This window comes from Cardiocondyla obscurior, linkage group LG02, assembly GCF_019399895.1.
Source record: "Cardiocondyla obscurior isolate alpha-2009 linkage group LG02, Cobs3.1, whole genome shotgun sequence".
NCBI lineage: Eukaryota > Metazoa > Arthropoda > Insecta > Hymenoptera > Formicidae > Cardiocondyla > Cardiocondyla obscurior.
Window position 1 is genome coordinate 4,654,618 of NC_091865.1, and position 144,179 is coordinate 4,798,796.

At 38.8% G+C, this 144,179-nt stretch overlaps 5 protein-coding genes and 3 pseudogenes across 5 annotated transcripts; 2 read left to right on the forward strand and 6 right to left on the reverse strand.

Moving 5' to 3' along the window:
* The first annotated feature begins 2,922 nt into the window (after positions 1-2,922).
* Positions 2,923-7,932, forward strand: LOC139109655 (uncharacterized). The gene has a single exon (XM_070668904.1). It carries the CDS (start codon positions 2,923-2,925, stop codon positions 7,930-7,932), a length of 5,010 nt encoding a protein of 1,669 aa, XP_070525005.1.
* A 1,521-nt stretch (positions 7,933-9,453) lies between these two features.
* LOC139109062 (odorant receptor 10-like) lies at positions 9,454-108,100 on the reverse strand. Its single transcript, XM_070667882.1, has 7 exons — positions 108,090-108,100; positions 103,109-103,391; positions 102,513-102,922; positions 12,690-12,789; positions 10,348-10,449; positions 10,106-10,264; positions 9,454-9,865 (listed from the first exon to the last, which is right to left on the reverse strand). Exons 1-7 carry the CDS (start codon positions 108,098-108,100, stop codon positions 9,797-9,799), a joined length of 1,134 nt encoding a protein of 377 aa, XP_070523983.1. The 3' UTR covers positions 9,454-9,796.
* On the reverse strand, positions 30,524-31,539 carry LOC139109073 (uncharacterized; annotated as a pseudogene).
* LOC139109053 (uncharacterized) lies at positions 64,982-67,545 on the reverse strand. Its single transcript, XM_070667871.1, has 2 exons — positions 65,407-67,545; positions 64,982-65,051 (listed from the first exon to the last, which is right to left on the reverse strand). Exon 1 carries the CDS (start codon positions 67,137-67,139, stop codon positions 65,409-65,411), a length of 1,731 nt encoding a protein of 576 aa, XP_070523972.1. The 5' UTR covers positions 67,140-67,545; the 3' UTR covers positions 64,982-65,051; positions 65,407-65,408.
* On the reverse strand, positions 70,167-71,503 carry LOC139109084 (uncharacterized; annotated as a pseudogene).
* Positions 108,101-109,954: 1,854 nt separating the features above from the next.
* On the forward strand, positions 109,955-110,275 carry LOC139109665 (uncharacterized). The gene has a single exon (XM_070668910.1). It carries the CDS (start codon positions 109,955-109,957, stop codon positions 110,273-110,275), a length of 321 nt encoding a protein of 106 aa, XP_070525011.1.
* A 12,082-nt stretch (positions 110,276-122,357) lies between these two features.
* On the reverse strand, positions 122,358-122,992 carry LOC139109684 (dynamin-1-like protein pseudogene; annotated as a pseudogene).
* A 10,602-nt stretch (positions 122,993-133,594) lies between these two features.
* On the reverse strand, positions 133,595-134,485 carry LOC139109690 (uncharacterized). The gene has a single exon (XM_070668957.1). The coding sequence runs from the start codon at positions 134,483-134,485 to the stop codon at positions 133,595-133,597; it is 891 nt and encodes a 296-aa protein (XP_070525058.1).
* Positions 134,486-144,179: the final 9,694 nt, after the last annotated feature.

A 144,179-nucleotide genomic window follows, 5' to 3' on the forward strand; every position in this document is an offset into this window, starting at 1 on the left:
TACCGATGTCGTAAGCCCTAAATCCCGTCCTCGGCCGCTGCCGAGGGTTCTCCGTGCGAGCGTGGACGACGAATCTTCTACGAGCGCGACAAATAACGTAGAGTCTTCGTCAACGCTAGCTCTCTGCGAGGGTGGGCCAGTTGAGCTTGGACGCCCGTCGAAAGTCACTCGCTAAATCTACTCACTCACCACGTGGCGAGGTACACCAAAATGCATCGGGCCCGAATGCCCGTTCAATGTCGCTGGGTATCATCCGAACACGTGGCAGTTTCCCTGAAAAACGAAAAACTGTACAGAAAATTTATCGCCACAAAGCAGGTGGAAGACCTTACCGAAATTTTTGCCTCTGAGCCTCCGTGCCGTTCTCGCTTTCTCTCTCTAACTCGTCGAGTCGCTTCCGTCCTTTGTTGCTCGTACGCTCGCTCGGCTCGTCCGCACACGTCGTTCGCTATCACGGAAGAGAGCGAAGACCGCGCAAAATTTCGGCAGGAAGCCCGGCTTATCCCTATCCACGGGTTTCGCGGCTTTTCCACACTCGATGTCGCCGCTAGTTTTCCGCGGGCGCAGCTGCCCTCGTGGGACCTTATCACTAACTAATCGATCAGCGCGGATTTCAAACGGCCGCTCGCGGATCTTCTTCTATGTCGATTTCTTCGTGGATAAATCACGGCGACGTGGTTTGTCTGTGCAACCTTTCCTTCGTTGGTCGCCTCCGGTGCTTTCGGGACGAGTAGCCTCCCATCCCGGGCACGTTTCCTGCACCGTCATCCTCTCGTTGCCTCATCCGGGTTTCAGGCTTTCGCGTTCTCTGTCTTGTCGAGAATATTCCGAAGAACTCAACGACATACGATAACAACAAAAGAAAGAATTCGTGACAATTAGACACGATTTTTACACGAAAAGAAATCTCCAGAGGTTTTTCGCGACTTCTCGCTCTCCTAGTCACGACAATCCGTTCGACGCCGTTGCGTCCTATGACGGCTGCGGGGAGTTGTGACAAGGCAGCAAAAGCTGCCACGTCACACCGTATTCTGAAAGAGCTATGTGATATGTGCTTTGTTTCGTAGTTTAGCAATCTTTAGGCAATTTTTGTTAAACTACGGCTTGTTTTTGTGTTTTTACAAAAACCAATCGTGGCCTCCACCAATTTTACTATTGTATCGCGTATGTTTTCTCATTGTTTGTCAATCGCGTTATTATCCGATTTGTCTATTTCCTGTAAGGTCGCGAATGTATTTGTTACTTCAACAACATTTAATTCTGTATCCTCTCTTAATAAAATTTTATACATTTAAACGTTTAGTTTCAATCAGCTGTCTGTTAGTCTTGTTTATTGAAAGACGTTTCCTGATTTTAGCAATTACTTAAAAAATGAACTCAGTCACTATACACCGGCCCCCTATAAGACCTAACATCAAGTACGTTCGTGTAACGCCATTTATCTATAAGAACGTGATCAATTTAGTTACGCGTTTTTCCAACTGGAAAAATTCAAGTTTGTTTATGGATATCTTTGTGTTTAACATACGTGCTTTTGATAATAAAGTTTTTGCCGGTTGCAAAATTAATTGTCCTTATTTTGTTATTGTTAATTTCCTCGTGGAAAGCTTTTGAGTCCTATCCTTGGTTTAAAAAAGTTCTCTTTACTGATCTAAGCGTTAAAATCCCTTAAGACTATTTTCGTATGATCATTCAGCAATTGGTCCACGAGGTGTACGAGTTCCTCTTAAAACCCGTCTTTAATTTCGTCATCTTTATTTTCCGTTGGCGTGTGCGCATTGATTATCGCAATCTTGTACCATCAACCTTGCACAACGAGCAATTCTTGAGTTATGTTTATAAATTTAAAGTTTTTTACCGCAGACAAAATTTTCTTATTGATCATGAAACTATTGTTTTCATTGTCAAAATTATGGACCTCCGACCCTTCATAGTGAAATGTATATAAACCCACGTTAAGTGAACCTTTCACGGTATATTTTATTTCTTGCAACGACTTCTACCTCGTAATTTTCGTCCTCTTCGTCCATTGATTGAAACGCCTCGGATTTGTAGAGACTTCAAACGTTTCACTAACTCACTCTGATATCCCTCCTGTTTTTTTACTTTGAGCGACATGAGTTCTTCGAGATAGTTCCCATCCGAAAGGACTAGTTTATCTCCGGAAAATTGTACTCCAGAAAAATCCATGACGAGCTTTTAGATTTTCTAGATAAAGTTGTTTTACAGTGTGAGCTTATCAAACCTACACTTAACCTCGAAACACGAGGGTCATTTTTAATTGACTGTCCGCGATTATTTATTCGATTTATTCACATCTAACCTTTATCCCTAACCGAGATAAAGTGACTGTCGAACATTCAGCTGCCGCGTGCGGCCTCGCGTGAAAAGCGTGACGAGCCGACGCGTGCTCGCTATTTTGGGCTCGAACAGCTGATCGCGACGCGCTGTCAGGCCCCTAGCGCGTGACGCGGTGTGTCGGGCGTCACGGCGTGTTGTGATCCAGCGGCGTGTTGCGCTGGATCGCTATCGCGCGATCGTTTTTCAGCCAATGCCTGGGCTTAGCGATCGTTTTTGCCTTTTTTGGGCATTACCGCGAATTCGCGAGCGGTTTCTGGGAAGGAATGCCCGGGAACTCCAGTCGCGAAAAAGTCGGTGGAATAAGCGCGTCGAAACTGCGAGAACTCCGAATTCAGAAAAGGCGATCGAAAGTTGCGGCACCGTGCGAGTGCTTGGCGAGACCGCGAAGCGTCTAAGTGCAGTTTAGCCGTGCTGGCGAAATTGCAACCTTGTAAATATTGTAAAATAAAGTGTGTTTTTTTTGTGTGTGTAATTTGTCGGACTTATTGAATTCGCGCACCGTGCTCTCAAAAACATTTTGGTCCTTCGAGCCGGATACTAGCCGTGGGCGATTTAAGTGCCATGGCGACGAAGGAAGACGGAAGTGCCACCCAGACGCCGGGGAAGCGGGCGGTCGTAGTGAGCCCGGAGTTGGAGGCTCTGCTGCGCGGGCAGCAAGAACTCCACGGCCGAATTGCGCGAGCCGTGGAAAACCTGAAGAAGATGGGAGCGAGCAAAATTACCGCGGGGGCTATCGACAGTAAGTTGAAGCTCCTCGATAATTACTGGGCGAAATTTGAGAACGCTCATGAGGCCCTGAGAAACGACCACTGGCCGAGCATGATCGAATGCGATTATACTCGCAACGATTTTTTCGGGTTGGTCGAGGAGGCCTACGTGGATCAACGCGCCGCCCTGTTGGAGGCGCGTGAGGAAATCAGGCGGGATAACGAAAGGAGCGAAATGTCCTCGGTGGTACAGGGGTCCCAGAGCAAGAGGAAGCTGCCCCAACTGCAACTGCCGTCGTTCGCGGGCCGATTCGAGGACTGGCCTAATTTCAAGGACAGGTTTGAGTCCGTCATCGCGCAGGATGCCTCACTGTCAAATGTTGACAAGCTACACTACCTGCGGAGCTGCTTAAAGGGAGACGCTGAGCAGCTCGTAAAAAACATCGCAACCACCGGAGAAAATTACAGCCGCGTCTGGAAATTGCTCTCCGACAACTACGCGAATAAACGGCTCCTGCTACGCTCTGTCCTCGCAAATTTTTTGGCGTTGCCGAAATTGAAGAACGAGTCGGCGGCAGATCTTCGGCGTTTGTACCACGGCATGCTGCAGACCGTGGGCTCACTGGAGGGCATCGGGCGACCCATCGCGGAGTGCGATTTATTTCTGCACATCGTGGTCGAGGCGCTCGACGTCAAATCGCGACGAGAATGGGAGACGGCGGAGGGCAACTCTGTGGAGCCGTCTTCTTACGAGAGACTAAAAGAATTTCTTGAGCGGCGATTGCGGGCCCTTGACGCGTTGCAGGTCAGCGGAGTGGAGCGCGGCAGTGCGGCGGGGAAGACAGGAGCGGGCGCGCGGGCCGCGCGTTCACTTCTCGTGTGCGACAAACCGCGCCCTTCGCAGTGTTCCTTGTGTCAGGGCGCTCATTATGTTCTCTCGTGCAAAGAATTCCAGAAGAGAACGCCGCGAGAACGACGCGAATTGGCGCGAAAAAATGATTTGTGCACGAACTGTTTCGGGAAGCATCGACTGGACGCGTGTCCGTCGACGAAAACGTGCGTGACGTGTCACCGGCGGCACCATAGCTCGATCCACGAGGTGTTTGCGGCGGAGGAGGCCGCATTGCCCCGCATTGCCCCGCACTTCTCGCCCTCGGAACCGTTCCGGATTTCCGCGTTGATTTTGCCGCGAGTGTCAGGATCCGGCGGCGGCCTCGCGCGAATCGCGGAGAAATGGCCTCACGTGCGCGGGCTGAGGCTGGCCGATCCAGACTTTGATGTGTGTCAGACGGTGGAGGTGCTACTGGGAGCGGAGGTCTACGCGAACATTGTGCGTGAGGGCCTACGGAGAGGAGGGCCGGACGTTCCAGTGGCAGTGAATACCACGCTAGGATGGATTCTGGCGGGAGCGGTGCGCGACTCGTCGAGCGGTCTCGTGGGCTCGGTGTTTACGTGCACGACGGACGACGACCTCGGATCGCTGGTCGCCCGATTCTGGCAGCAGGAGGAACCCGCGCGCGGTCCTCCCCCGATGTCGGCGGAAGAAAAGGAGTGCGAAGCGCATTTCGTGCGGACGCACTCGCGAACGGCCTCTGGACGATACGTGGTGCGCCTCCCGGTGCGTGAGCCGTTGCCGAATCTCGAGGATTCCGAGCGCGTAGCGCGACGAACACTCGCCGGAGTGGAACGTCGCCTCGCCGGGAATGAACGACTGTACAAGCTGTACTCGGACTTTATGAAGGAGTTTCTGACGCTGGGCCACATGGCGCCCGTGCCGAGTGCCGCCGGACAGAGCGGAGGAAGGGTATGCTACTTGCCTCACCATGGAGTGATGAAGGGGGAAGGTCCAGCGGCTAAAATCCGAGTCGTCTTCAACGGCTCGGCTCGGATTTCCAATGGAGTAACGCTGAATGAGTTGCTTCGATGTGGGCCAAATTTGCTACCGGCCCTCGCGGATATCCTGACGCGATGGAGACGACATAAGTTTGCCGCAACTACGGACGTGGCCAAGATGTATCGGCAGGTGCTGATCCACGAGGATGACCACGATCTGCAGCGCGTGCTATGGAGGGGGAGCCCGGGTGAGCCGGTGCAGACGTTCCGGCTCAGAACCGTTACTTACGGTCTTGCCTGTGCCCCGTTCCTGGCCGTCCGGACAATGAGGCAGTTGGCCATCGACGAAGGAGCACGTTTCCCGCAGGGCGCGGACGCCTTGCTTCGGGAGACGTATGTCGACGACGTCCTGACCGGGGCGGATAGCTTGGGTGCGGCGCGAGAGAAACTGCGTGAGCTCTCCGCGATTTGCGAGGCAGGCGGCTTCCCGCTTAGGAAATGGGCGGCGAGCGACGGGAAACTCCTGGAGACCATCCCGAGGGAGCATCGCCTGGATGGAGCCGTGGAATGGAGCCCGGAGGATACGCTGTCGGCGCTGGGACTGCGCTGGCATCCGCTGCGCGATGCCTTCCGATTTCGAGTGCCGAGTTCGGACACTCGACCTCCCACGAAGCGGCGGGTTCTCTCGGAATCCGCGCGGCTGTACGACCCGCTGGGCTGGCTTGCTCCGGTGACTGTGAGTGCCAAGCTCATGATCCAGACTCTGTGGCTTCGAGGAGTGGCGTGGGATGACGCCTTGGACGCGGGAGATGCCGCCGCTTGGATGGCGTTTCGAGCTGAATTGCCGCTCTTGGAGGCGGTGGAGCTGCCTCGGTGGCTGCGGACGTCGGCCTCGCGTCCCTCGATCCGGCTGCACGGATTTTCGGATGCGTCCGAGAGGGCTTACGCTGCGGTGGTCTACCTGCAGGTGGACGAGGAGAAGAAGAATTCGGGCGGCCGAGTCACCCTGCTTGGTGCCAAGACTCGGGTGGCGCCGCTGCGCAGGGTGTCTCTCCCCCGCCTGGAGTTATGCGGAGCGGCCTTGCTGGCGGAGGTGGTGGAGCATTTCAGAGCTCTTCTGGACCTTCCGACGAGCGCCGTGCACCTCTGGACTGACTCGACGGTGGCCTTGGCGTGGATACGGGGACACCCCGCGAAATGGACCACTTATGTGGCGAACCGAGTCGCCGAAATTCAGCGCAATTTTCCTGGCGATCATTGGCGGCATCTTCGTGGGGTCGACAACCCCGCTGATTGCGCTTCTCGCGGAGTGAGGCCTCGAGAGCTGGTGGAGCATCCGTTGTGGTGGACGGGCCCCCCTTGGTTGCGGGATGGAGCACCCCCGGGCGAGGAGAAGCAGACGACAATGACGGGGATGGAGCTGGAGGAGGCGGCAAGAGAGCGGCGTGCGGGGACGGCGTTGACGGCGGCAGTAGTGGAGGAGAGCGAGATTCTCCTTCGCTTTTCGAGGCTAAACCATTTGCTTCGATTCACCGCTCGCTGTCTGCGTTGGCGACGCAGAGCGAGCGGTGGCATTGTAGTTCCAGGAACTCTGACGGCCGGTGAACTCGAGGAGGCTGAGACCCTGTGGACGCGAGCGGTTCAGGGCCTGTGGTTTGCGGAGGAGGTGGAGGACATCCGGACTGGCGCTCCGTTACCGCGGCGCAGTGACCTGCTTCGGCTGACGCCGTTCCTGGACGAGAGGGGCGTGCTGAGGGTCGGCGGGAGAGTGAGGCACGCGCTGGTGCCTCTGGACCAGCGGCACCCTGTCATCTTGCCACGGGACTCCGGCTGGACGAGACTCCTGGTGGATGCTTGCCACCGGCGCGTGTTGCACGGGGGGGTGCAACTCACCCTGGCCGTGCTGCGACAGCGCTACTGGGTGCTGTGCGGGCGCTCGGTGGTCAAGCGGCTGATACACGGCTGCGTGCGGTGTGCGAGATGGCGGGCGGCACACCCGCAGCCTCTCATGGGCGATCTTCCTCGGGAAAGAGTGCGTCCGTCGCGGCCCTTCCTTCACACGGGCATTGATTATGCGGGTCCCGTCTGGATGCGATGTTCGCGGGGGCGCGGCCAGAAATCATTCCGCGGGTTTCTGGCGATTTTTGTATGTTTCGCGACTAGAGCCGTACACCTGGAGGCCGTCTCCGATTATTCCGCCGACGCGTTCCTGGCTGCGTACCGACGTTTCGTATCTCGGCGCGGGTTGTGTGCCACGATGTGGAGCGATCGGGGCACCACTTTTGTCGGAGCGGACGCTCAGCTGCGCGCCTTTCTGCGGGGGATAGAACGCGAGAGCCCGTGGACGAACCGACTCGCGAATGACGGAGTGGCGTGGAGATTCAATCCGCCCGGAGCCCCTCACTTCGGTGGCCTGTGGGAAGCTGCGGTGCGCTCCACGAAGCATCACTTGAGGAGGGTGATTGGCGAGACTTCCCTCACGTTTGAGGAGCTTACCACCTTGCTCTCGGAGGTGGAGGCGTGTCTCAACTCACGCCCTTTGGCGCCGCTTTCGGACGACCCGGACGACGTTGAGGCATTAACGCCGGGACATTTTCTAATTGGAGCGGCGTTGAACTCCGTTCCCGAAGCTCGCCTGGACTGCATACCGGAGGCCGACTTGACGAGATGGCGGGTGCTGCAGCGGATGCGGGATCATTTTTGGCGACGGTGGGCGGCGGAGGTCCTCCAAACCATGGCAGCGCGCCCCAAGTGGTTACGGCGGGCGGAGAACGTTCGCGTGGGCACTCTGTGCCTCATCCGCGGAGAAAACACGCCACCGACGCGGTGGCCTCTCGCGCGCGTTGTAGATGTGCATCCCGGGGCGGACGGACAGGTGCGCGTGGTGTCCGTGCGGACCGCGACATCGACGTTTAAACGCCCGGTCGTTAAAATCGTGCCGCTGTTCGCGACCAGTTGCACGGGCGAGGCGGTGAAGGACAGGGGGGCAACGCGCGAGGAAACGGATCCCGGGAAATTAGTATGCACTTAAATGTGAATAGAAATCAATCGGCAGAACGACTGCCGAGGCGGGCGGCATGTCGAACATTCAGCTGCCGCGTGCGGCCTCGCGTGAAAAGCGTGACGAGCCGACGCGTGCTCGCTATTTTGGGCTCGAACAGCTGATCGCGACGCGCTGTCAGGCCCCTAGCGCGTGACGCGGTGTGTCGGGCGTCACGGCGTGTTGTGATCCAGCGGCGTGTTGCGCTGGATCGCTATCGCGCGATCGTTTTTCAGCCAATGCCTGGGCTTAGCGATCGTTTTTGCCTTTTTTGGGCATTACCGCGAATTCGCGAGCGGTTTCTGGGAAGGAATGCCCGGGAACTCCAGTCGCGAAAAAGTCGGTGGAATAAGCGCGTCGGAACTGCGAGAACTCCGAATTCAGAAAAGGCGATCGAAAGTTGCGGCACCGTGCGAGTGCTTGGCGAGACCGCGAAGCGTCTAAGTGCAGTTTAGCCGTGCTGGCGAAATTGCAACCTTGTAAATATTGTAAAATAAAGTGTGTTTTTTTTGTGTGTGTAATTTGTCGGACTTATTGAATTCGCGCACCGTGCTCTCAAAAACAGTGACCGTTCCTCTATCCGCAACTTAAGGACGCGCTGTGTCGTGGTGATTGGAACCTACTCATCTCAGGGATTATTGCAGCTAGTTTTTCTTCTCCGAGGTTAGCGGTTATTATGCTAACACAGAAAAAGTCCTATACTATTTTGTAAAATTCTCATTTGTTATTGGAAAAATAAATAAAAATGTTTAGCGTAAGAGCGACAAATAAGCTGTGGATAAGTGTTGCGCTTACTCACCCTCAACTTCCTTGTCTAGCTATTACGCTAGACATTTTAATTTTATTCTCAATAACGGTTGAGAATTTTACAAAGATGTATAGGGTTTTTCTATTTGTTTTGACAAGCCTTATTTACTCCCGAAAGAAAAATATTATACTATGGAACACCCTATTATACAGGGCGTCCCACACATAACGAAGGATACTGAGAGAATAGATAGAATTGATTGAGACAAGTAGAAAAGTCCCGTACCATTTTGCAAAATTCTCAACCGTTATTGAGAAAAAAATTAAAATGTATAAATTGTATAGGCGTAAGAGCGACAAGGTTGCTGCGCGTGAGTGAGCGCGACAGGCGACGGCACCATTCCTAGCCATTCGCCTGTCGCGCTCACTCGCCCGCAGCTTCCTTGTTGCTCTTGCGCTAGACAAATTAATTTTTTTCTCAATAACGGTTGAGAATTTTGCAAAATGGTACGGGACTTTTCTACTTGTCTCAATCAATTCTATCTATCCTCCCAGTATCTTTTGTTATGTCTGGGACACCCTGTATATAATTATTGTTTAGCACCAAATTCAAGTCGAAAATCAAAGATAATGAAACAGGCAATTTCGGTGTCCCAATTATTTCAAATTTACAAATTAGTTGTTTTTAGAATTCCCTTAAGCGTTCAGATAGTTCGTGTTGATTTACTCACTCGGGTATGAAAAGACATGTCATGTATTGTTACCTTACCTTTTTTACATGGTGGAGTTTGTGAACGCACCTCTGCTGATCCGAGATCTAATGCGTATCCAACCACAGAAAGATTGGATTTGACGAACTCAAACCTTGAACATTTTTTGCGTGATTGTAGACGTCTCATTAAGAATTTTTTAGTTAATTCTGCAACTTTGGCAAAAAATTTTTTTCTTTCCGCTATTCGGTATCGAACATTGACAAATTTGTCAACAAAAACTTTTTCAAATTTTATTAACATATACATAATTAGAGTATAGTTTTTATTTTGTTTATATCATACTTGAAATTCAAAAAATTAAAATATTTTTTCTAAAGTTTTTCTTTTATATTATTTTATCTTGTATCATCGTCAGATAGAATCATTCGAAAAGTCGTCAAAAAAGAAAATGCTGTCGAAACGTACTGCAAAATTATTTTAAAAAACTTGTAAACGCAAGTAAATATTATTATATTACATGAAGTGCTGTTTGTAATAAGATGCATATGAATATCAATAACATATAATTAATTTACTTAAAAATTATAAACACTTACTAAAAAGAAAATCACATATAATAAGAAATATAATACAAATTAAAATAAAGTAATTTAAATTAAAAGTGTATTAAAAAAATTAAAACATTGCACATTATGTTTCCTTACAGATGAATAATGTTGGAACGTTAAAGCTGATAACAAACCAGGGACAGTTATAATTACAGGTTGCTGACAGCGAAGCAATGTGTATAACATAATTTTTTGCGAATTAATTTCATGCTTATACCATAATGAATCATATGCAGCTTCTGCAATATCAGAACTCTGAAATATTTTTTAAGTTATAAATGCGCCAAACACGTTTACGGTATCTCATTTCATTGGTTAATTTTTATTTTCAAACTTACTATGGTCATTAAATAATCAGCTGGCCATGCACATAAAAGAACTTTTGCCAATGATGAAATACATACTACAAAAAATTCTGCTTTTACGGATAATGGCAGTCGCTAAAAAGAAGTGGTAAAAATAATTTACTATTAATTATTTACAAACAATATTGTTCTATTTATGCCATAAATTTTAATTAAATTTATATAATATACATAAAGAATCTTTTTACCTACAAAATATATTTAAAGAAGAAAGTCTATGTAATGCAAAAGAAATTATATTAATAATATTAATTAAAATTTTTTTTTTATATTACATTATATTTCAATTTTAAGAAATTAACTTTAATTATCTACAATTCATGTACTGCAGAGTTGTGTACTAAAATTTAATTTAATTTTCTTTCTCATTATACAGGATGTCCCAGACATAACAAAGGATATTGGGAGGATAGATAGAATTGATTGAGACAAGTAGAAAAGTCCTGTACCATTGTTATCGCGACAATTTTTATAATCTAACTTAAAATTCGAGACAACGAAAAGGCTGTAGAAAACCGGTATATTAACACCGACGCGAAAATAATAAAGCGAAAATAATAAATAGATCAAAAACAGCGTAAGGCCAACGACCGACCGACAAATAGATTATAGAAAAACGGCCGAAAAGATGTATACAACACCGAAGGGTTATCGACTGCCTCAAGATAATTCGACGCGAATCGACGACAAGATCCTTTGTTTTCGGTGCCGATAAATAGAAGAGCATTAACACGCGCCAGTCAGTCGTCACGAAAAAATTATAACGATCCGATAAAAAATTGTAATCATTGTCTGGCTCGAATTGTCTGCCCGACACTGGACTCGCGCCAATCTCTCATCTTTGAGAAGAGAAAATATAATTATATTGTTAAATTATAATTACGAGAGTCCGATCATTTACAAAATTCCGCACGAGATCCCAGAGGAAAGGAAGGAAGACTCGTTCAACCGAACGAGTGAGATCGGCCTCGACAACCATTTTGCGAAATTTTCAACCGTTATTGAGAAAAAAATTAAAATGTATAAATTGTATAGGCGTAAAAGCGACAAGGATGCTGCGCGTGAGTGAGCGCGACAGGCGAATCGCTAGAAATGGCGCCGTCGCCTGTCGCATTCATTCACGCGCAGCATCCTTGTCGCTCTTACGCCTATGCAATTTATACATTTTAATTTTTTTCTCAATAACGGTTGAGAATTTTGCAAAATGGTACGAGACTTTTCTACTTGTCTCAATCAATTCTATCTATCCTCCCAGTATCCTTTGTTATGTCTGGGACACCCTGTATAGGGTGTTCCATACCTTATAACCCACCCGGGGGACATGGGTAGTTCTAATTATTTCGAACAAGAAAGTTCCATACCATTTTTTAAATTTGGGCGTTTATTTGCGAGAAATCAACATTTTAAAATTTATTATATTCAACCGAGAGCGAGACGATGCGACGACGCGCGAGCGAGCGGTGCGGCGACGCGCGAGTGACACGATGTGACCGAAACGATACGACGACGTCGCATTGTCTCGGACGCACGTCATCGTATAGTTTCGGTCGCATCGTGTCACTCGCGCGTCGCCGCATCGTCTCGCTCGCGCGTCGTCGCATCGTCTCACTCGCGTGATGTCTTTAACCACGTCTCGCGTATAGCCGCACCGCTCGCTCGCGCGTTGTCGCATCGTCTCGCTCTCAGTCGGATATAATAAATTTTACAACGTTGATTTCTTGCAAATAAACGCTCAACTTAAAAAATGGTATGGGATTTTCTTGTTCGAAATAATTAGAACTACCCATGTCTCCCGAGTGGGTCATAAGATATGGGACACCCTGTATATTTGTTTTACGATAAAAATGTATAGGGTTGAAAATGTGTATTTTAATGAGATCTACAACTTTTATCTGAAACATTCTTCAAAATTTTTAATCGTTTAAAAAATAATTACAAAAAATTATTTGATAGTTTTTCCATAGTTTGCACCGTATAAAAATCAATTTCTACTAACTTCGATTACGAGACTCGTAATCAGTGCATCAAAATACATAAGTACATGTAGTGGCAACAAAATTGGGTGTCCGATGTTTTCAGAAGCACACCCTAACAAAAAAAATTTTTAATCAACACAATTAATAGTTTTGTTTAAAAAAATTCCTAAACATCGCATTTATTTTTTCGCGTTACATGGACTTCTCCACTTAATGTAATGTAAAATTCATGTATATTTTATAATTCATCATTTTACATTTTATATTTTACTCTTTACATATTTTATTTTATATTTTATATTTTAGAATTATAATTTAAAGAATTATATACAAACATACGCTGAGAATAGTAACACCACCGAATACTAAGGAATATGTGCTAACTCCAAGTGATGACAACACTACGTATGAAATGGACAAGCTCACTTCTTGAGCAAATCTATAGTGATATATTATACAAAATTAATCAAAGTAAATAAACCACCTTTGTATTATAGAATGTGAATTTTCGACTGCCTCTTAGGAAAGTTTTATAGCTTACATTACGTATTCTACATATTTTTAATAGTATTATTGTTAATTGCAGTCGATAATTTACTACTTGTAGACTTCCATTTTTAGTGCATAAGTGTTCGACACGAAGAGGACGGTGTAAACTTTAAAAAAAGAAAGAGAAAAAAGGATAGTATCGGAAAAAATAAAAATGAGAGAAAAGAAAGTGCGTGTATGAGAAAAGGTGCTATTGCAGGAAAGGTTAGAAAAAGCAAGGTCGAAAGGAAAGAGGGGCATATTAAGAGAGACTGAGCAAAACTAAGAATAGGTTAGACTGGGATTAAAAATTGAGAGAGGGACAGCGACAAGAAAGAAAAGACGGCGTAGATAACGAAGATGGTAGAGAAGAAAGTAAGACAAAGAGGATAAACAGTAGAAAAGAAGGATAAGCACGGAGAAAATTGAAGTAAACAGAAAAGTGAAACATAGGAGAAAGCATAAAGGAAAAAATAAGGAAAAAATTAGACAGTGGAAAAGTGCCTTAAGAAAGAGTGATAGATGGTAAATTAAAAAGATTAAGCGTAGAGGGGAAGTGAAACGAAAAAAGAGGAAGTTTCAAGAATATAGAAGAGATAATTATAATGATAAACGGAGGAGTAAAAAAGGAAGAAAGAAAGGATGTAGTTTAATAAAAATAAGAAAATTCTGAGATCGTCAATAGGAAAAGTAAAGAAGAAGGAAGAAAAAATGGAAAAATTATTTAAGAATTGGAAATAAAAGATCTAGAAAATGATGGATAACATAAGAAAAAATTTGAAAAAATAATATAAAAAAATGAGGGAAAAAATTACAAAAGAAATGGAGAAAAGGAGGGGGTAAAAGAAAAAAGGAGATAAGAGAATTGAGAAAAAGGTTGAAGCGACGGAACGAAGAGTAGAAGAGAGATAAAGAGAAGTTGAAAAAAAAATGGTAGCATAAGAGAATAAGAAAGAAAAGATCAGAATAAAAAGAGGAGAAAATAAGCAAAAAGAAGGAGGGGGCAGAAATAATAAAAGAAATGAATAAAATAAGAGTGGAAGTCATAAAGAAAAAGTTGAACAAGGGAGGAAAGACGGAAGAATATTATAATTAGAAAATTAGAAGTAAATAAAAAAAAATAAAAAATAGAAAACATCTGAGAAGCAATAGAGATAGAATTAAAAATTGTAGAAGTATAGAGAGCAGGGAGAGAAAGAATAGATGTTGGAAAAAGGCATAAAATTTTGGTATAATATTTCTGACGCCTTCGCGACGCGCCGTTAATACGAGATCTCCGGCGTAGGATTTCGTTAACAAAAAAATCGTTTAAAATTTTTATTGCGTGCCCTATCTTGGGCCTGGCGACAGCAAACGCATATGAAAATTGAGCTGTCTGGTTCCCCGAGCGTCGGAAACTCCCGAAGATAACGTTAAGAACAAAGGATCTTGCTGCAGATCCCTGCGACTTTTCCGACTCAGCGTCAGTCTCGCTACGCTAGTTCGACGACTAACATCGCGAATCAGTCTGGATTCTGTATCACTTATTGTGTGTATTAAAGCAAAATAAATTGCATCGCAAAAAGCAAGAACAAAACAATCAGTTCTCTTTTTTTTTTAATAATAGCTAAAAAGCTTTCCGGCACTCCTGAGAAACAGCGTCGCGCACGCGGTTTGACGACTCGGCCGGCCGATCGTCAAGTGTAGTGAGAAAAGGAGGCGGTGTCTTTGAAATCGGACCGAAATGTGCAACTAATTCCGAGCACTGATTTATTCGATTCTGCTACCGTATTCACCTAGAGTGCACGGTCACATCTGACCGTTCCGGCAATCTCACGCACGCGGATCGTGACACGTTCACGCGTGTGCACGTAAACAAGAAGAAAAAAAAAGTGCTAAGCTAGCAGAGAAAAAACAAAGAAGAGTGCTGAAAAAAGCCGCTCTCATTTAAGGGTCAATATTAAATAAATTTAAAAAATATTAGCTGCTAATATTCGGTTTTAAGGGTGAAACTACCCCACAAAGTTAAAACCGAATTATATTAAATGTACAAATAAATTTCCGCCGTTTTTTATAAAAAATTGGGCATTTGTTACAAACAAACGGTACATGTGTTTTAATCGAAGTGTTGTCCGTCGTTTGTCACTACTTTTTGCCATCTTTCAGGCAGCATACGGATACCGCATCGGAAGAATTCTTCACTTTTTGAGTTTATCGACGAATCGATCCAATTTTTCGTATCTTCATATGATATGAAGTGCTGTTCAGACAAGCTATGCGCCATCGATCGAGACAAATGGAAATCAGATGAAGCAATGTCTGGCGAATATGGCGGGTGAAGTAAAACTTCCCAATTAAGTGTTTGCAGATAAGTCTTGACAGGCGTCAGTTCATGTGAAATTCAATGTCCTTGTTTCTGAATCATTCCCAATGATTTCAACCGATGTAAAACTGCTTGCTGAGTCACTTTTAATGTAAGTGCAAGTTCTTCTTGCGTTTGGCACGAATCTTTATTCAGTAATTTTTCCAATTCTACGTTGTCGTACACTTTCGGTCTTTCGCTACGTTTTTTGTCGTTGATGTTAAAATCACCGTTCTTGAACTTTTGAAACCACCCACTACAACTTCTTTCACTTAAGACAGTCTCACCGTATACTTCTAAAAGCAATCAATGCGCCTCAGCTGCAGATTTCTTCAAATTGAAGAAATAAGTTAATAGTTCCCGCATATGACGCTTATTTGGTTCAAAACTTGACATTTTCGCACATAAAAAATATACTATTTTGATAAAAATTAACTAATATGTCAAGGTCAACTTGTTAACAAGTGTTCAACTTTACGACAATGACGTTTTAAATAACAATTTTAATCGTAACTTACTGGTAGCACCAACTTTGATTAAACGGAGGAAACTTATTTGTACACCTAATACTTTTTTCGATATATTTCGAAAACTATTTAAAATATCAAAAAATGTTTCATACAAAAGTTTTATGGTAAAAAAAAGTTTTATTTAACTACAGTAACAAAATAAAAAAAAATTTTTGTTTAACAAATTTTATTTGTTTGACTATTGTTTCTTTAATTAACAATAAGAACGAATTGTATTCCGTAAAATAATTCTGGACTGGTTCTATTGATATGAGGGATGGCAAGTGGCGTATCTGGGAGGAAATGCTAATGAGACACTCAATTTAGGCAGAAAAAGGTTATTTATTTTAGGCATAAAAACCCTCCCCCTGCTTGGGAGGAGGGAAAAGCCTTAAAAATTCAAATCATAATATATACAGAATATGTTGCAATTCTTGCCCTAAGGCCATCTTGTGCGATCCCGTCGGCGGCATCTGCGCATGCGGCTTACAGCATCGCGCAATGTCTTTATAAACATTTGCTCTGTTTGCAACCGGCGAGATCCAGCAAGCTCCACTTCTCGTGCCGTCGCTGTTTCTCGGCAAACCTGCTTAGAGCCCACAACTCAAGCAATGACGAGCTCACTCAGAGTGCCGTCGTCGGTCAGGCGCAAGCCTGCCACGTGCCGAGCAGCCATGCCATCGGCCTGTTACGCACGTGGCCCTTTGACGCTTACCTTTTCCTCCTAAACCTTCCAAGACGACCCTCTGGCCACTCTCCCGCGCCTCTCCTCTCTACGCTCCACACACTTCCTTCCTTCACACCCTTCCCTTCCTTTTCTCTGCTTGTTTCGTGGCTCTCCTTTCCTTTCTTTTCCTGCTGCTCGCGTTGGTCTCCTGCTGTGTCAAAACCTCGCTGCTCACTACTTCCTTCTTCTCTCTTCAATTCTTCTTTTTGCCACTCATTACCGGTGGCGCTTGCATCGGCATTTGCTGCCCAGCAGCGCAATGCCCACGCCGGGCTATTCAAATTCGGTTGCATACACATGTAACCGAACAATTATAAAATTTTAATTTTATTACTACAGATATATGGAACTATTATTACCACAAAACTTTCGTATAAAACATTTTTTTATATCCTAGTTACTTTTCGAAATATATTAAAAAAAGTATAAAGTCCTCTTAACTTTAAGGGGTATTTTTATCTCTTAAAACCGAATATCAGCAGCTATACAGGCGACGGCATCATTTTAGCTATTCGCCTGTCGCGCTTTCTCACGCGTGACTTCCTTGCGATAGACAAATTAATTTTTTTCTCAATAACCATTGAGAATTTTGCAAAATGGTATAAGACATTTTTATTTTTCTCACCAAGATTCACCTATTCCTGTTCAGTGTGACACATTAAATGATACACTCTGTATATATGTCAATCGCATTATTCGACGACGATTTTTTGTACGCATTGACTACTTTGATGATTTCTGGCTGTTTTGACACCCGTCGTCAAAAATTTATATTTCATCATATACTTTGACGACGTCGTTAAAATAACCATAATGGTAAATCGGTAATTTTGACGACATTTGGTTAGATTGACGACAGTTAATGAATTTATGATTTTGACGACATCTGTACTTTTTTCAGTTTGTGTTAACAATGTAAATTTTTTATCCAAAATTTTGGTAAATGTGAAGAAAACTGATTCACCCTTTGATGTCCATAACAATATTTTTGAAAAAGTTATAAATTTTAACTGATCTCTTACGCGAGACATTGTTTAAGAAATCCGAAAGTTATTGGAAAGTCAATAAATGCTGTCTCAATCGCTTTCTAAATAGACTTATCGTGAAAATTACGGTTAAATTTTATTATAAAAGTGTTTTAATTTTTTCGCTACATATTTACAATCTGAAGGTTAGTAAATTTATTCAAGTTTTAAAAAAATTATTTTAAAAAATAAAATAAATACTTAGAATAGTATTTACTTGGTTTAATTATGAATAAAATTGTAGAGCTTATTTAGTAAGAAATAAAAAAACATTGAGTTTATTAATTTTACAGGAAATTAAGATATGACAAAAAGAATGGAAGCGATTGAGAACTTAAGAAATTTACAACTGTAAGGTTTGCAAGGACAGCGTAGAAATAGAGCGCGCGTATGTAAACTAAGACGAATGCATATCGTCCCGCTTGTAGCGCTATTGGCCAAAGCACGCGTAGGAATATTAGACATACAGCGCGTCAGGAGCGTGAAGAGCGGCAGGCAGTAGGTAACGAGAGCACCGAGAGTAATAGTTGTGAGCACGCGTTCTTCGGATAAAGTTCCAAAAAGCGCCTACCCCTGATTTTAATGAAATTTTGGGTGATTACGTAACTTTTCACCCTGATTACGAATATCAAGGTCAAAGTTGGCGGAAACCCCATATTATGGTGTTAGACGCAAAAAACCCATGAAACTTTGCCGTGAAACTTCCAAAAGTACATACCTCTGACATTCAAAGTCACTCCATGGGATTATGTAACTTTTCACCCTGATTATGAATATCAAGGTCAAAGTTGGCGGAAACCCCATATTATGGTGTTAGACGCAAAAAACCCATGAAACCGCACATGTGTGATTAATAATGAAAAATGCCTAATAGGAGGTTCGGCCCCCCTGCGGGGGGCCTCACGACTGTTAAAACTAACCTAACCCAACCCAATTGAGAGGAATATTTTTTATCGGGATAACCCCATAGAGTGACCTTGAATGTCGGGAGTATGTGCTTTTAGAAATTACACGACGAAGTTTCATGGGTTTTTTGCGTCTAACACCATAATATGGGGTTTCCGCCAACTTTGACCTTGATATTCGCAATCAGGGTAAAAAGTTACATAACCCCATGGGGTGACCTTGAAGGTCGGGGGTTTTGCGTCTAACACTATAATATGGGGTTTCCGCCAACTTTGACCTTGATATTCGTAATCAGGGTGAAAAGTTACGTAATCACCCAAAATTTTATTGAAATCAGGGGTAGGCGCTTTTCGGAACTCTACCCTATATATATATATATATATATATATATATATATATATATATATATATATATATATATATATTAAAGTAGGGAATAAACACGGGTTCTAATTCATGGGGCAATGAGCGGGGCGCGGGGACGGGTGAAGAATCTATGACGAGAGGAGCGTAGGGAGGGGGAATTTCAATAGCGTAGAGACGAGGGATTGTGAATATGAGTAATTCACACTTCTCCATTTTTTCTCTCTTATGTCACCACGCCAATGAGTTCCCTCTCCATACAGTTCCCTCACCGTAGATCCTCCCCCCGTCTCCACACCTCACCGTAGATCCTTCCCTCGTTTCCGCACCTCACCCATTGCACCCATGGATTAGAACTCACATGTCAGCAAAATTTCTCATACCTACCATCTTTACACATCGTATGTATCAGCCATTTTACGCATATATACATATATACCGTCGTTACTAACTTATAATGAGAGAAGTGTAAGAGAGGGAATTTTTTTCTGAGGTAGAGATAGAAAAAAATAAAAATTATTTAATAAAAATTTTTTAATATAGAAAAATTACACATACAATATTGAAAAAACATTAAAAAAAAACTTAAAATTAAAGTCATGCATACATACATACACATAAACATTTTTTGAAAAATTAAGATAAAGTATTTTTTTTAATCTAAAAACTTAAACTTAAAATAAAATTTAAAAAAAATACAGTTTTTATAAACATAAAAATTAAAAAACAAAACATTTTTTAATCTAAAAACTTAAAATAAAAGTTATGCATACATACACACACATATAAAAGTTATGCATACACACATATATAAAAATTAAAATAAAACATTTTTGAATCTAAAAAACTTAAACTTTAAAATAAAATTAAAAAATATAGTTTTTTATAAACACAAAAATTAAAAAACAAAAAAACATTTTTTTAATCTAAAATAAAAGTCATACATACATACACACATATAAAATTTTTTAGCCACACATACCCACACGCCCGCACACCACTAAAATTATACACTTCCATCATCCTCCTCAAGTATAGCCGCAATATCTGCGGCTGCTGCGGCAATCAGTGTATCCAGACTACTTTCTGGTTGCCGCACATATGCGGCCCGACCATCATGTGGAATGACAAATACAACCGCGCTCTAAAAAAGAAAAAAAATGGTATTTATATTATAAAAAAATTTTTCTTATATAAATATTAAAAATAAAAAAAAATACATACTTCAATTCCATGCCGTGGAATTCTAACCCGCACCTGATGAGATGTATTCATCTCATACGTCCCATGGTTAGTTAAAATACGCTGGAAAAAAAAAATAAAAATAATTAAAATAATAATAATAATAATAATAATAAATGATAGTATAAGTGACGGTATAAATACTTACGATTCTTATCGGATAAATAATATGCACAACCACTGTATCCATTTTTTAGAATAATGTTCTTTAAGTCACTTTTGGAATGATGCTCTTTCAAGTTACTGTTGCAAAGTAAGCTGAGCTGCATTTAACAACGTTGGTGACAGCTAACTTTTTTTTTATCAGCTGGACCAACGGTGTAAAAAATGCAGCGTATGCCCATGCGACGAGGTAGCATATATTCTCCCATGTGATGGTGAAACAATATACGTGATAAAAAAATCTTTTAGCTCATTATAAAGACATAATGTAGAACATGAATTTTTTTTGATAGATAAAAAAATTTTTTATATTGTATAAATCATTATTAACGTTAACATCATTTCAACATTATTAATACTAATTTTTGGAAAAAAATGTTTGCAAGTTAAGGATAAAAATAAAACAATGTAATAAAATAAAAAGCTATAACATAAAGTAAAAAATATTTTTTTTATTAAAAAATTATATTTGATTATCAGTTGGAGCTAACATTAAGATGTAATGTATATACCACGGTGAAATGATATACCGGTGTGAACGGGAAAAAATATGATACGTAGGATAATAAACTTTCAACTCAGAGTTATGCTGTGATAATAATTATAAATTTTTTTGAAATTTATTATAAAAAGAATAATGTTATACATTGAAAATAAGAGCTAACAGTTCGCAATCGATGAATTGATTCTTATCAAAATAACTGCTAATACGTATTGCACTTGTTGCCTCAACACGATTCTTTGCAGGACATGCGATGTTGGAGAATTGTGTATACTTTATATCGATTTGTCCGAGAACAGCTGTCATCCTATCAAATGATATGGTAATACAATCATCGAGATCAATCATCTTGAGATATGTTGACTCAGTCATCATCATCTGTATATTGCCCGATTCGAGACACAGGATATTTAAACCATTCATGTTGTATACTCGAGCTGTCACCAAACCAAGGTATACAAAATCTTGAGGGTTTCCAAATTTATTGTGGAAAAGACTCAGGATGTTTTCTCGATATTCACAAAGTGATTTCCATGATTCGAGAGATAGCAGCATTTCATGCCCCCGATTATCACCAATGGCGATCTCAACAAAACTCGGTGGGCCAACGTTAACACCGATCTCCAAATACTTGTATCCCGTAGTTGTAAGCGCATACCGTCTACTCAGCAAGCGTATGACACGATGTTTGGTTGAGATGCTATATAAAAGAAGTTTTTATTTTAAAAAAGTTTTTTTTATTTTAAAAAAGTTTTTCCACAAATTTTTTTAAATCAATACTTACGCATTATTTACATTTGATGTTTTAGCAGTAGTAGTAGTTGAGAAGTAGAAATCCATCTGGATAGTTTTTTTCAACGTAATAAAGTTTTTAAAGAAATTGTCGAGAGCGGTAACAGCGCGTCGTTTGATAAACGTTTTGCAACTGATGTAACATTACATTTGTTCTATACATTTTTATACACAAAACCCCACCATAGCTATCACCACCACCATTATTAATAAAATGTACCAGTCAGCTGAATTGAATCTTCATTGCAAACTGTAGCGAATGTTTTATGCGACACATATAGGACATATCTGACATGGAATTATCATAAATAGTGAAAGTCTACAATTAGTACAAGATCTATCACATAGCGCATCATAAACATTGATTTCATGTTTGCGTACGAGATGCATTGATACACCTGTATCATTCAAATTAATCATGCATGATGCACATATTGCAATATCACCATTAAGCGTGGAATAATATATAGACATCATACAATGTCTAGTACGCCCATTAAGTGCACGAATTTGCGATGAGTCTAATGTTATGCGCACACGATCTTCGAGGTCTTCACTCTGATCACTCCCGTAATCGCTATCACTGGACAATGTGACATCGTCTTCATCGTCTTCATCTGATAACTCAAAATCCATCGGTACATTGTCACCATTTATATCATTCAAATTAGCCATCTTTAGCAGTTTACATTGTTGAGAAATAACTTTATGTTAAAATATTGTTCAAACTAAGTGCGCTATATAGTAATATAATATTAAGTAAATAAAACGTGCTTCGGAGTCAAGAAGAGTGTAATGAACCGTTAGGACAAAAGATATAGATTCAGATGAATCATTAGTACGTGCTTGATAGGAATAGTATCCCTAGATTAAGAGACAAAAAAACGAGAGAGCCAACGGACCACGAAATAAACCGGAGCGCTTCAGATGCATTCAAGCAGCCACTCAGTAAAGATCAGTGTATCTCATTTATTAATTATACAGGGTGTCCCAGACCAATGTCACTTTTTTTTAATAGTAGGTAGAACTCGTCGAAATAAGACGAAAAGTCTTATATTATTTTTCAAAATTCGCAACCGTTAACGAGATATCAATTAAAATGTAAACGTGTGCGAGCGACAAGGAAGCGCAGACTGAGCGAGCGCGCGATAGACGGCGGCGAGTATCGCTTAAAGAGAATAGGCGGAACTAGCGCGTAGCGAGCGAGACAAAGAGACAACGCGCGTTGTCGCTTTATTTTGCTCGCGTGTCGTCGCATCGTCTCGCTCACGCGTTGCCTCCTTGTCTCGCTCGCTACGCGCTAGTTCCGCCCATTCTCTTTAAGCGATACTCGCCGTCGTCTATCGCGCGCTCGCTCAGTCTGCGCTTCCTTGTCGCTCGCACACGTTTACATTTTAATTGATATTTCGTTAACGGTTGCAAATTTTGAAAAATAATATAAGACTTTTCGTCTTATTTTAACGAGTTTTACCTACCATTAAAAAAAAGTGACGTTGGTCTGGGACACCCTGTATATTATATCAAACAGTTTAATCATTTTTGTACTTCAAATTATTCATCCAACTCTACATGGTAGCAGAGCGTGGTTGAATAAAAATCGTGATAAGAAGTATTGAATTAAGTGGCCTTAATAAAACTGAGTGGCAGAAAGTGTAAAAATGTCATCAACAATGACAGATATTAAAATACCCGTATTCAATGGAGAAGACTACGGAAATTGGAAGAAACGAATTATGGCATTTTTAAAAATGAATAAGTGTGAATTAGCTGCACAGAGATATTGTACTGCACTCGATAAAGAACCAGAGTGGGTTGATTTAAATTTAAAGGCACTTAATTACATATACAGCTCCATAACGAATAAGCAACTGGAATTCGTTAGTGAATGTGAGACAGCATTTGATATAATTCAAAAATTATATCATAAAGTTAAGAAGGGGTGTTGAGAAATAACTTTATGTTAAAATATTGTTCAAACTGAGTGCGCTATATAGTAATATAATATTGAAACGACCCGTTTTTGTTTTGGTCAGGGACACCGAATATCGCTCTAGCGAGCCGGTCCCGGAGCGCTCGTCGGGATTCCAGGATTCGGTTGAGAGGGTCGTTAGATACACTCGAGATTGAATTGAATAATGAACTAAGTTTATTATAAGTATAGAAATATGTACAAGTTGAGAATTGTTACGTGACGATGATCGAGTATAATTAACAAAAGATCGCTGGCGCATTTGACGGCTACGCGTTTACATTTATTATTTACACGGCAATACGCGGTCGGTCGCTCACCCCGCCGAGTGAGAGCGTCGTCGGCGCGAGCGGCGGGAGTGAGATGGAGCGCGGTGTTTATGCGCGGAGCGTTAACCGAAATTTGAAACGGCGTCGCGGAATAATTATGTGATGAACGCGGAAGATTTCGACGGACGTGCACGCGAGATAATGAGAGATAGATAGGAGGGTAGCGCCTGTAAGGTGTCGATTTACCGAGATAGCTTGGTCGAGGCAGAGAGATCTCTACCCCGGTGTTCTCGACGGCGCGAAAGTATCGTGAGGATGCCGCACGATAGTACGACTTCTCCTGGGACCGAGAGTACTCGGTGGAGGCGGAGTGAACTCTACCCCTCGAGCCGGAGAGTACGTTGCTATGGTGCGGACTGGAGTGAGCACCAGGAGTGCCTGGTCGAGGCAGAGCGCGCTCTACCCCGTGACGGTTTCTGCTCGGAGTCGGAGTCGATGTTCACTCGGAAGCGAACGGACAGGAACGGTGTCCTACCGCTCCGGCGTCGCCTTTTTATACGTAAAAAGGGTAGGCGTCGGGGGTTCGCGGTAGGATGCTTATCGCTCGCGGCGCTAGGTTTTTTGTCGTGGCGCGGTTCGGAACGAGGAGCCGCGGTGCCGTCGGCTCACTCGGGTTTGTTTGATTCTTTCCGCGCGCGGAACTTAGTCGCGGAACGGCTCGTTCGTTACATTTGAACACAATTAGGGCGCGCCGCGTTCTATAATCTTCGCCGGACGGCTGGTCGGTTCGGCGGCATCGGTGGGTCGTCGGCCGGGAATGATGCACCGTCGGGGAGCATTGTTACAATATTAAGTAAATAAAACGTGCTTCGGAGTCAAGAAGAGTGTAATGAACCGTTAGGACAAAAGATATAGATTCAGATAAATCATTAGTACGTGCTTGATAGGAATAGTATCCCTAGATTAAGAGACAAAGAAACGAGAGGGCCAACGGGCCACGAAATAAACCGGAGCGCTTCAGATGCATTCAAGCAGTCACTCAGTAAAGATCAGTGTATCTCATTTATTAATTATATATTATATCAAACAGTTTAATCATTTTTGTACTTCAATTTATTCATCCAACTCTACACACATAAAACTACACTTTGACGGCCGAAGTCACCGAATGTTATAATGAAAAAATCATAAGTTAGCGAAGATTATATTAAAAAGATGCAAAACTTGTCGACACTACTATAAGATCGACAGGCACGTGTCAAAGTGCGGCATCAGCAGTTTTTGTCGAGAAATGTGAAGACCAATGCATTTGAGATAATTAAGACACGTGTATTTTTTAAATACCGATTACGCATATTGTTGAGATAATATTTTACAATTAAAAAAATGCTTACAACAACATATGACTAATATCATGAAAAAAATTATTCTTAATATATTTGATACATATGACGCAATAAAAATAATGCACATAAAAACCGCTCAGCGTGAATAATATACATCATTAATCGTGTAGAAATCTCGAGAGCAGTAATGGATCAGCGAGAGCAAGAACTAGTGTCACAAGCGGCTCGATTGAATTCACGTGAAGAATTGAATATATGAGAGCAACATTGTGATGAGTACATTGAATCTATTAAAGAACATGGTCGAAATAAACATCCAAGATTATCCATTGGCGTAAAGCAATCACATGTTGCCAGTATTGCACGTATCGAGAGTTTACGAGATTCAACGCGACAACGTTTCGTTCACGCTGGTGCAGGATATAATACATGCGAGTCAGGACTTCGATGGTTGAAAATAGATACATCTTTCAAAAATCGTATATTAACCGGTGCCATAATCAATTCAAAATATATTGAACCTCGACAATTTCTTGAAGATGCGCGAGACATTGTGCTTAAATGTGTTAGAAATGTTATGCATGAACATTATAATGTAAAAATAAATACTGTGTTTAACGGTGAATTTGTGGCGGGTGATAAAACTTCGAATAAAAGTGTGTGTACAAAAAATAGTGAACTCCTTCACACATGCGATCTATTGGAATGGTATGAGTCGCAAGTCATCGAGCCTATTCTCTCATCTTTAGATGAGTTTCAAGAACGTGATAGCGGCTGGGCATTGTCTCGCATACAAAACCTAACTGTAAATGTTAATAAATACAATCCACTGCATGCAGGGTGTTACATCAAATTGCCATGTGAAATTAAAATGAAAAGAGCCGTGATCAGTGTGCAATCTACAAATAAATCATGTTTCGCATGATCGGTTGTAGCAGCGTTATATCCAACAGAAACGCATACTGAGCGATTAATATCATATCCACATTACACAACAGTATTAAATCTTCAAGGTATTGAATTTCCAGTAACCTTGAAACAAATTAAAAAATTTAAAAATCTTAACAATATTTCCATAAATGTATATGCTGTTGAAAAGAAGCTAATTTTACCAATACAACTCACAGAAAAAAAAAGAGACGTACATATACATTTACTGTACACACAAGAAGATAAAGATGTTGGACATTTTTCACTAATAAAAAATTTATCACGCCTCAGGAGCTCACAGTTAAGCAAGACGAAGAACAGAAAATACTTTTGCGATCGGTAAATATCATAATTTTTATGTTATAACATACATTATAAATAATGTATTAATATTATATTTTTTTTTTAGATGTTTACACTATTTTGGCTCCAACGAAAGATTGAAAACCCACAGCGTAGATTGTGAATAAATCAATAAATGTGCAATTATGCTACCGAGTGAAGATGACAAATGGTTAAGTTTTAATAATTATAACAGGAAGGAACGAATGCCATTTGTTGTATATGCTGACCTCGAATGCACTTTGGAAAAGGTGAATGCTGATCTTGCAACATCTACATGCGCACAGCAGCATCACAGGGTATTCAGCATAGGGTACTATGTGTGTTGCTCATATGATGACACGTTATTAATGTATCGATTTCGTCGCGATAATAATTGTGTTTCATGATTTATCGAAGAACTTAAAAATTTAGCTCACAGCGTAAAGACAATTTTATCTAGCAATGTACCCATGGTAGATTTTACGCAAAATGATTGGGAAGAATTCAAAAGAGCTACGCATTGTCATGTGTGTGAAAAACCGTTTGCAGCTGATGATACGCGAGTGCGTGATCATTGTCATTTAACTGGACGATACAGAGGACTCGCACATTCAAACTGTAATATAAATTATATGGATTCAAATTGTATCCCCATAGTTTTTCACAATTTATCTGATTATAACGCGCATTTTATCATCAAAGAAATATCTACTGCCTATGATGGATCAGTAGAGCTGCTTCCCATTACAAAAGAAAAGTATATATCGTTTACAAAAAATGTGAAAAGTACTACTGATGAGAGAAATGACTGTATAAAATTACGATTTATTGATTCATTTAAATTTTTAAGTACTAGTCTTGAGAAATTAGCATCTTTTTTAAATAAGGATAAACTGCGAGTGTTACGATATGAATTTTCTAATTTAAGTAATAAAAATTTTGATTTATTAACGCGTAAAGGTGTCTTTCCATATGAATATATCGATTCTATTGAAAAGTTAGAGGATACATGTTTACCACCACGCGAATCGTTTTACAGTTCATTGACAGATGACATAGTATCCGAGAGTAATTATGCACACGTTGTAGATATCTGGCAACAATTTTCAATTCGAACGTTAGAAGAGTACAGCGATTTATATTTAAAAACCGATGTCTTGTTGTTGGCTGACATATTTGAAAATTTTAGAGACAGCTGTATAACGAGTTACAAACTTGATTCAGCGTATTATTACACTTTACCTGGTTTTACATGGGACGCGATGTTAAAACATACAAATATTAAATTTGAACTTCTTACCGACATCGATATGGTTATGTTTATTAAACGTGGAATAAGAGGGGGATTAAGCCAATGCTCTGGTAGATATGCTCATGCCAACAATAAGTACATGCAGTCATATGATTCATCGAAACCATCAACATATTTGATGTATTTTGATGTGAATAATTTATATGGATGGGCGATGTATCAACCGCTGTCATACGCGGATTTTCAATGGGTTGACAATGCTTCTAATTTTGATGTGATAAATGTATCACTAGATTCACCTGATGGTTACATTCTTGAGCTTGATATGGAGTATCCGCAAAAATTACATGACGAGCATGTTGACCTGCCGTTCTGTCCTACGCGTGATAAACCGCCAGGTAAGCGGCAGGACAAACTGCTTGCAACTTTATGCGATAAAAAACGCTACATCATTCATTATTGCAATTTACAGCAATGTATTAATCATGGACTGCATTTTACAAAAATACATCGCATATTACTATTTAAACAATCCCCATGGCTACGTGTTTATATAGAACTTAATACAAAATTTAGAACGCTTGCTAAAAATGATTTTGAAAAAAATTTATACAAATTGATGAACAATGCTGTATTTGGCAAAACTATGGAGAATGTGCGTAATCACGTCGATGTGAGACTTGTAACACATTGGGAAGGAAGATTTGGCGCTGAGGCGTTGATTGCGAAACTAAATTTTCATAGTCGTAGTATCTTTGCTGAAAATCTTGTGGCTATTGAAATGCATAAACTTGCGGTAAAATTTAACAAACCAATTTATGTTGGTATGTGTATTCTAGACATATCTAAGACATGTTTGTATGAATTTCACCATGAGCATATGCAACCTCTATATCATAATAAATGTAAAATTATGTATACCGATACGGATAGTTTCATATATCATATTGAATGTGATGACGTTTACGAAATTATGAAACATAACATTAACAAATTCGATACGAGCGATTATGCGATTGTTAATGCATATGGTCTCCCACGCGTTAATAAAAAAGTACCGGGTTTAATGAAAGATGAAAACAATGGAGCAATTATGACTGAATTCGTTGGACTTAGAGCAAAAATGTGTGCTTTGCGAGTCAAGGGTAAAAAAGATACCAAAAAAATTAAAGGTGTTAAAAGTAATGTTGCTAAAAAGATAACGTTTGATGATTACACACGATGCTTGAATGAGGAAATAGAAATGACTCGTCAGCAAACATGTATAAGATCCAAGTTGCATGAGGTGTATACTATACGTGAGGAGAAAACTGCTCTGAGTCCATATGACGATAAGCAATACATTGTACCCGGTTCTACTGAAACTTTACCATGGGCGCATTATAAAATACCACTATAAATAAAAGTTTATATTCCATACTCATATGTATTATAATATAAAAAATTTTTTTATTTATGTATTATAATATAATATAAAAAAATGTTTGTTTATTTATGTATTAAATTTTTTTATAAAATATTCTTGTGTATCCATAAGTTGTGTGAATTATCAAATCCCAACCACTTTACATTAACATTATTTCCATGTTTTTTTAACACTTTTTCAACGAGGTATACATCAGGATTATTTACATGAAGTAATTCCTGTTCATAGAATCCCCCAGCTATGGGTTTTCCACAAGAATCCTCAAGCAAGTATGTCACGGGACTAGTTTTCAACACTTTGACGATTTTAAACACTTCAGTGGTCCAATTTGGCGTATAGCCTTTTTCAAATAATGTTTTAAACTTGCTCACACGTACTGAATCACCAGCTTTAAATCGTGCTGGAGCAGCGATCTTCATGTGGTTGTAGACCGTAGCCAAGAGCTTACTCGCGTTTGCGCGGGTAACATCAATAGGTCGCATGCCAATAGTTCGATGTTTTCGCGCGTTATAATCCGAAACAAGCTGCTGTAACAAATCAATCCATTTATAATTTCCATTGAGCGTAAACATTTTCCACATAGCGTTTTTAAGCGTTCGGTTGAACCGTTCGACAACTGACGCTTTCATTACGGAGTATGTGGAATAATGGTTAATATTATGTTTTTTCAAAAGTTTTTGCACATTTGTGTTATAAAATTCTTTTCCTTTATCAGTTTGAAGATTATTCGGACATCTTTTATCGTCGCGAAAGATCTTTACAATCGCTGTTGCAACTTCGATACCGCTTTTCGCCTTTAATGGTACAGCCCAAGCATGCTTGCTCAGCACATTGATAACGGTGAATATGTAGTGGTAACCTCGGTTGACACGTGTGTATGGACGCATCTTGACTACATCAGCTTGCCACAAGTCATCATACCCACGCACTATGACACGCCTTCGAGAAAAATTTCTTCTCGCTGGTGTATGCAATTCGTTTACCAATTGTAGATTTTCTGAGCTTATTTTCTTCGACATTTTTTTAATAGCAACGGCAACGGCAACGGCAACGGCAACGGCAGCGGCAACGGCAGCGGCAATGGTAACGACAACGGCAACGGCAACGGCAACGGCAGCGGCCACGGCAGCGGCAGCTGTTTAATTCTGTTCACCGCGAATAAATTTATTGCGAAGCGTGTTTACCACAACCTGTAGACTACTCTGTAGTATTTCTATTTTCTTATTCAGTTCATTTAGTTGATCTTTTAAATTCTGCACATTCTGTTGAACATTATTATTATTATTAAGTTCCACAATTTCATTCTTTAAAATCTGTAAATTTTGTTGAACATATTGTTTGTTGACAGCATCATCATCGTCCAAAGGTTCAGCTACATGCTTAATTTTGCGCGTCGTAATCGGTGGATGTTACACAAAGAGCGTTATCGCGCACGTAATTTCTAACTAACGCATTATATTGATAATGTTGATTAGTATTACTTCCTCCACCATCTTTAAGCAATGTTCCAAACTTGTTAATCGGCATTTCGATATCAAATGATTAAATTGTGTATGCATACTTCAATTTATAATAAGCCCCACTTCGCGAAGTTCCTCAATAATTGATAAAATCTCATTGTCGTGAGCGTTATGACCCGCGTAACGTGAGGCTTCTAGCAATCGAAGACGATCTACGAGCTCGTTTGGATCATCCCAATAAACATAATCGATTTTATTATTGTTTAATGTTACAGCGTATGGTATACCTTGTCCAATTTTTTTACTCAGCACAGGAGCGATTATATTCTTATATTTGTGACCCTTGTTACTCTTTTCTTGATTTTGAGAATTGTAGTCACGTTTATGTGCATTCGTTGCCATGAGTATACTTTTATAATTTTCTTTATCGGTATCAGTATAACTGCTCTCATCGGGAAATCTCATAAAAATCAATTCATAAAGTCCCACTGTTCCCAGATACTTTTTACCATCTATCAATATATTATCGTTTTTATTTAAATCAACACGCTTGTTGCCAATCATTGTTCCATTGTCGTTGAAATAAACTCCGTAAACGCTATCGATGTTAATGGATTCTTTTCCGCTCAAAACAGCACCTAGATACTTTTGCCCCAACGGTCCATAATGAGTTTGAAGAGTCTTCCGACCTTCAGATGTTTGCAACTTTTGTCGAATAGATGTTACCAGCGGTTTATCTGCGGTATCGAAAACGTTTTCAATGAAATGAGAGTGTGAACGTTCCCTTGATAAAAAATTTCGTTGTTGCGCGAACTTAGGCGTCTCGTTTAATGTAGACGGTATGGTGTGCGATCGTTTTAGCGCCGATTTAATTGGAGTCGATGCTGTTATCGATGACATTGCACTTGATCGTTTCCGTTTTGGTGTCAATCTACTTTCATCTGTTTAAGAGGCTCAACGATGGGTTTAAAATGTCGCTCCAACGCAATATCTTCTTCCATTTTTCCCGTCTTCATAGCATGATACTTTTTGCGAATCGAATCGCTCGTTTGAGCAATTTTCTTCACAATTATCTTTCGACTTTTAAGTTCACTGCTGTTATTCATATCGAGCTTGACAGTTATCAATCGGTATATCGACAACGACTCATTACATTAGGATACCACGAAGTCGTTAAATTTCTTTCTATAGCGACCGTTTGAAATAGCACTGTCCTTATCAATCACCACAAATCCATACTTTTGTTGCCAACATATTCGACACAATTTACAAAAATTTTCAAATGACATATCAGTGTTAACATGATCATTATATATATGTTTCATATTTGTACCATCCTGTTTAAATAGAATTAAAAAATTCGTATTGTCACGTATAAGATGCTTCGGTATTTTCGCATACGTTTGACAAAGATAAAAACTGTCAACGTTCGCGTGTCGCCCCATTGCAAAGTATTCTCTTACCGCATCCTGCTTATCACATGCTATGTCATCAAAAATAAATATAGAATTCGGAAGTGCTTCGCTCGGTGGAACAACATCAATATTATTTGAAAATGTGAAATAATTAATTTCTTCTATTGGTGCCAATATCTTTTTCAAATACTGATATTTTGGTTGTTGCAACGATTTCGAGTATACATAAACGTTTTCAAATCGTATACCATGCGGACTTTCCAACAGACTTATTAATACATTAGTTTTACCGCAATTTGATGGACCACAAATGATAGCGCGAATAGAACTCGGTAACATGTTTCCATGTCTATGTAACACACACTCGGATAATAACTTGTCATCGAAATTCACTACCTTGATTGGTGGCGCTTGCTGTATGAACCGCATTCTACCTTCTAAATGAGATCATCCATGCTGATATATTTATAGTTGTGTGCATAAAAATTAAACGCTCAGTATTCAATATGTTTTTGTTGCTGTCGGACGACTATAATATTTGTGATTTAACAGCTGAACAACTACAACATATTCCAAAAATATTCTTATTGCAACGATTTTCGCAACATATTGACTATTTGTGGAATAAGCTTCCTGAACACTTAAAGGCTGATTTAGATGTTCAGCAATACCGCCGATGTTTAAAACATTATAATTTATTGAGTTATGAAACGCATGTTGACGGTCCTGCGCCATTAATAAAAAACTGTATTGAATGTCTGAGAAAATTGGGCGAGGCTTGTTAACCAGAGCGATTAACGCACTTCCGTTTGAATTGCACATACCCGGGTACCAGTTTTGCGACCCAGGAACTCGATTAAACGAACGATTTGCCAAAGGAGATCGTGGAATTAATCCGTTAGATGCAGCTTGTCGTGATCACGATATAGCTTACTTACGTAGCAACAATCTCGCAGAGCGCCACGTGGCTGACAATATTCTCGCCAATAAAGCGCTGCAACGTATTAACGCAGAAGATTCAAGTTTTGGTGAAAAAGCTGCAGCCACAACCGTATGGGCAGCTATGAAAGCAAAAACGAAACTTGGTATGGGCTTATGTGCAGCGAGGAAGAATACGCTGAAGAAGAAAACGGTGAAGAAACAAACACTTTCGATAGCGAAACGTGGTGGCGTTATACCGCTTCTACCCTTACTGGGTGTTATCGGTTCGCTCGTTGGTGGAGCCGCAGGAATCGCAAAAGCTGTAAATGATAAAAAAGCCTCACAACGCCAACTTGAAGAAATGAAACGTCACAATTACGCCATGGAAGGTCGCGGTGTTTATCTTGCTCCATACAAACGTGGTGGTGGAATTCGAAAAAATAATAGAAATAAGAAAGGAAAAAAAAAAGCCGATGAGACGTTAAAACTTCCCAAAGGTGCTACTACCGATATACAGTTGCGACAATTAGCGAAACACATGCGCATTCCATATTTTAGAGGCGTTTTTATGCGTAATACTTTACCGATTGGGGGAATACATCAAAACGAGAGCGGTATTGTGAATTTAGATAAAGTTGAAGGATTAAGTACCCACTGGGTGGCATATGCGAAAAGAGGAAATCGCGCTATATATTTTGATAGTTTCGGCAATCTTCGACCGCCACAAGAACTTGCTCGATATCTAGGGAATGATGCAACACGAATTGAATATAATCGCTTACCATATCAACGATATAATCAAAACAACTGTGGGCAATTATGTCTACAGTTTCTGCAGACAATCGATACACAATTTAAGAACAAACATTATGCGCTGTAAACTCAGTATCAAACATGTCGCTGACGCTCACGTTATCGGGCAAAAGTAGTATCCTCGCGGTGAGCTACTTTCCTGCTATAGATTTAAGCGATGGAAAATATGAACTCGGGCTGGCTGATTTTGAAACATATTTTACAATTTCTAATGTAAACTCATCAAATAATACATTCTATTTCGATAATGCTGATGATAATGATGATGGAGAAAGTATTACCATTCCCGACGGCTCGTATGAACTGTGCGATATTGCCGAATATCTAAAACGTGCGCTCGACGAGCTTCATGTCAATGATGTTACAAAGAACATGATTTCATATGGCGATGATGAAAAAGATTATCCTTTAACGATTAGAGCTAATAACAATACGATGAAAAGCGAGATTAAGTGTATTTATCAAATAAATTTCACCAAACCATGCAACATTGGATCGTTGTTAGGATTTTCACCAGATCGCATACTCGAGCCATTACGTTGGCATGAATCGGATGCATCGATACAAATTATCAATGTAAATGTTATTCGCATTGAATGAAGTGTAACGGGGGTGCATACAGTAATGGAAAACGTGTACATACAATACATGAATTTTCACCTAAGATTCCGCCTGGATATAAGATATCTGAAACTCCAACACAGATCATTTACCTCCCAGTTGTCGTACGAAGCGTTACTGATTTGACGATTCGCATTGTAGATCAGAACGGACGAATGCTTGATTTTCGCGGCGAAGAAATTACCGTGAGACTGCATGTGCAGAGACAACTTTAGTGTGAGATGCTCGTTTTGAATAAAACGTCGAACGTGAGACAAACTAAATACACAACTTCCACCAAAGAGATTCAATTATTGAAGAAAAAACTTACTACATCAAACGTAGAATTTTTTAATCACTGGGTTTCATTGTGTGTAACATCTAAAAATGGCTGATATATTGATTATTGATGATAAGCCGATCTTTGATAATAGTATTGTTAAAATTGAAACTCATACGTACAACCCATATGCTAACACAACGTTTGGATATAGTGATGAAATACGGATACCAATACAACAACAGGATTTGTATACGTTGCCATGTGACAGTTTTCTCTATATTGAGGAAAAAATAAAAATAAAAAAACCTGACGATAAGTTAACAGCTGCGCTAGGAAATAATTGTGTAGCGTTTATGTTCGATGAAATTCGTTATGAACTCAATGGTGTAGAAATTGATCGCAACAGAAACGTTGGAATAACTAGCACTCTTAAAAATTATATATCGCTAACATCTGATAATGCTGTGATGCTGCAAAATGCTGGATGGAGTGAAACATCAACTACGTCAGAAGGATTTTTTAATTTTTGCGTACCATTAAGTATATTGTTAGGTTTCTGCGAAGATTATAAACGCGTGGTTGTCAACGCTCGCCATGAATTAATTCTAATACGCGCTCGCAATGATAATAATTCCATTATTGGACATTCGGAATTAGAACCTAAAATTGAATTGTATAAAGTACAATGGCGAATGCCTCATGTTATGTTAAATGAGGTTAATAAATTAACCATGCTGCAAACTTTGGATAGCGGGCGATATTTAAGCATGACTTTTCGCTCATGGAATTTGTATGAATATCCTCTTTTGCAGAGTACGACAAAACATTCTTGGGCCGTCAAAACTGCAACGCAGCTTGAAAAGCCTCGATATGTTATCTTTGCTCTGCAAACCGGTCGCAAAAACGTTATGTCTAAAAAATCAAACGTTTTTGATGATTGTAAATTAATAAATGTGAAACTTTATCTCAACTCTGAATATTATCCATATGATGATCTGAACTTAGATTTCGATAAAAATAAATATGCAATTCTTTATGATATGTATATACGTTTTCGTAAAGCTTATTATGGCAACAGTTCTTATGAAGCTTTTTGTAATGTAGCGGCATTTCTATCACATGGGCCATTTGTTGTTATCGATTGCTCTCGACAGAACGAATCAATCAAAAGCGCCACTGTGGACGTGCGATTAGAATTTGATTATAAAGAAAATGTTCCTGCAAATACAACCGCATATTGTCTCATTTTACATGATCGTATAGTTGAATACAGCCCATTATTTAACGTTGTGCGCAAGGTTTTATAAAATTGTTGTGTCAACAGTTTTTATCATATATAGAGAAACAATTTTTTATTGACACGAATCATTATTGTTTCGGACACACGTTCATCATGATTACACCAACGTTTGTCGATCTTCAAAGTTTTAATATTGGACAACGATTTGTTGTAAAAAAAGTTGCTGTGCTAAGAAAAGGTGTTGTTCTGACTCATTACATTTTTAAGAGTCCCATGCCATGGAAATTTTTAACACAATCTGAAAAATCATGCATTTCTTGGCTAATAAAATATCACCATGCGCTGGCTTGGGAAGATGGAACCGTGCCATACAACATGGCAAAACATTTAATTACAACGGCTGTAGCAGGTGCTAACGGCGACGAAGTGTCACGTCTTATATATGTCAAAGGATATGAGAAACGTGCTTGGTTGGCTGATATGCTCAACGATGATGTTAGAGAAGACCACATTATTGAAACTTTAGACGCCGATTATGAAAATGTACAGTCTTTAAATGTTTTAGACTCTATTAACACTATGCGATGTGACAATCATGATAAACATTGAGCGTTACAAAATGTTTTAAAAATATATAATTGGTGGATGTCGCATCAAAAAAAGAATTATTATTAAGATTTTTTAAATAAAAACTAAAATCTTTATTAAAACATGTTTTATTATATAAAAATATATGTATATAATTATATAAAAATGTATAAATATATTTTTTTCTTAATAATTTAATCCCAGCTTTCGGGCGCAAATGCTGCGTCGTACTCCAGACCAAATAGTTCCCTCAGCCCGAAGTCGTTGCAATCGTTGGGTGGGCTCATCCACATATATTTATTATACGCCCGATCTTTTTGGCGCTCTCGCCGTATTGTCAGTCGCTTTTTAATGTTTATAAACCCCTTGATTTTTATTTCTTCAGGGTCTATCAAACTCTGAAAAAATAATGTGTTATATTTTTATTTTATTCAATAAAAATTATTATTTTTATATTAGTAACTTACAGGCTGTGTGTGAGGTATCTGCAACCTCAACATGTTTTTAATTTCCACCTCATATGTAGGCTCCCCATCAACAAATATGCGCTGTAAAAAAACATTTTTTAATTTCCACATTTTCCATTAAAATTAGTTTACTTTAATATATTTTTTATAATTGCACTTACCCAAATAGCTGGGTATGTCACGCTAATATAATTTTCAACACGATCCTCGTATAAATTTTGTCTTGACATGTTGGCACGAACGTTCCACAATTTTATATATTATGTATCCTTACAGCCTCGCTGCTTTTATACTCACATCTTTTGCATAATTTGCGTTCTTTAACATGTGTCAACCAAACACTTGTATTCTTTTATAAGACAATCTTATTAATGATATCTCTAATCTTGTGATATACAGGGTGTCCCAGATCAGTGGACGATGCCGAAAATGATAGGTAGATTTAATCGAATTAAAATGAAAAGTCCTGTACCATTTTGAAAAATTCTCTATAGTTTTCAAGAAAAAAATTAATTTATGTACGCGTAAGAGCGACGAGGAAACGTGGGCTGAGTGAGCGCGACAGAAGACGGCGCCATTCCTAACCATTCGCCTGTCGCGCTCACTCACGCGCAGCTTCCTTGTCGCTCTTGCGCTAGACAAATTAATTTTTTTTTCAATAATGGTTACGAATTTTACAAATTCGTAAAGGACTTTTCGTTTCCAAATCTAACTTTCTACCCACAGTTTTAATATTGCTAATAATATTTCGGACACCCTGTATAATGCGTAAAAATGGTTGATGCATACGATGCGTAAAGATGGTTGGTATGAGAAATTTTTGCTGACATGTGAGTTCTAATTCTTGCGGGGCAATGAGCGAGGCGTGAGGATGGGGGAAGGATCTACGGTGAGGGAACTGTATGGAGAGGGAACTCATTGGCGTGGTGACATACGAGAGAAAAAATGGAGAAAAGCGAATTACTCATATTCACAATCCCTCATCTCTACGCTATTGAAATTCCCCCTCCCTACGCTCCTCTCGTCATAGATTCTTCACCCGTCCCCGCGCCCCGCTCATTGCCCCATGGATTAGAACCCGTGTTTATTCCCTACTTATTAAAAAAGATTAATTCTATTCTAAATAGTTTTGGAACAGTTCTTGCCCGGCTATTATACAACGTAGAATTATATTGACTATGGTTTTTATTCCAAGAAGAATATTGTTTATGAATGTGAATTTGTTGTGTAAAAACGTGATAAGTCTGATTGGCGAATTAAGTTTTATTTTTTGTTTAAACGGAAATTCGATGTATACCATTTTGTTCACAATAAATATCATCTAGTTTTGTTAAATAGAACGTAAAACTATGTTATTTTTTAAAATAGAACATAAAATTATTATGTTGAATATAGATTTATTTGTGAGACGAATAACATGATTATAAACTTGTTTAAACTCAGTTCCGATTGTATAATTAAGAAACATTTAATATAATAATAAAGAATCAAATAATATTTATAAATCTTATGTGTATGTTCAACATTTTCCCCAAACTGTATTTTTCTGGCTAGTTTAACTCAAAAAAGAATTAAAGATTAAATGTTTAATAAATATTTATATGAACACATGTACATAAATAAATTTGAATTTAATCTAGCGTATTTTATATAAGATTGATACAAAAAGTGACAATTTTTTTATTTTGACGTAACCATTTTCAAACTTAAACTAACTTTGGCAATTATAAACGTTAAACCACGGACTCGGGACTCTACATATTAACGCGATAGAATATTTAGTGACAGTTGATAGCAAAATGAAAGCACAGAATCAAGTAAATAGGAATTATCTCGGTAATTCTTGGATCTCGGATCTCGATAAGTATCATTGTGCTCGCGAAAGTCAGTCGCCACGAGCCCTCTATTATCTCGTCGTTTCTACGTTCCTGAGCTGCCACATCACGTCTGCGACAGTCAGTCGTCAACGAAAATTTCGTCGTTTCTGTGCCACCACATCGCGGCTGCAATATTCAGTTGCATACGAGTTCGTCGACGCCCTCCGCCGCCACGTCGCAGCTTCGACATCCAGTCATTTCTACAAGATCATCGTAGTACCAGCTGTCACTGTACGACCCCTACGTCTTGCCATTCCCAAGGTCAAGGTCGTCATTCAATCGTCGCACGGCGGCCACTACTTTCAGCATCATCAACGAAGGCTCTTCTATCAAGCACATCTCCGGCTTTCGTTAAGGAAAATAGCGAGACCGCGTAGTTTAAAGTAGGATAAGAATTCAGTGTTGCCGCCAATTACTTCTCTGTTATTCTTTCATTACGTAACCTAAAATAACAAATCAAAACAGTCTCGCATATCTAAAAAAAACGACGTGGAATAATAAAATCAGCTTGCACGCGAATCGGTACATATGTCACTAGCATAACAGTCGTAAAGCCGTCGGTATTAGCGCATTCAGAGCAGCGGAAAGAAAAATTAGAAGTGCAATAGTCCGATTATAATAATTATCAATCAAGAATAGAATTTCTCGAAGAGTCGGAAGCAAGCGACCAAGAGTCTTTCGAAAATACATATTATGAGCTCTTTTCTAAAATGCAGGAATTAATGAGATCGCCTCCTGTAACGCCACCGCTATCGCCGCTTTCCCTCGCGCTATCTTCCTCTTTAGAACCGCGTTCATTCGGAAACGTCGTCCGTCTGCTAAAACTCGACCTGGATAAATTCTCTGAAAAATATGAACAGTGGCCTTCATTCTTGGATGCCTTCACCGCGAGCATTCACACAAATAATGCTCTTACGAACGTACAAAAGCTGCAATATCTTCATTCCGCGACAACCGACAAAGCTTATAATTTAATTAGCACATTTGAAATGACAGACAGTAATTATGCGATCGCTTGCAAGTTACTAAAAGATAGATTTGATAAGAAAAGAATTATAGTTGAGAATCATCTCGCTGCAATAATTGACATGCCGGTTATGTCCAAGGAGAATGCGACGGATTTAAGGCGAATCTCGGACAGTGCTCACAGACACATACAAGCGTTTAAGGCTCTAAAACGCCCAGCAAAACGTTGGGATAACATTCTTGTTTATCTACTTATTGTGAGTTTTTCTTTCTCTCAATTCCCTGAGATTTTATATGGTAATTGTTGCATTTTTCCTTTTGCACAGATAACGCATTCCTTATTAATGATCTCCGAGTTTAAATTTATTCCTTTTACTATGTCATTTGATTAAATATTCTTTAAGTCTGTATAATTTATATGTCCTAGCCGTCTGTGCTATCTTTCAGAGTTTTAATTTCTTGTAGTCGTTTGTAACATATGATCTTTAATGGTGTCTACAATGTATAAATTGTTTCTCTTTTCAGCTATGAGTGTCGTTGATCCATTTCTTCGTTTGACGATCGCTTTATCTTTGATGAAGATCACTTTATACCCGTTTTTTGTTATTTGTGAAATTAAAATTAAATTATTTCTTAAAGCGGGAACATATAGTACGTTCGACAATTTTATTTGATTCATTAAATTATTATTTAATTTTACTTTTAGTTACCTTTCACCAATATCGTAAGATTTTGTCTGCTCGTTGTATGCTGTAGTTACCATTATCTTTTCGTTCTCGTTGAGTGTGCCGAATTTCTGTTTATCATTTGTCATATGCTTTGTTACTGCACTATCTAGACACCACACGTTTTATCTTATTGCTTCGGTGTTATATGCTATTGTCGTCATTGCGTTGTCTTTTCTTCTTGCTTCACATTTTTTTCTTGCATAACAGTCGGCTCTCTGATATCCAACCTTTCCGCATTCGTAACACTTTCCACTCAATTTTGGCTGTTGTTTCGATTGTTTTTATTTTTATTTACACTAGGATTTACTTGTTTTGTTTAGTATATAATGCCTTATCATTTGTGTCGCTTTTTTTTCTTTTTGATTATTTTCGTTTCCTTCGTTTTGTCGAACTTCTTCTTCGAGTAATTTGGCCTTCAAGTCATTTACACTAGGAATCTCATCTTGCGATTTAATTGCCACGGTGAAATTTTCAAATTCTTCCGGCAATGATCCAAGCATCATGATAGACAATAAGTCTTTTGGTATGTTAATGCCAGCTTCCGTTAAATTGTTCAGCCTTGTTTGTAAAATCATTGAGATATTTTGCCATAAATGTGTTTGAATCCTTTCTCATTCTATATAATTGCTTGTATAGCGTTGCCTTGCGAACAGAGCTTTTAGATTCGTACAAGCTTTCGAGTTCCGTCCACGCTATATAAAACATTTCAGCCTTTTTTATGTGATTTAATTGGCCGCGTGTTATACTTAACATAATCATGGCCAACGCTTTTTGGTCTTTTTATGTCCAATCAATACGATTTGCCTTGGTTTTCATTTCTTCTTTGTTGACGTATGGCGATAATCATGGAGCTAAGAATATCAAAAGGGAGCGTAAACTGTACTTGACGGCGAGAGGTATGAAGCCGGGGACGTGAGGAGAACTCGGTCAGCGGCCATGTTGAATGTTCATAAATATATGTAGAGTTAAGCTAGTCACACGCCGCTGTCCGGCGTGACTTTAAGGTTTGTCTTGCGCAGTAAGTGAATGTTAACGGCTAGATGTAACCTAGCAGATTAACTCGCGTTAGTGAAACCAAATTTGGTGCTTAAACAAGTTTTGTTTGTTAACAATGCCTGATTGTTATGCAAAATTTTGCACAAACCGAAGAGGCGAATATCGAAAAAATCAATCTCAATTGCAGTGGGAAAGAAATCATGGAATGAAGATCTCATTTCACAAGTAAGCTTGATATTAAATATTAATTTTTAATTGTCAAACATTTAGACTGTACTATATGTATAATTGTGTAAATGTATGTATAACTATATGACTATAATAATTGTAGAATACCAATGGACCCGAAAACACGTAAACAGTGGTTGGATGGAATGCAGTTAGACGACTAAAATATACCAAAGAATGCATGTTTTTGCTCATTTTATTTTGAAAAAACTGATTTAGATAAATCATCATTAAGTTATGTAAGACTCAAGCCTGGTGCTTTTCCACATGTAAGTATAAAGTATTTTACTTATAACAGTACATACATTTACAATACATGAAAAAATAAATGTGTTTTGTCTAGATAAATGTGGAAAATGATGACAGCGAAGTATCTGCCAAACGTTTAAAATTATCTCACAATGATGGAACAGAAACTGAAAATCATAATACGGAAATTTCCCAAATGGATAATGTAGAAAAAGGCATCTATATCTATATACATACATATATTATATTGCTTAAAATTTAGTTTTTTAAAATTATATATCATTACATTAAACTTAAACTTTGTTCTGTTTGTTCTTTAGGATTAAAAGGTTGTTCATCTGATATTCAGCCTAGTTGCAGCAACATACCATGTCACCATCAACTGACTGCTTTGAACGATTCACTTCAAACAAAGATGCTTAAGATTGCACTATGAAACACACAAGAACAGTTTAAGAAGAAAATTAAAACTCTCCAACAGAAACAACGAAGAACAATGAAGTGTGTCGCAAGATTAAAAGATATATTACTGAGTTTAAAAAAGAAGAATCTTCTCCACACCGAGCAGCTAGATGTGTTAAAGGACTTAGGTACGTTTAATAGACAGTTTTTAAAACGTCAAATTAGCACTGTCAACAAATCTGTCGTTTCTAAAATGTATGAGCCAGAATTGCGAATATTTGCGTTAACATTACATTTTTATTCACCGCGTGCTTATATGTATGTCCGACGAAAATTTAATTGCTCATTGCCACATCCTAAAACGCTGTTTAAATGGTATAAATCGGTTAACGGTGAGCCCGGATTTAATAAAGAAGCATTTAAGTCAATTAAATTACGTGCTGAAAAAGTTGATTATCCACTTTTTGGTGCACTCATTTTTGACGAGATGGCAATAAGGCAACATATAGAATATGATGGAAGAAAATATAGAGGTTGTTACGTTGATTTGGGTTCTGATTTTAAATGTAATTACGGAACTGTAGCTAAAGAAGCACTGGTTTTTCTTGTTAATTGTATTAATAGCTCATGGAAAATTCCTATTGGATATTTTTTAATAGCAGGTCTTACTTCTAAACAAAAAGCCAATTTACTTCGACAGGCTCTAATGTTGCTGCATGACTCTAAAATAAATATTATATCTGTAACTTTCGACGAAGCAGCTGCTAATTTGTCTATGTGCTCTATCCTTGGATGTAATTTTAACACTGCATTATTTCAGATACACTTTTTACATCCCGCAACACAAAGAAATGTCGCAGTGTTTCTGGATCCATGTCATTGTTTGAAACTTTTACGTAATTGTCTAGAAGATCAGAAAGTCCTTATTGATGGCAACAAGGAGGAAATCCAATGGGAATTTTTCATTCAGCTTCATCGCTTACAAGAGGCCGAAGGTCTTCATTTAAGTAATAAAATGAGAACGCAACATATAGAGTATTACAAACAAAAAATGAAGGTAAAACTCGCGGCACAAATTTTTAGTGCTACCGTAGCTGATGCGTTAGAAATTTGTAAAAGCGATTTAGAACTATCCGAATTTGCTATGTCGACACCAACAATACGATTTAGACGAATGATTAATGACATATTCGATATATTAAATTCAAGGAGTATGAAACATTTTGAATATAAACAACCATTACATATAGGTAATAGTGCTGTTATACTAAATAAACTAGAGGAAGGTTACAATTATCTTAAAAAATTACGTAAAGCAGCAAATAATGAATTAATAATTTATACAAGAAATAAATTAGCTGTAATTGGTCTAATAATTTGTATCAAAAGTTTAATACTGTTGTATAACGATTTAATTCTTCAACAAAACATACTTCAGTATTTTCCTACTTATAAAATTAGTCAAGATCATGTAGAATTATTATTTAGCACAATACGTTCACAAGGAGGTTGTAATAACAACCCGACTGCTCGACAATTTAAGGCAGCTTACAAAAAGATTATTGTTCACGTAGATACTATAGAAACAACTACAGGAAACTATTCCTTTAGAAGCAGTCTCAATTTTAACTGTGTCTACTAATTCATGTGACGTCATAAACCGTTCAACTCCAAAATCGCGATTATTCAATGAAAATGAAAACCAAACCGAAAATGAAATAGATGATTTACTTTTTCTACCTGATAGTATAACTTTGTCAGAATATTCATTGCGAGTTATTACATATATCGCAGGTTTTATTGTTAAACATTTGCGAAAAACCATACATTGTGAAATCTGCGTTGAGGCATTAACGGGTGTTGAAACTCATGTCGAATGTACACTTATCAGTCTTAAAAATCGCGGAGGTTTGACATTTCCATCACATGACGTGATTATAATTTGCAATAAAACTGAACAAGTACTACGATTTGCTTTACGTGAAAATAATAGCAATTCATTTCTGAACCGAATCAGCGATATGTTTGTAATAAATAAGACTTTACAATTGTTAATTGGCAACTCAAATTTATTTTCTAGTTTAAGAGAACATGAATGTGATCAAAATGCCTTGTACAATCACAGTTATCATCTCATTAAAGCGATTATATGTAAATACGTAAAAATTAGATTATATTATATTGGTCGTTCAATGCCGCAAAATAATTGTTTAAGTTTAAGGCGATCATTTAATAAAATAATTTTATTTAAAAGACAGTAACATGTAAGAGAATATTTTTAATAAAGGCTTTTTCAATTTAATTTTGTTATTTAATTTTATTTCAATAATACGTTAAATAAAATTATATTATTTAAATAATATAAATATTTTAATAGTTATTCATTTATCATTTTTATTGTATTGTACGATAGTTATTAAATTTTAATAGGTAATCTGATTTTATTTCGCAGCCCGTTTTATTAGCCGCAGAGCGTTGCAGTAGCCACAACGTCGCGCCATCTTAAATGTTCATTCCGTGGGGGTAGACTTCATTCCCCTCACCTTTTTGGCTTTAACCCCGCAACATTAGGCTCCCTCCTGATATTCTTAGCTCCATGGCGATAATTCGTTACATATTAGGACGCTTTTCATCTGAAGCTTCCATGATTCATAATTTTTGTCGTTAAGTTTCTCTATGTTCTGAGTGCTATTCGAAGTGCCATATTTGTCTCTTGTGCACGTGTCACGTTTTTTCACCGTCGTTATTTTCTATTGATAATGATATGTATTTCCTTTACTGATTGTTTATCCGAGCAATGAATACGTTCCCTGGGATCATAACATGTAAGGATTCTTGAATGACGATATTTAAAATCACGCAAAATGTCCAAGATTTATTTTCTATAATAATATTTTGACTTTCACGTTATGGCGTATCGTGTCGAACTAACTATAAATCTAACCTATGCTATAGTAATATAAACATTGTCTCAGAGAGGGTAGCACTTGTGCATTGATCTATTCTTGCAGTAATAATAGTTCCATTTATCTGTAGTAATAAAACTAAAATAAATTTTATACCAATTAAACAAAAAATATTTATTAAACAAAAATTTTTTTGTTGTTACTGCAGTTAAATAAAACTACTTTTATTATAAAACTTTTGTATGAAACATTTTTTAATATTTTAAATAGTTTTCCAGATATATCGAAAAAAGTATAATTTGATTTTAATTTTGTGGGGTGGTTTCACCTCTTAAAACCGAATATTAGCAGCTAATATTATTTTTTAAATTTATTTAATATTGACCCCTAAATGTGTGCAAAGCTTCAGAGTTTTTTGAATTTTCTATTTTGCGAGATTTTCTTGTGAGTAATAAAAATGAGCAGTTTTGGACGAGGTTAAATAATTGGAATGTAATAGTGTGGTTAAAGATATGATAGGAAGAAAAAAAATTGAGAAAAATTAAAAAAAAATGCTAAGAGAATATGTATGGGGAATGTAGAAAGCGAAAAGTAGTAAGAAAAGAAGAGCAACGAGAAGAATGATAATGGAAGTGAGAAAATAGATGAAAAAAATGATGTAACAATGCAATAAAACATACAGGGTGTCCCAGACATAACAAAGGATACTGGGAGGATAGATAGAATTGATTGAGACAAGTAGAAAAGTCCTGTACCATTTTGCAAAATTCTCAACCGTTATTGAGAAAAAAATTAAAATGTATAAATTGTATAGGCGTAAGAGCGACAAGGATGCTGCGCATGAGTGAGCGCGATAGGCGAATCGCTAGAAATGGCGCCGTCGCCTGTCGCATTCACTCACGCGCAGCATCCTTGTCGCTCTTACGCCTATACAATTTATACATTTTAATTTTTTTCTCAATAACGGTTGAGAATTTTGCAAAATGGTACGGGACTGTTCTACTTGTCTCAATCAATTCTATCTATCCTCCCAGTATCCTTTGTTATGTCTGGGACACCCTGTATAAGTCTGGCCAACACCAGCCATTTAAACACCAGAACTTTTGGCGCTTAATATAGTGTTTGTCGCCCTCTCTTTTTTAAATATGTCAAAAATAATTCGCAGATAATAATGGACTGACACGCGCACAACTCTCGATCTTATTCGGACGTCGTTTCTCTCCCACAACCGGTAACCAGTTCGATATAAGAAGCGTATCGCGGGTTCTGATCTGACTCGTCTGATTTAAGTAGTCAGTTCCGTACCGAGTTACGGTTTCAAGGATGGAGAGTACTCCGTTGAGCATATACAAGACAGCATTGACCAGGCCATTCCAACCTTCCTCAAAAAACAACCAAACGACGTTTTGTGGTGGAAAGAACTCCGTCTTTGCTGAGCATATTTTCAGCATCATCACCCGGCTTCGCCCATCCAACACAGATTTCTCTGGTTGTCGCACTCCCCAAAGAGAGTTCATCTGTCTGACGATCTGTTTTGATTTTTCTAAATCTTGCTCAATTAGCATCAAACCTTAAAAAGAAAAGTTCTCCATCTCTGCCGAGAATACTCGGAAGTCAACCTCGTTCCCTTTGTCGCAATCTTTCTACATTAAGAAAGCGCACTTCCGGAGAACTACGGAACTTCTAAACCTTGCAGTATCCATAACATAGCTGACGCTGCACCAAACTTTAAGCCACTAACACGCGCCAGCCCTGAGGCCTACCGCGATGACCCATATGAAATTGCGAGTAAGGGTCGAACCTACAACCAGAATCACGGCAACTGCGCACACGACATTGTATATAAGAATTGTAAATAGACTTGTACGTATAAGATATAAACAATAATATGCTGTTACGATATACAACTTGCTTGCTTCTTACATTTTATCTTAATTGACCAAACTCCCCGATCTCAACGAATGTTGCTAGCCCGACGTTCGGCTCAAACGGCAAGTTATTACAAGAGGATTAAAATAGAAACAGGAAAAACAAAAATAATCGAAGAAAAAATTAAGATGGGGGAAGAAAAATAGAGAACAGTGTAGGTGTATAAAAAAAATGGTTAAAGGAAATTGTAGAAATAAAAAAAATGGAAGGTATAGGAGAAGAGATACTCACGCTGGTTGGAAAGAATTTTAATGAGAGAACAGAAAAAAAAGTGAAATAAAAATACGAGAAGAGAGGAAGAAGAAGAAAAAGAAATAAGGAAAAAAAGAATAGATTAAAGAACAAAAAAAATTAATAAAAAAGAAAGAACGTTAATTAAATTCTTAGAAAAGAGCGAATGGTTTATTTTAAATGTAAAAGTAAAAAAAACTAAGAGTAAAAATATACGTATGTAGAAAAAAGAGGAAATGCGGTAACTGATTGCGTGTAGGAGAATGAGGAGGTGAAAGATAGAGTACATATTAATGCGTCATCACAATCACGAACGTAAACGCCGGTTTCGTTTAGTACTAAAAGAAATTCGAAATTCCTTCCAATACACAAGTGTACATAAAATGTGAATATGTAAAACTGTTTTTGTTTTTACAGTTGAATTTTATAATGTCTCCATGGCAGAATTTTTATAGAACTGGATGCGATGTACCGCGTATCGTCGTATGGACTTAGAGCAATTTTCTCTTTGCGTATGGTATACACCAGGGGTTACAAACTTCTATGATTTGATCGGTACTAGTGTTTGCAGCGCCCTCACCGAAAGACAGACTCATGAACGAAAACTAAAGTGTGTAGTGTGACTGGTTAGCCATATTGAAATGCGGTATATATCGATCTTAGATAATGATAAAGAGAATAAGATATTTGTATTTATTGCATTGCTGTTAATATTCAGTAAAAAGTGATTTCTTGAATACAATTGACAAGATGGTACGAGCATGTTCAGTATTCACTTGTACATCAGCAGGAACTTTACCATCACACTGATTTTCGAAGAGATTAGACATTCGTGAAAACTGGATAAAAAATTTAATATTAAAACCACATAAAGAAGATGACATTTTCAAACTAAGAGTGTGTTATAAACATTTTAAAGAAAGTAATTACACAAATAGTAATAAATATCGTAAATTGAGTTAAACAGCTGTTTCTTCTATGATAACAGATATATGTGATGAAAATATACAGCAAAACAGTACAGTTTTACAAGAACACCAACACGAATTTACTGTACAAATAGAAACAAATATAAAAATATTATCTCAACAGCAAGAGAAACAACAACAAAGTATTGTATAATTACAAACAAACACATATATCTGAAAAACAAGTACAAATGCAAATAGAACATAATATTCAGTTACAAAAAATAATAGAGGAACTGGAAACATTGAAAACACAAAGGCAACAACAGTTACAAACAAGAAAACCTAATCTAGCAGAAGTAGCTCAAAAAAATCATTTGTCTCCAAAAGCAAGAATATTGTATGACAATAATATAAAACTACAAGCACTGAAGAGACGCATGATGAAAGTTATTAAAAGATTAAAATAAAGAAATCTCAACCAAACAATAAAATTGACAAAAATAAATAAAACTCAAGAAGATAAAACTGCAAAAGTAAGAGAAGATTTTATAAATATGGTGTTAAGAAATAGTAATGTTCCACCACAGGTAACATAATTCCTTTTTATACAATTTCCTATAATATATTTCCTTATTATTTCAACTATTTTATCTAACATCAATCCAATGCCAATAAACATCAATTTTTTTGTATTAGTATATTGTATTATTATATATATTTTAGTTAATATGTGGGTGCAGATTTGCCTGCACCCCGGCAGATGACGGGACCGGTATTACCTGCAACCGGCCGTCGTCGCAAGCAATTGCTCGTGCCGCGCACTATCTTCCCCATTGTCTTTCTTGCCTAGCAACAGCCCGGCTTGGCAACGGGAGCTCTTTCGTCAGCTTCCGCTGACGCAGCGTTGCATCATCTCCTGGATGATGCACCGGGAAGTCTCGTCTTAAAGACAAAGGGCTGATAAGCCACAAAGAACTTCCTTCGTACTTCTCTGCTGGCGACGCGTCGGAGCGTCAGTCCAGCACCAGAAGTCGTACCTCGCGCATGCGACTAGTTTATATCAAATCTTTTGTTCTTTATTACTTTGTACTTTAATACTTTATTACTTTGTAATTTTCTTTATTGAGTTTGGAATTACATTTCATTATTTTTTATTTTTTGGGTATTTTACTGTGTTCCCTACGCGCTTCCTAATCCGCGAACCTGTGAGATCCCAAAAATATATTAATTATTTTAAATATAATGTTTAACTATAGCATTTGCATAATATTAGAAAAAATAATTGATGTTTCTAACTGTCGCGTACTACGCTATCATATTCTTTGAATTACGCGCCAGCGATCGCCCTAGCGCGCCGAGATCGGGCACCCTCTCGCGCAACGCACCCATCTGCCCGTTGGCTGGCGTCGCGGGCCCCTTCCGCTTACTGGCCGGCATCGTCAGCCTAGCATTGCATTGGCCCTCAGACCATGCAGCCGTGCGCAATGCGTCGTGCGCATTTCTTTACGTATTCATTTTTCTTTTACTTTCACTGTCGCTACACGAACCATAGAGGAGAGTCACGAGTAAGCATACAAGGCGATAAAAAACCCGAAGTTGTTAATACGTGCGTGGATATTAAATAAACGTTGTTAAAATCAATCAAGAGGTTCGCGAGTGTTATTCTAAAAACCTGCCGGCTCAACAAAGAACGGCAAATCCTCCGGCCCGCCAAGGGTCTCTCCCGGCCTCTCGTTACAACCGTAACAAAATCTTGGTCCTTCGAGCCGGATATTCCGGCAATCTCCACGTGCTACTCGCATTGGAATCGACCAGGATCGTCGTTGCTTAGCTCTCCTGCCGCACTGCCAAGAAAAAGACCTCAACCAGGAGGCTGCAATACGTCCACAGCGGCCCATTGACGCAGCTCATTCGTTCGGTGCGTAGCAAGCAGCCGAGCGGCCATTACGCCACGTAGGAACGTGGCCATCTTACATACGGCACACATGACCGGCCGCCTTCAGGCCCACTTCGAGTGGTGCAAGCGCCCCGGAATCGGCGCATTCCGGAGGACCAGGCGCAGTCACGCGGGCAGCACAGGTGTGTCCACATCGCCATACCTATTGCCATATCAAGTAGCGGGCGCCTTTCCAGAGCAACATCGTCATCGAGACGCTCACCAGGAAGCGGCGCCAACAAGGGAGGTGCAGTAGGGTTATCCCGCGCTAATCAGGCGCGTTCTGCAATACCGGCGCCGGCTATCTTGTCAACGCCACAAGCGCCACTAGGCGCTCTTATCGACAACGCCGGCCATTTTGTTAGCGCCACAAGCGCCACTAGGCGCTCTTATCGACAACGCTGGCCATCTTGTCAACGCCACAAGCGCCACTAGGCGCTCTGATCAATCAATCGCCGGCGGCTACAGTTGCCGCCAATTTTGCCGCCATCTTCGCTGCTGTTGACACGAGGATTGAGTCGGCGGTCAACCCGGTCCAGCGACTTGGATTGCATCGCCGTTCCAGGAGTCGCCGTTCCAGGAGTTGTTGCTGCGCGAGGACTGTCGCCGCGTTTCAAGGTAGGGAAGGCATTACTCAGAGGTCTACCGCGGTACCATTTATTGTAATACTTGCGTTGACAATTAAACAATATGGCTGAGAAGCACGAAGACATCGCGTACTTAAGACAGCGCCGTGCTATAGTAAAGTCGGGTTGCACTCGCATAAGAAATTACGTAGATTCAGTTAAGTCAATTAATTCAAATGTAATTGTGCAACTTGAGGAGAGGAAGAATAAGCTGGACAGTTACTGGCTGGAATATAACGATCATCAAACTAAATTAGAGATTATCGATGACAAGGAATCTTCTGATCGCGTTGCCTTTGAACAAGATTTCTACAAGCTGTCAGCTAAAATGCGCGAGTGGTTAAGGCCTCATAGTGTCAGTCCAGCTCCTGCTTCCTCTTTGCCAAATACAGCAAGTTCAATTAACTCTAATCCAAGTTTGATTCCGAATGTCGTTAAATTGCCAAGGCTAGATTTAGACAAGTTTTCCGGTCGCTATGAAGAATGGCGATCCTTTCAGGATGAATTCACTTCCGCGATACACATGAATGCGTCTTTCAGTGACGTGCAAAGATTGAAATATCTTCGTTCAGCTACCACCGATGGAGCTTATAATTTAATACGAAATTTAGAGTTGACTGACGATAATTATAGGATCGCATGGGATGTTTTAAAAAGCGATTTGATAATAAGCGGGCCATAATAGAAAGCCACATCGCTGCTCTTTTAGACATTCCGGCAATGGCTAAGGAAAATACTTTGGATTTGAGAAGAATCGCGGACGGCGCCTTTCGCCACGTACAGGCTTTAAGGGCCCTCAAACGTCCTACCGATCAATGGGACGATCTTCTGATATATATTATATGCGGCAAACTAGATTCGCATACGTCGCGCGAGTGGCAGCGCTCGCTTGTTGATGACGAGCTACCCACCTTTGAGGGTTTATTAACGTTTTTAGGACGACAATCAAAGGTCCTCGAGTCGAGTCAGAAGCGTTCGGATTCGGCCGTTAAATTTCCAGCATCGCGTCCCGTGACCGCGAACAAGCAAAGGGCTTCGTGCCACGCTATTACTAGAGCGAAATGTTATCTGTGTAATGGTGAGCATTACATGTACCAGTGCAAATCATTTCTGGTACTTTCAATATCGCAACGAATCAATACTGCGCGAAACAATAAAATTTGTTTAAATTGCTTAAGGTCCCTAGCACACTCAGCTTCCAAATGCCCTTCAGGCAGTTGCCGAACATGTGGGGGCAAACACAACACGCTGTTGCATTTACAATCGCGAATCCCTTCGGCCGCGTCCATTAACAATGCATCTAATCAGCCGACAACTTCAACGGTTGGTTCGGCTGAAGATTCGGGCAGGGCGGTAGCCACTCACACGGCTTCTTTAGAAGGCAAGCAGGGCGTCCTTTTATCCACGGCTACCGTGCTAGTTTCCGCGAGCGACGGATCAAGAAAGGAATGCCGAGTTCTATTAAACTCTGGCTCTCAATCCAATTTTGTAACGAGAGAATGCTTCGAAAGATTGAGTCTCGCGTCTCGCGTTTCCAACATTCACATTTCAGGAATAGGCGGAACGTTAACTAAGGCGTCACATGCCACCACTATTTCTTTACTATCTAGAATCAACTCTTTTTCCATAAATGTTGATTGTGTAATTACGGAATTAATCACGCACCCTTTACCTTACTTCAACATAAAGCGGGCATCATTCGTCATTCCACGTAACATACGATTGGCTGATCCAAATTTTAATTTGTCGTCAAAGGTTGATATTTTAATCGGTGCTGAGATATTTTGGGGATTATTATGTGTCGGTCCAGTCGCAGCAACCAAAACCCATCCAGTGATACAAAAAACAAAATTGGGGTGGGTCCTAGCGGGAAGGGCATTATCTCATGGCGCGCTCTCTACCCGAGTTCAATCATTTTCAGCTTCAGTCGTTTCATCGAAATTGAAGAATCAAATCCTTCGGTTCTGGAGGGTGGATAAATTCCCTCAGGATGCAATTCCGCATACCAAACTAGAAGTAGCTTACGAGGAGCATTTTGTTGAAAACGTTTTATGAAATGAGGAAGGGCGATACGTCGTGCGCCTCCCTATCAAGAAAGAGCTCTTGCCGCTTTTCGGCGAATCCAGGGACATTGCGCTTCGTAGATTTTATGCGCTCGAGCGTCGTTTTCTCCGCGATTTCGTCTTAAAGCAGGAGTATTCGAGATTTATACAAGAGTACCTACGCCTCGGTCACATGAGGCCATCTGCCGAATTGCCTCGTGGCGATTATAGAGACTTTTACTTGCCGCACCACTGTGTTAGAAAGGAGGGTCCTTAGACTTCAAAAATTAGAGTCGTATTTGACGCCTCATGTAAATCTACTACTGGAACGTCTCTGAATAACGTAATGATGATAGGTCCTGTCATTCAAAACGATTTACTTTCCATCCTAATTAGATTCCGCGCATTTCAGTACGCTCTTGTGGGGGACATTGTTAAAATGTATAAGTAGGTGTTAGTACACCCTGCGGATACTTCGCTGCAGAAAATTTTGTGGAGGAATGAGCCGTCGTCTCCCGTGCAGGAATACAGCTTGTGTACGGTTACATACGGCACTTCGGCTGCCTCGTTTCTAGCTACTCGTGTTCTCATTCAGTTGGCTGACAGGTTCGAACGCGAGTACCCGCTTGGCGCGCTTCGGCTTAAGAGGGATTTTTACGTGGATGACATGTTAACGGGTGGTGATACTTTAGAGGAGACGGTGAGAATTCGCGAGAAAATATTAAACTTACTAAGCAAGAAATGCTTCGAGTTAGCCAAATGGGGTTCCAATGACTCTCAGGTTTTAGCAGGCTTAATTTCCCAATCGGGTGATATGCTTTATATAAATAAGAAAGGCGAGTTCAAGGTATTAAGTATCTCCTAGTCTCAACAGGATGATTCATTCAGATTCACGCATGAATCTCAACCCCTTGTTGATGTGTGCACAAAGCGTACTATTCTATCGAATATAGCTAGGATATTCGATCCCTTGGGTCTGCTGGGTCCCAGCATCATAATTGCCAAAATGATTATTCAACAGTTGTGGCAGGACAAAATTGATTGGGATGAGGCCACGTCTCAAGACGTCCATACGCGATGGGCGCAGTTCAGGTTGCAATTACCGAATTTGCAAACGTTCAGAGTCGAGCGGTGTGTTATAAGTCGCGCGCAGCACGGGCGCATTCAATTACATGGATTTTGTGATGCAAGCAAAACCGCTTACGGCGCTTGTATCTATGTTCGGGCATTATTAGAATCGAACAAGTACCAAATTAGGCTTCTCATTTTTAAGTCTCGAGTCGCACCTTTGAAAGTCATGACAATACCCAGGTTAGAATCATCTGGGGCTCTATTATTATCTAGACTTATCAATAAGGTAGTTCAATCAGTTCCTTTTCCAATAGAGAATACATACTTATGGTTAGATTCAACCGTTGCTTTAGGATGGATAAGCTCTCCATCCAAGCGGTGGTCGGTGTTCGTGGGAAATAGAGTTTCCGAAATTCAGGTACAAACTGAGTTCGCGGAATGGCGTCACGTTAGATCTCGAGATAATCCCGCGGATATACTATCCCGAGGTATGCTTCCCGATGAATTAAGGGATTAATCATTATGGTGGAACGGGTTTCTAAGGGGACCTGAGTTTCTCAAGCAACCAGAGTCCGCATGGCCGGAAAGTCCAATGACTTGCGAATCGGAGTTGTCCGAGGCAAGGGTAACCGCCCATTTAGGAATACAGACCGATTTTACGCTCATCAATGAACTCATCGGTAAATTCTCCTCTCTGAATCGACTATGCCGCGTTCTATCGTATTGCGCTAGATGTTTTATAAAAAGAGCACAAAAGCCTGACACAATTATCGTATCCGTTAGCGAGATCACGAGGGCATTGAGGATTTTATGCATGAGCGTCCAAGGCTCAGTCTTCTCTGCCAATTACCTCGCATTATCCCTGAAGGGGGAGGTCGATTCCTCCAGTCGTCTCAGAGCACTGTCCCCTTTTCTTTCGGATGACGGCTTGATTCGGGTGGGTGGAAGAATAAAGGAGGCTCAACTGCCTTATGATGCTAGGCATCAGATCCTTTTGCCGCCAGGGCACGCGTTAGTTAAACTCATTATTAGACATGAGCACATACGAAATTTACACTCAGGGTTACAGGCTACCATGTCGGCGGTCAGGCAAAGATATTGGCCTCTAGCACTGCGTTCTACTACTCGCAAGATAATTAACAGTTGCGTCGCGTGTTTCAGAGCAAACTCTAAGTTCTCTGAAACGATCATGGGCTCGTTGCTCCCAACTCGCGTCAGGGTATCGCGCCCGTTCACGCATTGCGGCATTGACTACGCGGGTTCTTTATTGCTGCGTGAAGGAAGGCGCCGGAACGCGAAATCCACCAAGGCTTATATAGCCATATTTGTCTGCTTTGCCACCAAGGCATTGCACGTAGAGCTGGTCAGCGATCTGACCTCAGAAGCCTTTATCGCATCTCTTCGGAGATTTGTTTCGCGACGTGGCAACCCCACGGTTTTATATTCAGATAATGGTAATTTTGTAGGCGCAAACAAACAGCTCCGGGAAATGTATGATGCTTTGCAATCTGAGGACATTCAGGAGGACATAAGGTCTTTTTTACGCGATCGAGAAGTTAAATGGAATTTCATTTCGCCCAACGCTCCCAATTTCGGCGGACTTTGGGAAGCAGCCGTTAAATGTGTGAAACGACATCTTGTACGAATCGTAGGTAACACCCATTTAACCTTCGAGGAAATGTTAACGGTACTAAATTCTATTGAGGCCGTGCTAAACTCTAGGCCGTTAATTGCGCTTAGCTCAGATCCGAATGATCTAAATTTCTTAAGTCCAGAACATTTCCTCGTAGGTGGACTTCTGAATGCCTTCCCTGAACAGGATTTGCGTGATATAAATATTAATCGCTTAAGTAGATAACAGCTTATTCTGCAGATGCAGCAGCATTTTTGGCAGAGATAGAGTGCCGAATATCTCAACACGTTGCAAGAGCGTTCCAAATGGCAAGGATGCAAGGGACCGCAGTTGAAAGAAGGGCAATTGGTGCTCATACGTCAACCTGGCCTTCCGCCATTACAATGGTTGGTCGGTCGCGTGGAGCGCATTTTTATTGGCGCTGATGGAGCAGTTCGTACTGCATTAATAAAGACAAAAACAGGTTCCTACACGAGGCCTATCTCCAGATTGGCTATTTTGCCTTTATCAGATGACAAGTAAATTGTATTCTCGCCATACTGCATTCACTATTTAATTAATTGCGTTATTTAGTTATTGCGAGCGTTCATTTGATTTAAGTTATTAATCCGCTTGCGTGCGTTTTCTAATTTTGTTTTACTTATTAATTATTCTATTACATTGCGTCATATCATTATTTTAAGTTAAGTTGGCTACGTCGCCAGGCTTGTTGGCAATTCCTTAGTTGGCTATTACATTGTTTTATGTTAATTACGTTTTGAAGACCGTGTCTTCAACAGGGGCGGCTTTGTCGCGTACTACGCTATCATATTCTTTGAATTACGCGCCAGCGATCGCCCTAGCGCGCCGAGATCGGGCACCCTCTCGCGCAACGCACCCATTTGCCTGTTGGCTGGCGTCGCGGGCCCCTTCCGCTTACTGGCCGGCATCGTCAGCCTAGCATTGCATTGGCCCTTAGACCATGCAGCCGTGCGCAATGCGTCGTGCGCATTTCTTTACGTATTCATTTTTCTTTTACTTTCACTGTCGCTACACGAACCATAGAGGAGAGTCACGAGTAAGCATACAAGGCGATAAAAAACCCGAAGTTGTTAATACGTGCGTGGATATTAAATAAACGTTGTTAAAATCAATCAAGAGGTTCGCGAGTGTTATTCTAAAAACCTGCCGGCTCAACAAAGAACGGCAAATCCTCCGGCCCGCCAAGGGTCTCTCCCGACCTCTCGTTACAACCGTAACACTAACATAAAATTTATCATGTGAGAATAGAGTCATTTTTTCTTTTTTTTTCATTATTTCAATATAATACTTTATACATATGTATTTTGATATTGATTTCTGATTAAGTTTTACTTTTTTTATGTGCTGCTTTACATATACAGGGTGTCCCAGTTGATTTAAAAAAGTTCTTAGTTATAGGTTGGGCTTCCGAAAATAAGTAGAAAAGTCTTATACGGTTTTGTAAGTTAGGCGTTAATAACCGAGAAAATAACATTTAAAGATTTGACGCCCTCCGTGCGAGCAAAAACGCACCGTTTGAAGCTACCGAGACGTTAGTGGACCTAGAGGTGTGGCTTATCTTACTCTATTCACAAAGAAATGAGCAATCTATGAATCTCTGCAAATAGAGTGGGATGGGCCACACCACCACTCTATTTAGAGATTCATAGATTACTCATTTCTTTGTGAATAGAGTAAGATAAGCCACACCTCTAGGTCCACTAACGTCTCGGTAGCTTTGAACGGCGCGTTTTTGCTTGCACGGGGGGCGTTAAATCTTTAAATGTTATTTTTTCGGTTATTAACGCCTAACTCACAAAACCGTATAGGACTTTTCTACTTATTTTCAGAAGCCCAACCTACAACTAAGAACTTTTTTACATCAACTGGGACACCCTGTATACAGGGTGTCCCAGACATAACGAAGGATACTGGGAGGATAGATAGAATTGATTGAGACAAGTAGAAAAGTTCCGTACTATTTTGTAAAATTCTCAACCGTTATTGAGAAAAAAATTAAAATGTATAAATTGTATAGGCGTAAGAGCGACAAGGATGCTGCGCGTGAGTGAATGCAACAGGCGACGGCGCCATTTCTAGCGATTCGCCTATCGCGCTCACTCACGCGCAGCATCCTTGTCGCTCTTACGCCTATACAATTTATACATTTTAATTTTTTTCTCAATAACGGTTGAGAATTTTGCAAAATGGTACAGGACTTTTCTACTTGTCTCAATCAATTCTATCTATCCTTCCTGTATCCTTCGTTATGTCTGGGACACTCTGTATATATGTATAATTTTATTACTTTTAAAAAATATTACAATAAAAAATAATATTTATTATTATATTTGTATATCTTATTATTGTACTCCAACTTTGCAATCAAATATATTAATATCTAATAATTATATTTAATAAATGGTTCATATAAACACGCACGCATACAAATACGCATAATTTATCTCTCTCACTCTCATTCGTTTGTTGTCTTACTTACTCTCACTCACACTACACACTTTAGTTCTCGTCCATGAGCCTGTCTTTCGGTGAGGGCGCTGCAAACACTAGTACCGATCAAATCATAAGAATTTGTAACTCCTGGTATACACCTCATGCAGCTTCGATCTTATACATGTCTGCTGCCGAGTTATTTCAATATCTTCCCGCAATCAATGCGTGTAATCATCGAATGTTATTTTTTTGCGACAATACTATTCTTTACACCTTTAATGTTCTTCGTATCATTCTTACCATCGACTCGTAAAGCGTACATTTTTTATCTAAATCCTACGAATTCGGTCATAATCGCGTCATTGTTTTTGTCTTTCATCAAACCGGACACTTTTTAATTGAAGAGTGGAATATTATATACGTTGTCGAGTGTGTAGTTGCTCGTATCGAATCTGTCAATGTCACGTTTCATTGTCTCGTAGATGTCATCGCACTCAATATAATATATGAGACTATCTGTGTCAGTGTACATGACTTTACGTTTATCTCGATACAACAGCTGCATGTACTCGTGATGAAACTCATATAAACATGTCTTGGATATGTCAAGAATGCATTCACTCACATAAATCGGCTGATTGAATTTTACGCATTCCAATCGCCACCAGATTTTCCGCAAAGACACTACGATTGTAAAAATTTAGCTTTCTAATCAACGCTTCAGCGCCGAATCTACCTTCCCATTGCGTTACAAGCTTTACATCGACGTGATTGCGCATATTTTCCATGGTTTTACCAAATACCACGTTGTTCATTAACTTATATAAATTTTTTTTCTAAATTATTTGTTGCCGTAGTTCTAAATGCTGTGTTGAGTTTAATATATGCGTAAAGCCAGGACGATTGTTTGAATTGTAATATGCGGTGTTTTTTTTGTAACACAAAGACCATGACGCATACATTACTGTACGTTGCAATAATGAATGATGTAATGTTTTTCATTGTTCAAGGTTGCAAAGAGGATTTTTCTGCCGTTTATCTGGTGGCTTATCGCGTGTTGTACAGAACGGTAGGTCAGTGTGCGCATCATGCAGACCTTGGGAATATTTTAAGTCTATCTCAAGAATGTAGCCAACGGATAAATCTAACGGTGCGCTCAGTATATCAAAATTACTAACGTCATCGATCCATTAGAAATCGGCATATAGCAATGGCTGACACATCGCCTAGTTGTACAAATTATTAACATTATAGTACATCAAATACGATGATGGTTTTGATTGATCGTATGACTGCATATATTTGTTGTTGGCGCGCGCGTATCTATTTGAGCATTGACTTAAACCATCTCGAATACCGCGTTCAATGAACATAACCATATTAATGTCCGTAAGAAGTTCTAATGTAATGATATCAAATGCGTTATGACTTTATGCTACCCCCCAAATATTTTTTCAAGCCCTTTGTCTTCAAACTCACAGCCGTCAGTAGCATTTTAAATCTCGTGCGGTCAAAATGGTAGAAGAAAGCCCAAAATTGTGCTCATACTTTTTAAGCCGGTGTCTAATGTTGCGGGAGGTTGGGCTTAACACCCCCCTCAGTATCCCGCGGGTGTGGTGCCTCGTACATCAAATTTATATAAGTACAGACTCGTGAGACTTTTATCATGACAACCCGGTGCGACAACGAGGAGAAGCAAATAATCACGACGAAACTTCACCTGTACACCGGGATTCTCGATACGACTAACGTCGTCGTGCCGCTGCCGCTGGAGAAAAAGAGTTCTTCGGTGGCTAAGAGGCGCTAACTTAATTAATTGTAAGCGCGCGAATGTGTGCGTGAGTGATAAGATGTATAGCGTTAGTATCTTTTCACGCACATTTTTTTACTAGTGTCTAGCAAGGAGGAGAAGGAAGAAGCTGGTCGGGATTTTATACAAAGGTACTGATAAAAGTGTATAAATGTGCGCGCGTGTGTGTGTGAGAACGCGTGTCAGTAGATATAAATTGTCAACGCCTAGTCCGCGATCTGATATTTTATATCTTCTCGCACGCGTTCGTCAGTACGTGTCGAGAACGCGTGAGAGTAACATTCGCGAATTATTTCTTGCGTTATAAAATTCAATTACGGTGAAGTTTTTAGTGCGGTATAGCCGCTTCACGGCGAGTTCCACATTACCCAGGGAAATCGGGGCTTTGGATGTACACAAGTAGCATTTTCTCTACCCACGGAAAACAAAAAAAAACGCAGGGACTGAGTAACATTAGCAGTGATGTGCAATGTGTTATTTTTCTCTCCCCCGCATTCCAAACAGTTTGCGAACTTATCTCTTCCTTACAAAAATAGCAACATTCGCGTAACTCGACACGTTCGCGAGAACGGGTGAGTTCACTAGCCTCCCTCTCACCTCTCGTGCAGCGCATGATACATTGCATCTGATGCAATGTCGAACCTCTTCCCCTTCCTTTTTCCAATCCTCATGGTACTCTCACGGTACCTTCCTCTCCATCTCTTTATGGTACCTCACACGGAATCCTTCCCCCCTCTTTTTTATGATCACAGGTCTCCCTCTGCCCTTTCTTTTCATGAACACAGGTGTCCCCTTTCCTTATAAGCATGGGTACTTCTCCGGCCCTGCACCCACTCGGTGCTCCTGAAGTTGAACCCGTACTTATTTGCTACTTATTTAATTATATTATAACAGTATATGTGTCTTGAAAAAGATAGAATAAAAATACTTAAAGCGGTTTTCTAGTCTAGAACCCGAATTTTAACTCTATTTTTACGATTTTTTTTCTCCAAAAATATTAAAGATATCGCTCTGAATTTTAACAGCATATTAATACGCATTTTAACTGCATCTCAAAATTTTTTTATTAAAAAATATTAATGGACAGATTTTTAATTAATTAATCAATTATTACAAGAAAAAAAACGGTACTCTATGGTTGCCACGATTCCGGCTTTTTTGTTATTCTGAAACAAAAAAGTAAACAAGATTCTTGATTAGTATGCCTGTGGATATGGTCCGTACCAAAATTATTAAAAAATATTAATACAAAAAAAATTGGCAGCATTTGAAAAATTATGTTTCAATTTTCAGGTTTTTTTTCAACTTAAAGGGTTGTAAAAAATATTATTTTAATAGATATTGACTTGACCGTGATAGAGACGATAGCCACATATGTGCTGAATATGTAAGTAAAATTTCAGATTGATCAGTCAAGCGGTTTTCGAGAAATCATGGTGTGGCGGCCGAGATGACAATTCGGTAAATTGGCACTCGGCGCACCACGACATAGGCAGCCCGGCATGCAGGAACGTATGCCGGAAGGCCCGGAAGCTTGGTGGGAGAAAAGCTCCGGGCCCGGCTGATAACAGCCGCGGCCGCCAGGCGTCGCGAAAGATAAGAGTTTTCGCGATAGTCAGATGAGATAAGGACCGCTATATAAGCGGCACCGATGGAGCTTGCGATATCGCCTTATCCGATAAGGAGATCGCTTTTTGAATACGATAGTGCTCGTATAGACGCACACTTCACAGTACGAGAAGTAGTGCTCTGCCGACGCACATCGAACGAGGCAGTAGTCGTTGCCACGAAGCAGAGTATAGCCGATGCCGCTACCACCATTAACTAAGAGCCAGAGTCCGGAGACGGGGACTCCACAGAAGCGGACTAGAAGGAGCCGACGGAAGAAGCGGGCCACTCTGACGCCGGAGATTGTACCGGATAGTCCTCCGTCGCCACCCGTCGAAGAGGCCAGGACACCAAAGATCGTATCAATAGAAGTCTTTCCGCCGCAGCAGCCGCTGGCGGGAATACTGAGGCCGCCTGGACTCAAGAAGCCTCCGCGCCACACTAACTTTCAACTGTTGGAGTGGAAGCCGCAGCTCGCCAATTTTACGCCTCCACGGCTAACGAGGCCTCTGCGGATCTACCTGGCACCGGGCGACGTACGTATCTGGAGATACACAAGTCCCCGGTGGAACCAAGTAGAGCAAATACTCTCGCCTATCCCACCAACACCACCGGTGCGGATAGAGCGAGGAGTACAGTGTGGGCCCAGCACCACAGAGAGGGCCATACAGCACGCTCCGGTAGTCACGGATAGTGGAGTCCAGTGCGATCCCTGGGCTACCACTTCATCCTCGGAAGCGGAACCGCCAATTCTACCTGGCGATGAAAAGTGGGGCCCGATCAGAGTGACACTCACCGCCCCACACATATCTTACCGCGAAAGGCGGTTGTAAAACGTTCTAAAGCGTTATTTTGTAAAAGCACCAGTGGGTGCGATTTAAACGAATTCAAACATAATGTATATAGAGTCTTGTAAATATATCTGTACATAACGAGAACGAAAAGAGTTTATATCTCACCAGAGTTCTATCCCATCAGCGAACCAAAAATACCTAAAGTGGTGACCCCGACGTGATCGGATAGAACAGCGAGATGACAACTCCAACGACGGCCAGCACGGCCGATCAAACGCAAGTAAGCCGAGTAGGCATGAGGATTCCTGCTATGATACCAGACGAGCCCGAACTATGGTTCGCTCAATTGGAAAGCCAGTTCCTGTTATGTGGAATTACCATGGACAACACGAAGTACGCATACTCCATGTCTCAACTAGAAGCAAGATATACTCTCGAAGTCAAAGATCTCATCAAGAATCCACCGGCAGAAAATAAGTACGAAGCACTCAAGAGACTACTGATACAGCGCCTAACCATATCGCAGGAGCAGAAGATTAGGCAGCTGTTAGAACACGAAGAACTCGGTGACCGCAAGCCCACTCAATTTTTGCGACACCTTCAGGCTTTGGCAGGAGCCTCAGTACCAGAGGAGCTACTTCGAACACTTTGGTTAAGCCGCCTACCGTCACAACTACAAGTAGTATTAGCCAGCCGGCATAAAGACCCGCTCAACGAAGTAGCAGAACAAGCTGATAAAATAGTTGAAATCAGCGGGAATACAGTAACGGTAGCGGCTACCAGCCAACAAGTACCCTCAAGCGGAAACGCAATAGAAAGGCAGATTGCCATGTTAACGAAGCAAGTGGCTGCGTTAACCACACAGTTTGGTCGCAGACCATCGATAAGAAGAGGCAACATCAGAAGCAGAAGCCGCACTCCGGTCCGGGAGCGCCGAAGCAATTACATCTGCTACTACCATAAGAAATTCAAGAATGAAGCTCAGAAATGTGAAAACGGGTGCCAATGGCAGAAGAAAAAGGGAAACGACCAGGGCTCTCACTGATGGCGGCCGGTGAAGGTAGCCCTAACCCTTGCCGCTTATTTATGCAAGATAAAAAGAGTAGAACTAAATATTTAATTGACACAGGTAGCGATATCAGCGTCTACCCGGAGAGAAGGTGCCAACACGCCCGGAAAGAGCCATACGAATTATTCGCGGCGAACGGATCCATCATTCACACCTACGGGAAGATCACTCTACAGCCGGATTTCGGACTCCGACGAGCCCTTACGTGGAGATTCGTAATAGCGGACGTGACTACTCCTATCATTGGATCGGATTTCTTGGCACATTATCACCTACTGCCAGATCTACGAAAAGCAGCATTAATAGACGGAAGAACAGGCTGGCAAGCCAAAGGAATCAGGAAACTGGACAGTATAACTTCCGTAAAGACAGTAGCCAAACGCACTAGATATCACGAGATTCTAGAACAATACCCGGAGTTAACAAGACCCGGGCTAAAAAGAAAGACGGAGGTGCAAGTGGAGCACCATATACAAACCTCCCCGGGACCACCGGAACACTGCAGGCCACGACGCTTGGACCCTGAGAAAATGAAAGCCGCGAAACAAGAGTTTCAATTATTATTAGAAGAAGGAATTATACGACCGTCCAAGAGCCCTTGGGCAGCGCCCCTGCACATGGTACCTAAGAAGACCGCGCAATGGAGACCATGCGGCGACTACAGACGACTTAACGACCGCACAGTACCCGATCGATACCCTGTACCGCATATAGAAGACTTCACACAGGCCCTACACGGTAGAAAAGTATTCACTACGATTGATCTTGAGAAGGCATACAATCAAATCCCGATTAGGGAAGAGGACATCCCGAAGACGGCGATAACAACGCCTTTCGGACTATTCGAATACTTATACATGCCTTTCGGACTACGAAACGCAGCTCAAACCTTCCAAAGGTTTATCGATGAAGCAATAAGAGGGATGGAATTTTGCCACGCGTACATCGACGACATTCTGGTAGCTTCCAACTCCCCAGAAGAACACGAACGGCACTTACAGCAATTATTCGAAAGACTCCGGACTTTCGGAGTAAAGATAAATACCGCGAAGTGTACGTTCGGCAGCAATGAAGTAAATTACCTGGGATATAAAGTGTCCGAACAAGGCATACAGCCGCTACCCGAGAAGGTAGAAGCGATACGGGAATACAAATTACCCGAGACTACGAAGCAACTAAGAAGGTTCTTAGGGATGCTAAACTTCTATAGGAGGTTTATTCCAAAGGCAGCCCAAGAACAAGCACTACTAAATGAATTACTCAAGGGACCAAAGAAGAAAAAGGAGGAAATAATACAATGGACAGAGGACGCGAAAACAGCGTTCAACAAGAGTAAAGATAGTCTGGCAAAGGCCACGCTGCTAGTACACCCAGATGCGCAAGCGAGACTTACACTAGTCACGGACGCATCGGACACGGCACTCGGAGCGGTACTACAACAAGAAAAAGGCGGACGAACGCAACCGCTAGCCTTTTTCAGTAGAAAACTAACCGCAGCGCAAAGGAAGTACTCCCCGTATGACAGGGAATTAATGGCCATCTACGCGGGAATCAAACACTTCCGACATATGATTGAAAGACGAGATATCACAGTGTTAAGGGGGGTTTCTAGTTTAGATCACGAGTTTTAGCCCTATTTTTACGAATTTTTTTTTCCGAAAGTATTAAAGCAATCGATATGAAATTTGAAACGTATATTAATTCAAATCTTATTTATATTGTAGAATTTTTATATACACAAATTCTAATACACATTTTTTTAATTAATTAAAATATATACGTAAGAAAAAAAAACGGCGCTTCATGGTTGCCACGATTCTGGCCTTTCTGTTTATCTGAAACAAAAAAACAAAAAAGATTATTAATTTGTATGCCTGTGGTTATGGTCCGTACCAGAATTATTGAAAAATATTCATACAAAAAAAATTGACAGCATTTTGAAAATTAAGTTTTGATTTTCACGATTTTTTTTTCAATTTAAAGGGTTGTAAAAAATATTATTTTAATAGATATTAACTTTATCGTGGTAGGGACGATAGCCGTGAATGTGCTGAATATGTGAAAAAAATTTCAGACCGATCGATCAAGTGGTTTTCGAGAAATCATGGTTACCAGTACGAAAAACATGGTTTCGAGAAAAACGCGTTTAAAGTTTTACGGACTAAATTCATAGAGAAAAATGTTACTTACCATCAATCAGCTATTCCCGGGCCGTACAAATATCCTTCTTCCTGCTCGTAAAAGCTGTTTAACATTAATTTTTCCTCTCTGCGATGAATTCTTTTTTCAAATTCCGCCAGTCGTTGCTCCGCGCGATTTATGCGATGTCGGTTTCTAAGCGTTGCATACGTTTCAGCATGGTGTCCAACTTTTATGCCCATCACATTTAATATTTTTAAAATTGGCATAAAGCCCTCATTAAAAATAGTAACAGCCAAAAAAGTCGAAATTTCAATAATTTTTGGCCCAGAATAAAGATGTTTAGGAGCGAAAGTCCAAATTAAAGAATTTAAAGACTCGTTGTTATTTTGCGTTTCTGCTCCTAAACAGCGTTCCAGCAACTCGTCAGAGGATAGTTTTTCGTAAATTGGCTTAATTACTTCTAAAACATTATCTCCAAGAGGCGGATTGTCATGATGAAAATTTTCAAGTGTTGATTCGGCTTCGGCTTTACGCCATTTACACCAACTGTCTGTACCGGCAGGGCAGTTCTGATGCTGAGGCTTTTCATCGGTAGAACTCTTATGAAAATATGTTGCCCATATTTCCTTTTTCATTTCTTCTGTAGAGTTTGGGTGTCTACGTATAGCTAAGCCATAATAAGTTGATAGTTCGCTTATTATTTTGTCTGTCAGTTTTCCGACACCTTTGCCGCCAAGACCCTTGTGATTTTTTTTCGCATTACGAAGTCTCGTGCCCATTCTCTTTTGTACGTGACCGACGCATTCTTTCTTTGTAATAGTAACTTCATTTTCATACGGATTAATATTTAAAATTCCTCTGAAGGTTTTGCTATCTCCGTCTCCTATATAATTCGTGTACATTACTCCATACTTCTGTTTCGATCTTGCAAACATTTCTGTGATAGCGTCCACCTCCATTTTACCTGCACTGCCAATATGATTTATGGAGCACGATTCTTTGTGAGTTGCATACCAATCTTCGTAATCTTCAATATTTTCATTTTTTTTATTGTTCCATAAATTGCAAGCTTGGCAAAAACTAGATTTATTAACGGCATCGATTACTTTGTTTGAGTATTTGCCAATTAGAGTCGATACACCAAATAACGATGAAAAGCCTCTTTTTTTCCACGTACCGTCTCCAGAAACTGTTAAATGAGTTTCAATATTTCCTGCATTTTTATTTTTTTCCTTCTCTTCTTCAACTGCTTGTTGTAAGATGCAGTTGTATATTGCAGATGATGCCACGTAGATATTTTCCAGGCACGCATAATAAGTATTTGTTGCCATTCCTTGGCAAATGTCCATTAACCCGCAAAATAAATTCAAACCTTCTAATCCAACACCCAAAAGACGAAAAACTAATACAATTCGGCGATTTATTTCAAATGCCTTGTCAATTAACGGCGATGAATCGATATACGTTTCCTTGCAACTGCAACTCACGCAAATCTTGAATCCCAATCCACGATGTGATGTCGGAGAGAACTCAATTTTTTTTTTGCAATCTTTACAAATTACAAGAGAGGCTATTGTTGCAAAAACTGAGAAAAAATTTATAATACAATAGCCACATTCCTTTGAAACAGGGAAATCGATATTTCTTGAAGTGCTCAGTTTTTCCGCCGATGTACTAGCGAACGTCGAATCCTGCTCAGATGTATGCTGGTTGCCTCGAAAGTTTCGTTTTTTTTGACGACTTGCACGAGCCGCTTGATTTCTCGAGCCTTTTCGATCCATTTTTAACGATATTTTTTACTTGTATCTGCTCGCTTCAACGGTCAAAACCGAACTGAGAAAGCAAACGCTCTCTTCGTTTTAGATGTTTTGCTCGATAGTACACACATAAAGAACCTTGTTCTACCAGTTGCTTACCTAAGTATAACGTTACCTGACTCAACCGAAATATAATACAACAATAGGCGGCTGCCTCACGCATTACAAGGGTCACGGAGATATGTGCTCCGGGCGCTCCGTTTTGCGCCGCGCCGCAAGGCCGAACGAGGGAATGTTCCGGCGTGCATAGAAGGGCCCCCGAACTTCGGATCGATAAACCCTTTTACGTATATATTTTCTAAACTATATACTTGCAAAATATGCAAAAAAAAAAAAATCGATTTTTTTGACCCGCTAAACTAGAAACCCCCCTTAACGGACCACAAGCCACTTATATTCGCTTTTGCACAAGACCCACGAAAAACGTCACCAAGACAGACACGACACTTAGAGTTCATAGCGCAATTCACGACAGACGTGCGCCACATCCCAGGGGAAGACAACGTCGTAGCAGACGCATTGTCAAGAGTCGAAGCAATAACGAAGAGCGTCGATCTAGAAGAACTGGCGCAAGACCAGGAAAAAGACGAAGAATTACACAGATACAGGAAGAAAGAAGAAACGAATCTAAGACTAGAGGCCAAACAATTGCCAGCAACGGGAAACACACTGTACTGCGACACGAGCACAGGAAACAGCAGACCGTTTGTCACTCAAAAATATCGTCTACAAGCTTTCTTGAGCCTACACGGGTTAGCACACCCTGGCATCAAGACAACTACACGGCTCGTAACACAAAAATACGTATGGCCAGACATAAAGCAAGACTGCAAGAGATGGACAAGGAGCTGCATAGCATGTCAGAAGAGTAAAGTGAACAAGCACACAAAGACGGAAATAGGAAATTTCCAAACTCCGACGGGACGGTTCCAACACATCCACACGGACCTCGTAGGCCCACTACCCACGTCAAAAGAATATAAATACTGTCTGACGATCATAGACAGATTCACAAGATGGGCAGAAGCAATCCCAGTGGAGAACATTACAGCTGACACCATCGCACGACACATATTTACCGGATGGATCGCAAGATTCGGAGTACCTGAACGAATTACGACGGACCAGGGAAGGCAATTCGAGTCCGAAACGTTTAGGGAACTGGCCAAGATCACGGGTATGAAGCACATCCGGACAACTGCATACCATCCCGCAGCAAATGGCATGGTAGAAAGGCTGCATAGACAATTGAAAGCCGCAATCAAATGCCATGAAACCACTGACTGGGTCGAGGTATTACCAGTCATACTAATGGGGGTGAGAGCAGCATATAAAGAAGACCTGAACGCGACACCCGCAGAACTCACATACGGAGAAGGACTACGGCTGCCCGGTCAGTTCCTAGAAGAAGAAGCAAGAAAGTCAAAAGATGCAACAGAAGGCTTCGTAACGGAGCTAAAAAGGAACATGCAACGACTACGTCCTACGGTACAAAGACACGGACAGAGGCAAACCTTCGTAGCAAAGGACCTAGGAACTACCAGCCACGTATTCCTCCGGCGGGAGATACCGACAGGAGCACTACAACCCAGATACGAAGGACCATACAAAGTATTACAAAGGACAGACAAAACCATGAAGATACAGCAAGGCACGCGAGAAACCACGGTCAGCCTGGACAGGGTAAAGGCCGCGTACCTGATGACAGAGGAAAACAACAACGAGGAGAAGAAACCGCAACAGGAAAGAAGGACCAGCACTAGAAAGAGGCAGACAACCGTACGATTCCAGGCGGGGGTCTAAAACAACCAAGGGGGTCCTGTGGCGGCCGAGATGACAATTCGGTAAATTGGCACTCGGCGCACCACGACATAGGCAGCCCGGCATGCAGGAACGTATGCCGGAAGGCCCGGAAGCTTGGTGGGAGAAAAGCTCCGGGCCCGGCTGATAACAGCCGCGGCCGCCAGGCGTCGCGAAAGATAAGAGTTTTCGCGATAGTCAGATGAGATAAGGACCGCTATATAAGCGGCACCGATGGAGCTTGCGATATCGCCTTATCCGATAAGGAGATCGCTTTTTGAATACGATAGTGCTCGTATAGACGCACACTTCACAGTACGAGAAGTAGTGCTCTGCCGACGCACATCGAACGAGGCAGTAGTCGTTGCCACGAAGCAGAGTATAGCCGATGCCGCTACCACCATTAACTAAGAGCCAGAGTCCGGAGACGGGGACTCCACAGAAGCGGACTAGAAGGAGCCGACGGAAGAAGCGGACCACTCTGACGCCGGAGATTGTACCGGATAGTCCTCCGTCGCCACCCGTCGAAGAGGCCAGGACACCAAAGATCGTATCAATAGAAGTCTTTCCGCCGCAGCAGCCGCTGGCGGGAATACTGAGGCCGCCTGGACTCAAGAAGCCTCCGCGCCACACTAACTTTCAACTGTTGGAGTGGAAGCCGCAGCTCGCCAATTTTACGCCTCCACGGCTAACGAGGCCTCCGCGGATCTACCTGGCACCGGGCGACGTACGTATCTGGAGATACACAAGTCCCCGGTGGAACCAAGTAGAGCAAATACTCTCGCCTATCCCACCAACACCACCGGTGCGGATAGAGCGAGGAGTACAGTGTGGCCCCAGCACCACAGAGAGGGCCATACAGCACGCTCCGGTAGTCACGGATAGTGGAGTCCAGTGCGATCCCTGGGCTACCACTTCATCCTCGGAAGCGGAACCGCCAATTCTACCTGGCGATGAAAAGTGGGGCCCGATCAGAGTGACACTCACCGCCCCACACATATCTTACCGCGAAAGGCGGTTGTAAAACGTTCTAAAGCGTTATTTTGTAAAAGCACCAGTGGGTGCGATTTAAACGAATTCAAACATAATGTATATAGAGTCTTGTAAATATATCTGTACATAACGAGAACGAAAAGAGTTTATATCTCACCAGAGTTCTATCCCATCAGCGAACCAAAAATACCTAAACATGGTAACTAGTTCTTTGTTACTTACCATCAATCAGCTATTCCGGGGCCGTACAAATACCCTTCCTCCTGCTCATAAAAACTGTGTAATGTCAAGTTTTCTTCTCTGCGGTTAATTCTTCTTTCGAACTCGGCAAAGCGAGTAATGCGATTTCTATTTCTGATCATTGCGTATATTTTGGCGTGGTGTCCAATTTGTACGCCCATTATATTTAATTTTTTCAGAATTGGCATAAATCCTTCATTAAAAATAATAGCTAAAAATGTTGAAATTTTTATAATTTTTGGTTCAGAATAAAGATGTTTAGGAGCAAAAATCCAAATTAAAGAATTTAAAGATTCGTTGGTGTTTTGTGTTTCTGCTCTTAAACAGTGTATCAGCAACTCGTTAGATGATAGATCTTCATAAATAGGTTTAATTATTTCTAACACATTATCAGCAAGAGGCGGATTGTTATGATGAAATTTTGCGAGCGTAGAATCGGCTTCGGCTTTACGCCACTTGCACCAACTCTCTTTACCGGCAGGGCAGTTCTGATGCTGAGGCTTTTTATCGATAGAACTTTTGCGGTAGTATGTTGCCCATATTTCCTTCTTCATATCTTCTATAGAATTTGGGTGTCTTCGTATAGCTAGGCCATAATACGTTGAAAGTCCTCTTATTACTTTATCCGTTAGTTTTTCGACATCTTTGCCGCCAAGACTCTTGTTATTTTTTTTTTTGGCATTACGAAGTTCGTGCCCATTTTTTTTGTACGTGACTGACGCATTTTTTCTTTGTTACCGTAACTTTATCTTTATATGGATTTGTATTTAAAATTCCTCTAAAGGTTTTACTATCTCCGTTTCCTATATAATTTGTGTACATAACTCCGTACTTCTGTTTCGATTTTAGAAACATTTCAGTGATAGCATCCACTTCCATTTTGCTTGCACTGCCAACATGATTAATTAAGCACGATTTTTTATGAGTTTCATACTAATCATCGTATTCGTCAATATTTTCGTTCTTTTTATTATTCCATAAATTGTAAGCTTGGCAAAAACTACTTTTATTAACGGCATCGACTACTTTTCTTGAATATTTGCCAACTAGAGTAGACACACCAAATAAGAATGAAAAGCCTCTTTTTTTCCATGTACCGTCTCCAGAAACTGTCAAGTGAGTTGCAATATTTCCTGCATTTTTATTTTTCACTTTTTCTTGTTCAACTGCCTGTTGTAAGATGCAGTTGTATATTGCAGATGATGCCACATAGATATTTTCAAGACAGGCGTAATAAGTATTTGTAACCATTCCTTGCCAAATATCCATTAAACCGCAAAATAAATTTAGTCCTTCTAAGCCGACACTTAAAAGTCGAAAAATAAAAACAATTCGGCGGTTTATTTTAAATGCCTTGTCAATAAACGACGATGAGTCAATATAAGTTTTGTTACGTCCGAAATTGTTTTTCTTTCGTATTTTATTTTATTCAGGAATTAATAGATAATGAGAGGGAGGTTTTAAAGAAAAATATATGTATGTGTGTTAATTTTAACTATTTATTTAAATCTTCATGAGCCAATTCCATTTATCATTTATTTGTCGGTTACTTCTTTGTATAACAGTGCCTACTGGCGTTCCGGTTTTGGGAGCCTGGGGAATAGGCAGAACAGGCGTTGGTTTGATTACGCGAACGCGTTGCTTAAACTCTTCGATCCGAGTTATTTGCGGTAGTGATGGTGCGGAGGGTCGCGGAGGAGGTATCTCTGATAGTTGTGCGGGGGGTCGCGGAGGAGGGACCGCTGGCGGCGCGGTATTTGTAATTCGTGGCGGAGATTTATATCCTGCAGGAGCCGGCGTGGGCCCTATCGGGAAGACGGCCGGATTGAACACCCCTGGTGTTTTGAAATTTCGTAGGAGCTGTCGCGCTTTTTCCTGTCGCTCTGCGCGACAAGATCTCCGGCCCCTATGTCTCTTCTTGGTTGTCTATAATGAAATGTGGAAATGAATTGAATGCTTTCTTTTTTGAATTTTATAAATGTTTAATATTGAAAGAAAAAAAGTTGTGATTTTAATCAATTGTTTATCATGTCGTTGATTTGTCTCCTTATTTTCGCCTGTGTTTCGATAGGCAATTTATATACCCATGCCCAGAGATTTCCCTTTTTCCTAGTGCTTACTGTCGGTTTAAAGAGAGGCGGAGCAGGGGTCTCTAGTTGATATGGAGTCCATTGGGCGTTATATCTTGATACTGATTTGTTATTTATCTAAAATTTTAAAGAGTGTTAAGCTTTGTTGCTACGCTACTTTTAAGTGGCCCAGCGCGCAACCAAGGATCGATAGATTTATTTTTCGGAAGGAATAGAGGCGATAATCGCTACTTGGGGCAGCGCGTCGAAACTCGGAGTGAAGGAAGCGAGGCGGCGATCGCTACTCGGAGCAGCGCGCCGTGGCTAGGAGTGAAGGAAGCGAGGTGGCGATCGCTACTCGGAGCAGCGCACCGTGGCTCGGAGAGAAGGAAGCGAGGCGGCGATCGCTACTCGGGGCAGCGCGCCGTGGCTCGGAGTGAAGGAAGGGATTTTGAGGCGCGATCGCTATGGAGAAGCGCGCTTGAGCCCTTAAGGTTTGAATTCAAATGATGCGAGAGAGTTATACTTTGCTGGCTTTATTTCTTCTTGTACACCCTAGTTTCGTGCTTCCTAGAGCTCCTCGTCATCGGTGATCGCTGAGACGATAATACGATTCTGAATCCGAAAATTCGCGGCTTATATACGATTAGATGTTAGGCTCCGAGGGTGAGGGGAGTAAGGATTCTCCTTTTGCCCCGCGAAATTCCTTTGTCAAGGATTTTGATTTTTAATAGTTTAAATATTCAATTTTGCAACTTTGATATTTTTCTCGTCCCTTTTATATGATCGTGATTTCGTTGGTGTAGGTCGCTCGCGGCTAATTATTTTATTTAACCGTCAAATAAGAACCTTGTTTTTTCATATCTGGGTTTACTTCCGCATTGCGGGTATATTCAAACATAATTTTCTTATTTGATTGTTAAATTTACGTTATGCTTGGGTTTTTAGTTCACGCAATTGTTTCTTTAGAATATCCGGACGCACGGCTTTCCATTTCTTTAATATTTTGTTTATTTAAAAAGGCGTACGGCCTTATTTTCTCTTCTTTCATTTGTTTGTTATTAATTTTAAGTATTTAATAGATGTCTTTAGGTTTTCTTTAAATCTCTTTATGTTTGGCTTTGTTGTATGGCGCCCAAATTGTTGCCGCTCTCGTTAATTGTAAAATTACAATTAGGCGATTCCTTGTGTACGTGATGTTCACGTGTACGTGAGCGTGATCGAGAGTATGAACGTGAGCGTGAACGCCGGGTGATGTGTCGGGCGGTCGATCGGTACATTAATTGATATATTACGATGTATCGACCGCGCGATAATCACCGGTGCTGGGTAACTAAGCAGCGACAATCGTACACCGGTACAGTAAAGTGAATTTTAAGTCAAATGAAAGAAAAGAAAAGTAATCGAAAAGAAAAAATATATATATATATCGTGGAGGCCTCCGGACGTAACAGTTTCATTGCAATTACACTTCACGCAAATTTTGAATCCCAATCCACGATTTGATGTTGGAGAGAACTCAATACTTTTTTTGCAATTTTTGCAAATTACAAGAGAGGTTATTGTTGAAAAAACCGAGAAAAAATGTCTAATACACTAACCAAACTTCTTTGAGACAAGGAATTTGTATGGGAAATAAACTTTATTTTCTTGTTTGCTACAATACTGCGTCCTAGCCCCTTGGCCGTGCTATCGTACTCTGCTCGGTTCACCGTGTTCTCGGCTCGGCTCGGATCGGTTCGCGCTAACACAGCGCCGCCCGCCGCAAATTACTCTCTCTCTCATACGCGCGCAATTTGAGCGATTTAATTCCTTTACAGAATTTGATATTTCTAGAACTGCTCAGTTTTTCTGCCGATGTACTTACAAATGATGAATCCTGCTCAGCTGTATGTTGATTGCCTCGAAAATTTCTTTTTTTTTTTTTGATGACTGTACGAGTTACTTTATTTTTCGAGCCTTTTATATCCATTTTTAACTTGTATTCGCTCGCTTCAACGTTCAAAACCCAACTGAGAAAGCAAACGCTCTGTAACAGAGCCTCTGTTCGTTGTTGAAATGTTTCAATCGATAAACACACATAAAGAACCTTGTTCAACCAGTAGCCTACTAAAGTATAACAATTACCTGACACAAGCAAAATATAATATCACAAAAAAGCTGCGTCACGCATTACAAAGATCCCGAGGTAGACGCTTCGGGCGCTCTGTTTTGCGCCGCGCCGCAAGGCCTAACGAGAAAATGTTCCGGCGTGCATAAAAGAGCCTCCAAGCTTCAGATCGATAAATTTTTTTGCGTACATATTCTCTAGACCATATACTTGCAAAATATGCAAAAAAATCGATCTTTTTGACCCGCTAGACTAGAAAACCCCCCTAAACAATGTTGCTTAATTGTGTGTTGCGTTTGTATTATCTCGCGTTTTTCAATTATTCTTACCGAGATGTTGCTGTTGATTTTTTAACATTACTTTTCGTGGTGTCGTAGCAGTGAACAGATCACATTATTCAAAGTGTTGATTTTTATTTACGATGGCTCTAATCTTGTGCCCGGAAATACGAGGTTGCATCGTCGGAATGTGACAGGCGGCAAAATCAGTAGCAGAAATTGCTGCTGATATTCCATGCTCTGAACTCACAGTACAACGATAGTTACGACGATTTAATGAGAGCGGAGATCATGCTTTGCATGATCACCGTTCGCATAATCCTCGTTCTCGTAAAACCCGAGTAGAAGAAGTTGCTGCTGTTGTGGAACGTCCATTTGGCACCGTCCAAAAGGTGATTAACAGAGCAAACGTCGTGGTGTCAGACCGGATTGCCCGGCGACGTTTAAACGAAGCCGGGTATTATTGCTATCGTCCAGCTCATAAAATCCCGTTGACTCCTAGTTATCAAGAGCAACGGGTCGCGTTTTGTTTGGAAAATCTGGTAACGAGCCGTGTGGAATGAAAAGCCATAAAATGGACCGATAAAAAGGTCTTTGTATCGTGTGCTGATACGAGCCACACGTATGGCGTCTAAGAGATCAACAGCTGAACCCAAATCATGTTGTGCTTATCCACCGAAGTAGAAGGTTCTCATGTGCAATGTGGATGTGGATATCCGACACTGCAATCAGAGAATTGGTACACATTCCTACGCGAATAAACTCGGCAGAGTATATTCGCATACTCAAAAAAGTTCTTTTTTCTTGAGTACGTGTTATTTACTCTGAAGATGACATGCCAATTATCCGTATGGTGCCGGATAATTCTGCAGTGCACACGTCACATGAAACACAAGCGTGGTTTTGGTATCATTCGGAGATCCGCTTGATTGACTGGCCATTTCGTTTACCAGATTAAAATGTTATTGAGAACGTCTGGGCGCAAATAGTTCAGCAATAGAAACCACGATGAGAGAGGACGACGGCAGCGTTAGTCGACCATATAAGAGAAGTCTAAGAAAGACTTCGATTCCGACCAGATTTTCTTGCAAACTTGATAAGTTTGATTTCAAATCGGCTTAATCAAGTGATCGACCGATTCGGATATTGAGCCGATTATTGAATAAATGTTTCTAAAGCTTCATCTACAATCGGTTCTTTTCAGAGCCAACAAAATTTTTATAACTGTGACGACCACTAATGGTCGCCACAAACACCTGCCGAACGGCAACTCGTTAACTGCACAAAAGTTGTGTAATACGAAAGCTCGCCGCTAAGAAACGCGGCTTTCTCGAGAGTTAAATAACTTTAAGGATTCTATATAAGTCGGAGGATCAGATTTGAATTTTGCTTTACGCTAGCATTAGCCTAATCTAGAGCACATTCCTAGGGATAGTGTCAGTTACAGCTGAGCAAGTGAGAAAGCCTTTTTAAAAGTAATACTCGGAGTGCTCAATTGCGATCAAACGCACCCGGCATACATGTTGGAGGAGACGTCGGCTACGAATACCCTGGACCTCGAGACGACCAGGAAGAAGAAGGTACGGAGGGGACGAAAGAAGCCACAGCCTCCGGTTACGAGCTCACCGGATAGCACCACTGGTCTAGTAGCGCCCAGGATCGTAGCTGTGGAAACTTTTCCTCCTGGACAGCCGCTGGTCACATTGGTCCAGCAGGCAGTCATACCGCAGCCTTCTCCGAAGCTGCCGCCAATAGCACTACGGCCGTGGGCACCGTGTGCATTGAGGCTGCCACCACCACAGCTGACCAGACCACCATGGGCTGCGCTCCTACCCGGGGACATATGGATTTACCGCTTGACCAGCCCTCGATACCGTGTGCCGACTACACCCCGGCCGTTGCCCGTACACCAGAGCACGCAGACGGAGGAGACTAAGCACGCCGTTCAACACGCGCCTCTGACGACGGACACAAGTACTCAGACGGACCTGTGGGCCACAACCTCGGCCTCTGACTCCGAACCTGTTGTATACCCGGAAGACGAGCGGTGGGGTCCGATTAGGGTTACCCTAACGGCCCCACACATATCACACAGGGAACGCCGGGTCTAATATCCCGTGCATGGCTTTTTCCTCTATACTTTTGTTGAAAGCGTCCTAGCAACACGATTTAAAAGACTAAAAAAATAAAACTGTAAATATTGTAAATAAACCTTAATATAAGACATACAAAAATAGCCTTAAGTTTCCTTCCGCGATGACAACAGTGCTACAATAGCGATAGGAACATTTTCACGTTCAAATATTGTTAATCTAATTTTGTTTATGACACGTATATTATTATAATATAATTAATTAAAATACTAATTTAAAATATAAATATATAAATATGCCTATTCAATCGCCAAATAAAACCGGCAGTTAAAACGGCGACAATTATATTTATAAGTATAATTATGAGCGTCGAACATATTTCTATTTTATACGTACTCACTTTAATCAACACGTGTGAATAAGAATTATCTTTTCACCATTTTTCCCCTTCCCTCTTAATTTTTCCGACGCTCCGCGTTACATGTACGCGCTTTGTTGTATGGCATAATGCACACTACACTATCTTACGCACGCTAGCCGCCGTCGCCGCAAAACGAACGCTATTTCGGCCGGTCAGTTTACATCTCGATTTGCGACACAAATTTGGATTTTTTAATCATAAATGAAGGAACATGTGTTTACTTTGAATTGTTAATTGCTACCGACTGTTAACTGCAAGAAGCACAGTTTTAGCCAAGGAGTCACTTCTTTGTTCTCAACAAAAAAATAATTCCTCGACTGGAGGGGGTATTCTAGATATTGTAAGATAAATTAAAGATTGTCCAACTATTGGGAAGATAACGCACAACAATGGTTTAAGTATCGAAAATATAATTTAGAATAACAACCTTAAATTTATTATTGAGACATTGCCTCTTGAGTTTCTTAACTGGCACCCTACAGGCGGTTTCAAACATTCACTCATAACAATTGTAATATTTTTTTGTCTATATTTTTTCTTTCGCGGCGCCGAACATCCAAAAACGCTCAAAAAGTATTACCAGTATAGGAAGTAAGTATAGGAAGTAAGTTAAGAATAAGAAATGTCAAAAACATTTCTAATGCTTGAGTACTGTATGATAGCTGCAGCAAAAGAGACAGCAGATCCTAGCAATCTATTAATAAATATATTCTTTTATATCGCTTGAACCTCGTCGATGCTTTAAGCATACACGGACATAACCTTCGCTTTAGTGTGTATATAGACAGCATTAACAGCATAACCCCACTATTTTCCCACCAATCTGCAAACGTGCTGTATGTTCCTTCAAACTGGCATCGCTATACTTTACTAGAATTCTGCAGATGTTCAAGAGATTTGTAGAGTCGGTTCATATACGCCGGTAATTGAGTATTTTCCTGTTCGGTAGTTTGTTACATAAATGTAGATCTTTCCTTGGAAAAGTTCTTTCTAGTTTCATCGAAAAATCGGATTCGATGAAATCAACATTAACTCCGATTTTTAATTTTAAAGTAAGCACTGGTCTAAAAGAAACAAAAGTTATATAGGTCTAGATTCAAAAAGAGTAAAATTCGTAGCTTCTCCGAATTGGCCGAATAAGCATTTGTCGGCTTTTTTCGTAACTTATGATGTAGCATAACTCTTTAAGTTTATGGTTTTAGGCGTCTTACGTATTTGGTATTGTAACACTCCCGTTCTTTTCCGCGCGGCCGGACACGGTTCAGCGACCCGCCGCGGCGATTGGCGGGTCGGCGCGTATGCTAGGTCCGGCCGGGGTGTCCGCGGGAAAGAATGAAACCGTACGCGGGTTTATTCGTGTATGTATTTACATTTATTTCTATAGCTGTCTATTTACAAAGTCTATTTACAGAATCGTGCGCGATAACGCGCGTGCTGCACGTGCGGTGACGGTTCGGATGTTTATCCGCGCGATAGATTCGTCGCGTGAATTTAACCCAGGATTTAGCGCAGAGCCCCTAATCAAGAACGCGTTGTTAGGAGGCGGGAGCGCGGGGGGCAACCGCCGAGAACTCTCGGCGGAGACAAAGCACGCTTTACCCCGAGATTGCGCCGCACTCTAGGAAACCGGCTAGACGGTCGGAGACGGGGTCGGGGCCTATGCCATGGGATACACCGAGAACGCTCGGTGGAGGCAAAGCACGCTTTACCCCGCTTTTATCCTTAGTGACGGTCGGTCCCGGAACCCGCAAGAAAGGAGTCGAGTCGCGGCCAAGAATTCTTGACAGAGGCCAAGAATACTCGACCCCTGTGCTATAGCGACTCTAGGTTGTCCAGAAGGCTTCTACTGAGCGGAGACCCGATACGGTGCTCGGTAGTTCGATAGACTGGCCCAGATCTTTTCGGATCCAGCCTTTTTATATCCGATAGATCGTGGCCCAGGGCTTCCGGGTTATCGGGGTAGACGTTCGCAGCGCTCGTTGCGGTTCCGCACGGCCTTAACTTATGCGGAACGGCACAGTATATGCGGCCAAGTCTCACGAGGGCTTATCCGAGCGTTCGTTTTTGGTATCGCTTAAAATCGGGGTCGGGGCGCACCGCGCCCCTGTGTCCGCCAGACGATGGTCGGTCCGACGGGTCGGCTGTTGTTTGCCGGGACGAGGTGTTTAGCGGACACCTCGTTATAGTATGATATTTCTCTGGTATTTTTATTAATCTCGCTCTCTCCTGAGAATGTGGTTTTGCAGGATCCGTTCTTTTCTAAATCTAAGAAAAAAATCATGATTCACATATTACGCCAAGTAAATCTTGGATCATAAATTGCCCCGTTTTATAACTTTACTCGTTGCCTCAAATGTGGCAGCTCTCCTGCTGACCGCACGGTATCTGTTTTTCATAAAACGCGTTACCTAACATGTAGAGAGAAATGCGCACTTGTCACCTTGTAGTCATAAAAGTTTTTTTTTCGGCCACCTCAGCGCCTTTACGTAAAAAGAGGTTTTTTTTTTTATTTTAAGAGTTTTTTAATTTGTTACCCTCACTTGGAGCGTTTTCCAAATCAAGAGCCTTAACTTATTAAGTCAGTGGATCTCTCACTATTTTTAACAAGAATAGCAGTGCGGTGTTCGTCAACACAAAAAAAAAACACACAGAAATCATACCAGTGCAGTGCTTGTTAATGAGGAGCAAATTCAAGAAACGGAGTGGGACGTAACATAATTTTTGTACATAACTTTTGACATTTTTAAAACGAAAAATTAATATGTCATCTATTAACACGTGCATAGATTATTAATAGTAATTTTTACTAATTTTTTTTAAACGTTTAATTTTAAATTAAAATATATTATCTTCTTTCTTGATTTATATTGCATGACAGCTAGGTCTCGGTTTTCTGTCTGAACAACCTATATAAATAAGCAAATATTTCGTAGGCAAATTTAATTATTCAGAACTATTCAAAAATTTATAAGAAAAAGAATAAAAAGCGTCACTGTGTTTATATTTTTGTTATCGTGCTTTTGAAAACATAACAATACGCTGGGTTTAGTCTGAGCCTGTCATTTATTTTTACGACTTGTTGCCATGCATCGGCGGTTTCTCGTATTTTATCGCTTTTTCGCGCTTTATCGCATAAGATACCAGTTAATAGGCTATTTGACACTTTACTTTCAAGCACTTGGGCTTGTCCGTAACATTACTTTCTCGTAGAACAAAGAATAAGAAAATTAGCCTGTCAACAGCAGTAAGCTCCGCAACCAATCTTGAGATTTTGTTTGTTGCTGCAACATCCTCGGAATATTTTTTTGTTCCATGCGTGAACCGAAACTAATACGTCGCGAGTGCATACTACCATTCGCCGAACAACTCTTTTTCTCGGCGCTGTTTTATCATTTAATAAACTTGATTAATTTGTGCTAAACTTTTATTATATACTTGTTCTGGGAGAAGATGGCCTGCACTGTCTTCAAACTTCCCGGCATGCCAGTGTTGCAAAAAGATAGTGTTAGCGTTAGTTTGTGGCGCTGTGATAGTAAGTACGTGCAAGTTAGTCTTTCGCAAGTACAAAGAGCAAGCAAACTTACCTGAGCTGGTGTGACGGATTTTACTACGAAAAGGGTGAAAAAACATGTACGCTATCACGAAGATGTTTTTACTGCGAGCTACCTTTTTAAGGATCTAAGTGGTCCGAGCGTACTACGATACAAGAGGAGGCGGCAGATGAAATAATGCAGTTCGAGCAACTGTAATTGTTAACGGGCCCAGCGTTGGCCACTGAAGTTTAAAAGGATATTTCTAACAATCAGATTAAGGTAATTACTGTATTTTTAGTTTGAGCATTTATTTGTATTTAAAAAATTTGGTTTTTTCCACTTCTCACGCAGGGGGTAGGTTTTTATGCCTTAAAGTTCTGATTTAACGATTGACGTTGTATTTCTTTTTTAGCGCCCTTTTCCTGCCTCCACGTGATGCGTCGTTTCCTTCCACCATAGTTAGTTACAGTCTATCTAATAAAATTTACCCAGTCTATCATGCATTGCTAAACAATACTTTTTCCGCGCTTCAGGTTTTTCTCACAATTAAAAACAGCAATATCAATAATTTTTTGCATTTTTTGGTTTAATCTGATCTGATAGTCATAGATTGATACATGTACTTTAGTTCAGTAAAAGGATATTTTATTCCGTACAGCCAATTCAAAATATACTTCATTTTATAACCGTAATATTGAACGAAATATTTATTATTATTATTTCTGTAAGAAAAAAGATAATGGAAAACAAAGAAAAAGAAAAAATGTACATTTTGTGGAATGGAGAGAGGATCATAGGAACATGTATGGGAGGAGTACACAGAGTGGAAGAATGGAGGGAATGGAAATTGGTAGGAGGCAGTAGATTGGATTCTGTGGGAAATAGATGAGAGAGAAAGATGGCTAGAGGAATTGGAGGAGAACAGCAGAAAAATGAAAGGGGGACTGAGAGTGAGAAAAGTGAAAAAGAAAGGAAGAGTATGAAATAAAAACGAAAAACAAAGAATGGAAGAATAAAAAAACAGTGTGAATGAAATCAAATGAACAAGAAAGATGGAAATAAAGAAATGTAACAGAAAGACAAGAGGAAGCGGAAGTTCAAAGGGGAAAGAAAAAGCAGGTGGACATGTGCGTGGGGTGTACGGGTGTGGGGACCCAGGAGGCGACCCGCGAACGCGCACATCCGATTACGTTATAAAATAAAGATAAGATAGGTTAGACTAAGTTAATTATAATAAGAAATTAAAAGAAAAGATAGAGAGATAGAAAGAATGGTATACAAAATATGAGGAGTTGGTAGGTGACACGTAGGTTAAGCTAAAGTAAGAAAATTTTATAATTAAAAAAAAAATTAATAAAATATTACTATCCTATACTATTATTACTATCTTTTTTATTTTAATGAATATTCTTGCTAATAAATTATATTCTATACTAATTATTTCTAAATTGTAAATATTATATAAAAATATGTACCAGATGTGCCGGTTAATAATTCTTAATTTTTTGGTGGGTGGCGCTGAAAACAAGGATTGGTTCAGAGTTCAAACTATTATGTTACTTTGTTGTGTTGGAAAATGCGCTTAAGTGCGCCGCACTCACTGGCGGCAGCACCTCTTGGACGTACCGCAACGCCGAATAATGACCAATCGATTGACGAAACGATTGATCGCGCCGCCATCTTTAAGCTTTCTCGATGCCGGTTTCAATGCCGACACTTGTACAGTCATTAACAGAAAGATTGCAACATTTAAAAAAATAAATTTAGAAACACTGTTTTTATAAATAGAATGCGATCCGTTACTTTGGCTCATGTGTAATACATAGACATGATCATATCTATGTATTGCACATGAACAAATAAAGCGGTTCGCATTCTGTTTATTAACGCAGTGTTCTTAAATTTATTTTTAAAAATGTTGCAACCTTTCTGTCAACGACTGTACGTTGATTCTCATCCGAGTGACATGTGTGCGAGTAGAGGGCGAAAATTTATTGTGGTGATAATTGTGATAAGACGAATTGGTTTTTCTAAAGGACTGATTCTTGTACTAAGGACGACTCATCGATTTACGGCTCATCTTATAAACATTCAGAACATAAGTACACCAACATGCATTCTCACGCTCACTGCAAGGTTGGCCGAACCTCATAATCACATTCAGTAAAAACACCTTACCCGCTGGGCCACGAGATTCATATAATCTCGTGGCCGCTCACATTTAAGCAGGCAGCTCGACTTTCTCCGCACTCATACATCTCGACAAAGATAACTAACTGAACCATCGACCGGATAATTTATTCTCTCGAAAATTCTAACCGACATCACTAGGACGACATGTTAATAAACAATGATTGTGAAACGACTGTTAATTTTAAAACTTTGTAAGTTCAGAGTTAAGAGCAAGGTGACCTCCACAGTTTCCGTGCATTGTAAATAGATTATCTTGAATGTAGAGATAATGGGTAATTTATTAACTAATACTCAGTGGATTATTATGGAATATGAAAGAAATGTTTAATTATGGATTATCTGTGAACAAACGATACAAAAGTTTTGCACTCATCACGAATAAGCAGCAGCTCTCTCTTTCAAAAAACAAAAAGTGTCCTCCTCGGTATTTCTCTAAAAACTCTTGTTACTTGTCACCTAGCAACCTTCTTTTATGACATTGTAGGTATCACCAGACTTGACCTTGATTACTCGATAAGAATCTAAGAAATTCGGTTTCAATTTGAGCCCTGGTCCAGCTTGAATCCGTTTAATTACTACTAAATCATCAATATAGTATTTCCGTGGGTCCCTGCGTCTCAAATTATATCGCTTCTTATTTTTCTCTTGATTCTTCTTGATCTGCTCTTTAGCTTTGCATCTTATCTGCTTACAAATATTCTTGAATTCAGAAATTATCTCTTGTTTGATAGCCTCTTTAATTCTAAGATCTTTGTCAGTGTTTTGTGAGAATACTTTGCGCGAGTTTAATAAAGACGAGGCAGGAAAATACACAAAAAAACACACTTTAATTACACCTTATATACACTATTTACAAATGTCTTGCAGTTTCGCCAGCACGGCTAAAACTTCGCTTCGGAAATTCGCGGTCTCGCGATGCGCTCGCACGGTACCGCAATTGTCGCCTTTTGGTTTTCCGTTGAACTCGGAGCTCTCGCGGAACCGACACGCTTTGTTCAACGGCTTTTCGCTACTGGAGTTCCCGGGCATTCCTTCCTAGAAAACGCTCGCGAATTCGCGGCAATGCCCAAAAAAGGTAAAAACGATCGCTAAGCCTTGGCATTGGTCAAAAAACAATCGCGCGATAGCGATCCAGCACAACACGCCGCTGAATCACAACACGGCGCAACGCCCGACACACCGTGTCACGCGCTCGGGGCCTGACAGCGTGTCGCGATCAGCTGCTTTGTGCCAAAAATAACGAGCACGCGTCGGCTCGTCAACGCCTTGCAAGCGATGCCGCACGCGGCAGCCGAATGTCTAACAGTCAGTTTTGATCCTAGTTCCAAATAGTAGTTCAAATAGAGTGGTATCGATGCTACGCTGATATGTGGAATTTAGTATCTGTTGTAATTTAGGCACATGTTTATACCATTTATTCAGTTTTTCTATCGTCATCTTGGATAAAACGGGTATGATAGTACGATTAATGCGTTCAATTTGCCCGTTAGATCGTGATAAACCGGTGGTAATCTTTGCATGTTGAATATTCTCTTGACGACAGTACTCTTCGAATTCATTTGAAGTGAACGCCGTATCTTGATCAGAAATAATCGAACTTGAATTTTTAAAAACAGTCTTCTGTAATTCCAGCTTCTGTATGACTTTTTGCGACGTAGTAGTTTTAGTTAGATAAAAGCATATAAACTTGGTGAATGAGTTAATTACTGCGAAAATATGCTTATAATTTTTTTGCGTTGATTCGAGTGGACCCATGTGATCCACGTGGTACGTATGCAAAGGTACATCTTCTTTAGTTAACGGGTGCAAGAATCCTTCTTGTTTTCCCGCCTTCTTATTTATCAGAATGCATCTTAAACAATTCGTTATACAGCTTTCTATTTTGCTTCTCAAATTAGGAATGTAGGAATGTAAAACTCTCTTTTGACTTCTTCTTTAGTATGTTTAACCGCGAAATGATCCTTTTCATGACAGCAGCTTGCAACTTTATCTTGCATTGATTTTGGAACTAAGAGTAATTTACATCCATCAACAAATTTATAGATTAATCTATGTTGTAATCTGTAATCTTCATGAGTAATTTCTTCCAAAGATTTCTTAATGGATTGAATATACTCATCAGCATTTTGTGCTCTCTTAATCTTCGGAACGATGTTGTCAATATCTAACATCATCACGGGGTTGCGACTTAATGTGTGTACATGTTTCATGCGAGAACCTGAACAATGTTTAATTTTGTATAAAAATTCTTCTAGTAGTAATGCCCATCTGGCGATTTGTGTAGTTAAATCTTTTTTACACATTGTTTGTTGGAAAGCAGCACAATCGGTAACAATCTTAATAGCTTTGCCTATTAAATAGACACAAAATTTCTTTAATGCTGCTATCACCGCTAGAACTTCAAGTACATAACTAGAATACTTTCTTTCTGCTTTCGTCGTCTTATGGCTCATGTAATGCACAGGATGTAATTGATTATCAACTGGCAATTTCTGTAGCAGGACTGCTCCGTAACCATCTTGACTAACATCCGTGTGAATTTCAGTTTTATAATTCCGATTATAGATACTAAGAACTGGTTCCTCGGCTAACAGTGCTTTTAGCTTATTGAATGTGTATTTCTCTTCAGCTTCAAATTGAAACGGCGTCTTTTTCTTCAATAGATCACTTAACGGCTTGGTTATCTTTAAATATCCGGATATAAACTTCTTAAAATATCCTGTGAGTCCCAAATAACTCTGTATTTGTTTCAATGTAGTGGGCTCTAAAATTCTTGCTACCGCTCTTGTCTTGTCCGATGAAGGATACAGCTTTCCGTCTTCAATAATGTATCCGAAAAATTCAATACGCCTCTTTAATAGTTTACACTTCTTTTTATTAATTTGCAATCTATATTCTTGTGCTCGATCTAATACCATTTGAGTCTGATAACTGCTTCGTCTTTATTCATCGCTGGTATAATAAGACCATCCACGTACGGTAATACTATTCCTTTGGCTGTAAAATCTTTAAAGATTTCGTTTATAAATTGTTGGAATACTGCAGGGGAATTGCACAATCCGAATGGCACCTTGAGAAACTGGTACCGTTCATTGCGTGTTACGAATAAGGTGTATTTGCGACTAGCTTCATCAATGAATACATGAAAGAACCCATTCTTGAGATTCAGTATGCTAAAAACTCGAGCATTCTGTAGTCTGTCTAAAATATCTTCTATTAGTGGTAAGGGATAATGATGTTTTAATATAATCTTATTTATCGCACAATAGTCAATGCAAATCCTGGGTGAACCGTCCTTCTTTCTTATTACCAGTACTTGATTGGCGTATTCGAATGAACACGGTTCAATCACCTTATCCTTAATCCATTGCTCGGCTTGTTCGTCTACTACATTTCTTTCCAGAGATGGTAAGCGTCTAGGCCTTGCAAAAATCTTCTCGGCATTGGTCACATTAATTGTCATACGTATATTTGAATCTTTAGTCTTCTTTGGTTGATATTGCTCTAAAATTTTTTCTACTTCCTTTTTTTGTACTATACTTACATTGCCAACTTTAGGAACGGTAACGTCAATAGTATAATGCAATGGTAAGGTATTTTCATTAAATATTTTCTTAATAATAATTTCATCTGTAAGGATTGTTCAAGATTTGAAAAGAACAAGTCCACAAATTTAAAGAATTTAATGGTTTATTTTATGCGGAGCAGATCTCCGTCTTATAACGTCAGAATGAAACTGACTCCTTGATCGTTGCTAACGCACGATGATCGGAAAGGATTTATATCTATTCCTTTGAAGTAATCTTATTATATCAAGGTTAAGGTTTGCAGAAAATTAATAAGACCTTGGCCCTGAAGAAAGTTAATATTGAGCGTAAATAGTTCTATGAATAAATTGATAATGAAATAAATAATACGTGAAATTAATATTTTAACTCTTATTACTTGTTGGCGACCGCAAAGTTAAATTTTATAAACCGAATAACGATGAAATTAAAAGTCGAAAAACAGAGGCTAATGCAGCACCTGACAACGACTCGATGCCCGTTGAAAAATAAATACTTGTGTTTATAAGACGCGTGAAAACTTCGACAGAAACGTTAAGGAACGCAAAATTTAAAATAGCGGCGAGATGAGGAGTGCGACAAGGGGGGCTCCTAATATAAAAGGCAGCGGAGAGCGGCTCCGGCTAGACGTCTTTGTTTCTTCTCGAGGTAATATGATACCAGTTTTTGTAAAATTTGGACGCTATTTGTAAAACGGGGCAGTTTCTGGTCTCCGCGCGCGGTCATCTACGACGGGCCGGCTTTCACGAGTCTCGGTCGCGCCAATCTCTCTTTTATTATTTGAGAGGAATAAAACGGAAGTTACAATTCCTACGAGACGAGATGTGTGTTTATTTAAAATCGTTTGACACTATCTTTCCATCCATCGGCCTAACAACATCGCCATTTCGTCTCGAACATTACTACACATCTTGATTAATATTTACATCAGCTTGAGACAGTAATTTGTTACCTATCACAACGCTCATCTTCATGACGTCATCAGTTACTACATAGATTATTACATGGTAATCATTGTTATTTATAGTCACAACATCTTCAAAATATCCTTTCAGTTGCATTTGGTTTCCCCCGAAACCTGCAAAACACATGATCGTGTCGGCACGAAGTGCCCGGGATGTCGGCGGCAGTCAAGAGTGCCCGACTACGGCGGTGTCGACGGCTGAATGCCGTATGATAGATCCGAAGCCTGGACGGGAGCGTCCATCTAGGGGATCTCGGTAGTCCGGGGTAATCGGGGGCGCCGGCGGTATTCGGTCGCCTCGGTGGTGGAGCCTCGGAAGCGCCCGAGGTCTCCAGGAACCTGAATCTATACTTTGCCTTGGGAGCGCCCAAGGCAGCGGAAACTCTCACCGGGAGCAGTGTTCATAGACGAGACGCGTTTTCTTGCGCATGCGCGGCGAATAGGACCTCAGTCCAATATGCGGTACTATAAGAAGAAGACCCTTACAAGAGGGGCACCCGTATATATTTTTTATGTATTTAATTGTACAGAAATAAAATAAAATAGTAAATTTAACAAAAAATTGCAATATAAAAATGTAACACATATTTTGAAAATAAAAGGTTTATTTTAATTATGTTATGGTTTAACATGTATTTTCTTTGTAATAAGAAACCAATTTTCTAAAAACACTTTTGTTTCGTCATGTAAATTAGAATTCTTTAAACATTAAATCTATTAAAAATATATAAGTATATAAATATATAAGTATATAAGTACATAAATCTATTAAAAACATATAAATATATAAAAAATAAATAATGTATACTTTCTTTAACCTATCTTTTACACAAGTCTTTAAGCGTACAACTTGCCAATCTCCGCCTTCCAATCAATGAATTGAATCAAGTGTCGAGTCCGCCAATCACTGAGCTTACCAAGCATAGTCTTGGCGGGACGGGTACTTGACAGGTTGGTTAAAAGGTAAGCTAAGATTAATTACTATCAAATTGATATAAATAAAAAAGGAGCAATTAAAAAGGTGTTGGGAAAAACAATTATTAGGAAATTTCAAATATCATGGCTAGATGATAAAGCTTTTAAAAGATGGTTGGCTCCTTACCATGAAAATAATGCAATGGTACTGTGTGCAACAAGCTCATCAAATGTTGCAAATCTGATTTATTAAGACACTCGCAATCGGTTAAACACATAACAAACATTAATGCAAATGCGAAAAATTTTATTACTTGTTAATTATATGAAGTAACAGATTTTATTTTATGAATACTGGTAAGGTTTTTGACGGTTTTCCTTATCCTTGCAACAAATGTTGGTATTCTGTATGAGATTCCGCCAAATAAATTATATATATTTTTTATTTTAAACATATATTTTATTTCTTCTTTCCTTCTTTATTTTTCAGATTTTTTGTTATATATAAGTTTTTATTTTATTATTAATAGTAAGAAAATATATTTAAACAAATAATTAAAAAAATTTGATTACTTTTAGTAAAATTATATATGTATGGGCGCCTGAGGGTTTCTCTTTTACATTAACGTATGCTCGACTGAGGTCCTATTCGCCGCGCATGCGCGAGAAAACGCGTCTGGTCTATCAACACTGACCGGGAGCGCCCGAAGCCTTAGGATCTGGAGGATGTGTTCGGGTCAAGGATTGGAACCGGACAAAGTACCTGCTCTGCCGCGAGCTCGGCTTATATAGCCGCCGAGATGAGAGTGGGAGAACTCCCACTCTCAACTTGGCGGCGCGCGCCTTCGCCGGACTGGTGGACGTCTGGCGAACTATATTCGGCGCATCCGGTGCCGTCTGGGCCGATGTTTGCTTGTGATCCTCCGGTGGACGGCCTTCTGCTGTCCAAGGCGAGTTTTCACCCTTTAGTGGCGAGGCCTGTGCCCTCGCCACGTCCTTCATGGCTAAAAAGTACGCCTGTACTGACTGATTTTTCATCTTTCTCTTACTCAGTAACTAATGCAGTTCTGCACTGTGTATTATGTCACTGAATTCATTCTTGAGTGTCTTCTTTAATTTTTTCCACGTCGTTAAACCTCTTTCTCCTCGAATAAATAGTTTCGCTAAACCTTTAACAAGGGAACCTTGCGAAGTCAAAAATGAAAAAAAATCTGAAACTTTGCACACATTTGGGGGCCAATATTAAATAAATTTAAAAAATAATATTTGCTGCTAATATTCGGTTTTAAGGGGTAAAATCACCACTCAAAGTTAATACCGTTTTATATTTTTTTCGATATATCTCGAAAACTATTTGAAATATAAAAAAATGTTTCATACAAAAGTTTTATGGTAAAAAGTTTTATTTAACTGCAGTAAGAAAATTAACAAAAAATTTAAACAAATTTTTTTTGTTTAATTGTTATAATTTTTTTATTTTATTTTATTACTAGAGCTAAATAGGACTATTTTTACCATAAAACTTTTGTATAAAACATTTTTTTATATTTTAATTACTTTTCGAGATATATTTAAAAAAAATATAAAGCCGTCTCAACTTTGAAGAGTGATTTAACCTCTTAAAATCAAATATTGAATATATATTTTTTTGTTTTCTTTAATTTACGTAATATCCACCCCTACATATATAAAAAGTTTCATCAAAATCTGAAATTTCGAATACGTAACGTGTTTTTGCGTCAGCAACGAAAAATTTTACAATACCCTTAAGTAAAAACTTTAAGTTATAATTTCATCTAAATAAAGTGTATAGAAAAGAGTTTCCGTCAATTAATTATACATATACGTTTTACTTTTAATGTCTTGTTTTTATTCGCTGACGTTACTCCGACTATTTGTTAACTTTACATTAAATTATGTCATTAATTTTATTTATTCATTTATATGTCTATATTTATAATAGAAGCAAAAAAAGAAAAATTGATATGTATTTAAAAATAAATATGTTAAATGATTTAAATCAGAAATTACGTCGTATTACATTAGAAGATAAACATGTTTTCGTGAATAATGTGCAAATAAGATCATTCAAGACTTTATTAAGGCGAGAAATATTACGCATAATTTTAGTATAAAAGTAGCTCGCAAGTTTAAAGCTCCATTCTAGTTTAAAAGATTGTTAAAGTTTTAATTTTCAAGAAAACTATCTTTAATAAAGTACAACAAAGCAAAATGGTACATACAAATCCTGCGAATGTTATCAATATGTTAATTACTTTATTGAAAATTTTGAATATTCCACCAACATCTGTAAATCATAGAAAAATTGAATTACATGATTCGATAAAGGGTCTATTTTCCTTTTTTTTGCTTCTATTATAAATATAGACATATAAATAAATAAATAAAATTAATGTCATAATTCGATGTAAAGTTAACAAATAGTCGGAGTAACGTCAGCAAATAAAAATAAAACATTAAAAGTAAAACGTATATGTATAATTGATTGACAAAAATCTTTTCCTATAGACTTTACTTAGATGAAACTATAACAAGGAGTTTTTACTTAAGGATATTGTTTAAAGAAATGTATGAATGCTTGGCGCTGATATTTCTAACATATGATGTAACGCATACGCAATAACGGTTGTCGCTTTATTCGATGTTCTGTCTCCTGTTCTCATATGTCTCGGTCCAAGTTTCCGTTGCTCTGATTTAGATAAGAATAACATAAAGAATTTCTATCCAAAAATGTAAAGGTAACATCTGCACAAAAATAAAGAAATCAATTAGTAGAAATTAACGGTCTTACCCAATTGGTTAGGAAACGATAGACTCACGCATTAATATATACAGGGTGTTTCAAAGTCATGTAGACAAACTTTGGAACTAGGTAGATCTTGTCATTTTAAGACGAAAAGTCCTTTATAATTTTTTATTCCGAGTAATATTAAGCGAGATAATAATTATTGAAAATTCTGTCTTTTAGGCGGAACTTACTGCCCCCCACACCGCGCGGAGACGCTCTATCAATCGGTAGTCTCCAATCTTTGCGTTCTCTATCATCGATAAGAAAAGTGAAGGCGCGCGGGGCGAGACAGGCGGTTACGATCGGCCCGCCTAGATAAACTGGTTTAAACCAGGAATTAAAGAAAGGCGACAACGCATAACAATACAAAGAAAATTATCGATGATCGAGAACGCAAGGATTGGGGACTACCGACGGATAGAGCGTCTCCGCGCGGTGTGGGGGGCAGTAAGTTCCGCCCAAAAGACATAATTTTCAATAATTATTATCTCGCTTAATATTACTCGGAATAAAAAATGATAAAGGACTTTTCGTCTTAAAATGACAAGATTTACATAGTTCCAAAGTTTGTCTACATGACTTTGGGACACCCTGTATAAATAGGCATCAACCAAAAGAAGAAAACGATCGCTTCTCTTTCTCTCAGATTCGTGTTCATACAAGATGGCTCGTCTTTCTCGTGTAACAGGCTCGTCCTTCAATTGTTAGAATCGCCTCATGCAATGCCGCTCCTCGGGAATGTATTGTTAGGAATAATTACGCTGAAATAAAGATTGCCGTCGCCCACAAACGGGGCTAGCGAAGCAGCTTAGCTGCGCAATGCTCGAACGTCCTTAAGACGCTTTATCAGTTAGCCTGTGAGACGTAGAAACCACGTGCCTTGCGACGTGAAACACAGAGAATGGCCTTTTGCGGCGCAATAAACGATTGAGCTTGACGGCTGCAGACGTACTTATTCTGACCTTCAGAATAAACGTTACGATATGTTGCACTGCGTGTATTAGCTCAGCAACTTGAAAAGCGGGTCTCGGGAATATGTGCAATATTCACTTTTTCTTATCACTAAGGGAACACGTGCGACAGCTACGCACGACTGTTCGAGACTGAATCGACGAAACACACACGTTAGTGGTGTGCGTTTTTCAAGCTACCAATGAGAGCGGGAGACAGAGTTGGCATCCAATGAACACAACCGACATGGCGCACGAGGCGCACTTACTTCAAACCTTGCGGTTCTTTCAACAGATATTGTAAAATTTTTTGTTGTTGCCGCAAAAAAACGTTGCGTATTCGAAATTTTGGATTTTAATGAAACTTTTTATACATGTAGGGGTAGATATTACGTAAATTAAAGAAAACAAAAAATATATATATTTAATATTCATTTTAAGAGGTCAAATCACCCTTCAAAGTTGAGACGGCTTTATACTTTTTTTAAATATATCTCGAAAAGTAATTAAGGTATAAAAAAATGTTTCATACAAAAGTTTTATGGTAAAAATAGTTCTATTTAGCTCTAGTAATAAAATAAAATAAAATTTTATAACAATTAAACAAAAAAATTTGTTTAAATTTTTTTTTTTAATTTTGTTACTGCAGTTAAATAAAACTATTGTTACCATAAAACTTTTGTATGAAACATTTTTTTATATTTTAAATAGTTTTCGAGATATATCGAAAAAAGTGTAAGGCGGTATTAACTTTGAGGGGTGGTTTCACCTCTTAAAACCAAATATTAGCAACTAATATTATTGTTTTAATTTATTTAATATTGACCTCTAAATGTGTGTAAAGTTTCAGATTTTTTTTAATTTTCCACTTTGCGAGGTTCCCTTGTAAGAGATTTTTTGACAAATACTAACATCTGTATATCGGATCATCCATACAATTCACCTGACTTTTTTGTATCTTCGGTCCACTGTTCGACTGGATATTTTTTCTCTTCATCGAATTGCTTTATAGAATCTTCTACGTCTCTGAAAGTCATAGAGAACTTGATACTCTCTGATTTCTCCTCACTTTAAATCGTCTTTTTTCTTCGTCGTCTTTATTATCGTCTTTATCATTGTCTTCGTCGTTGTTCTCATCGTTGTTTCCATCGTCGTTTTCATCGTCGTCTTCACTGGTGTCTCCGTTGTCTTTGTCTCTGTCTTTATAAGTATCTTGTTTCACGCTTCCTTCATTTTCTTGATCGTCGTATTCATTTTCTTTTTCTTCAACCTTGCTCGCCTCTCTGAGCACGTCAAGGTCCATCAAATACTTACATATTCGATGGACTAATTCCTTCTTTGTTCCCTTATAATCAATAGTTAAAACGTTGCACACTGAGATCAAATTGCCCCATATAAAATTTACTTCAACGAATCCTATCTTTGATCTGAATTCTTCTAAACCAGCTGTAAACGGGAAGCTTCTAAATTCACAGAGTTTTTTCCTATTGCCTCTGTCTCCTTCTTGTTCGAAGACAATCTTGTGCAGAGTTTTTATGGCTTTGACAGATCCCACTTTCAAATTGTTCGCTACAACTTTAAATTTTTCTAAATTTTCCATCCTGACGATCGTGGATATCTTATTTCTTATAGATAAATCGTAACAGCTACTCACAAAGCTTTTTCTATCGTCGTCGTCGTCAATACTTGCAAGCGCTAATCATCGTAACCTCACTTTTTAGATATCGTCTTTGTCAATGTTTTTCTCGTTGAGCACGATCCCGGCTGAGTCCTCAAATTTGTAGAGATGATGGGTGATTTGTTAACTAATACTCAGTGGATTATTATGGAATATGAAAGAAATAGTTAATTACTGATTATCTGTGAATAAACGATACAAAAGTTTTGCATTCATTACTAACAAGCAGCAGTTCTCTCTCTCAAAAAAGAAAAAGTGTTCTTTTCGGTATTTCTTTAAAAACTCTTGTTACTTGTCGCCTAGCAACTGTGCTAAATTTATTTAATTCACAAACAAAAAAATTTTTTAAACCAAAAATTCTTTTACAAAAAAAATTAAACGATACCGAAGACGGGGATGAACCCGCGACTCATACAAGGAATGAACTATACAAAAGAAAATTAAAGGTAATTCGAGGACCAAAATGTACCTTGTGTCTCTATCAAAAATAAAAAAAAAATTTACAAACATAATCTAGCACAAAGTGTTATCCGAAACGGTACCGGACCTCAGCCGCCGCTGCCCGTTGGGTCACAAAAACGACGCTGTAGATTTTACACGATGCAAACAAAATAACAAAATAAAGGCTCGCAGTGCCTATCGCAACGCAAAACTACGGAACGCAAAAACTACGGAACGCAAAATACGGAACGCATGTTAACGTTTGCACGTTAGGTTTTAATAAATTCGAATTTAATTAGTACTGCAGTGGACTGTTTTATTATGCTGAGTACAGATTTTAAAATAAACGTGAGCGAGTTTATTTTAATGAGCCAATATAACGCGAAATCTCTGCGGATTTAAGCGAAGGAAGTAAATCACGGCGGATTTAAGATTACAGCGAATCTGCGGTAGACTGCGATGCTTCTGCTATGGATGCAAGTCGTAAACTGACTAGTTCGAACGCGCAAACGGTTCATTACTGGTTCTCCTTTGTTATAAGACAAAGGATTATCTTTGGAAAGACGGTTCTTCCCGAAGGGATGTTCCCGTCGTCATGCAAGATAAAGCACGTATTGAAGTACAAATTGATAATCGCATAAGCTGTCCCGGATGCGCTATGACATAGATCCGGCTTTACAACGCAATGTTATTATGACTAAGACTCTTTATCGTTTTTTTAAAGAAAACAATGCCTTGATTTCGAACAACGCAAAACTATTCAAAAGAACGCACTCAATAAAATCTACCGTAATACGGTAAAGTACGAACGCCACGGTAATACAAGAAATAAGCCTTGCGGCACACCAATATAAAAACGCAAATTCCGAAATCTTCCGCTCACGCGCGCAGAACGTGCCGTGGCACACACGAATTCCAGTTCGAAACACCCCCTTTACTCCGAGGCTCCACACTACGTAATGTTCGTATATACTCGCCGCACGCTGTCTTCTCGTGATGGCTGACTGCGGCGCGACGTCCCGCGACGCGGCAAACATGGTACTCCGCAAACGGCAAACTCGCCCGGTGGCTGAACGCACCAGGATGCACCCGGTATAGTCCCACAGCGCGGCGGTGACCGTCGTTGTCGTCCCCAAACTCTGCGTCGTTGCGGTCCTCGTGCCGGTACCCCGTGCTCGGCCTGCCGGTCACGTGATAGCTACGTGCAGCCCACGGCTTCTCGCCGCTTACCTCCATAAATCCGGCCCGATACTTCGCCAGCCCCTGGCTGGAACCTGTTAGTAAAATACAATTAATTTTCCTGGACCGAGAAAACTCCTAGCCCTCCGTCACGAAACGGGCACTCACGGTACGGCACGTGATAGCCGCGTGAACGGCAGCTCGCCGGTCGCTATTTCTCGTCGTCGTCGGTCCCGACGGACGGAAAATTGATGCGAGATCTTCGAGGGCGAAAACCAGATAAATCTTCCTTCGCGGGCGGAAAATTGATGCAGATCTTCCCTGTCGGGCGTCAGCTTCAGCACCTTTCTCGTCGTGCACTTCTCCGCGAACGGAATTTGGTACCACGTACCTCGGTCTCCATACGACTGCCATGAGACCCGCAAACTGGCCCGTTACCAGGCCAACCGCGCCGACGCGATAGCTTGTTACATCATCGGTATCGTCAAATTTTCCGCGAGTCGGTACATAATGAGGTCGGTAATTTGACGCCGAAAACCGCGAGATAAAACAGACCACGTTACACAACCTAGCAAAGTCAATCGGTAGCTAGTAATGGAGGGGCCCTACATGAATAAAATAAGTAAAATTCAAACATGTTGATATAATTGTAGTTTTCCAAGCGCTGATAATGTTCAAACAATTTTGATTCAAGATCATAGTTTTTTTGTGGTAAATATGTCAAGTTTTACATTAAATAAAGAGCATTTACGGCACGTACTGCTTTTCTTGTTTAATTAATAAAAAACGCAAATAAAAGTCGTCGTATCTTTGCGGAAACTTGCATTGATGATGTCCTAACGCAAGATACTTATGTACGTTGGTTTAAACAATTTAAAAGTAGTGATTTTGACTTAAAAGATAAAAAAACGCCTGGATTAGCTGAAAAAATTTTAAGACGCTGTATCGCAAACACTGTTGGATAAAAACAATAAGCAAACTCAATAACAAATGGCAAAGAAATTAAATGTTGATTGTCAAACCACTTCTGATCATCTACATGCCATGAAAAAAATCCAGAAGTAGGAAAATGGGTATTACTATCTGAACAACAGATAAATGAAAAAGCGAAATACGGTGTGCGAAGTTTTGCTTTTTTGGAATAGAAGTTTTTTTGTATCGGATCATCACTAGAGACAAAAAAAGAGTATACTTCGAAAACCCAAAACGTAATAAATTGATCCTGGAAAACCATCCACATTGACGGTAAGACATAATTACATTGGAAGAAAAACGATGATGTGCATTTGGTATAATCAGAAGAGCGTCGTGTCATAAGCTTTTGAAATCAGGTGAAACAGTTAATATTGTTTGCTACTGTCAACAAATGATCAATTTGAACCAACCATGCATTGATCTTAAAGCGCCCAGATTAGGCTACGAAACATATAAAAGCGATTTTGCAGCATGACAACGCCCCATCACACACAGTGAAAAAGGTCAGAAACATCATTTTGCACTTGACTGAGTACTTTTGCCCCATTTGCTGTATTTACCGGACTTGGCCTCTTCTACCACTTGTTTTTATCGATGTCTTACGCACTTTCCCAGTGTCGAAAAGGTCCGTAAATAAAAGGCCGCGCAACTTGAAAAGTACAAGAGTTTTATTTAAGAGAATACATCCGCCTTGGTAGAGCGATCGGAACGGAATAAAGACAATGAGATAGATAATGAATAATAAGGATAGGATCATAAAAGAATAGCCGAGAAGTCACGTAGCGCGAATATTGATATGTGTGACTCACGGGTAACAAAATCTAAGATAGCTAACAAAGACCTTGAGTTCGTTGATTCAAGATCTTATTCCTGACACCCCTCCTATCGACGTACTCACTAAATTTAATTGTTTTATACAGCGATAGTGTTTAATTGTCGATAAAGGTTTGGTAAGTATATCCGCCGTCATTGAGTCTGTGCTCGTATACGTAATTTTGATTTCGCCCTGTTCCTGGACTTCTTTAACAAAATGATATCTCAAATCGATATGTTTACTCTTACAATGATGTACGGAATCTTTACTTAATACTATCGCACTTTGATTATCGCAATAAATTGTAGTACAATTATCGTAACAATTTGATAGTTTCATGTGTCGCAATAGTCCTTTCAAGTAAATAGTTTCTCTCGTGACTTCAGACAATCCCATGTATTCGGCCTCCATGGTCGATAATGCCACAGAACGTTGTTTCTTTGCTTGCCAGCTGATCGGTCCGTTTGCTAAAATCACGACACTTCCTGTAAAAGATCTTCGGTCATCGATGTCACTGCCCCAGTCAGCGTCGACGTATGCATGTAATTTATTGCTATCCGTTTCGTAAATAATACCTAAATTCGCAGTTTCCTTAAGATAGCGTAGGGCTCGTTTCGCTAGTTTCCAATGTGGTAGCCCAGGTTGAGAGCAGAATCGGCTCAACATGCTTGCGGTGAATGCCAGGTCGGGACGAGTAGCGTTGGCTAAATAGATTAGTCCACCGACCAGTTCCCTGTATGGCGTATTTTGCATCTTTAAGAATTCCTTTTCTGTTTTTGGTCGATCTTCTTTGGTGATCTTGACGCCTTGTTCGATGGGGGTTGATGCTGGCTTGCAATCTTGCATTTCAAACTTCGCGAGCAAGTCGTTGATGTACCTGGTTTGAGTAAGTTTAATTTTTCCTGTGGGCCCGTCACGTTCCACGTTTACACCTAAAATATTACTTAATGGGCCTAAGTCGTTCATCTTGAACATCTGCTGCATTTGTTGTTTTCTTTCATTTAACTTACGAATATCGCGCGAACCTATTAATAAGTCGTCAACATAGACAATAATTATCACGTCGCTTTCTGCATCGCTGTCTACATATACACATGGATCCGTTTGAGTTTTCTTCATGCCGATGCTTGACAGGTAAGTATCCAGCTTCTTATACCATTCACGGCCAGATTGCTTTAGGCCATAAAGTGGCCGTTGTAGAGAGCATACTTTGTCCTCTTGACCCTTGATTTCGAGACCTTCCGGCTGGTTCATGTAGATGGTTGTGGACAGGTCCCCTTGGACGTATGCGGAGATGACATCCATATGGTGTATGTGCATTTTATTTTGAACACTTGCAGCTAAAAAGGTGCGAATAGTTTCAAATCTTGCTACGGGTGAGAAAACTTCTCCGAAGTCTATTCCTTTTCGCTGCTCATTTCCGCGTACTACCAGTCTTGCTTTATAGCGGTCAATTTCTCCGTTTTGCTTGCGTTTTAACTTAAATACCCATCTATTGGATAAAATTTTAGCGTCCTGTGGACGTTCCACAAGCGTCCATGTATTGTTTTGTATAAGTGAATTATATTCATCTTCCATCGCTGCTAGTCATAAATCCTTATCTTCCCTGTTGTAAATGTCTTCTACGCTGTCGGGTTCATCGAGATCCTTTTTGTAGGTAAAATTGGCTGCCTCTTGGAATAATTTTCTTGGTCTTCCTGGTCGGCCGGTTCGTTGGACTCGAGGCCGTCCGGGACCTCGTTGGTAAGTATCTCGTATTCCTTCGTTTTCGAAGGATTCCACCTTCGGTGAGGTCGCATAATCTTCCGTGTTGTCTTCTTTGATGTCCTGCTTTTCAGTCTTGGAGACTGTTGAATGTGGTGTTTCCTTCTTCGCGTGTTGCTCGACGGTTCCCAGGATATCTGTAGGTGCTTCAAAGTAATCGTTGGTTCGCCTGTTTTCTTTACTTAATTTTTCATGAAAACGCACATCTCTTCGTTTAATAACTTTTCTAGTCTTCGGTTTCCAAAGGCGATAAGCCTTTGATTCTTCAGAATATCCGACTAAAATGTATTCTTCTCCTTTGGGTTCAAATTTATTGCGTTTACCTTCTTTGTTCAAGGCGATTACTTTGCTTCCAAAGATGCGCATGAAACCTACGTATGGTTTCGTGCCGGTCCATGCTTCCGTTGGTGTAATGTTCCCAAGTTTTCTTGATGGGTATCTATTTCTTATAAATGCAGCTGTGTTTATCGCTTCGGCCCATAAGCTTTTTGGTAGATTTGATTGTATCAGCATGCAGCGAGCCATTTCCACAAGAGTGCGGTTCGCTCTTTCGGCGATTCCGTTTTGTTGTGGAGTGTATTCCACACTTAATTGTCGTCCAATACCTTCGGTTTCAAGATATTCGGTGAATTCCCTTGATACATATTCTTTGGCGTTGTCGGTGCGGATCTTTTTGATTGGGCAACCGGTTTCTTTTTCAACTCTTTTCTTATAAATCCTGAAGGCGTTCAGAATGTCTGAGCGCTTCTTTAGCATGACCACTTGCGTATATCTTGTGTGATCGTCTATAAATGTTGCGAAATATTTCGCTCCTCCTATGGATTCAACGTTAAAGGGACCACAAATGTCTGAATGTATTAATCCGAGTTTTTCTTTGGAGTGGTTCGTCGACTCGGTATACGGTAATTGATGGATCTTCGCTTTGTCGCATACTTCACAGTTTAATTTTTCTCGTATGGGCTCCATGCCCATGTTTTGGACCATTTCTTCTCGTTTCAGTTTATTGAGATCCTGATAGTTCAGATGTCCATATCTCTCATGCCATCTAAGTTGTTTTGTGTCTTCCGGGGTAGAATCCAGTGCGGTGACATTGTTCGCATCCATATGTGCGGGGCTCGTAACGTATAAATGGCCTTGCCTCTTTGCTCTAATTGCCACAGTTCCATCTTTGCGCTTGACTTCTGCAAAGTCTTTAGTAAATACAACGGTATAATCGTTGTCCGTCATGCAAGATATTGAAAGCAAATTGTTCCGAAATTCAGGAACTAAGAGGGTATCTTGTAATTTTAGATGGCTTACTGCGTTTCCTCTAGATTTTACACTTAGCTTTACTGTGCCTGTTCCGGCTGGCCTCATGCTTTGGTTGGTTGCAGTAAATACTTGGCAGCCCGCGTCTTCAGTTAGTTGAAGAAATTTCTTCGGATCGTTGCACATATGACGCGTGGCTCCGCTGTCCAGGCACCATTCATTTGAGTGATGCGCTTCCAAGGAGAGTACGGCCGCAGACATCGCATCCTCCGCGTTTGCTTTGTGCGTCTGTCTCTTTTCGCTTCTGCAATCCGCTGCACGGTGTCCTACTTTGTCGCATTTAAAGCATTTTCCTGAAAACTTTAATTTATTTTTAGAATCCCGCGGGTTTTGCTTAACATATTTATTAAATGATTTAAATTTGTCTTTAGCAATTAATGCGTCGTTTTCCTCTTGAGTGCTGTGATTGGCATCTCGTTCTTTTTGTCTTGCTTCCTCTTCTATCAGTTTGGACTTCAGAGCTTCTACGTTTGGTATAGCATCACGTGATTCGATGGCAATGCAAAAGTTTTCATATTCAGAAGGCAGAGAATTCAGAATCATTATAGATTGCAGCTCGTCGGGTATGTCTATTCCTGCTTCTTTTAATTTTTCCGAAATGTCACAAAAAGAGCTAATGTATGACGTCATGCTCTGTGCCGAATCTTTTCGCATGCGGTAAAGCTTTTTGTACAAGCTGGCTTTCCTTACCGGACCCCTTGACTCATATAGTTGCACTAGTAGGTTCCATGCCTCCTTTGCTGACTCGGCTCGTTTGATATGGCTCAGTTGACTGCTCTTGACACTCAGGGTTATCAGCGCCAAGGCCTTCTGGTCCTTTGTTGTCCACTCAGTTTGATTTTGTTCCGTTTTTACTACCGCTCCACTTGCGTAGGGCCACAATTCGTTGCAGATCAGCACACTCTTCATCATGAGTTTCCATGATTCAAAGTTTGCACCGTCTAGTTTTTCAATGTTTTGTGCACTTGACATCGTTGCCATAATTTTTATTACTGAGCGCACTCACAAACAGTTTAGTTGGCTTGTTATGAATTTCGCGGCACTCGCGTATAGCACTCTGGGCCCATAACCTGTCGAAAAGGTCCGTAAATAAAAGGCCGCGCAACTTGAAAAGTACAAGAGTTTTATTTAAGAGAATACATCCGCCTTGGTAGAGCGATCGGAACGGAATAAAGACAATGAGATAGATAATGAATAATGAGGATAGGATCATAAAAGAATAGCCGAGAAGTCACGTAGCGCGAATATTGATATGTGTGACTCACGGGTAACAAAATCTAAGATAACTAACAAAGACCTTGAGTTCGTTGATTCAAGATCTTATTCCTGACACCCAGAAACACTTTAACCATTATAAAAATGTTAAAAAGTTTTGTGAATAAATTTTTTCAAAATGTAAAAAAATTTTCTGGGAGCATTCACAAATTAAAAAACAAATGCAAAAAACGTATAACTAGTGATGACGTATACTTTGAATAAAGCATTTTTTACTATTCTTCCGAAATAAGATTAATATTTGATGTTCACGATTGCACGCGACAGATAGAAAGGACGCAGGTTCAAAATAATTTCCGTATTACAAAAATAACAAGTAAACTGTATTTAATATTATGCCAATACAGAGTGAACAAAAACTGCTGCGAGTTTAATATTCTGCGATTTTAATGTCCTAAAGATCGTAATTACGGCGGATAAATAAATCGAGATTTCTGCGAATCGGCGAGAAACTTTAATGCAACTGCTGCATTAAGAGTGTTCAAAAAAGTCAAGTTCGCGATGCTGCGGCGCGTACGCTGTGAGTTCTAGCTGAAGACTGCCTGGATCGACCGCGCGATCAGGCTAGGATGATCAGTGCCTTTGTCTTTTGACAAAGAAGAACCTTGTACTTGGGCCTTTCCGAAGGGACAATCCCGTTGCTAAGCGAGATAACGCACGTATTTTAATATAAATTGATAATCGCATGAGTTGTCTCGGATGCGCAGTGACAATGATCCGGCAGGACAATGCGATACTGAACTGACTCAGAGCACTAATCTTTTTATTATAAGGCAATGTCTTAATCCTGAACATTTAAAAAAAAATTAAGAATTATTAATTAGCACACTTGGCACATGACATTAAACGTTTACATGTGTGCAAATATGATACATAAATGTATGCGAATGATAAATGTATTGATCTCTAAATCGTGAAGTTTCTGAATTTAAATAATTGCAAAGATTTATAATTCAATTCTTGATATACCTCAAGAGTTCTTGATGTTCTTTAATACAGCTTTGCCATTCTGTATATTTTGTTGTCATTCGAAATTTATTACCTAATATTTCAAATCGCGCAGATGTAAACCATAATAAAAGCGCAAGAAAAACATTAGAGCTCACTTGACAGTATGCTTGATACAATCCAAGCGAGTGGTGAAAATACACGATTGCTCGCAATGGTTGCTGATCAACAGAAAAAGGATATTTTATTACGAGCGGGAATGAATTAGATCCTCGAAACAATGGTTCAAGAAATGAACCAAACAATGCTAAAGTGATCATTCCTAATGTTGTTACATAAAAATATGCGTATTTGTTAACATATCTTTGAAATATATCTTTTTCATCAGATTTTGCTCGTTGATAATAATCTTCCATCTGGAAAATTACTGTCTGCATAATAAAAAAATATAACACTTATTTCTGTATCTTATTATGGTTTTTATGAATTTATTTTAATAAAAAAATAAAGATATTAAAATATTTTTTTATCTCATATTTAGCGGTTATAGTAGTAATTATTGTACAGAAATAGTAACGCATAAAATATAATACTTTCATAATTTTGTAATTTCTTACTTGCAAACGATCATGCTGATAAGTGAACAACAATATCTGCAACGGAACTTCAAATAAAATACCCACTGCGCAACTTGATTGCATGAACATACGAATGTTATCAATACGGTAAATAATCGTATATATCAATTCAATGATTAATAATATTGCGTGCAATCCAGAAATTAAACGAAATATTCTATTGCAAATAATTTGAAACTTTGTCGCGCTTTGTGATACTGGCCAACAACAAGCAAACATTAAATCGACCTTCAGAAAAGCAATAACTTTCTCTAGCGTAAGTCTTTTCATACTGTTGTGTTAAGATAATTTCCTCGATCTCCGAGTAGACATGAGCTAGATATTCCAAGTGTGAAAATATATTTTTGCAATATTTTTCTAATATACAAAGATTATTGCACTTTGTGTAATAAGCAGAGAAAACTTAGAATAATATGAAACGCTAACAATACATTTTCTTCCTACGCACACATAATTTAAAATATCTTATACGTTACATTGGTATATTCAGATAATTCCATTGATTATTATGTACTCTTATTTACTTCCCTTTCAGGTTTATACACGTGCAAGGAAATTAATAAATAATGCGAAAATTATACCAGTATATTGCGTATAACAGTTAGAACTCAGCCACGGCTGATATTTTCTTTCTTGAATTATTGTGAAATAACGTTTACTTAAATATGATTTTAAAAGTGCTATCGTAAATAAAATATAGTTTTATACTTTATAGAAAATTGCATAAAATGTAAACATGTTTAATTTTCTTAAATTAAAAAAATTTACTTGAAATATATTAATTTAATATTACTTAAAACAAAAAGATATAAAAATAATTATTTAAATGCTTCGCGTATGGTTGCAAAGTATAGGACACTATATTATACACACACCTGACGTATATATTTTCTTATAACATTAATTTTCCTAACACTTGTTACGTTTGTTACATTTGCGCTCAGGAATTTTGGTAATTCGACATCCAGAAAGGCAACGTGTAGCCAGAGGTGTTGTTATTTTTGCATATATACGGAAAGATGTGTATCTTGCAAAAAAAAGTGCTACGCGTTGTAATTTAAATATGGATCAGCGTTTCAGAAAGACACTTAGACATCTTTCAAAGTTAGAGTGGCGTCAAGCCTCTTTTTTGATAAAGAAATTGAATTTTATTTATAGGAATAGGACCCACACAATATCAGGGCAAATAAAACACAAGCCAGATTAAATTCAATTATAATTAATTATTTATTGAAACGGTTACAAATAATTATTTTAAAAGTTGTGTGAAGATCATAATAATCGGTAATAAAATAATATTATAATTATAAAAGCACATAATAAATGTTTATATTAATTGTGAGGTGCAGCTGTAAGATTTTTATAGGGAAAGATTTTGAGAACACGGTTTCCTCACAATATGAGTATATCCTGCTGTTCGTACGTTGTATTACCGTCGGAAAGAGTAATCGAACATGTGAGGAAGGTACTAAATAAGGGGTGAAATGTACGGGATAATAGGTGAAATAAAGAGTGTCTGTGGTACTCCATGAAGTCAAATGACTGATTTCCGTACTAGGCCATTCTATTACGGAAAGTTCAGACACTGGTCCAAAATCTATGCAAGGACATATCCTTGATTCATAATCTGCTAATGTATTTAATCTTGCGGTGTAAAGTTTGCAGGGTGGAATCGCGGGGTGTAATATAATTGTAAAAAGAAAGATGTTCGGGTGACGGGGATCGTTTATAAATGTCAACTGAGGTCTTGTGGATGAGTGAAAGGGTAACGGTGACAAGGATATAGGGGCCGTAAGAGTGGAGAACAATTTTCAGCTGTTAATAGGAGGAACCGAACCTTTTACAGACCGGAGTGGCGATTTACGGACTCTCTTATAACTGACTACTGGTCTCGGGCTTGGAGAACGTTTTATTGTAAAACATGCGGTAAATAATAACAAAATCGACTCACTCTTCTTCGGGGCTATGGTCTGACTAGCGCTGGCTTTTTCCAAAGGTCCTTGGAATGTCAGGAGGATTGCAACTTCGTTAATGTTTTTGTACAAATGATTGAAATAGGTTGAGGACAAGCAGCAATCGTCTTTGGTTACTTTGAGAATCTCGAGCGTAATAGACACGGTCTTCGCGGTACCGTCGGTTTTTATTTTTCTTAGGAGGATATCTTTTCGGTTGCAAGGAAATAGCTGGGTGCACATTCACTACTTTTTACGCAAACAAAGTCACGTACTTTTTTTACATTTACATTTACATTTTGTATCTTTACATACATTTAGTTTTACTAATTTTGACAATTTTGTTTCCCGCCGTTCTTTTTGGTCTATTGTCTTCTCTAGGCTTACCATAATCTGATTCATATCCTGTTGCCGAAAAGTTGCGTCGGATGGATCCCAAGATCAAGCAGAAGCAAATGTTTAAATGCTCTTTTTAGCTTTTTTTTTTTTTTATTTAATGTGCATCCACTTTTTATAGATATACGGCACAAGCTCTTTTTAGCAACATCCGTTAGGTTAGAATAGATAATCATCCATGACGCAGTGCTGTCGGTTCATTTTGGACTGATTGTCATTCTGTTTCTAACGTTTTCCTTTTTTAGCGTTGATCTATAAAAAACGCGATCTTTTTGAGCCTTAAAAATGTATTTTAAAAATGTATTCAAAAATTTATTTTATGACCACGTGGTTTCCTGCGTCGTTACCGATCTCGGATCAATCATTTCTTGGTCATTTCTCCGGGGTGCCTCTATAGTTGGGTGGATCCGTTAGCTAGGATCGTGAGAATTCTTGTAGATTTTTTTGATCGAAAACTCCTCGTACGATAGTTGGTAGTCGTGCTAATGCACATAATGCACCTCGTATCACGTCCAAATTGTTACATGATATATGTACAATTGTACTGTGGAGTAACGTATGCAGAGACAAATTTAATTGTGGACGAGTACCTGCATCGAGTGCGGCAGTTGAAAGTGAGTACAACAAATTAAAAAATTTGTTTTTGATCATTCTTTAAGAATCAATAAACTTGTTGAAGAACATATTGAATATTTAATTAAGCATTTAATAATAGTAAGCAATAATATACCTCAAAAACATAAAGACAGTGATGTATTAACGGATTTAAAGTCACATTTATTAAATTTAAACGAAACTCACGTTTTAAATAAAACTTTAAATAAAAATATAAAGAGCACAATATTTGATATGACAAATAACGCTGAGTTATCAATAAATGTCAATAAATCAGAAGAAATGCAGTTTGAAAAAATGCAAAAAAAAGTAAATTTGGTTATTCAAATAATTCTACTACTGATTTAGAAGACAGTCTAACTGATTTAGAGATTATCGCTTAAAGAAAAATTGAAAACTGGAAGGACAAAGTTATTAAACAAGACACAAAAAATCAAAAGGCTGCTAAATATTTAGGCCAGCGAATGGCTGTAGTGTCAGATATTTTAGAATTAAAGCCCCAGAAAAGAATACTTATCTTAAAAATTGGCAGTTGCTTACCCCTACAAGCAGCAATGAAATCGGAAAGCAAACCAATCACTGTAATCAACACTTATAGTTTCGACAGTTTATGTCAAAGTTTTTTAATCGGATATTATGATAAGCCAATTATTCAAGAATTTATTCAAGAAAAGGCATTACATGTTCCATTATTTAAAATGATTATTAACATCCTAGAAACAGATTTTATTTAAATATATATAATTTTTATTTATAATATGTAGTACTTTTGAGAAACATTTTTATAAAGTTTTAATTTCCAACAAATAATAAATTAAAGTAAATTAATTCATTAAACCTTCTTTAAATTATTTTGTTTTTTTAAATAAGAAAAAGTTATTTATATTTATTATTAATATTTCATTTTGCATATAATATCGCATATAATATATAATAAGATTTTTTAACAACAAAAGATGATTAATTTATTCTACAAATAACATATAATATTGTAAGGGCTAGGTCGCTGGGCTACTAGGTTCAGTTGGCCGCCTGCAAGTTTGAACCAAAGAGGTGGCAACACTGCTTAGTTCACGTAAGTGAACACATGAGGGCAGTACGAGTCCATTTTCGAATTGTAATGTCTGCTAGCCGAGCGGAACTCTCGGGTCGGAGAGTCGGCATAGTGGCGCGGTCGAGGTAAGATCGGAGACCAGGTCCAATAAAGTAACTAAAAAGTATTTCACTTAGTAAGTTTATTGCTACCCCTTCACCGTCGGCTACAGCAAATAATCTCAGAAGTGGGATTACCGAAGGATTTAATCCAACGGCCTCAAAGAGGAGCAGAAGACGCAAGGAGCAGAAAACGCAAAAAATCGGAGTAAGTCTACGTAACACGTGCTACCTATACTGGTACTCTGGAGTATATGCAGCAAAGGAGCAGGCCACGCGGTAGGCAGACTCCTGTGAGTATAAGCAACCAGAATTGGAGTTGCAGAGGGTCCTGGAGTTGGACGAAACGGCTAGACGATGACCGACTTCGACCAGGAAGCGGAGCGATCACGCCTGCAAGGCATGACGGTCGAAGCTCTGAAAAAAGAAGCGAAGAAGCGTGAGTTAATCGTCACCGGAAATAAAGAAGCATATGTAGAGTCTATGCTCAAATACCTGAGGAACCAAAGCGCCGGTGAGGGTCCCAGTAGAGCGGAGCAGTCCTGCGACGAAGACAAGGAGGCGACGCCTCGGTCGACGAAGTCCGTATCTCCAGCGGGGCCAAGGCAGCGGATGCAAGTCCAGCGTCTGGTAGCGGATTTCATCGCAGCCTTCACCGAGCAGATCCGGCAGCAGAACCAGCTTTTGCTGGACCAAGTGAAGCAGCTGCTGCAGCAACCTGGTGCGGTATCGGTTCCAATCTACGGCGAACCGGCCGAGCACGTGGCAGAGCACCTGGAGGAGCAGCCTGCAGTAATTCCTGTGGAAATAGTAAACAACGGAAATCATTCATATTCTGATGTAACGTACACGCCATTTAACTCAGTAAGAATTATAGCGCAGCTAATACCTACTTTTGGAGGCGCTGAGGATGAGAACGTCCTAGCGTGGGTCGAGCGCGTCGACCAAATAGCGCAAATTCATTGGGTTGCGCCGGAAGCAGTTTTGCTGGCGGCATCCAGCAAGTTTATCAAGGAGGCGAAAACCTGGTACGAATTTCAGACTGGGCCGGTACTGCAATCGTGGCAGGCGTTGAAGGAGGCCTTGGTGCGCATCTTTGAGAATTGCACGCCGTTCTATCAACAGATGCAGAAAATTGAAGCGCGCCGATGGAACTACACGCGAGAAACTTTCCACGCGTACGCGATAAATAAGCTCGCGTTAATTAAACGATTGAACTTACCTGTGCGCGACTCAATTAATTTGCTCGTTGGCGGGATTGGAAAGGCGTCCCTCCGGGCAACGGCTGCCACGATCAAAGTCGAGATGGTCGAGGAGTTCTTAGAAGAGATGCGTAGAATCACGGCCGCGTCCAGTAAAGTACCTAAAAGACAATCGCATATTAATAAAAACTTGTTTAAATCTAAGAAACCCGCTGCGAAAGCGGAGAATGGACGTACCGAACGGCCTCGGTGCGAAAGAGCTGAGAAGCAGAGTGTTCCAGCCAGGAACCCGGATATTCGTTGCTTCCACTGCAAGGCGCCGGGGCACCAGAGGCCGGATTGCCCAGCATTGCAACCCAAGAACAGCGGCACCGAGCAGAGGAATGCAGTCCGCGTCGCAGCAGTAGAGGAAGATCCACCTAAAATTGAAGAGGAAGAAGTTATTGCGGTGGCTGCGGAAAGCGGCGTTAGCTTAAGTGTAAGCGAGCGGCCAGTTAAAATAATTAAATTTAGTAAAAGTAATTGCGATTTACGGGCATTGGTAGACACGGGAAGTCCGGTATCTTTCATTCGGGAGAATGTATGGGGCGAGTTTTGTAATGGCTCAAAAACCAAAGCGTCGGAAAGCCAGTTTCAAGCGCTTAACGCTACGCCCATTAAAACCTACGAAAAAATAAAGACTCATTAAAATGGAACAATGGCCTGATTTAGAGTTTCAATTTCAACCGTATATCTTAGAAAATAATAAGTTTAAATTGGACATGCTAATAGAACGTGACTCTCTAGAAGCAAACAAAATCAAGTTAGTTTACATACTGAATTCTTGAGCTAGCCAAGGATAAACATTGTTGTTGCCGAAATTCGATGTCTGCGAGGTAGCAGCAGCAGCGGAAAGTTCTCTCGAAAACATACACACTGACTTTGGTCCTGAAATAGACGAAAAAGTAAAAACATTAGTGCGAGAAATAGAGGCGGCTGAAATTCCGTTTGTAGATGATAACTATAGCGTTAGAGTTAATTTAAAAGATTATTCAACGTATGCATATTTACCGCGGAAATTTGCGCATATCCAAAGATTAGAAATACGTAAAATTATAGATGATTTGTTAGAACGCAACGTAATACAAGCAAGTAACTTACCGTATTGTGCACGGATCGTGCCGGTGCAGAAGCGGAACGGGGCCGTACGTCTTTGCGTAGATCTCCGGCCTCTAAACAGCAGAGTCTCCAAACAAAAGTTCCCGTTCCAGCTGATAAAAGACTGTCTGTCGTCCCTAGAAAACAAAAAGGTTTACACAGTTTTAGATATGAAAGACGGCTTTCATCATATTAAAGTCAATCTTGCAGATACAAAGTATTTTGCATTCGCGACGCCCGACGGGTAGTTTGAGTTTAAACGCTTACCCTTTGGTTTTTGTGAAAGCCCAGCGGAGTTTCAGAAGCGCCTAGTTCACTTATTGCAACCGTTGATCCGTCAGGATAAAGCCAGCGTTTATATAGATAACATTATGATAGCCTCGAAATCTGTGGAAGAGAATTTAGAGTCACTCAAAGAAGCCTTGACATTGTTAAAAAAATATCGTTTTGAATTAAATTACAAAAAATGTCAGTTTCTGAAAAAGGAGGTACAGTACCTTGGTTACGTATTAAACGAAAGAGGCATGACTCTAAGTCCTCGGCACACTGAAGCCATCGACAGATTTCCTAGGCCTAGTTCTGTGCACAAGGTCCAGAGGTTCTTAGGTCTTGCCAGTTACTTTAGAAAGTTCATCCAGAACTTCGCTATAAAGGCCAAGTCCCTTTATAATTTGCTAAAAAAGAATTCCTAATTTAAATTTGATCAATCTTGTATTCAAGCCGTTAAAACATTCAAAAGAGAATTAATGTCTTACCCTGTGTTAAGGATCTATGATCCAGAGTTGGAGACTCAGTTACACACTGATGCCAGTGGCCAAGGGCTTGCTGCAGTCCTCTTGCAGCGACAGCCAGGCCAAGGTTGGGCTCCAATTGCCTATTTTAGTCAGGCAACTAATCAATCTGAAAATAAATACCACAGTTTTGAACTTGAAATGTTAGCCGTGGTACGCGCAATGGAAAGGTTTCATATATATTTATATGGGCTCAAATTTACAGTGGTCACAGACTGCAACGCACTTGTGCACGCAGTGACTAAAGCAAATTTACACCCTTGTATAGCCAGATGGACTCCCACGCTACAGAACTATAGATTCAAATTGACTCACCGTCCAGGTCGACAGATGACGCATGTCGATGCCCTCAGCAGGCAGGTGGGTTTAGTTGACGCCCTGCCTCTGGAAGCGGAGTTAATCTTCAGGCAGTTTTAGGATTCGATCATCCAGGAGCTAGCACAGAATCTAGAAAATAAAGAAAACGATAAGTTTAAATTGATCGAAGGATTAGTATATAAGACAGGCGATGATAGAGCGAGATTTTACATACCAGAAGCGATGGTGAACCCCGTATGTCGAATTTACCATGATGAGATGGCCCACTGCGGTTTTGAGAAAACGCTGGTAGGAATGAGAAATACGTATTGGTTTCCTTACATGAGGAAGCAAGTTAAAAGATATTTAGATAATTGCATTGTTTGTTTAACTGCCAATGCTTCAGGGCGTGCAAGAGAAGGAGAATTGAAATTAGTCGAAGGGCCGAACTCACCATTTGAGATTGTACATTTAGATCATTTCGTCGGTCCCTTGCCTGAGTCAGGAGGATTTCGGCATATTCTCGTAGTAGTCGAGGCGTTCACCCGGTATACGTGACTGATGCCCACTCGTTCCACCACTGCAAAGGAAACAATTTCACAATTAAAATTATTATTCGACATATTCAGCACACCGAAAGCACTGGTTACAGATTGCGGCACAGCTTTTACTGCGAGCGAGTTTGTAAACTTTACTGAAAAGCGCAGGATAACGGTGCGGAGAGTTGCGTTAGCGTCGCCGTGGGCAAACGGCATTGTTGAGCGCGTGAACCGATTTGTAAATACGTCGTTGACAAAGGCGGCGGACAACGAGACGTCATGGCACAAAAGCGTATCCTTAGTGCAATATGTAATAAATAACACAAAGCACGCGTCGTTAAACAATACCCCGAGTAAATTGCTGTTAGGGTACGATCAACGCAATCATACCGACCGGGATGTCAAAGAACTCGTTGGCAGACTAGCCGGCATTGATCGTCAAATCACGGATAAGCGGAGCAAGGCGCGCGATTTGGCTGTCGAGGCCACTGAAAAAATCCGAGCGTACAACAAAGTTTATTACGATTTGTCGCACAAAAAACCCACACTGTATCGTGAGCAAAAATTGGTACTCGTAAGAGATACTCAGAATCGTCCGGGTCAATCTCGAAAGCTTAAATCTCATTATAAAGGTTTGTACATGACATCAAAAGTTTTGAATAACGGGAGATACGTCGTTACCGAAGTACCCGGTATGGAGCTCTCCGGCAAAGTGTATAACACGATTCTGTCGGCCGACAAGCTCAAACCGTTCGAAAAAGTATAGAAGGCCTTAGTGCCGAGGCACTTTTATATCTTTGTGTACAAATCACTGTAAATAGTTCATGATATATTTAATTTGTAAGTGCGTACAAGCCAGCCCTGCGAGGTACAAGCAAAAGTCCGTACAATCTAATGATACTTCCGTTTTTGCGAATCAAGCGTACATTTTTGTTAATTTTTTCTGGTTTATTTAGCGGGTTACGGAATTATTCTTATTTTTGTTATACGCGGTACCCGCACGCGTTAACCATTTTTAGGCCATTTTCCAATTATCTCTTTCTTCGAATTACTTTGTTAATCTGCGTTATATATATATATATATATATATATATATATATATATATTCTTTGTATAATTGACTTCTTTTGTAATGGGCAAGTCATTGTTAGTTAGCCGAGCCCGAGTCGGTGTTAAGCAGCACAAGACGACTAACGAATCGAAGGCGTATGGATTAGAGCACTGCACGAACCTAATTATGCAACCGAGTGTTAAATTAGCGATAATGGCGAGCCAGCGAGCTTTAATTATAATAAGCTAAACACATGTACACTGACCGGCAATAATGACGCTCTGCGGCGACGGCAGCTAACGTGCGTGAACTAGCGTGGTGTGCATCAGGCCACACCGCGGAGCGCGTACGTGGGCCGTGAAGCGCCGAGAGAAGCGAGAGGACGGGGGAAAATTTGGTGGGAGGCGTTCTCATGCTCTATCCCGCTCGCGACCCGTACGTTTGAGAGAGAACACATGAGTGGTCGCTAAGAAAAAGTTATAGGCGCACCTTCGTTCTCTCGCTTGCACGCGTTCGTGTTTATACGGGCGCGCAAGGATAGACATAGATCGCAAGAGTACGCTATTAATTCTAGCATATACTTCAAGACATTTCGCGATAATGACAACCGAAATTGAATACCCGTGTTACTAATATTATTAAATATATAATTCTACGTTGCGTGTAATTTATTTTTGCGATAATTTTTCGACAAATATATAAATAATATCTCGAGAAAGAACGCATGGGAGGACGGTGCGAAACTGTTAGAGGTGCACCTCCGATCTCTCGCTTGCACGCGTTCGTGTTTATACGGGCGCGCAGAGATAGAGATAGATCGCAAAAGTACGAATTATAGCGTAAACTTTAAGATTTTCGCGACTAATGATAACCGAAATTAAATACCCGTGCTACTGATATTATAAATATATAATTTTACGTTGCGTGTAATTAATTTTCGTAATATTTTTTTGACAAATAAATAATGTCTTGAGAAAGACAATTTAAAATTCTGTTTTCTGTCTTGAGAAAGACAATTTAAAATTCTGTTTTCTGTCTTGAAAAAGACAATTTAAAATTCTGTTTTCTGTCTTGAAAAAGACAATTTGAAATACCGTTTTCTGTCTTGAGAAAGACAATTTAAAAACGGTATTTCAAATTGTCTTTTTCAAGACAGAAAACAGAATTTTAAATTGTTATTTTCGAGACAGAAAACAGAATTTTAAATTGTCTTTCTCAAGACATTATTTATTTGTCAAAAAATTATTACGAAATATAATTACACGCAACGTAAAATTATATATTTATAATATCAGTAGCACGGGTATTTAATTTCGGTTATCATTAGTCGCGAAAATCTTAAAGTTTACGCTATAATTCGTACTTTTGCGATCTATCTCTATCTCTGCGCGCTTGTATAAACACGAACGCGTGCAAGCGAGAGAACGAAGGTGCGCCTATAACTTTTTCTTAGCGACCACTCATGCGTTCTCTCTCAAACGCACGGGTCGCGAGCGGGATAGAGCATGAGAACGCCTCCCACCAAATTTTCCCCCGTCCTCTCGCTTCTCTCGGCGCTTCACGGCTCACGTACGCGCTCCGCGGTGTGACCTGATGCACACCACGCAAGCTCACGCACGTTAGCTGCCGTCGCCGCAGAGCGTCAGGCCATTATTGCCGGTCAGTGTACCTGTATTACAGCCACGATAAAGATTGTAGCACGCGCCATATGGCTGTCCGACTTCTTGGCGGCCATATCACTTGCGAGTCGCCGTGCAGTCAGGCTGGCCGAGCTGTAAGGGACCTCAATAAAGTTAGCACCCTCATTTTGGAATTTTTAATTGTTGTTATTGCAAATCGATTGTAAGTCGTTTGTTATTGAATGTTAGATAAAGAAAAACGTTTGTTAGATAATATTTTTTACAGAAATTAAAAAATAAATTTAAGTATAAAGTTAGCACTCCAAGTAAAATTTTTACTTCTACTTACGCTTAATCGATGCGCAATCGTTTGTTATTCCCGAATATGCAAAGAAAATCGTTTGATAGATCATAGTTTCCTATTTAAAAAAGCGTGTTGTAACGGTGCACCCGGCGATGCACCGTTCCGGCCACAACAACGGCCGGCCGCCGGACACAACACCGTCCGGCGGGGACCCGGGGCGCGGTGCGCCCCAAACTTTATAATTCTGTAAACGCCGGAATAGAACGGCAACGCGTAGCCGTTCCGCGGCTAAGTTCATCCGCGGACTTAGCCGAGCGTTCCCGAGCGCTGCCGAACCGCGCCGTCGACGTCGAGGCCCGTCGTTTCCGAGCGCGCCGCATCCCGGGGCCTCGGCGCCACGCGTCGGGACACGTCACGTACCCTGCTGAGCCCCGGCAACCCTGCGCCGTCACTTTTTATGTATAAAAAGTCGACGCCAGGACTCAGCGGGACCGTCCTGATCCGTTCGCTCTCGAGCGAACATCCGATCCTAGAGCACGAAACCACGGGATGAAGCGATCTTCGTCTCGGCCAGGAACTCCTGGCGCTCACGATCCTCTCGTTCCGAACTCTAATGTACGCATGACTAGCTCGTGGGGTGGAGCGCACTCCGCCTCCTTCGAGGACTCTCGATCCTACGTCTGCGGCACGGAAAGGCTCGAAACGCATTACGATCCCGTCGCACTGTCGTGATCCACGGGGTGGAGAGCTCTCCGCCTCGGCCAAGAACTCTTGGCTAACGACACCGGTCAATGTGCATCCTGCCCAAACGCATCACGTCATCCGCGATCCACCGACGCATAGCGATATCTTACCGCGCCCCTCGATCGAACCGTATCCCACCACTATCAACAGTACGGCGGGCCCCGCCCGTCGTTCCGCGCCCGCGTCCCGCGTACCGCCGGTCCTTTCGAAAGGATCAATCGCGGGATCTACGATCCGCGCCGAAAACCGCGCCCACTGTTCCGCGTCACCCACCGCGCCTCACGTGGGGCACCCGCGACCATCCGCGAATTTACGTCTCGCGCACGCGTTACATCGATCGAGATCTAAAGGGCCGACGCGCCCACCGACGAACTATATTCGCGCCGCACATTAATTGTACTCTTTCTCTTATATATATGTATATATATCGGCGCCGCTTGACCAAGCGGACGTCGTTGTTAGTTAATAAATAGCATTTTCTTTGACGAAATCCGTCTCGGTGCATTCACGACCTCACACACTCGGATCCTGCGTCCCGACGAGCGTCCCGGGCTTGCTGGCCCGACATTCGAGACCCGCCGCGAAAGCAGGTCGTTTCAGTGTTCTACGTCTGAATTTGCTGAATCTCGAAATCTCGAATCTATTGTTGCCGTTTAAAACTCGCGCTGATTGGTTCTCTCTTGCTTTGCTTGCTTCTCGCCAAGCGAAAGAAAATGTTAACTGTCAAAAAACAGGTTTTGAGGTTTGGTTTTGGCTTTGGCTTTTTTTTTATTGTTATTTTCTTGAATTAATGCGCGCGCGCAGCGCGCGCCTGTATTGTTCTAGTTTCTAAAAAACAGCAAAAATATAATAAGAAGCACGTGCGAATTTTAGGTTGTTATTTATGAATACCAGCCTTAACTGATTGTGAGTTTCCTCTCTATGTTATATTCAATGAATTAAGATGTAAAAAACGCCACGTCACGTTCTTTTTCCATTTTTGTAGTAGGTGTAACTCGGCGAGTACGCGGCTCGGCGAGTACGTAGCTCGCCAAGTTACACTTACTAAAAAGTTGTACGAGCTTTAGGCGTCAATCAGTTTACTGCTACATCTTTACAGGTAAGTTTAATAAAATTATCTTACAATTTCTGCTTATTTTCTTTTATTTTATTTGAAGGAGTTTGATTATTACATGTTTTGTTTCTCTTTCTCTTAACGGTTTTAGATTTACTGGTTCTGGCATGCCTTACTAGATTTTGATCAAGCACATCGTGCAAAGTTCTTACAATTTGTTAGCGGTATTCCCAGTGTTGGGTTACAAGATCTCTCCGCGCTAGAAGGCATGAACGGCGCATAAAAGTTCAAAAGTTACAGAGGACAGATCAATAGGACTTCCACGTGCTCGTACTTGGTAATTATTTGAAAAGAATTATATACATTTTTTAAAATACGCATGTCAGTAAAAGCAGAATTAATTCTGACAAAGTAAAACGATGTTACGCTAAAACTGCATTGTTTAATTAGAGTTTCAACCCGCTGTATATCCAAATAAATAAGACCTATTATAAACTACGTACAAGTCCACTCAAGACGCTTCGCGAATGCAGCGAGAAGAATTTAGATCTACATAAGCTTGCTAGATCTTTGTTAATATATATTGATACATGTCCTAATAGTAGACGTCACACAGCAATTTACAAATGTGTCAATAATGATTACGTACACTCAAAAGTTGTGCGAACTTTTGCCGTCAATAACTTGCAAGATTTAATATCAAATGGACGTTATATAGTTGATATGAAAAATACCAAACTTGTATATATTAGGCTAGTATGTCAAATGCAAATTAATAAAATAATTCCTTAACAGTAAGTAAAATAAAAAATTATTTAACAAATTTATTACAATCTACTGTAATCTAACATATAATTTACATTAATCTAACCATTATTTAATTACATTCTTATCTCTGTGTTTTAAATCATTTTTCACAGATCAAATGTATTTTTGGAAAGGTTTTGTGATATTATACCTAAAAAATAAAAGAGAAAACAGATTTCAAAAAAGAATACGTATATTATTGGCGGACAAGAATATTAACTGAGTACCACACGAGCAATCGTGGATATGCAAAAAAACAAGTCGATGCTGAAAGCCTGATAATGCGAATTAAAACTCGAGACACTCGCCATGAAAACCATGAGTTGAGCAAACGTCCTTTGAACGGGCAAAGAAAAAAAGAAGTACTGTTTAAGATTGAAGTTAGTAATTAATAATTTTACCACCGCGGAGGCAGCACCTCGTGGCTGATCACCGGCGACGGATCGATATCGATCTGTCGTTCGATAATCGCCTCCGATTCTCGAAGGCGTTGCCGGATCGAGGCTTATCAGTGTTCATCTAGCCGTGCCAAGCATCACCTCGTGTGCAACAACGTGCAGTGTGCTTCTCTCACAATTTTTACTCATCGTGCTACTCATCATTCAACTCGTCGTTCAACTCGTCGCCTTGTCTCCAGTACAACTCATCCAGATCATTTTCGCCGTGTGCAACACGCCAAGAATCTTCTGGAAGACATCACCCTGCAGCACGAGGCGTGTTGAACCTCGTACTCAGTAGCTCATCACATCTCGCAGCGTGTGAACTCACGATTAATATAATTGTGACTCATTGTTTAAACTCAGTGCGAGTTCTCAAGAACAGTTAAACAGACAGATATCAATTTAAAGACTAACTCAAGCGTGAAACTCATTTATAAATTCTGTGCGGATCTCATCTACCGGCCACGTGCTCAACGCGTGTCTCCGCGTAACTCGCATATTCGAAGAATTAACACCCGTTTTTTTGCGTTAAATAAACCGGCCACGACCGCGTAACATCCCCGCGGTGTTAATTGTAAAATCTCATTTTGTAATACTCATTTTTATACATTTAGAACTCATTTTTTATACAAGTACAAAAGGAGCTAAAAACAGAAGGATGTTCTGTATGGCGAAAACAATACGCAATGGCAAATATGCAATTAGGAAAAATTAAACCTCCGTTTTTACCTAATGGTACAGTATGCCGACAAGCACGAGTAGAAGGAATGGACACATAATTTGGTGTAAAAAAAGAAGATTGGCGAGATCTCATTGAATCAATTGAAAAAATGACACTAAATCCAGAATATGCTGGTTTTATACACAGTATTGGATCGTTACCATTTCACGTTATATATGGTACACCTGCTCAACTGCACGCATACAAAGAATATTGTCGATTAAATAGAAAATCTATTGTAAGTCTTGATGCAACAGGCAGCATCGTTAAAAAATTTGATCCAAATTATAATGGTCAGAAAGGTCACATCTTCTTGTATGCTGTTGTGATAAACTTTGACGATACAACAATAGTTGTGCAGCAAATGCTCTCAGAAAAGCACACTACAATTTATAGAACTCTGGCTTAGACAATGGATGCGAGGAGGTGCTCCGAAGCCAAATCAATCTGTATGCGACTATTCTCGTGCCTTTCTATGTGCAATTTCTTTAGCCTTTAATAACCAGACAATTAAGTCATATATTAATAGTACATTTAACGTTGTATCGAAAACGAACATAAGGAAAAGTTTTGCAGATACAATAATAAAAGTAGATGTTGCGCATATGATTCATTCTGTATGTAAATGGAGTTGTTAGAGGTCGGTTCGTCAAGTGTGCCATAAGGATTACTTTGTTCGATGTGTTGCTTTGATGAATGCAAACAGTTGAGTCAATTTCAGGAAATTTTCTACTTGACGTGTGTTGTGGGTCTGCAAAATCATGAAGATGCCGAAATTGATCATTTCAAAGTTAGAACAGCGAGAGACGCAAAAAAAAAGCTGGAAAACTGCATAGCAATTCAGAGTATAAATATAAACACAAATAAAAATAATTATTCAGAATATAAGCTTAAACATTCCGAAGATGAACACATAAGCGAATTTGACGAAAACAACAGTTGCATTGACAGTTGGGTGGATAAGCTAGTGGATAAGGCCGGTAAGATTCTACGGAAAGGTGAAAATTTGAATTGATTTTACCTTCCAGAGTTCATCAAGCTCTTTTCGGTTAGAGCTAAAGAGTTTTTGCTCTGGACTAGTGTCGAAATGAATTATAATACTTTACGTGCAACTTCGAGTTACGTCGAGGGTTATTCAAAATTCATAAACTTCAAACAACATGTACTACCTATTACATCGAAAAACGTTGACATATCTTACTTGAGAAGTCCGTTGCCATCTAACGACGAAGAAGAACGTATACAATCTGCTAAGGAAAGGACTGAACTTAATATCATGGAAGAAAAGATACCATTTCATCAAAGATCACCAAGCAATGAGAAAAATAGAGTAGAACAAGAATATATACAACCGCAGACGAAATACAACGAAATCGAAGATCTACCGTGTCTTACAGAACCAGTATGGAACGGTATTGAAGCTTGCTACCATGATTAAGATTTACTGGCTACAGAAAATTGGCGAGGAAAAAATAAAGCGGTTAAACTCGAATGTAACGGTTTATCTGAAGACATATCGTGTTTTGCTGAATTGAACAATATGAATGACGTTCTTATCGGTTTATCAACTGTACCAGTTGTCGAAAATTGGTGAAGAGATTTAAAAACAAATAATCTCAATGAAAATGTTTTGAATGATTGTGATGCAAATGAGAAATTCGAAGCAATAAATGCATCTTTGGTAGATCACTTTTATAGCACAACAAAAAATTCAACTGATTCGGATGATGTGACATTGAACCTCCAAAGCATTGATCACAACAAATTCGAATTAATGGAATCTAAGTCAAGCATATTGTCTCATTCGAACATGAAGTCAAATATGCATTGCGATACAAATTTTTGTTTAAGCGTTTTAGATACTTCATCTATTAACACATCCAGTGACATCGAGTTTTATTTAGATAAGCAGCCAACGTTCAACGCTGAACCATCATCACAAATAGTTACGAAATCAGACGAACAGCAATCATTACGTAATCAGAATGAAAAAAAGATAAGTAAATTCTTTAAAATGTATCCGGAAGTTCGATACAGAAATAATCTCGTCGCTCAGAATAAAAAGTCTACACTGCTGTTAAATGGTTCGCGTTGTCAACTTGTTAAAGTTAGAGAAAATAACCAAATAAAATCATATTATATAACTAATACGTGTGCCTTTGATGCACTACTCCACCTTCTTATGACGGCTGCAATTGATGACGTCAATTACTCCAACTTCTTGAAAGAATCCAAAAATTGCACACCACAACTAGTCTGCAATATAATTGAAAAAGGAGCGACGCAAGCCGTATTCCGTGAAAGAGCACTACTTTTAAAAAACCTGTACTCATGTCAGCCGTATATGCAAACAAAAATACAGGTTGTATCGTACGTTATCGATGCTGTGGACAATATTGCAAATCTCGCCAAAAAAACGCTATTTTCGGAGCCCAGCGTTTGTAATACGGAGATTTGTTCACTATGTGATGGTAGAACATATAATGATATATTAATAGCGCCGAACCACAAAATTATTGTAAAGAAAGGTTTCAGTTATTTAAAGACAGTTTTAAACTTCTACTCACCAATTTTTAGAATAAAATGTCACGAACCATGCATGGGAGTATACACGTGGTTAAGGAGACCACAAATACATATTATGATTGAACTTGATATACGTTCGAACTTACAATGCGTAACAGGACATTCATGTTTAATTAAAGAAATGCCAACTACACTCCAACTTGAACACGACAAAAACATAAGTTCAAAATACAAGTTTGTATAACGATATGCTTTTTGTTTTTCTACCAACACGTTCTTTAAAAATTATTGTATTTTTAATTGATTTCTTACATCTGCAGATTGGTCGGAATAATAGACTTTAACTCAGGACATTATATCGCATACTGCTTGCGTACCAATGGGATTTGGCAAATTTACGACGACTTAAATTCCGATATCCGGACGTGCAGCTCAAATGCTAGAATCAACCCTCATTTTGCTATTTATATACGTTGTTAGGTCTGTAAAAAAAATTAACTTTTTAAAACATGCAGTTTGTTTTTAAAATTTATTTTATTTTTAATTAATTTCTTACATTTACAGATTGGTCGGAGTCAGTGACTCAGAACATTATAGACTTTACCTCGACTCATGGATTTCAAGCCTCTACATACGTGTGAGCGGAGACTTCTCTCCGCCTGTATTCTGCTCGGTGCTTTGTGATCCGTTTCTGCTCAGAATCGGCTGTTGATGTTTGAAAGAAATATTTTTCTGAATACTGATGGCTATCAAAGAATTGATCTCGTTGATTTGTCACGTTCCTGACGAATCAATTGTAAGTTGGTGCTTTTGATTGTGTATGTAGCACAATCTAAAGAAAGAATTGATGCAGGATCTTATAGATTCGAATTAATATTCTGTGGGCGATAGAATATTGGAACAAATGTAACTTTTACAGTTTATTTAGTATTGTGTAATATAATGTATATTAATAGTAATGTAATACATAAGTATAATGTAATATATGTATCAATGCTTGCAAAATTAAAAAACATTTGTTATAAATTACTTATTATAAAGACGCTTTGTATGTGATCTTGCACGATTACGTAAATTTCAAAATACAGACTTGCTCAGCAATGAGCTCGACGCGTGACCCGAAATGATAGGGAACGATGGTGATCCAGACGCAAAGATTAAGATAGAAATTACATCCAGATAATAGAAAAAAAAGGCCCAATATATTTAAACAATTATACATAAACAGAAAAATAAACGCAACTTCGATTCTGAAGGCAAGGACAAAAAAAAATCAACAAGCGGAAATCTTCATGACCCGGCTTGTCCGTCGGAGATCTTGAGAGCGGACGGATGATCCACCCGATCGACGGAGATCTTGCCGCGAACGACGAAAATCTTGTAAGCGCGAGCCGGTGATCGCCGCGAGCGCGAATCCTTGCACTCCAGAGAGAGACAATTAATTGCGAGAATAAAACCGTAATAATTAACTCGGCGATAGGCGAATTTAACTACATGCGCTTGAAAGCGCGAGAAACAAAAAAAAAGAACTGAAAATCTTTAACGAGAGAGCGAGCCAACGAAAAGTACTCGATACGAACGGTTTCGGAATTCGAGAGAAACTGAAACATCTTTTGCGGTACGGAGCCCAGGTTTATCGGAACCCGGGCGACGAAAACAAAGCGAAGCCAGCAAAATATTCAGTTCAAACTGGATTAAACTGACTTCGATGGAAATCGAGACACGGTGAACAATAGGTGGTCCAAGGAGACCGACAAACCAAACAAATAGGCTACGATAGCGTCGAAATATCGCGAGGCTAAGACCACCGTTCCGGCAAATGAAAGATAACTTAAAAACGCGTATTTAAAATTTAATTATCGAATGAACACGCTTATTATATCATTTTTTACATACTTTTAGCATGTCCAATGTTTCTTTACGCCTAAATGCGATGTGGCCGCTCTTAATTAATAAGGTTTTAGCCTGATCTAATTTGTACAAGTGTATGACAAGTTTACTTTGTAGATTATCCTTCACGTAGTTGACCAAGAAATGCATAACTGCTTTTGGTACATTTTCTTGAATGAATGTCTGTACAATATAAAAGTATGATCTTATGAGTCTTTCTAGAAACAATAAAAAGTGGAAATTAAGATAATATAATTGTTTATTCAAATATTACGTTTATTTACTTACCAATAATATCACAATCTTGTTGCTCAAGATCACTAAGTTTTCGAGACGTCTGTATTGGTACAGCCAAAAGCAAATTAATCAGTTGTTTCTTTACGCCTAAGAGCGATGTGGCCGCTCTTAATTAATAAGGCTTCAGCATGATCTGATTTGTACAGGTGTATGACAAGTTTACTTTGTAGATTATTCTTCACGTAGTTAATTAAATGTTGCAATAAATTTTGACCTTATAAGAATTGAGTAATATTAAAAAAAAAATTAATTCTTGTTGTTACAGAATATTTGTTTAAAATTATGCCATGCAAAGCAGCTGTACCATGCGAGCAAGCCATCGAAGTCATCAAGAATTTAATATTCTACTTTGAAAATAATTTGCTACCTCCTTGATCGCACAAAGTATGGAAAGATATGTCTTCCGCATTAAATAATGAATGGAGTTTTCAAGCCTGCAAGCTAAATGTATACTACGATAGAAATTTAATTTTGAGTACCGTCAGGAAAGAAATGGCACAGTTGTTTCTTCAAAATACGAACAAATAATGAGTAATTCTAATTTGGAAGAAGAATATATCAGCGATATAAATTCTGATGACGATGCATTCTTTGAAATATCTATTGAATGAAATAACGAAAAACAAATAGATATATTTGATTTAGTTCTGATCGAGCAACAGTGGAACAAAATAAAACCTGATAATTTAGGCACAAACACAAATTTTTTAATAGTGAAACAAAAACTGAATCCAAGAATATGGACCAATGAAATATCTTTTTCGTTTTGGCAACAATTTAGATTGCTTTGCGCATACGTTTTTAAGAAACACAAAGTAATTTTTTCTTCAGATTGTACTACATACACAATCAAAATAATCGGCTCGTGTAAAAGCAAAATATGTGGAAATATTTTTTGTGGATATGCAAAAAAACAAGTCTATGCTGAAGGCCTGATAACGCAAATTAAAACTCGAGACACTTGCCATGAAGGCCATGAGTTGAGCAAACGTTCTTTGAACGGGCAAAAAAAAATAGTACAGAAGGAGCTAAAAACAGAAGGATATTCCGTATGGCGAAAACAATACGCAAAGGCAAATATGCAATTGGGAGAAATTAAACCTGCGTTTTTACCTAATGGTACAGTATGCCGACAAGCACGAGTAGAACGAATAAACACAGAATTAAATGTAAAAAAAGAAGATCGGCGAAAACTCATTAAAACAATGGAGAAAATGAAACTGAATCCAGAATATACTGGTTTTATACACAGTATTGGACAGTATTGGATCGTTATCATTTCACGTTATACATGGTACACCTGCTCAACTGCACGCATACAAAGAATATTGTCGATTAAATAGAAAATCTATTGTAAGTCTTGATGCAACAAGCAGCATCGTTAAAAAATTTGATGCAAATTATAATGGTCAGAAAGGTCACATCTTTTTGTATGCTATTGTGATAAACTTTGACGGTACAACAATAGCTGTGTATCAAATGCTCTCAGAAAAGCACAGTACAAAATTTATAGAACTGTGGCTTAGACAGTGGATGCGAGGAGGTGCTCTGAAGCCAAATTAAGCTGTATGCGATTATTCTCGTGCCTTTCTATGTGCAATTTCTTTAGCCATTAATAATCAGACAACGAGCAGATGGAAGTTCTATTGATATGTCCTCTGTAACTTTTGAACTTTTATACGCTGTTCATGCCTTCTAGCGCGGAGAAACCTTGTAACCCAACACTGGGAATATCGCTAACAAATTGTAAGAACTTTGCACGATGTGTTTGAAATCTAGTCAAAATCTAGTAAAGTATGCCAAAACCGTTAAATCTGTTAAAAGAAAGAGGAACAAAACATGAAAAAATCAAACTTCTTCAAATAAAATAAAAGAAAATAAGCAGAATTTGTAAGATAATTTTTTTTAATTTACCTGTAAAGAGGTAGCAGTTTGTTTATGATAGTCTGTGTTTTCTTTAAGGTAATCAGTATTTATATTGGACACGCCGTTAATTAATTGTTCTTGTTCATTGAATACAGAGATCAGTCTTCTACGTATAATATCACATAAGCCTTCCAAAAATGCATTTGATCTGTAAAAATCGATTTAAAACACAAAGATAAGAATGTATTTAAATAATGGTTAGATTAATGTAAATTATATGTTAGATCACAGTAAATTGTAGTAAATTCGTTAGATAATTTTTATTTTACTTACTGTTAAGGAATTACTTCATATAACTGCATTTGACATACTAGCCCAATATATATAAGTTTGGTATTTTTCATAGCAACTACATAACGTCCATTTGATATTAAATTCTGCAAGTTATTGACGGCAAAAGTTCGCACAATTTCTGAGTGTACGTAATCATTATTGACACATTTGTAAATCGCTGTGTGACGTCTACTATTAGGACATGTATCAATATATATTAACAAAGATCTAGCAAGCTTATGTAGATCCAAATTCTTCTCGCTGCATTCGCGAAGCGTCTTGAGTGAACTTGTACGTAGTTTATAATAGGTCTCGTTTATTTGCATATCTAGCGGGTTGAAACTCTAATTAAACAATGCAGTTTTAGCCTAACATCGTTTTACTTTGTCAGAATTAATTCTGCTTTTACTGACATGCGTATTTAAAAAAATGTATATAATTCTTTTCAAATAATTACCAAGTACGAGCACGTGAAAGTCTTATTGATCTGTCCTCTGTAACTTTTGAACTTTTATACGCCGTTCATGCCTTCTAGCGCGGAGAGATCTTGTAACCCAACACTGGGAATACCGCTAACAAATTGTAAGAACTTTGCACGATGTGCTTGATCAAAATCTAGTAAGGCATGCCAGAACCGGTAAATCTAAAACCGTTAAGAGAAAGAGAAACAAAACATGTAATAATCAAACTCCTTCAAATAAAATAAAAGAAAATAAGCAGAAATTGTAAGATAATTTTATTAAATTTACCTGTAAAGATGTAGCAGTATACTGATTGACGCTTAAAGCTCGTACAACTTTTTAGTAAGTGTAACTCGGCGAGTTACGTACTCGCCGAGCCGCATGTTCGCCGAGTTACACCTACTACAAAAATGGAAAGAGAACGTGACGTGGCATTTTCTACATCTTAATTCATTGAATATAACATTGTTTCGCAAAGACAGTTCGCGCGCGTGGTGACAGAAGAAAAAAAAACGTAAATTTTAAAACAAACAATTTTAATGATTAATATTATATTTACGCTATATACAGTTAATACGGCAAGTTGCCAACACGGCAAATTTTCTTGCTCCGCACGTCGCGACTTCGCAATTCGCTCGCACGATACCGTTATACTTTCGAAATCAATTATGCGCTCGCTTCGGTGACTTTTCGCTAAGTGAGGTTCCCGGGCGTCCCTTCCACGAAAACGCTCGCGAATTCGCGGCAATGCCAAAAAAGGCAATAATGATTGCTTGGCCTTGGCATTGGCTAATTATTCGCGCGATCGCGATCCACACAATGCCGCTGGATCACAACACGGCACTCCGCTTGACAAAGTCATGGCACGCGCCCGGGGCCTGACAGCGGATCGCGATCAGCTGCTCGGATCCAAAAATAACGAGAAACAGCCGGCCCGCCGAGTTCTCTTTTTTGCGATACCGTATGTAATGGATGGATATCCGACAAACATAGAGAGGAAACTCACAATCAGTTAAGGCTGGTATTCATAAATAACGACCTAAAATTCGCACGTGCTTCTTATTATATTTTTGCTGTTTTTTAGAAAACTATGATCTAACAAACGATTTTCTTTGCATATTCGGGAATAACAAACGATTGCGCATCGATTAAGCGTAAGTAGAAGTAAAAATTTTACTTGGGGTGCTAACTTTATACTCAAATTTATTTTTTAATTTCTGTAAAAAATATTATCTAACAAACGTTTTTTTTTATCTAACATTCAATAACAAACGACTAACAATCGATTTGCAATAACGAAAATTAAAAATTCCGAAATGAGAGTGCTAACTTTATTGAGGTCTGTAAGGGCTAGGTCGCTGGGCTATTAGGTTCAGTTGGCCGCCTGCAAGTTTGAACCAAAAATTTGGCAACACTGCTTAGTTCACGTAAGTGAACGCACGAGGGCAGCACGAGTCCATCTTTGAATTGTAACGTCTGCTAGCCGAGCGGAACTCTCGGGTCGGAGAGTCGGCATAGTGGCGCGGTCGAGGTAGGATCGGAGACCAGGCCCAATAAAGTAACTAAAAAGTATTTTACTTAGTAAGTTTATTGCTACCCCTTCGCCGCCGGCTACAATATTTTGTAACAACCCTTGTTCTTCCAACCTACGTCGGTCTGGCGGGTGGCCGGCGCCGCCCGTTGTGTAGTGCGAGTCCGGTAAGGAGCGGAAAAAAAGGCGCGTACGAATGGCGAAATGACTAACGCGCGTGTTACTTATAATTCTGAATTATTAATATGCTATGTACAAAAATAACGTGACGCAAACACAACGCTGAAGTAGATGTGTATAGGCCGGTTCTAGACCACTATGTATTAGTGTGTCCGTATGACCTATGGCAAGGGGTAATGACGTCACGCGGGGAGGGATGTTTTTCCAGGAATCGTCCTTTTGTCGGCGATTCTCGGAACTAAATGTTTATAAAATTAACAACATTAAAATTATTAAACTTGATACCTTTAATTTAATATTTAATATAATAAGCACTTTGTCGCGCAGCACTATACTTGCATCTCGAGCTGCATTGTATTTCGCGAGTTTTAAACAATGGCACGAGCCATAATCGCGGCGGCGGCGGCAGATCGCGAAGTATCGCACGCCAATCGTTCCTTCTCGCTCGCTTCGCACTATCGATCGTTCCCACTCGCTCGCACTCGGTAGTCGCTATTTCACGATGCGTACCGTGTTCTTGCTAAAAATTTAATTTTTTATAATAATATTCATGTTGATTCACTGCGACGGATCACACTTTGACCAAGTATCGCCTCTCGATTATCCTATCGCTCCTCCGTTATCTCTAAATTCCTAAAGTGCAACTCTTATTCGCTCATGTTCACACGTTCGTCGTCATCGACTACAACTCGTATATCCTTGCGTGTTAGATCGCGCGCTGCGTCTCGCTTTGAAATATAATAATAATAAAAATTTAGACTGAAGGGATACACAACTGTCAGCGCAAGGTTTATTGTTAGATCTAGCCCCTTCACCTGTTTGAACTTTATGATAAGAAATTTTTTTTTAAGAGGTTGCGAGGGAGTACTGTACCGAGAAGTCAGTAAGAGTTCTGTATTCAAACAATTAACTATATAGTGACAGTGAGAAGAAGAAGAAGAAAAAGAAGAAGAAGATAAAGAAGAAAAAGAGAAAGAGAAAGAGGAAGAGGAAGAGAAAGAGGAAGAGGAAGAGGAAGAGGTAGAGGTAGAGGTAGAGGTAGAGAAAGAGGAAGAGGAAGAGGAAGAGGAAGAGGAAGAAGAAGAAGAAGAAGAAGAAGAAGAAGAAGAAGAAGAAGAAGAAGAAGATCGTTTTTTTAAATAGGAAAAAATATAAGTTTTGAAGGCATATACGATGATGACGATAACATACCTGCTCTTGTGGACGATGAGGATGAACACAGAGGTATTCTGGCGGGGGTAGAAGTGGAGTCGGAAGAAAGAGAATTTGTAACGGAGACGGAAACGCATCGTTTATTTGACACGATATTCCGTGAAATTGGTAATGATATTATAGTAATCAATGTCGCGAATAAAGTTGTAAATCAAAGTATCTATTGCCGCGTCAGACGTTACTATACAGACGAAATGTAATTTTATTGTACACGATGTTTCATTGAGAAACAGCCAATAATCGTGCAAGAAGAATATAAAATAGTGAGATGCCACCGCACCGCGACGTACGAGAATCTCGAGTCTGAAAGCATTATCACATGCGATAAATGTAAAGTTTCACTGTCAACTGTCATGATTAAAGAGCTGTGCGATTTATGTAATCCGTAATGTCATCGACGCCTTCATCGATACATTTGTATCATCACTTATGTCATATTGATCGTTCATGTTGTTTTATTAACTGAGTAGGTGTGTAAGCGCCGGTTCTGGAACACTCTGTGTTTGTGTGTCCTAGGGCGAGGGGTAATGACGTCACGGGGAAAGGGGTGTCTTTCCATGAATCGCAACTGTGTCGGTGTACGCGAGTACGCCTGGATGTGCTTTGTGCGATCAAGAAACAACAAGAAATTCCTTGGTCGCCCAACACATATAATTCACGCGGCTAGCGCGTGTACATTTTCGGTCGGTTCGCGTCCCGTTAGCCCGTCGCGAGTCAGTCGCATTCGAGCTCTCTCACGAAACATTCTAACAGTGAGCCTCGTTGCTTTTAGTATTGTGCGACTCCGACTCCGTCGAGCTCGTTTCTATCAGTTTTCTTTTGTTTTACGTATCGGAACGGATCGCGTTCGCGATTGCCGAGCCGCCTCGCGTTTACCGTTACGTCAAGATCTCCGTTTCGCGGAGGTTTCATGCTTAGAAATCTCTCAAGATTTCCGTCGGGTCGATCCGCGGCGCATTATCGGCTAAATCAAGATATCCGAGCGTGGTAATCACTTTTGCCGTTCCGAATCAACTTGTAAATAAACAAATAATTAAATAGTGTTTTTCTTTGATTGGTTTTAGAAAAAAACTGTATTATATTTTTTTTTCATTTCTGCCGCGGACTGTCTCCTACATCACGCGACACCCTCGTCAGGGTGGTCCTGGCATTCAGGCGACGCGAGCGGGATCGCGCGCCGCGTATCGTCGCGCACAGTCGGTGATTCTCGTAACTGAGTGTTTATAAAAACTAGAACAAACCAGACACGCGCTGCGCGCGCGCAATTTTTTGTTTTATTTTTTCGTTTTATATTTCTATTATTAAAATTCATTACACACATAAAAAATGATAAACTCTCATAAACATTGAATAGTCTAAAAATGAAGCTTTCGTTTAACTTAATTCATATTGGCATGAACATATTAATTACGCGTTTCGTATATTATAAATGTGTCTTATTAATTATAACGTCGAAAATAATAGAGAAAGAAAACTTAATATCTCTTAAAAAAAAAAAACAGATAATTTATGATTATGTACAACGATGAAAAACGTTTTATTTTGCATATAGAACAATTCATATACACGTATACGGTTTTTCTTTAGATCTTTTTTTTGTATATATCTATTTTAATAAAGTGCAAAGCAGATTTTTCAGTTGAACGAAACCAAAGATTTTTCTCGAGAATCTCGAGTCGTGATAATTAACGTGATAAATTAATTATGCGTTTTTAAAGAATTATGTATAGAAAGCGATCGGTTGGACCGTTTTTGAGATTCGAAAATTTCAATATCTCTGAATAAGAAACTTCGCAAAATAATTAAAATATTGGTTGCTGTGCGCAGATAAAAGGCTGCTGTGCGCCGATAAAAGGCTGCTGTGCGCCTGACACCGATATTTATAAAAACGTATGATGTGAAATGTAACAGTAACGGAGAGACGAAAAGTATTAATTTGGTGCGTCTCACGAGAATGGACGTTGGATGGGGCCCATTTTATTTTATATAAATCAAACATTTTCCCGAAAAGTATCAATACCTTAATATACAAGCTTTTAAAGAACCATGTTTAGAAAGCAATTGGTTGGACTGTTATTATAATCTGAGAATTTCAATAGCTAAGAATAAGTAACAGAGCAATAACATGGTCAGGTTTCACTGCATGTACATGTAACACAAAATACTAACGTGTTTCTTGATTAAAGATATTATGCTCCCAAATTACTCTTCTCAAAATAAAACATAGAATGTGCATTTTAATGTTGTTATAACTACAAAATAAATAAAATCTCTCCAAAATGACCTTTTTAAAAAAAAGGTAGAAAAAAGCGCCAAGTATAGGCTTGCGAGAAGCATCCTCGAAAAAGTACAAAAATGAAATACTTTTTATAAAATAATGAGATTAAATAATTGCGCTAAGAACCTGAACGAGCTAGAAAATTATATTTAAGCAAAATCAAGACTTCCTCAAAAAAGACTCCTCCAAAACCAAGACTCTCTTAAAAAAAGATTTCTCCAAAAAACCAAGACTCCCCAAAAAAAGAATATAAAATGTGTATTTTAATATCAAATACTCTTTATTAAAACTAATGAGATCAAATAATTGCGCCAAAAACCTAAAGAAACTAGAAAATTATATTTAAGCAAAACCAAGACTTTTCCAAAAAAAGACTCCCTCAAAAAAATTCTCCTAAAAAATGACTTCCTCATAAAAAGACTCCTCAAAATCAAAAGTTTCTTCAAAACCTCAAGTCTCCTCCAAAAAAGACCCCCAAATTTATACTCGCTCAAAATAGAACATAGTGTGTACTTTAATATCAAATACTCTTTATAAAACTAATGAGATCAAATAATTGTGCCAAGAACCTGAAGAAAATAGAAAATTATATTTGAGCAAAACCAAGACTCCCCCAAAATTATACTCCCTAAAAATAGAACATAAAATGTATACTTTAATATTAAATACTCTTTATAAAATTAATGAGATCAAACAATTGCGCCAAGATCTTGGAAGAGCTAGAATTTTAAACATTACAAACTTATGTGGAACCGTACAAACGTAGACCTAGGTTCGCCCCGATAATAAAACGTTAACATTACAAACCCATGTGGAACCGTACAAACGTAGATCTAGGTTCGCCCCGATGATAAAACGTAATTAACATTATAAACCCATGTGGAACCGTACAAACGTAGACCTAGGTTCGCCCCGATATGATATAACATGGTAATATAAAGAAAAAAAAAAAACTTGGCGTTGCGAAACCAAATCTTTAAAATCTCAAATTATAATTTTGCTTTTTACGATGTGCTATGCATCAGATTTTTGTAACCACACCGGATGTATATTAAGAAGAATATATTTAAAATACATTCGACAGTCCGCAGTCTGTAAAAGTGGGACGGCAAAAAATTTGTTGCATTGCCCATTTTCAATATTTTTGTTAATATTATATCCCTCATCTTCTTTCCATCTTCCTTTTTAAAGACGGAAAAAATTTGTTGCATTACTCAGTTTCAATGTTTTTTATTAGAATTATTATTTTTTATTTTTTTTTAATTTTTTTATTCAATATTTTTTCTTTACTTTTTCGATTTTAAAGATTTGGTTTCGCAACGCCAAGTTTTTTTTTATATTACCATGTTATATCATATCGGGGCGAACCTAGGTCTACGTTTGTACGGTTCCACATGGGTATATAATGTTAATTACGTTTTATCATCGGGGCGAACCTAGATCTACGTTTGTACGGTTCCACATGGGTTTGTAATGTTAACGTTTTATTATCGGGGCGAACCTAGGTCTACGTTTGTACGGTTCCACATAAGTTTGTAATGTTTAAAATTCTAGCTCTTCCAAGATCTTGGCGCAATTGTTTGATCTCATTAATTTTATAAAGAGTATTTAATATTAAAGTATACATTTTATGTTCTATTTTTAGGAGTATAATTTTGGGGAGTCTTGGTTTTGCTCAAATATAATTTTCTATTTTCTTCAGGTTCTTGGCACAATTATTTGATCTCATTAGTTTTATAAAGAGTATTTGATATTAAAGTACACACTATGTTCTATTTTGAGCGAGTATAAATTTGGGGGTCTTTTTTGGAGGAGACTTGAGGTTTTGAAGAAACTTTTGATTTTGAGGAGTCTTTTTATGAGGAAGTCATTTTTTAGGAGAATTTTTTTTGAGGGAGTCTTTTTTTGGAAAAGTCTTGGTTTTGCTTAAATATAATTTTCTAGTTTCTTTAGGTTTTTGGCGCAATTATTTGATCTCATTAGTTTTAATAAAGAGTATTTGATATTAAAATACACATTTTATATTCTTTTTTGGGGAGTCTTGGTTTTTGGAGAAATCTTTTTTAAGAGAGTCTTGGTTTTGGAGGAGTCTTTTGAGGAAGTCTTGATTTTGCTTAAATATAATTTTCTAGCTCGTTCAGGTTCTTAGCGCAATTATTTAATCTCATTATTTTATAAAAAGTATTTCATTTTTGTACTTTTTCGAGGATGCTTCTCGCAAGCCTATACTTGGCGCTTTTTCTACCTTTTTTAAAAGGTCATTTTGGAGAGATTTTATTTATTTTGTAGTTATAACAACATTAAAATGCACATTCTATGTTTTATTTTGAGAAGAGTAATTTGGGAGCATAATATCTTTAATCAAGAAACACGTTAGTATTTTGTGTTACATGTACATGCAGTGAAACCTGACCATGTTATTGCTCTGTTACTTATTCTTAGCTATTGAAATTCTCAGATTATAATAACAGTCCAACCAATTGCTTTCTAAACATGGTTCTTTAAAAGCTTGTATATTAAGGTATTGATACTTTTCGGGAAAATGTTTGATTTATATAAAATAAAATGGGCCCCATCCAACGTCCATTCTCGTGAGACGCACCAAATTAATACTTTTCGTCTCTCCGTTACTGTTACATTTCACATCATACGTTTTTATAAATATCGGTGTCAGGCGCACAGCAGCCTTTTATCGGCGCACAGCAGCCTTTTATCTGCGCACAGCAACCAATATTTTAATTATTTTGCGAAGTTTCTTATTCAGAGATATTGAAATTTTCGAATCTCAAAAACGGTCCAACCGATCGCTTTCTATACATAATTCTTTAAAAACGCATAATTAATTTATCACGTTAATTATCACGACTCGAGATTCTCGAGAAAAATCTTTGGTTTCGTTCAACTGAAAAATCTGCTTTGCACTTTATTAAAAACCATATCAATTTTAACTCATATCAATATTTTTTAGCAAATTTTTTATAAATATTTAAACTACATATCAAATTTAATTTTATTTTTTTAATTATTAATGATTACTTATTGGTCTATGCATGCATTTCTTTTAATATATTTATTTTCTATCTATTTTTGTAAAAAAGTATATAAAGATTTTTAGCACCTCTGGACCATTGTCTTTTCTAATTTCCGTATCATCAATTTCGATCCAATTATTAGATGACCCTTCTCTACAAATATTTGTATAATGTCCTTTATCAATACTTAGACCATTATGAAATATAGCATTTATAACTTTATATGATTGTCCAGCTACTAATACTTTAGTCGTTGGAATCGAAGATATATTAAAATTACGTTTTGCTTTTATTACTTTATCTTCTTCTGACAAAAATAATACAAAATAAATAATAATTATATCTTTCGTCAACGTTAATTCATTTTTATACAATATATTATTTCCTGTACAATTTTCACAGAACCCGTTATCTGATTGATGCCAATGTGAAAATAAAACATCTAATAATTCTTTCAAATTATAGTTCTTTTTCTTCAATTTGTTAATAGGTATTGAGATAAATAAATTATTGAAACAAATTGTTTTTGTAATATGACAAGTAACACACCGAGTTGTAGAAGTTACTTCTTGTTGTACTAAATCCCTTACAAAGTCGTACTTTGTACACAAAATTGTTAGAAATTTGAGTGCATCTAGTTTTACGTTCATTGAAAACGATTCTCCTAAATCTTGTTGAACATCATATGTATTTAAATTATTCATTCCATATTCATAACGATGCATTAGCATACGTAAAATATTTGATTTATCACAATTAAACAATTGCTTTCTAATGGCACTTAGATGCAATAGACTTTGTACAACCGTATTAGCGTAACATGAGACATTATCTGTATTTTTAAAACCACGTAAAACCCAAGTGGTATTTATTTGTAACGTTTGAATTTGCTGATTATTCTCTTGAACAGCTTCGACTAGTTTCGACATTACCCATGGTATATCTTTTACTTTGGGATGACGTTCTTTTTGAATAAAAATAATTCTGCTTCTGATTTGTACTTATATCTTAGTCGATTATACTCATTAATAGCATTTACGTCAGCTGTCACTGCGGAAGGATCAAAGTTTATCAAATGCAATCCTTCCAAAGATGTTACTCTAGATAAAGCAACGTAAGTTTGACCACAATTAAATATAGAATTTCCTATGTCAATAACAGCACTCTGTAAACTCAATCCTTGACTTTTATGAATAGTTATTCCATAACTCAGACACAGTGGAAATTGTTTTCTTACAACAAATGCTTTATCCACCACTTTAAATTTAACGTTTACTCTTTCTATCAAATATTCTAATCCTGAAGATAAAAGTAGTTTGATTTTTTCCACACAATCGGTAGATATATCTCGTACAACTGAAACTACTGTAGCTATTGTACCGTTCACCAGACCCAAAGTAGCATCGATATTACGTCTTATCATAACTTTTGCTCCAATTTTAATTACAATTTCTTTTGAAAGTCCAGCAGTTTTAGAATTATCATCGTCATTATTCGATAAGACTTTTAATACTTTTTTTTTTCAAATATGAAGTACAGTCAATTGTATCTTCAGCAATTAGTAATATTTCTTTCGAATCAATGCGATTTAACATAGCTGTATTAAGAGCGTCACACATATGACGTGTAGCCAATAAACAAACAACGTCCGATGAACAATTATTAATAAAATCACATAGTTCTTTTAATCTGGATTCCAAAGAATTACCTTTGAAAGATATTTTTCTATTTTCAAGGACGACACGATCATACGTTGTCAATGAACCAATACGAATTCTTGATAACAATTGCCTATAAGTATCGTCTTCTTGCTGACGCATATTAATCGTCAATTCATCGTAATGAAATAACGTAGACCACAAATTAATAGCAGTTAAAGAACCAATGCATTTGTTAATTTTATCATTTGATAATTGCGCAAAAACACAATCTTCTCGTACAGGAGGCAATTGAAGTAAATCGCCAAATAAAAGAATGTGTTTTTTACCGAACCAACCATCTTCAACGTCATTTGTATCAAATATTTCCGTCAATCGAAAATGTATATACATTAATATCAAATTTGATATCATTGACACTTCATCTATTACAAAAAGAACAACATCTTTGAGTTCAGTTCGTATAACTTTTAATACATGATTAGACAATGGTTTATACTTTGTAGTTTGACCATGTTCAACGGGTAATTGAAGTAATCTGTGAACAGTCAAACCATCAATGTTAAACGCTGCTATACCAGTAGGTGCTGCTAAAGCGGTTTCTTTGTTGAGATTCTGTTTAATCCAACATTTAATTGTTTTAATTAAGAAACTTTTTCCAGTTCCACCTTCTCCACTAACATATAAACGTAATATCGAATCTTTTGACCTTACCGTATCACTGACTCTATCAAATACTCTTAGTTGATCCGCATTTAATTTTGCTATCATTTCAGGAACATCAATATTCTTATCTATTTTCTCACCAAGATCTCTAAAATCTTGCATTGCTTCACCAGCTTCTATATTTTGAATACCGATCGGATTATCAGGATCATCCTGAGACACATTCTTTTGTTGTAATTCTTCATCAATTTGCTGAACCAACTGTTTTGCATTTTCAAATGCTTTTTGCAATTCTTGTACTTTTTCGTGATATTGCAATGCTTCTGTAATATGTAATTTTGCTTTCTCAAATGCTTCTGCATAAGTGTCACAATTATCTTTAAGATCGTCTAAATTTCGCCATGGTTTAAACATAAGCAGTAAAGAAAAGAAGTAATCTTCGGGCTGTGTTTCAACATTGTATTTATAGTGATTAATAAGACATGCACATCGTCGTCGTTTAAGAAAATGTTTACTATCTATTTTATAATATTCAAGTATATTATTCTTTGGCTCGATTGTCGTGATATCATACCATTGGGCGAACTCGTAAAGAGACACAGATTCCATTTTTCACTCCATGTGGATAATAATCATCTACTAAAGCCGGACAAAATAAATCTGTGGATTCATCATCTAGAGCTTCAATCTCTTTACGACTTTTTAATTTTTTTGTCGTATACGATTAACGGTCAACCATTTAATAGTTGTATTACGATCGGTTCCATATAAAGGAATGCTTAATAATGTATCTGCAGCTTCAAGAGCTCCACATTCCCTATTAGTTAAGGATCGTAAACCATAATTCCAAAGAACACTGCCAATGATTTATTCTAATTATTTTTAAAATTCTCAAGATCGAAGTCAGACAACTCACTTTTCCCGCTTTATTTACATATTTAGTAACATACCATGTAACAATGTCGACTTTTCACCAATAAATTGTATATCCATATTTCCTTTCTATGCAGTAAGAAGCACGGGATTATAATCATTAATATCAACTTCATCTTCTGTTCTTGGAAGATCATACAATCTACTTTTATGTTTCAATTGCTTTCTACCTGCTATTGCAGTTGCTACATCTCTCATATACAATGTTTCAGTAACAGGTCGTGGAAATCCAAAACGACACCTACGAATAACTTTTCGTCCTACTTTTTTTGATCGTAGACAATAATCATTATGTCTGTGTCGTTGATGTTTATCAACACGACCGTACAATAATGGTGCAATATTTTTATCTGGCTTTTTGCAGCTAATGTATTGCGAAATAAATTTTAAAACTTTTTCTACAGAAGATTCTCCAAAAATTGGTGAATTTTTTATCCAAATTAATAAGTAAAAATGTTGTATGCCTCTACTTTGATATTCTCGTCGCCAAAAATAGTGCGTTACTTCTCCGATCGGAAAATCTTTCGAACAAATAAAATCTATCATCGCTCGAAATATATTATTAAGAAATCTCGACGTTGATACAGGATCTTTAGCAACAAGTACACTAGTACTCAACGAAGAATCTTGCCATCCATTAACTTCACGAATATATTCACCTAAATCGTCCCATAACCATTCACTAGGACTTAACGTTAAGAACCATGTTGCAGGTCCGTAATGTCGAGCCATACAATCTAAATCGCTTCTTGGTCGACGCCAATATTGCTCTGTATTTCGAAGTACGGAAAATATAGTATTTAAATTGGACTCCAACAGTTCTTTCGACATAGCTTCTAAATATTCCGCAGCCGTATAACGGCTTCGTGGATCAATTATATTCATTTTATGATAAATTCCACGACTTAACTGACGAATATTTGCTCTATTTAACAAATAAAATAAGTATTGTTGATTCAGTCTAAATTGTGGATGCTTAGACATCAAACGACATTTAATAAATTCATGTTCTTCAAGTTTGTTTGGTCTTTTTTCATCATATTGTCCATTTTTACCGAATGGATATAAATCTGGAAAACACATCAAATCCAAATTCTTTTCACGATTATCCAAAGGTACATCTTGAATTTTTAACATTTGATACAAAGCAGTTGCAGTTTTATTTTCTTTTTTTTCATATAATGGATATATAGTATATTGCTCGTAGTAACTCTCATTGTCATCTTTTTGAGTCAACATAGCCTTGCGCTGATGTAATGGAACTTCATCATCTGTCATCTTTTGCGTTTGCAAATTTGAATTATTTAAAACATTTTCTTCATTAAATGGAGCTTCTGCATCATTTTTGTTTCTTGTGCATGAAATTCATTATTAAGATTTCCTAAATTTAATTGAACATGTGTTATGGGGAGTACGATGCCAGAATATAAAAAGTTATGAACTCTCAACTATTTTATAGATTGATATATTTTTTTTAAATCCACTAAATCTTCCCAAATAATTTTTGATTTAGTTGGAATATTTCTAACTAAGATACATAATTCATGATTTAAATTTATTGGATCAATTTTTGAACATAATTTATTAAAAGTTTCTTCTAAAGGAATTGGCAAATAAAAAGTTGAACCTTTAACTTTTTGTATTTTTTGTCTTTCTGGAATTACCTTATGAAAAACTGTTCCCATTTTAACCACAGTCTGAAAAGCTTTAGCTCTTTGTATAAGTATTTTCTCAAATTCGTTAAGAGAAGATATACACTCCGGTACATCATTTGCGAGTAAATTATTTAGAATGCAATAAGCAGGCAACAGGCCGTTACGAAATTTCTTATCACAATAATGACATATGTATTCAAGATTAATTTTTTGTTGATCTACGTATGCCATTAAATCGTTCCAAATTGGATTATTTTTACGTGTTTGAACTTTATTATTAACTTTAGAAACATTTTTCTTGTAACATAGTCTTTCACACGATATACAAATATATCGTGGTGTATCAAGAGAACGTTTCTTCAAAACTTTAAACGCATTTTGATATTTAGAAATAATATCATCATCGCTCATAATTGTATTATTTTGCTGATACTTGTACATATCTGCTTTTTCTTGTGCTGAACGTACAATTTTCTGTAGTTTATCAACTTCACCACAAGTTAAGGCTTCGTCCAACTGTAACATTTTTTTATAAGAGCTATAAAGTTCGTAAACCAAACGCCTAATATATCTTACTTTTGGGAAATGACATGATAATAATTGTACTGGGATAAACATAGCTTTACAAAGGTTTAAATTAATGTAACAGCTATGTGCTTGACCCTTCTTAGCATTTTTTAAATTTTTATCAAAAATTGTTACAGTGCAATCGTGAATTCTTTGCATTAGTTCCGGAATTTTCCTCAAAGTACACTTATTTATAGCTTCTAACAATTTTTGATATCGTTCGATCAGAAGCGGATCGTTAACTTTACATAAAGTACTACATAACCACGATTTTTTTGCTCGAGATTCTATCAAAGGTAACGTATTAACAATTTGTCCTCTCGTATTTAACATTAAAGGTTCTGTTACATCAACTTTTGATGAATTAATATTATAATACGTCGAATCAACGAAATAATTTTCGGACAAAGCTGTATGTCTAGATATACCACAAAATGCACTTATTTTGTCATTAATTGTATTACATTCAGCAGCAACAGACAAACATGTTTCAGATCTATTTTTAAGCTTAGCTAACATTTTATACATATTACAAATATAACCGTCTCTAATATTAAAACACCACCGTATAATTTGTTCTGCTTTTAATCGTTTTTCAATATAAAATTTACTACTCTCTGTAATATTTTGTTTATGTAAAATATGTTTCACATATGTCTCAAAAGAATTACGTATTTTTAAAGAATTTGTAGACCTCATTTTTGCATATTTTTTTATAATCTTTTTGACAGTATTATTATTTTTCATTACAACTATCGACTCAGATATCTTTTTTTGATAATATCGCTTATTGCAAAGCCACTTACAATCAGAGGGTAACGTTTTTTGTATTTTTCGCTCACACTCTGAACTGAAAGAACGTTTTCGTTTTTGTACACGTTCTTTCTCTGTATTTTTTTCGTAGTGATGTTTTTCTTTTATGAAATAATTTTCTTTTTTACGTTTATAATATTCCTTTTGCTTAGCAAGTATATTTTTTTTATTACGTTTATATCGATCCCTCTGTTTCGCACACTTATTTTTTTTATTACGTTCATATCGATCCCTCTGTTTCGCACACTTATTTATCTTATTATGTTCATATCGATCCCTCTGTTTCGCACACTTATTTTCCTTATCACTGTCATAGTGTTTTCTCTGTATAGCACGATTATATTCCACATTTTGTTGATAATCATATTTCTTTTTAACACAAATAAATTCTCTATTTTCTTGATAATAAGAACGCTTTTTAGCACATCTCTCTAAATTTTTTGAACAATTGGTCACTTGATTATTATCATGTTCATTGCTATCTTGATGAGATCGTTCAGTTTTATCATTATAATTTACTTCACAATTATTACTTTCTGAAAGTATATTTCTATTTTTTTCATTCGATTTCTGTAATCGCTTCTTTTCATTTTGACGGTTTATCCGTTTACGAAATGCTTCAGCTTCTTTTGCTCTTACTATCGTTAATGGTAACACTTTTTGTGGTACACCACATAGTAAATCTTGTGGAAAATGCTCCATCACATTAGACTCTAAAATTTTTATTAAATGCGAACGCATTTTACTCCAATCATACTTTACTTTCTCGGGTTTTATATTAAATAATAAGGACACGGCAAAAGCTATGGCAAAAACGCCGCAATCGTTATTGTTTGGTTGTTTTTGAACAGAAGGAAATATAATAGAATCCTTTTTCTTTAAATCATATGTTGGAAACAATCTTGTCAACATTATCAAATAATTTTCATCTAAATTATTTGAATATAACGAATCATAAATAAATATACGTTTTGTATCATAATAACTACATACCCAATGATTTAAACCATATAATATTTGTATATGTTTTTTGTTCGGCGGAACTGGATGTATTGTCTCTGGTAATTGCACCCGCCATGTTGAAATAGGTTTATAATCTGAATAATTTTCTAATAAATTGTTAAAATGATCCATGTGGATATCACTCAACCAGTTTCCTCGAACAATCTCATCTTTCTCTTTTTGCTTTAAATTAACTTTTTGTAATTTTGAAATCATGTTATCTAAATTATTAATTTCTATTTATTATTAATTTTTACCTGGCACTGAAACAGCCAGTCTATTTTTTAGCGCTGGAGCAGCCTATTTTTTGGCGCTGGAGCAGCTTATGTTTTTTAGCGCTAAAGCAGCCTGTTTTTTGGCGCTCGAGCAGCTGATGTTTTTTAGCGCTAGAGCAGCCTGAATTTTTGGCGCTTGTACAACTTAAGCTTTTTAGCGTTGAAGCGGCCTATTTTTTGGCGCTCAAGCAGCTTTTTTTTAGCGCTGGAGTAGCCTTCTTTTTTAGCGCTGAAGCAGCTTTTTTTAGCACTGGAGCAGCCTATTTTTTGGCGCTTGAACAACTTTCTTTTTAGCGCTGAAGCAGCCCGTTTTTTGGCGTTCGAGCAGCTTAATGATTTTTCAGCGCTAAAACAGCTTGTTTTTTGGCGCTCGAGCAGCTTGTTTTTGACTAATGCACAAGAGTCTATATTTGGAACACAAGCGCCTATATATAAAAAAAAAAAGTGAATAAAAAAAAAAGAAAGAAAAGTGAAGAAGAAGAGAACGAAAAAAGAAGACAAGAGAGACAGAAATAGAAAGAGAAAGAAAGAGAGAGAAAGAGAAACGGAGAAGAAAAATTAAAGAAATTTTCCTGCAAGTACGAACCTGTAACAAATAATTTAGTTAGATAGCCAGAGAATTTTCGAGCACGTTCATTGGTTGAAATTTTTCAATTTTTATTTCTCAGCCAATCAACGCGCGCAAAATGAGTATTGTTCTTTAACAAGCAGAAAAAAGCTTAAAGACGCGAGACAACGTTAAAAATTGCAAAAAAAATAGAAAAATCGGAATCGCGAAAATTTACATGAAAACGCAAGAATTAGCAAAAGTCAATAAAAAGATTCTAGAAGAAAACAGCGAGAATACGCGATAGAGACGCGATAGAATTTCACAAATACCCAAAGAGAACCTTCAAGCGCAATCATTGTTTAAAATTTTTCAATTTCTGTTTCTCAACCAATCAACGTGCGCGAAATGTGTATTGCTCTTAATTAAGCAGGAAAAAGCTTAAAGACTCGAGACAACGCTAAAAATTGCCAAAGAAAGCGAAAAAGGTACAAAATACCGAAAATTTACATATTTTGTGCGCGTTGATTGGCTGAGAAATAAAAATTGATCAGCCAATCAACGCGCGCGAAATGTGCATGGTTCTTAAATAAGCAATACACACGAAATATGTATTGTACTTAATTAGAAAATGCGAAAGAAAATGAATACAAGCGGGAAACTTCCAGAATACGCAAGATATAGCTAGAGAAAACGTTAAAAATGCTTAAGAAAACAGGAAAAAGCGTAAAAAACTAAATGAATAACTCACTGCGACTATCGCTGCACTTGATGTCTTGCTCGTAATCGCAGTCTCGAAAACGTACACTGGCAATATGCTGCTAACGTAGCTGTAATCCAAATTTAAACATTAATTTTAATTTTTTTACATTCACCCAGTTATTCTCTTACTTGCTGCAATTCGCCAAAGCTCGTCTCTCAGTCTTTTCAAAACTTTTAATTGCTTGTATCTTCTAAATTTGCAGAAGCACAATACTTACTAAACGTCACTCCCGTTGTGGTTACCATGGATACAAACATACTAAATATGCGTTACAAAACTCACCGTAAAAAGACTTACAATATGTAACAGTAAATTCAACAAAATTCGTATAATATGCAATTTTTATTATATAAATTTATTATATTTTTTATTTAATTTTTTATTTATTTTTTCATTATTATATTTTTTATTTATATTTAAATTTATTATAATTTTATTATATAAATTTAATTTTTACATTAACATTCATATTAAACACAAATCATATTATAATAAAACTGTTAATATTACAGACATATTGCCTTTAATGATGCTCCAAAGAGAGTCAAGTACCGACATCAAAATGCCTATATTTTCTTTAGCAAAATTTTGAATGCCACTCAAATTCAATGAATCTAAAAAGAAAAATAGCAGCTTATTATACATGTAAAAGTTCTTACTGTATTAAAATTAACATAATTTCACGTTAAAAAATTTCAAAAAATGTAAATAAGATTCGAAATGTTATTTAAAAAATTAATAAGATTGTTTTTATGTCCGCTTGGATTTTTATAAGTTTTAGAAATATATTGAACAATTATTAAATTTTATGATTAATAAACAAATTATTTAGTTTACTTATTAAACATAAAAAGAACTTAGATACTACTATAAATAGTATATGCAAAATTATAATTAATATTTTCTTGATAAACAGAGTTCTTTTTTTTATCTATTTTTTAGCATTCTAAATAATCATACAAATAAAAATTGTCTTTATTTTTTTAAATCCCAAGGTAACACAAAAACATGCTTACTAATCCTTTATTTTTTTCAAAACAAAGTACTTACGTAAAGGTGTTTTCCCAAAGCTTTCTTTGAAACTCTCCCAAACCGTATATACAGACGTAAAATTAACAGTAGGCCCCACGATATTTGGGTCTACATTTGACATCATCCATACTTGATACAGACGATCCCAAAGTTCTAAAACCTTCTTCTCCAATTGTTCCGCTTTTACTGGCTCAAAATTTTTAACTAGATTTCGAATCTGAATTAAACGAATTGAATAACTATTAGTTTGATATTTATAAGAGTAAAATACAGTTTGAAATTTGTAAAAGCAAAATATACAAATTAACAAAATAAATCTTACTGCATCTGATATAGCACTTTGTTCATAGGTATAGGCATTGTCTAAAATACTGTTAACGGATTCTTCCCACTTTTCTGGAACCCAATCAATGTCAGGATTGTTCATTAAAGTGGAATTCAATATCTCACCAGTTACTCGAACAAGATGAAAACCTTCTGCGTAAATCTAATAATAGATAAATTAACAGTAGAATCGCCTGTCATGCATTTGTATAACATTTATAAATGCGTGTCTGTTACATACCTGTATTGTGATAAAAATAGATGTGCAAGTGGTGCAAACAATCAAGCCAATTATCTCTTGACTATCCATAATAAGTATCACTTCATAAATAAATCCTATTGCACACAGTATTTGCAGAACCTGCAAAATAAAATACAATTAAATCAG

Coding starts and splice junctions, on each gene's coding strand:
- LOC139109665 (XM_070668910.1), top strand. CDS start 109,955: ATGATAGCCTCGAAATCTGTGGAAGAGAATTTAGAGTCACTCAAAGAA.
- LOC139109690 (XM_070668957.1), bottom strand. CDS start 134,485: ATGTCGAAACTAGTCGAAGCTGTTCAAGAGAATAATCAGCAAATTCAA.
- LOC139109062 (XM_070667882.1), bottom strand. Junction 102,923..103,108: donor ATCAGCATGATCGTTTGCAA/GTAAGAAATTAC, acceptor TTTATTATGCAG/ACAGTAATTTTCCAGATGGA. Junction 10,265..10,347: donor CTGATTATTTAATGACCATA/GTAAGTTTGAAA, acceptor AAAATATTTCAG/AGTTCTGATATTGCAGAAGC.
- LOC139109655 (XM_070668904.1), top strand. CDS start 2,923: ATGGCGACGAAGGAAGACGGAAGTGCCACCCAGACGCCGGGGAAGCGG.
- LOC139109053 (XM_070667871.1), bottom strand. CDS start 67,139: ATGGATCGAAAAGGCTCGAGAAATCAAGCGGCTCGTGCAAGTCGTCAA.